The following is a 121,896-nucleotide window of genomic DNA, read 5'->3' on the forward strand; positions in this document are numbered from 1 at the left end:
GACACTCCCATGTCTCTGGGGATGATCCATCACTTTGCTCTAAAGGCATTTGCAAAGATTAGAGCAAGGAAAGGAGAGAATAGAGCTTGTTATACCTAATATACAGATGTCACCTATTAACAATATGGATCCTTGCATCAGCTTTTCAAAGGCTGCAGGCTCAGTCCAAAATAAATAACACAACTGTATTGTTTCCTGCTTCCTGTCACCATGGCAACAAAAGCATACCATCCTCTGTATCCTTTACACCTGATATCAGCATGCAGCACCATCTATATGACTCATGGTACGGATGGCATTTTTAAGCTAGCGATAGATGTTTAAATTGAAAGATATCTGAACAAGATGCTAAGGAAATCCATCAAAGAAGCTCAGGTGCAAGCATTCTTAATGTAAATTCAGACTCTCTCACAATTAGAAACCCAAGAGAGATCACTTATTTCATGGGAGTCAAAAGTTTCAAAATCAGCGTGAAGTTCACAATCTATTGAAAATTGATGAGAAGGCAACTTGACCAAGGATGATAATGTAAAATATGTGGTATCATTATATCAGTCCTATTGTGCAACTCTCCCAATGCAGATGCATCATATCTTGGTATGGAACTGCTTTGTCCAAGATCACCAGAAATTGCAGAGGTGTGAATGCAGCCCGGTGCATTATACAGACACCCCAGCCCTCTCCCTCCACCATCAACTCATTTCACACTGCCTTGGGAAAGCATAATCAAGGACCATTCTGCTCCTCGTCATTCTCTCTTCTCCCCTCTCTCGTTAGGCAGGAGCACTTACCACCAGGCTCAAGATCAGTTTCCTCCCTGCTATTATCAGACTCTTGACAGACCTCTTATATGCTATGGATGTATTATTAATTTCCCAATCTCTTTTGTTGCAGCCCTTGCACTTTTTTAACTGCATTTTCTCTTTAGCTGAAACATTATATTGTGCACTCTCTGCTTTTTTTCTCTTTTACATATCTGATGTACTCATGATGTATGGAATATTTTGCCCAGATAGTTTGTGAAACAAAGATTTTCACTGTACCTTGGTACGTGACAATAATAAACCAATACCAATATTATTGTTTGTGCTCAAGCATAGAATGCACATAAGTATTATTATAAGATGAAAAAGTTGGAAATCTGAGGCAAATTAATGAAACATTGAAGATAGACACAAAATGCTGGAGTAACTCCAGCTCAGTCAGATGCTAGTTTACACCGAAGATAGACATTTGTGTGTCTATTCATAGAACAGGAATGTGGCCTTTAGCCCATAATGTTTGTCCTGAACATGATGACATTTCGGGTCGAGATGCCTGGCTGAACTGATCACATCTATGGGCATATAATCAATATCCCTCTATTCTCTGCATTTCCATATGCCTATTCAAAAGCTTCTTAAACACTACTATCATATCTGCTTCCACCACCCATGGCAATGCGTTCCAGGCCCCCCTACACTTTGTGTAAAAAAAACTTGCCCCGCACATCTCCATTAAACTTTCCCCCTCTCACTTTATAGCTATGCCCTCTAGTCTTTAACTTTTCGCCCTTGGGAATAAGTGTTCTGACTCTCTACCCTATCTGTACCCCTCATAATATTGAAGAGTTGTTACTTTGTAAATGTGTGTGTGTGTGTGATGTTCTACAGTTAGGCTACAGACTGATATCTGTGCATACCTGTATACTTGGATATTTATTTGTGATATTGCTTGAATTGGAATTCTATTGCTAATAGCAGTTGCTGTTATATTTTAGATTCCAGCAGCATATGGCCCTGGTACAGCTAAAATGGAGAATGACAGTCATTCCTCAATTCTTTCGTAAATCGCCTTGACATTGTAAACTACATTGACACAAGGTTTTTTTTTAGGCGTTTCAATTCAACAATTAAATGCCTCACGGCCATCAGTGAGGTTTTAAAAGATACTTGCTTTGTCATTCTCTGGTGGCACCTGTTCACTTCACTTCCACAGAATCCAGGCTGAGTAGTTTAACACCACAACAAAAATCTAATTACTTGTGCTTTGTCCAGGAGAGTAACTTGTTAGACAAGTTTACTTCTGACTATACAGCAACACAAGATTACAAGATAGGAATGCTGTGTGGTTCATCCTTTTCGACTATCCAGGAGGATTCTCAGTCATCTCTCCAGCACGTTAAATCACAGCATCTAATTGTCCTGCTTCCCTTCTACTAACTGCAACTCATTTCTACGTGAATGTCTCTATAACTTATTAGCCTCAGAATTAAAGGGTGTTCTTTAAGAAAGAAGGTGAGGAGGAACTACTCATAGGGTAGATAATCTGTGGAACTCATTGCCACCGAGGGCTGTGGAGGCCAAGTCAGTGGATATTTGTGAGGCAGAGATAGACACATTCTTGATTACAACGGGTATAAAGGGTTATGGGGAGAAGGCAGGAAAAGGGATTAGGAGGCAGAGATCCGCCATGATTGAATGGCAGAGTAGACTCGATGGGCCAAACGTCCTATAATTTGTGAATTTATATCCTTGTTGAACTTGCCTTTCAAAACCGAGGTTCCTACCATTATGAGTTTATGCTCTGGATTTATTCTCTCTAATTATTTAACTGTTTTATATTTTATTTCACAACTGAAAAGGACAACTATTCTTATCAGCTTGAATATGTCTCATTATGTCTTGTAATCAGTGCACCACACAGATTAAATTATTATCCCTTTATATTCAGGTGATTTTGCTTTGTGGTGCTTGGATATGTCAATCAAATATCACAAGGTCATAAGTGATGGGAGCAGAAACAGGCCATTTGGCTCATGACATCCACTCCACCATTCAATTATGGTTATCTCTCCTTCCTAACCCAATTCTCCCGCCTTCTCCCCATAACCCTTGACACCCATACTAATCAAGAATCCATCTACCCTGCCTTAAAAAATATCTATTGACTTGGCCTCCACAGTCTTCTGTGACAAAGAATTCCACAAATTCACTACAGATATCTGACCAAAATATCTAGATCATTTAATTTTATTTTTAATTTCTTCAAGATCGCTCATGGTGTATTTATGTCATCCATTCTCTTTTTTCATTCATGTCCAGAATTTCACATTTGTTCATGTTTCATTTTAATGTGCATACCAATTACTTTGCATATTTCATATAATTCATTTTGTAGCCGCTGAATTGTTTGTAAATTCTGAGATTTATACAAACATTTTTGTGAGGTTCGTTGCTCGTTCTGCGCTTTCCCCCAGTCTAGTTTCAGTCAAAAATCACTGAGTCAAGCACTTACACAACTAAACTTTATTTTGACAAAACACAATGACAGTTCCCACTACTATACCTAACCACCGTGGTTTCGATCCTCGTATTTGCCTGGCCAAGCCCTCTTCAGCCTCGTTCAAGCAGAGACTCTCCAGAAGGTTACACAGTCCCAAGCATTCCCCCAGAAGATTGACGCAGCACATCATGTGAGCGGCCTTTTATAGGTCCCGAACCTTGAGGGACCGAACCACATGGGGGTGGTCTCTTTACAGATCAATTACAGATATCGATTTACACAGTATATGATAGACATTTCCCTAACCCAATAATACAGTAACCAATACATTGTATTCGAAAGAAAGTTCTGGAAGGAAGCAAACAAGAATAAACATTGAAACATGTGCCCTGAGATTCAAACCGTTTCTCAAAGGCTCAACAGTTCGACCAATCATTGATTAACAGGATGACCATCTCGCAACATTATTTATACGATTTACAATGCTTTTGCAGCGATCCAATCGAAATGATGCATTTATGGTTCGTTTGCAAAACTGCTATACATTTTATCAATTTAAGAGAAACATGGAGAACACCTGGACCCTTCACCATCCTGTATACCAGTCTGAGCCTAGACTGGCTGGCGCCATTCAAAGCCTGTAAAGTTCAGCTGACAAGGGTTAAGCAATTCTGACAAGTGCAGGGATCCTCCATTTGATGGTGTCTTTAATTTGGCAAATATTAACAACTATACATGGATGCATTGCTGAGAAGTAAAATGAATACTCCAACAAGAAAAAAGCCAAATCCATCAAATCGCAGGTGAAGTTTTAAGCCAGGAAAATATGCGCAAATGCCTGCGGCAGTGCCACATCCTGTGACTCAATCTTAGCCAGGTGGGTATCAGAATTATTTTACTTTTAGAAAGTAGACGAGGAATTATTTGCAATATATATTTTCTGTTGTCATTTTCTCTCAGGAGTGTGAATTTATAGTCTGGAATTTGGCTGTACCCTCACTGGCAGAACCTCACTGCTGGGCATGGAAGAGGTCCCATGGTCGATATAGACATAAGGACAACCAGACGGTGCACATTTGGGATTGGGCCAGGTTGAGCTGGACTTGGCCCATTGCTTAGACTCACTGCCCACTGAGCACACTCTCCAAGACTTGTCCCTTCCGGTAACAAAGGGCCAAATAAGATGATAAACAATAGACAATAGACAATAGGTGCAGGAGTAGTCCATTCGGCCCCTCAAGCCATTCAATGTGATCATGGCTGATCATCCACAATCAATACCCTGTTCCTGCCTTCTCCCCGCATCCCCTGACTCCGCTATCTTTAAGAGCCCTATCTAGCTCTCTCTTGAATGTATCCAGAGAAAAATAGAAACATAGAAAATAGGTGCAGGAGGAGGCCATTAGGCCCTTCGAGCCAGCACCGCCATTCATTGTGATCATGGCTGATCGCCCCCAATCAATAACCCATGCCTGCCTTCTCCCCAAATCCCTTGATTCCACCAGCCCCAAGAGCTCTATCTAATTCTCTCTTAAATTCAACCAGTGATTTGGCCTCTGTGGCAGGAAATTCCACAAATTCACAACTCTCTCGGTGAAAAAGTTTATTCTCACCTCAGTCCTAAATGGCCTCCCCTTTATTCTAAGTGTGGCCCCTGGTTCGGGAACTGGCCTCCACCGCCCTCTACAGCAAAGAATTCCACAGACTTCTGCATCCATAGTCTCACCTCAGTCATTCCATCTTCTCCCCTCTCCCATCAGCCAAGAGGTACAAAAGTGGGAAAACGCACACCTCCAGATTCAGGGACAGTTTCTTATCAGCTGTCATTAGGCAACTGAACCATCCTATCAACACCTAGCATGTGGGCCGGAGCTACCATCTACCTCATCAGAGACTCTTGGCCTATCTTTAATCAGACTTTACTGGATTATATCTTGCTCTATATGTTATCCCCTTTATCCTCTATCTGTACACTGTGGACGGCTCGATTGCAATCATCTAGAGTCTTTTAACTGAATGGATAGCTTGCAATAAAAACCTTTACACAGTACCTCGGTACTCGTGCCTATAAACTAAACTAAACTAAACTAAACTAAAGTTGGGGATTTTTTTTTAATGATTTGAATAGAATAGAATGACTATGAAAAGTCAAAATTAATTAAAATACCCTAAAATACTAACAAATAATTAAAACTATTAAAAAGACTAAAATAACTCAAGCACTTCCCTTAACTTTTCCCTTTCCAGAGGATCAGTCACTTTACACTAATTAATGGGGTTGCAAGACCTGAGGAACCAGATGCAAAGAACATAGAACAGCACAGCAGAAGAACAGGCCCTTTGGCTCACAATGTGTGTTTCGACATGATGTGAAGTTAACTATTCTCCTCTGCCTGCACGTGAGTCTGAAACAGGGTCCCAATCCGAAACATCACCTGTCCTTTTCTCCAGAGATGCTGCCTGACCCTCTAAGTTACTCCAGCATTTTGAGTCAATCTGCATGTGATCCACATCCCTCCATTCCTTGCATATACATGTGCCTATCTAAAAGCCTCTTAAATGCAGTGTGCATCGAGCCCCTCTCCAGCACAGCAGTGTCCTGGAATCCAGCTGCAGACCAGGAGGTCGGGTGAATCAGTCGAAGACAAGCTGAATCATGGACAAACGATGTGTAATGGTTCTCTAGAACCATGAGTTATCACTTGACTTGATTGGGCCTGTAATTATTAGACAACATAGATGGCAGAGGTCGCTGGAGAAACTTAAGAAAGCCTTGTAATATTTTGCTCCCTCCTGTTACAGCAACACTGAAGGCCAATGTTACACTGAGAGATAAGAAGAGCTTCTCAGAATGTTAGTTGTTTGGTGACAACACAACAAGAAAAAGGAAGGTAGATGCTGGGGTAACTCAGCGGTACAAAATACTGGAGTAACACAGCAGGACAGGCAGCATCTCTGGAGGGAAGGAATGGGTTGACATTTCGGGTCGAGACCATTCTTCAGTGAAAAATGAAGGTTTTTGCTTTTAGAACCTGTCCAATAACTTAGCTGTTCATTTACAGAATCCATTCATTTCATTTCATTCAGTTTACAAAGTACACACATTATCCAGGCCAGGTCCTCCTTTGTTCTCCCCGTCAACCACTACTCCACCTCCCCCCTCCCCCACATCATGTCCTCCTTCATTCCTTCCATCGGCAACGACCTCCTCACTTCCACGTGGTCCATCCTCGTCCGTCGGTCGGCGCCCCCATCGACCGCCGCACTGACCTCACCACTATCGTTGCTGAGTCCATTCATCTTTGTCGTGCCGACCCAGGCACCGTCAGCTATGTGCTCCGTCAGCCCAGGGCTCCAACCTCAGCAGTGGGCTCTGCCGACTCCACCGGCCACGGGCTCTGACCCACGAGGGCTCAGACCCGTGCTGGCTCCTCTTTTGTTTCATGAACTTGTATTTTCCTTCATAATTTTTCTTGCAAACAGCATTTTTCCACTTCTGGTCAGGGTCGCTCTGTTGCTAACTATGCAAATTGCTCATTTATAAACTTCAGAGAATTTAGATGCAATTTTAAATCAGGGCATGTTTTAGACAGATGGTGGCTGGGTAGACGGAGTGCCCAGTGGATTTCCTGAGTTTGCCTGTGGCATTTTAATTGCTGGATCTCGTTTATATTTGTCAGCAATGGATGCCAGCTCACACCAGGGTGGGTGTGACATGAAAGCAAGTGAATAAGTGCAGCAAAACAGATAAGAGCCAGATGCGCATTTAGACAGGTACATGGATAGGACAGGTTTAGGGGGTTATGGGCCAGACACAGGCAGGTGCAACTAGTGTAGATGGGACATGTTAGGCGTTGGCATGTTGGGTCTGTTTTCATGCTGCAAGATTCTATGACTCTATGAAAGGCCAATTCACTGGAGGTACACGGAATGGTCACCAATCAGAATGTCTTCGATAAATCCCACATCAGAGATTCATTTAGTTTAGTTTAGTTTAGAGATAAAGCGTGGAAACTGACACTTCGGCTCACTAAGTTTGCACAGCCCGTACACTAGTTCTATCCTACATACTAGGGACAATTTACAGAAGCCAATTAACATAAAATTATAGGACAGAACTACAGATGCTGGTTTAAATCGAAGGTAGACTCAAAAATGCTGGAATAACTCAGCCTGACAGGCAGCATATCTGGGGAGAAGCAATGGGTGATGTTTCGGGTCCCGACCCTTCTGAAGACTGATGTCAGGGGAGTGGGCAGGACAGAGATGGAATGTAGCCGGAGACAATAAGACTAGTGTAGATGGGACATGTTAGGGGACATGCTAGGAAGGAGAGGGGATGGAGCAAGAGGGAAAGCAAGGGCTATTTGAAGTTAGAGAAGTCAATGTTCACACCGTTGGGGTGTGCACTACCCAAGCAAAATATGAGATGCTGTTCCAATTTGCACTGGGCCTCACTCTGACAATGGAGGAGGCCCAGGACAGAAAGGTCAGATTGGGAATGGGTGGGGGAGTTAAAAAAAGTGCTGAGCAATGGGGAGATCAGATAGGTTAAGGCATACTGAGTGGAGGTGTTCAACGAAACGATCGCCGAGCCTGCGTTTGCTCTCGCCGATGTACAGGAGTTGACAACTGGAACAGAGGATACAGTAGATGAGGCTGGAGGAGGTGCAACTGAACCTCTGCCTCACCTGAAAAGACTGTTGGGATCCTTGGATGGAGTCAAGCGGGGAGGTAAAGGGACAGGTGTTACATCTCCTGCGGTTGCAATGGAAAGTACCTGGGGAGGGGATGGTTTGGGTGGGAAGGGACAGTTGACCAGGGAGTTGCGGAGGGAATGGTCTCTACAGAAAGCAGAAAGGGTTGGAGATGGGAATATGTAGCCAATAGATCCAATAGCCAATAGAAGGTGGCGAAAATCTATAAATCTGCTCATCTTTGGAATGTGGGAGGAAACCGGAGCACCCGGTGAAAACACACGCGGTCACAGGGAGAACGCACAATCTCCAGACAGACACCACCCATAGTCAGGATCGAACCGGGTTCTCTGGCACTACGAGGCACCAACTCTATCACTGCACTACTGTGCGCAAGATTGAAGCATGTGTGATTGGAGGTGAAATTTTGATATGCATTGTAAATTGGCGGACAGGCAAGAAACAGAAAGAAATAATAAATGGCTTCATTTGGGTTGGCAGAAATATTATTTGCAATAATCCATCAATGATATGGATGAGAGCCCAGTTATAAAATGGCCATCCTCCTCACAGCCCTGCCAAGTTTGCTGACAATGTAAAACTAGGCAGGGCTGTGAGGAGGATGTAAAATGGCTTTAAGCTGATTAAGCAAGTTGAGTGAGTGGACAAACACATGAGATGCAGCTGAAGGTGGATAAATCTGAAATTATCCAGTTTGGCTGATTATTATTTAAATGTCAAGAGATCATGGAATATATTGATATACATTGAGATCCGGGTGTTCTTGTCTTTCAGTAACTGAAAGGGAACATAGAAACATAAAAAATTGATGCAGGAGTAGGCCATTCGGTTCTTCGAGCCAGCACCGCGATTCAAAATGATCATTGCGATCACCAAAAATCAGTCCCCCATTCCTGTTTTCTCCCCATTTCCCTTGATTCCGTTAGCTCTAAGAGCTATATCTAACTCTCTCTTGAATACATCCTGTGAATTGGCCTCTGCTGCCTTCTGTGGCAGAAAATTCCACATGGAGGTGAGGTAAGCATTTAGGGAGCCAATAGTATTTGGGCCTTCAATGCGAGAGGTTTGAGTAAGGAACTAGAATATCCTATAACACATCCAGAGGGCTGTGATGAAGACACACCTGGAAAGTGTGTGCAGTTTTGATTTCTGTAAAGGAAGATCAAAGATGATAAGAAATTAGGCCGTAAGGCCCATCGAGTGCTCTTTCATTTAATCATGGCTGATCTATTTTTCTCTCTCAACCCCATTCTCCTGACTACTCCCACAGCCTTTGATGCCCTGAGTAATCAAGAACCTATCAATCTCCACTTTAAAAATATCCAATAACTTGGGCATTTGTGCTATCTGCTATTTGTGGCTAGGAATTCTGCAGATTCACCACTCTCTAGCAAAATAAATTCCTCCTCATCTCCATTTTAAAGGTGCATCCTTTTATTCCGAGGCTGTGCCGTCTGGTCCTACTTTCCCACTACTAGCAACATCCTCTCCACATCCAATCTATCTAGGCTTACATATATTTCTCAAGGGATCCATTTCTCAATGAGACGAGGAAACACTTTTTCTCACAGAGAGTGGTGAGAGTGTGGAATTCTCTGCCTCAGTGGGCGGTGGAGGCCGGTTATCTGAATGATTTCAAGAGAGAGCTAGATAGGGCTCTTAAAAATAGCAGAGTCAGGGGATATGGGGCGAAGGCAGGAACGGGGTACTGATTGGGGATGATGAGCCATGATCACATTGAATGGCGGTGCTGGCCCTAGTGTCTTTTGTCTTTTGTCTATTGTCAAAGGTTCCAATGCTGATTTCTCTGATTACAGGACATACTCCATAAGGAATGTTCCACAATTAAAAGTTGCTTGAAACTAAGATAACCCAGGATTCTCTCTGATGCCAATTTTTACCAACCCAAACATAGCCATCAATTAGAATCAAACCCCATGGTTATGCATAAGGAATGAACAGTAGGAAAGAATAGTGATGTAACACATGTATGAGTCACCAGCTTCAGTAAATAGAAACATAGAAACATAGAAAATAGGTGCAGGAGTAGGCCATTCGGCCCTTCAACCCAGCACCGCCATTCAATATGATCATGGCTGATCATCCAACTCAGTATCCTGTACCTGCCTTCTCTCCGTACCCCCTGATCCCTTTAGCCACAAGGGCCACATCTAACCCTCTTAAATATAGCCGATGAACTGGCCTCAACTACCTTCCGTGGCAGAGAATTCCACAGATTCACCACTCTCTGTGTAAAAAGTAAGATATCAATGTAGACCAACAATAAGGACTAGTTGATGGAGGTTTCTTTAGGCAATAGACAATAGACAATAGGTGAAGGAGTATGCCAATTCGGCCATTTGAGCCAGCACCGTCATTCACTGTGATCATAGTTGATCATCCACAATCAGTACCCCATTCCTGCCTTCTCCCCATTTTCCCTGACTATGCTACCTTTAAGAGCTCTTTCTAACTCTCTCTTGAAAGCATTCAGAGAATTGGCCTCCACTGCCTTATGAGGCAGAGAATTCCACAGATTCGCAACCCTCTGGGTGAAAACGTTTTTCCTCAACTCCGTTCTAAATGGCTTACCTCTTATTCTTAAACCGTGGCCCCTGGTTCTGGACTCCCCCAACATCGAGAACATGTTTCTTCCTCTAGCATGTCCAAACCCTTAATATATTATCTATATTACTAAATGTCTGTTCTTGACCGGTTTTGGCCATCTGTGCTGCGATTTCCGAGAGAACGCCGCCACCTACGGCCGTGATTTTTGACCACCTTGGCCAAACCCTCCCTCTGCCACATGTGTGCCGAGGATTTTTCCAGTCGATTAAAAATAGCTGAGATATTAATGTTTTTACAAAATTCCCCATTCTCTCTGCTGCCCCTGCTGGCGGCAGGGGGGAGGGACTATAAAACCAGGAAGTGGTGTGCCACACAGTCTCTTCAAGCTGGAGGAAGGCAGAGTGTCACGTTTCTCTGAGCTGTGAATAACACTGAACACATGTCTGCTCAAATGTAAGTGCCCTTAGTGGTTCTAAAATGCTTGCAGAATGTGTCTATTGGTTCTAAACTTGCAAAAAAATGTCTATTGGTTCTAAAGCTTGCAAAAAATTGTCTATTGGTTCTAAAGCTTGCAAAAAATTGTCTATTGGTTCTAAAGCTTGCAAAACAATGTCTATTGGTTCTAAAGCTTGCAAAAAAATTCTCTATTGGTTCTAAAACTTGCAAAAAATGTCTATTTGTTCTAAAGCTTGCAAAAAAATGTCTATTGCTTCTAAAGCTTGCAAAAAAACGTCTATTGGTTCTAAAGCTTGCAAAAAAAGTCTATTGGTTCTAAAGCTTGCAAAAAAGTGTCTCTATTGGTTCTAAAGCTTGCAAAAAATGTCTATTGGTTCTAAAGCTTGCAAAAAATGTCTATTGTTTCTAAAGCTTGCAAAAAAATGTCTATTGGTTCTAAAGCTTGCAAAAAATGTCTATTGGTTCTAAAGCTTGCAAAAATGTATCTATTGGTTCTAAAGCTTGCAAAAAATGTCTATTGGTTCTAAAGCTTGCAAAAAGTGTCTATTGGTTCTAAAGCTTGCAAAAAGTGTCTCTATTGGTTCTAAAGCTTGCAAAAAGTGTCTATTGGTTCTAAAGCTTGCAAAAAATGTCTATTGGTTCTAAAGCTTGCAAAAAGTGTCTATTGGTTCTAAAGCTTGCAAAAAATGTCTATTGGTTCTAAAGCTTGCAAAAAATGTCTATTGGTTCTAAAGCTTGCAAAAAGTGTCTATTGGTTCTAAAGCTTGCAAAAAATGTCTATTGCTTCTAAAGCTTGCAAAAATGTGTCTATTGGTTTTAAAACTAGCAAAAAATGTCTATTGGTTCTAAAGCTTGCAAAAAAAATGTCCACTTACTGCAAATAATGGCTTGGGTGTGGCTTGAAGTTGAAAGACACCACTTACTGCAAATGGTGGCATGAAGTTGAAAGGCACAACTTACTGCAAACGGTGGCTTGGGAGCTTTGACGAAGTTGAAAGGCACTACATACTGCAAATGGAGGCTTGGGAGCTTTGGCTTGAAGTTGAAAGGCACTACTTACTGCAAATGGTAGCTTGGTTGCGTCGGCTTGAAGTTGAAAGGCACCACTTACTGCAAATGGTAGCTTGGGTGTGGCATGAAGTTGAAAGACACCACTTACTGCATTTGGTGGCATTAAGTTGAAAGGCACTACTTACTGCAAATGGTGGCTTGGGTGTGGTTTGAAGTTGAAAGGCACTACTTACTGCAAATGGTAACTTGGGTGTGGCTTGAAGTTAAAAGGCATTAATTACTGCAAATGGTGGCTTGGATGCATTGGCTTGAAGTTAAAAGGCATTAATTACTGCAAATGGTGGCATGAAGTTGAAAGGCACGACTTACTGCAAATGGTGGAGTGGGTGCATTGGCTTGATGTTGAAAGGCACTACTGTAAATGCACTTACTTCCTGTTTGCACTGTATATTGATTTTAGATAAAACGCTACCACTTACGGCTGTGATTTTTAGCCATCTTACTCAGTCCCCCCTCTGCTGAGCAGGTGCAGAGAATTCTTCCCATCAATGAAAAATAAAAGTGTTATTAGTTTTTTAAAAAATGTTGAGAATCTCTCTCATGTCAATCACTCCATGAAAGCCACACCTTTTCCGGGGGGGGGGGGGTTATAAAACCCGGAAATGTGGGTGTGGCTCGGTCTCTGCAAGATGGAGAAGGGAGAAGTCACGACTCGCTGTCTTTAGTGGCTTTGCACCCTACTTCAAGTGGTATGAAACTGCACTTGAATTTGGTGGCCTTGCACCCTGCTAGAAGTGGTAAGAAACTGCACTTGAATTTGGTGGCCTTATACCCTGCTTGAAATAGAATTTCAAGGATTAGCCGTGAGTCAACTACCACCTCACCAGCCGTGAGTTGCCAGCACAACAGGCTTGATTGACTGAGACGCCAGCCCAAGAATCTATTTGGCACACAATTTGCATACTAGCCCTCTGGAAACCAGTCCTTTCACTCCACAACACCCATACTAGCGCTCCAGAAAGCCCCCCCCCCCCACCAACTGGCCACCAATATTAGAATTGGTGGAGAGGTGGATATTGTGTTGGAGCACCAGCCCTCCTGTGTGATGCTGGGACCCAATGGGTCCCACTTAATCTAGTAATATTACTAAAAGTCAGTTCTTGACCGGTTTTGGCCATCTGTGATGCGATTTCCGAGAGAACGCCGCCACCTACGGCCATCATTTTTGGCCATCTTGCTCAGATCTCCCCTCCGCCATATGTGTGCCGATAATTTTTCCCGTCGATGAAAAATGACATATATATTAATGTTTTTACAAAATTCCCCATTCTCTCTGCTGCCCCCGCTGGAGGCAGGGGAAGGGACTATAAAATCAGGAAGTGGTGTGCCTCAATTAGTCTCTGTAAGCTGGAGCTCTGTCAATTAGTCTCTGTCACTCTGAGCTCTGAATGACACTGAACAAATGTCTGCAGCACTGTGAGTACCCTTAATTTGGTTTGAAAATGAAAATATAGTTAGTTTGAAGTAAAAAAGCACTGCCTGCAAATGGTTGTTTGGGTTGAATTAAAAAGGCACTCTCTCTCTCTCTCACTCTCTCCTCCTCTCTCTCTCCCCTCTCTCTCTCCCCCCTCCCTCTCTCTCCCACACCCTCTCCTCTCTCCCTCTCTCCTTCTCTCCCCCTCTCTCTTCCTCCTCTCTCTTCCTCCTCTCCTCTCTCCCTCCCCTTCTCCCCGCTCCCCCCTCTCCTTTCCCCTCCCCCCTCCTCCCCCTCCCCCTCTCCTCCTCTCCCCTCCCCTCCTCTCCCTCTCTCCCCTCTCCTCTCTATCTTTCCCTCTCCATCTCCCCTCTCTCTATCTCTCTCTCCCTCTGCCTTCTCCTCTCCTCTCCCTTTCCCTCCCCTCCTCCCCTCTCTCTCTCCCTCCCCCTCCTCCTCTCTCCCCCCTCCTCCTCCCCCCTCCTCTCTCTCCCCCCTCTCCTCTCCCCCTCTCCTCTCCTCTCCTCTCCTCTCCCCTCTCCTCTCCCCCCCTCTCCTCTCCCCTCTCCTCTCTCCCTCTCTCCTCTCTCCCCCTCTCCTCTCTCCCCCCCTCTCCTCTCTCCCCCCCCTCTCCTCTCTCCCCCTCTCCTCTCTCCCCCCTCTCCTCTCTCCCCCTCTCCTCCTCTCTCCCCCCTCACCTCTTCCCCCTCTCCCCCTCTCCTCTCTCCCACCCTCTCCTCTTCTCCCCCTCTCCTCCTCTCCCCCTCTCCTCTCCCCCTCCTCCTCTCCCCCCCTCTCCCCCCCCTCCCTCTTCTTCCCCATCTCTCCTCTCTTCCCCCCTCTCATCTCTCTCTCCCCCTCTCCTCTCTTCTCTTCCCCCCTCTCCTCTCTCTCCCCCCCCCTCTCCTCTCTCCCCCCCCTCTCTCTCTCTCCCCCCCTCTCTCCCCCCCCTCTCTTCCCCCTCTCCTCTCTCTCTTCCCCCTCTCCTCTCTTCGACCCCTCTCCTCTCCCCCCTCTCCTCTCCATCCCCTCCCCCACCGTCCCTCCCCTAAACCGCCCTCCCCTCCACACACACCCCTACCCCCCCTACTCCACCCTCCCCCTCCCCCCCCCTCCCTGCTCCCTCCCTCCCGCTCCCTCTCTCCCTCTCCCCCTCGCTCCCCCTCCCGCTCTCTCCCCCCCTCCCCCCCTCTCTCCCCCCTCTCCCCTCCTCCCCTCCATCTTCTCCCCATCCTCCCTCCCTCCCCCATAAACCCCTCCCCTCCACACCCCCCTACCCTCCCTCCACCCTCCACCTCCCTCCCCCCCTGCCCCCCAACTCCCTCCCCTCTCCCCCCCCCTCTCAGCACCCCTCTCTCCTCCCCTCACTCTCACCCTCTCTCTCTCCTCACTCTCACCCTCTCTCTCTCCTCCCCACCCTCTCTCTCTCCTCCCCACCTTTGCCCACTCACCCACCCTCCCTCTTCTCCTCCTCTCCACCCCCTATACCTGACCCTCTCTGTGTGTGTGTCTCTCTCTCTCTGTCTCTGCCCCTTCTCTCTCTGCCCTGATCGCCCCGACTGCGGATGGTGTGACTGCCCCGGTCGCGGGAGAACAAAGAGGAAGAAGTTTGAAATGTATTACCTTCCATCACAGTGAGGAATGTGGGAATCCTCTTTGATGGATGTTTATGTTAACTTTTATGTGGTTGTGTGTCTTGGTGCTTTTCACTTAGTATAACTGCATGGTAACTCAAATTTCACTGTACCTTAATTGGTACATGTGACAATAAACTGAACTTGAGACCTTGAATCTTGAACCTTGACTATGCCTGCATCTCACTCTGGGTATTGACATTGGAGAGATAAGGTCAGGAAGACAAAATGTGCTAATCTTAATTTGGTCAGCCTCATGGAATATGGGAGATTGCAACATTCATGTGGTCCACCCAATTTTAACTAATGCAATCAACCCGATGTGCACAAACAAATAGATGTAGTGTTTTGTAATGCCCCTGTCCCACTTAGGAAACCTGAACGGAAACCCCTAGTGACCTTGCGCCCTACCCAAGGTTTCCATGAGTCGCCAGAGGTTTTGGTCACTCGCCTGGAAAGCCTCCACCAAAGCGTGAGCTGCATCTACTGACCAAAGATCCTACAGGATGTTTGCTACCGACCACGCACACGCACACGCACACGCACACACACACACACACACACACACACACACCACATCGCGAAGGTGGGGGCCAGGGACAGCGGAGGAGCGCTGTTTGCGCGATGTAGAGGAAGGTAAACGACTGCCACAGAGCACGGTAAGTCCTTCAGAGAGCGTGAGAGGAAGGGAGAGAAGGGGAAACATAGAAACATAGAAAATAGGTGCAGGAGGAGGCCATTCAGCCCTTTGAGCCAGCACCGCCATTCATTGTGATCATGGCTGATTGTCCCCTATCAATAACCTGTGCCTGCCTTCTCCCCTTATCCCTTGACTCCACTAGCCCCTAGAGCTCTATCTAACTCCATCTTAAATCCATCCAGTGACTTGGCCTCCACTGCCCTTTGTGTGCTAAGGCTGTGCTAAAGGCTGTGGCCCCTGGTTCTGGACTCGCCCAACATTGGGAACATTTTTCCGGCATCAAGCTTGTCCAGTCCTTTTATAATTTTATATGTTTCTATAAGATTCCCCCTCATCCTTCTAAACTCAGGTGAATACAAGCCCAGTCTTTTCAATCTTTCCTCATATGACAGTCCCGTTATCCCAGGGAACAATCTCGTGAACCTACGCTGCACTGCCTCAATCACAAGGATGTCCTTCCTCAAATTAGGAGACCAAAGAAGGGGACAGAAGGACAGAGAAGGGGGGGAGTGAAGGGGGGAGAAGGAGAGGAGAAAGTTTTAAGAAGTTTAATAAAGTTAGTGGGCATTTTACCTTCCGGCGGATCTTCTAGGTCCTGAAAACCACAGATCAATGCTGAATTTTGCTGAAAACTCCAATGAGCCAATCAAAATGGCCGGTCAGCGAAGGAGATTGCCTTCGACTGCCTGTAAGTAAATAGCAACCCCACTCCACTGGCTTCAACCAAACGGCAACCTGTTTTTAGTTGAGGCCGGTTTTGAATTTGTTGAAATAATCGCAGGAACATAGAAGAAGCCTCGACTACGCGGAAAACCACTTTCGACCATTAGGGAGTGTGACCAAAACCTCCGGGAACCTCACGGAAACCATGGGTGGGGCGCAAGGTCACCAGAGGTTTCCGTTCAGGTTTCCTAAGTGGGACAGGGGTTTTAGGTTGTGCACACCATACACAAGAAGAAGAAGAAGACTTCCATGGAGTCATATTCAAATTATTTGGTGATATTATTTGGTGATTCAAAATATTTGATGACGTCAAATTATTTGGTAGTGAATCAGTTTGGCAAAATAACAAAGGAATATTTATGCCAAAGATTCAAGGATGTGCTCAAAGCCGACTCGAAGATATTCAACTTTCCTTCTGACTCATGGGAATCCCTGGCCCACAACTGCTATAAGTGGAGAAAGAGCATTTGGGTTGACACTGGGAATTGCAATTAATCCATGCATCAGGAGAGCATTGCAAAACAGACATCTCAGGACTCACAGAAGCAAATTGTGTTCATTCCCAAGAATTGCGAAAAGAACATTAATGCTGGGAAAAGAAGGATTTTTATTTTGTTACTTATTTTTAATCTGGACATTGCTGCTGAGGTGAGCAATCGTTGTTCATCCCTAATTACCCATGAGATGGTAGTGGTGAGCCACCTTCTGGAATTGCTGCAGTTGGTCCAATGAAAGTACTCATACAATGCTGCTGGGTAGAGTTCCAGGATGTGGACCAATGCCTAGGTGTTTGTGAGGAGGTTGATTGGACTAAGAGTGATTTTATCGTGTACAATCTAAGTCAATGATAGTTTGTCCTGTTTTCTCCTTTTCCCTATTCATGGTGGGCAACACAAAGCAAGAGAAGAAAGCCCACCTATTTGTCTCTGCACATTGCCCATTATACGGTCCTTAGGGCTGCAGCGACATCAGATCCCTAAATTACTCTTAGTGCTTATTATGAAGTTTCTTGTAAATCCTTCCCCTCACCATCTGAAGATGTTAACTTACACTTGAGTACAATTGCACCGGTACCAGCCTCCTTAATTATGTCTGCAGAAGGAACCATTGCCAGACATTTCCATTTGAATTGATGGTGACATACCTTACTGCGGGACCATTATTTACAGGGAGGGAGAGGTATCTAAATCCAAAACATTTGGAAACGCCAGTAAATAGGATCCTGCCAAACTTCACAATAGAACCTTGTTAGAATATCTCTTTTATTTCGGTTCCCGCCCAGCAGCTGTGAATATTGACAGATTGGTTGACTGCTGGGTGGAAGACTGCATCGTCTTCCCAGCAGTTTATGTGCCTTGAATAGAGTAAGCAATTTCATTATAATCAAATGTGGCAGGGGGGCTATCAAATACTGCAGAGCATTTGGCATGCTTCTCAAAACTATGCCAACTTTTTCTGACAATGTAAGTATATCTTCTGATACAATGAAATTAGAAATTGATTACTTTTCTGGGAAGATGGTGAATGTATCAATGGCAGTAACACTAGTTCAAAAATAATTGTGAGAAATCGACAAATAAGCTTGTATCGATACAGCACTGCGTCGTTTTGTACAATAACCGATGGGAATATTTATATTCATTTGATAATTTAAAATTGTAGCTTATTGATTTAATTTTGTTATTAAAATATTCAGTGAATAATAAATGCCTTTAATAGTTTATGAGTGGGAAAGTGGAGACAGGCAATGTACTTTAATGTTGTAGCACGCAATGCAGTCAGTCAAGCATGCACTTAATCCATGAGTGCTTGCAATTAACGTTAACATCAGCTCATCCCATTGTCCGAAGAAGGTTAGGTGATCAGGTAATTCAATTTTCTCTTGAAGCCACCATGTCAACAGTTGAAATGGTTTTAATAATTGGGGTGTTTGGTTCATCCATTAACATTTACAAATAATTGCTTATTATAATAATTCAGCTCATAAACAGAATACAGGAGCGAAGATATTCAGATGTCTTCAATGCCAGGGGAATATTAATGTGTACGTGAACTCATGTTCAAAATACAGACCGTGTATATTAAGTACAGGGACCGAGATTGCTTCAAAATCGAGATTGTAGGCTTGAAAGAGCATGGGGATGTGAGATCATGAGACAGGAAAAGTAATTATCCAGTAATTATATTTCAGATGCTGAATGAAACATTGCTGCTGCTGCTGCTGCTGCTGCTGCTGCTGGCCCACAGCAGTGCAGGAACTTACTCAGAAGCAAGAGCTGATAGCTCTTAGCACCATTCTACTTTCCTGGAGCGGGTAGTGATAAGGAACCACTCCAACCTGTTGAAATAAATATTTTGGAAGGTTTATCTCTAAGATTAAGACCAAGCAGCAAGTTGGCATGTGGACTTAAAAGTTTGTCCTTATTCGGTTTCACACATTCCAACATGCATTAGACATAGTTCATAAGTTCTAGGAGCAGAATTAAGCCATTTTTCCCATCAAGTCTGCTCTGCCATTCAATCATAGCTAATCTACCTTTCCTTCCTAACCCCATTCACCTGCCTTTGCCCCATAACCCCTGACAGTATTACTAGTCAAAATGATAGCCTTAATTTCTCTCTCTGCTCTAGCTAGAGAAAACAAAGCAAGTGGCACAGTGATGTGGCTGGTAGAGCTGCTGCCTTACAGTGCCAGAGGGCAATCCTGATCTCGGGTGCTGTCTGTATGGCGTTTGTACATTCTCCCCATGGTTTTCCTCCTGATGTTCCGGTTTTATTCCACATCCCAAATACATGCAGGTTTGTAGGTTAATTGGCCTCCATAAATTGCCCCGGGTGTGTAGGGAATGGTTGCAAAAGTGAGATAGCATAGACTATTGTGAATGGGTGATCAATGGTCGGTGTGAAAACATAGAAACATAGAAAATAGGTGCAGGAATAGGCTATTTGGCACCTTCGAGCCAGCACCGCCATTCAATGTGATCATCCACAATTTGTACCTCATTCCTGCCTTCTGTCCATATCCCTTGATTCCGCTACTACTAAGAGATCTATCTAACTCTCTTTTGAATGCACCCAGTGAATCGGCCTCCACTGCCTTCTGAGGCAGAGAATTCCACAAATTCACAACTCTCTGGGTGAAAATGTTTTTCCTCGCCTCAGTTCTAAATGACCTACCCCTAATTCTGAAACTGTCGTCCTTGGTTCTGGACTACCCCTACATTGGCAACATGTTTCCTGCATCTAACTTGTTCAAAGCCTTAATAATCTTATATGTTTTTAGACGATCCCCTCTCAGCCTTCTAAATTCCAGTGAATACAAGCCCAGTCGTTCCATTCTTTCAGCATATGACAATCCCGCCATCCTGGGAATTAACTTTGTGAATCTACGCTGCACTCCCTTAAGAGCAAGAATGACTTTCCTCAAATTGGAAGGCCAAATCTGCACACAATACTCCAGGTGTGGTCTCACCTGGGCCCTGTTTAACTGCCGAAGGACCTAGAAACATAGAAACATAGAAATTAGGTGCAGGAGTAGGCTATTCGGCCCTTCGAGCCTGCACCGCCATTCAATATGATCATGGCTGATCATCCAACTCGGTATCCTGTACCTGCCTTCTCTCCATACCCCCTGATCCCTTTACCCACAAGGGCCACATCTAACTCCCTCTTAAATATAGCCAATGAACTGGCCTCAACTACATTCTGTGGCAGAGAATTCCAGAGATTCACCACTCTCTGTGTGAAAAATGTTTTTCCCATCTCGGTCCTAAAAGATTTCCCCCTTATACTTAAACTCTGACCCCTTGTTCTGGACTTCCCCAACATCGGGAACAATCTTCCTGCATCTAGCCTGTCCAACCCCTTAAAAATTTTGTAAGTTTCTATAAGATCCCCCCTCAATCTTCTAAATTCTAGCGAGTACAAGCCGAGTCTATTCAGTCTTTCTTCATATGAAAGTCCTGACATCCCAGGAATCAGTCTGGTGAACCTCCTCTGTTCTATGGCAAGAATGTATTTTCTCAGATTAGGAGACCAAAACTGTATGCAATACTCCAGGTGTGGTCTCACCAAGACCCTGTACAACTGCATTAGAGCCTCCCTGCTCCTATACTGAAATCCTTTTGTTATGAATGCTAACATATCATTCGCTTTCTTCACTGCCTGCTGCACCTGCATGCCTACTTTCAATCACTGGTGTACCATGACACCCAGGTGTCGTTGCATCTCCCCTTTTCCTAATTGGCCACCATTCAGATAATAGTCTACTTTCCTGTTTTTGCCACCAAATTTGCTGACCTATTTGCTACTATACTCAAATCCTCATGCCATTAGGTCTTGTTGCACTTCCCATTTTCCTAATCTGACACCATTCAGGTAATAATCTGCCTTCTTGTTCTTGCCAACCTCACATTTATCCACATTCTACTGCATCTGCCCACTCACCCAACCGATCCAAGTCACCCTGCATCCTCATAGCATCCTCCTCACAGGTCACACTGCCACCCAGCTTTGTGTCATCTGCAAATTTGCTAATGTTACTTTTAATTCCTTCATCAAAATCATTAATATATTTTATAAATAGCTGCGGTCCCAGCACCGAGCCATGCGGCATGCCACTAGTCACTGCTTGCCATTCTGAAAGGGACCCGTTAATTCCTACTCTTTGTTTTCTGTCTGCCCACCAATTTTCTATCCATGTCAATACCCTACCCCCAATATCATGTGTTCTAATTTTGCCCGTTGTTCTCCTGTGTGGGACCTTATCCAAGGGTTTCTGAAAGTCCAGATACACTACATCCACTAGCTCTCCCTTGTCCATTTTAATTGTAACATCCTTAAAAAATTCCAGAACATTAGTCCAGCAAGATTTCCCCTTCATAAGTCCATGCTGACTTGGACCGATCCTGTTACTGCTATCCAAATACATCTTTAATAATTGACTTCACTTTGGAAGATCCGGTGGCGCTGTTGCTAGCTGTCTCCGCCTTCAGTTCGGTATCTTTTTGTTTGTTTTGTTATATTGAAGAGCATTTTCTGTGTTTTTTTTAATGTCTTTATGTGGGGGAAGAGGGTACGGTAAGGGGGATACCGTCCTTCAGTCGCTTCCTGGAGAGAATGCGACTATTATTTTAGTCGCCTCCTCACCACCCCCCCGCCCCCCCGCCCCCCCAGCGGCCTACCTACTGGATTGGCACGGCCTTTCCTGCCGAGACCGACCAGAGCTCCAGCAGCAGCAGCGGCGCAGCGTTGGATACATCGCGGGGCAGGAGATGCCTCACTGGGGATCGCTGTTTGGAGCCCTGGGTGCTGGGCCTGCTGCACCGACATCGCAGAGCTGTGGTTCGCGGAGCTCCCAACACGGGCGGAGCTGACCAACATCGCGGAGTCCTGCGACTCCGCCCGGCTCGGCCTGTGGACTTTGGAAGCCGCGGACTCTGGTGGGAGGTTGCAGATCTGGAGGTCCGGGCCGCTGAGGTTGTTCTCCGCCGAGGTTCGGCGTCGGTGTTCCATCATCTCGGCGTGAGAGCCTGAGCATCGGGCCGCCCCTGGCGGTGACTGCGGGTGCTCGGGAAGCCCTGACCATGGGTGAACATCTGCGAAGATCGGCGGGGAGGCTGGCTGGACTATGGTACCTTCCTCATCTTTGGTGCCACTGTGGGGTTATGTTGTGTCGTGGACTTCTGTGTTTGTGCTTTTTTTAATAGGTTTTATTTATTATTTATTTTAATGTTACTTGACTGTAAGGAAAATCCATTTAATTGTATCTTATGAGATAATGACAATAAATTGAATCCAATCCAATCCAATTCAGCATCTTCCCCACCCCTGATGTCAGGTTAACTAGTCTATAATAGAAAGATTAAACGAAAACGTACCTTTTTAAGTTTGATCTTTATTTTAGGAGAAGTTGAAGTCAGGGAATACTTGAAGAGCCCGCCAGTCCGCATGCGTGCCAAAATTTAGAGCAGCTGTATGAAACCACAGGATAGTTGCTGACCTAAGCTACAGAAAGATTAACGAGTTTAGAATTACCGAATGGTATTTATGAGAGGTAGAGTTGGGAGTGGAAGGCATGTATTCCCTCACTTCAACTTCTCATAAAATAAAGATCAAACTTCAAACGGTAAGTTCTCGTTTAATCTTTTTATTTTAATTCAAAGTCACGTGAGTGACTACGTGAAGACTTCAAAACTCTGTGGTTTCATGCAGTAACCCAATCTGTGTGTGAAACACAAACAGATAAACCGTTAATGGTAGAAAAAACATGGGTTATTAATACCATAATGCTATCTTGAATACATGGCCATTTTTCTTAACCGGACCATAGTCCCAATAGACTTTTAAGTTCGACAAAAACTCATGCAACACTGTGCAGAATTCTATCTACAAATATCCAGACATATTCAACCAAATTTTATAATATATTAACATGGACTATGTAATCCTCTTGCTGTATGATGAAAGGGAAAATATCCATTCTATTGGCTGCTAATGAGCCATCAGCAATATCTTGAGACTATTGAATAAAAATAAAGAAACTATCTTTCATCTCATAAGTACTAGCAAGCTCAGTGCACTTGTATACCTAATGACACCCCTAATCTCTGCTCTAGTGGGTATGCTGTCAACTCCAAATGTACGCAATCACTCCCATTTTGCTTATGAGATCATTCCCATAACAAGCTACCCTAATGTCAGTTATGACCCAGACCGAGGCAGAGATTGAGTAAAGCCTGTGTTCTTTGTGCTGAGATCTGTTGCTGAAAGCATATTCATCTTAAAAATACTGCTCCCATTAGGAATATAATAGAAGAATATGTGCATACTAATTCACTGATATACATCGCACATTACAATGAGTGTAGGCTATTAGAGTGGTCATATAAAAGATACCCTGCATAACGTTAGTGAACAATGGGTGAATAACCAATCATTTATTGTCCCACTTATGGTACTATAGAGAATGACAAAGCAGCACAAGCAGTGTCAATTGTGCTATCACATAAACGCTTCTCTAGGCTCAACCTGAAAAACCACATAAACCTCTGTTACTTTCGTTTAAAATATCTCACATATTTTGTTCATAAATTTCCCATACAATCCTGCAGAGTTAGCTGCCCGAGAAGACAGGCTGCCCCAGCCATTACTTGTGAGCAAGTAAATAGGAGTTGCTTCAGCCGCCTTACCATGGCCTGAATGAATAGGCAAAATTAACATTATTAAATTTCATGTTGCTCCATACTTAATATCGCAGGAGATATCTACTGATACCCCTCAAGTTTATCGGCTGCAAAATTATTCATAGTTATCTAAAACTTGATGCCACAATGCCCTTAGGTCTGAGTAGGGCAGCATTGGCTTCCATCACTGGCTTTGTTATCAAAACCACCAGATAATCTGTGCCTCATATGTATAGATATGGCAGAGTATGCAACTTTAAGATTGATTCTCTGAATCAGTTAAATTGCTGAAAGCCAAACATCCATCTTAAACTGGGTAGCTAAACACATGATCAGATTAGCCAAATGCTAACCTGATTCGACCTGCACCATGTTTCTATAATCTTGAGAAGTATCAGACAATATACCCCTCTAGTCCTTGGCCAGACCACTCATCCTTGGATGAGATGTCACTGATTCTACTTGGAACCCCCGTTCCTCTATTGACCATACTGACGGAGATTTTTTGGCTTCTCGTGCTGCGGAAGATGCATTATCTAGTTATTCATACATTTTGCTGATAACATATAATCAGAACCTTATGACTAGAGCTGAAAACACAGTCTCCCTTTGATGTGGGAATACGAGTTCCCTGTCAACTCTTGACTATAAGAGTCACGACGAATACTCAGCGTTCTTCCACAGGAGTGGAAATTAGTATAATGCAAGCCTGAATCAAGAATTGCCTCGCAGCCCTTTGACTGAAAACCACTTGTCTGAGTCGCCAGAGTGCACAACACTATCTCATCGACCCGCCACGCAATCAGGAATACTGGTATTGAGAGCCTATGGATTATTATAAATACATTGTTGATTCACAACATGAACCTGCAGGTCAGATAAAAAATATATATTATATGCCAGACAGACCAGCTTCCTGCTGGTAACTACCTATCCCAGAGAGGTTGGCAATAATGATTCCAATGAACTGGCAACTCTACTAACTGAGCAGAAATTATCATGACGCACCCCTGCACTAGGTATAGCTCCACAGGTGTCTAATAAGCTGAAAAAAGGCTTCCCAAGCCAGGAGCTCTTTTCTAGAGCCGCAATGGAGTTCCTCCGAACAGCCGCCCGCTCCAGTGGAGTCCCATTCTGTGACGAAATGGCAAGTCAAATTTTTCTACACCATATGGTGTATGATAATAAATGTCCTATCTGCCGCGATAATCACAAACGTGACCGAACAGCAACCGCTATTAAAAACTGCCAGCTCTATTTTTAACTACCTTAAAGTTCTTCAGATTTTGACTTAAATTAAAGAACAATGCGTAATATTTCAAAATGCCCTATATCAACGAATAGAGCACACACTATATGCTGATGCCAGCGTATGCTGCCTCAGCAGCATTTCTATGTTTAAAAATTTACAGGCGCTATGGCAGCTGAGGTTACCTAGCTGACGTTACGCTGCCCTGGTCGCGGCTAACATCTGTCACTGTTAACTTAGCAGCGATTTGAAACTTAGCCACGGCTATATATAAGCACCAGTCTGCTGCTAATTTTAACAGTGAGTTCCCAAACTGCGTCGGCAGCCCCAACTCCTGATGGAGTCCCACGGTGGCTTAAAGTCCGCCGGCAATAGCGAACCCGAGCTCCTATGGAGCTTCCACGGCGGCCTCCGAAATCGACCGCCTGCTCCCGTACAGAGCTCCAATGGCGGCAGCCGCCAAGAGCCGCCGGCCGCTTCCATCATCTACTCCGGGACTGCTGTCGCAGTGGCCCGCTGAAAGTAAAATCTACTTGCCAGGGCAGTTGCGAACTGCTCCGACCCACCGCATTGCGTTTCGCATATTGGCGCGCATGCGGACTGGCGGGCTCTTCACGTAGTCACTCACGTGACTTTGAAATAAAATCCTCTCTCGAAGGTAGACAAAAATGCTACCTTTGATTTTTCCACTATCTGCAGTTCTTTCTTAAACATATAATTCTCTCTCCCTCCTTTCTCCCTCCTTTCTTAAAAAATGGGATAATATTAGCTATCCTCCAATCCACAGGAACTGACCCAGAATCTATAGAACATTGGAAAATGATCACTAATGCGTCCACGATTTCTAGAGCCACCTCCTTGAGTACCCTGGGATGCAGACCATCAGGCCCTGGGGATTTATCAGCCTTCAGTCCCATCAGTCTACCCAACACCATTTCCTGACAAATGTGAATTTCCTTCAGTTCCCCCATCACCCTAGGTCCTCAGTCCACTAGTAGTTCAGGGAGATTGTTTGTCTTCCATAGTGAAGACAGAACCAAAGTACCTGTTCTACTCGTCTGCCACTTCCTTGTTCCCATAATAAATTCACCTGTTTCTGTCTTCAAGGGACCCATATTTGTCTTAACTAATCTTTTCCTCTTCACATACCTACAGAAACTTTCACTATCCTCCTTTAATATTCTTGGATAGCTTACCTTTGTACTTCATCTTTTCTCCTCTTTTGCCTTTTTAGTTACCTTCTATTGTTCTTTAAAAGGTTCCCAATTTTCTGGCTTCCCGCTCATCTTTGCTATGTTATACGTCTCTTCTCTTTTAGTTTTATACTGTCCTTAACTTCCCCTGTCAGCCACAGTCACCTCTTACTCCCCTTAGAATCTTTCTTCCACATTGGAATGAAATGATCCTGCATCGTCTCGATTATTCCCAGAAATTCTTGCCATTGCTCTCCACTGTCATCCCTCATTAGACTCACTGGGACAAAGGGCTTGTTTCCATGTTGTATCTTTCGATCCATCAAAGCTATCTTCAAAAGCAATCTTTCAATGCTAACAATCATTGTACTGTCGTCTTGAGATTTAAAAAAGGCAGTGCATAACCTGATGATAAACATATTTCAGGTACAACATCAGTTCATGTATTTATTGATTGATAAAATAATTCAAAGATATTAAATGATTTGTTTTTCATATCATACTGTAAACCTTTGTTTCTATGTTTATCATACAATAGCGTGGTTCATATACATGTACCATTATCAGTCATTCACCAAAATTTAACACAACATTGTTCCGGGAAGGGAAAATTTGAAGTGTTATTTGAATATTGCATTTTCCAGGTGCCCATGTGAATGGTCAGAAATGTGTTTGAGATTTTCATGCACGGTGCACAGGATGTCCCATGGTATTGGACAGGCCACTGCCATCCTTTGTTCTCATGTGTAGCAGACATTAGCAGTATTAGTTATCCTTGGGAAAACCAACCCCAAACATTCTGCATGTTAAATAAATGTGGGTACTGAGTGCTGCGAGTAATGTAAATAAAAGTACTGAACATAATCATCACATCTGTTCTAGGACTGCTGTTAACGCAGGCTTTCGATTCCACTTCCCAACACCACACGTAGGCCTGCCATCTCTGGACCTAATTACCTTCAATGGCCAAGCACATTGTCAGTTGGGAGCATTGACGTCTGAATCAAACTAAGGGAATTGTAAAGAAGGTGTATGGTATGCTTGTCTGCATCAGGCAGGGCATTGATTATAAGAGTCATGAAGGCATTGATTATAAGAGTCATGAAGTCATGTTGCAGCCTTAAGGACTTTAGTTAGGCTGCATTTGGAGTATTGTGTGCATTTCTGGTCACCCCATTACTGAAAGGATGTGGGAGCGTTGGATTGTGTGCAGAGGAGGTTTACCAGAAGGCTGCCTTGATTGGACGATATTAGCTATAAAGAGCAATTAGACAAACATGGATTGTTTCTGTGGAATGTTGGGAGAGAAGGGGAGGCATGATAGAAGTAAATAAAATTATGAGGGGAAGTTAGGGTAGACCACCAGAACATTTTCACCAGAGTGGAAATATCAAGGAATTTTAACAAGGGAATAGCTTTAAGATGAGAGGTGCAAAGTTTAAAGGAAATGTATGGGGCAAGCTTTTTATGCACAGAATGGTGGGGGCCTGAAACACACTGCTAGTGTGGTCACAGTATTTTTCCAAGGACAGGGGAGTGTTAAACTAGGGGGCATTAGTTTAAGTGAACGGGAAAAGATGTAAAGGGGATGTGAGGGGCACAGAGAGTGGTGGATACATGGAATGAGCTGCCAGAAAAAATCGTAGAGGTGGGTGTATAACTGTTGAAAGATATCTGGACCGGTTCATGGATATGAAAGGTTCAGAGGGATATGGCGAAAATGCAGGCTCGGAAATAAGGTCACTTTGCATGGCATGGCTAAGCTGGGCTGAAGGACCTGTTCTATTGATGTATATCTTTGTGGAGCTAATATATGCAAAGAACGAAAGTCCCCTCCCTGTACCCCCACAGATACAGATCCTGTATTTTCAGTGCATCTACTCATCATCAAGACGTCCAAGGGTGATGCAGTAGCGCAGTGGAAGAGTAGCTGCCTTACAGCGCCAGAGACACATGTTCAATCCTGCCTAGGGGCACTGTCTATACGGAGTTCCCCCTATGACCGCATGGATTTTCTCCAGATGCCCCGGGTTCCTCCCACATTCCAGTTGTGCAGGTTTGTAGGTTAATTGGGTTCCTGTAAATTGTCCGTTGTGTGTAGAACAGAATTAGTGTATGGGGGATCGCTGGTCGGCACGGACACGATGGACCGAAGGGCCTGTTTCCACGATGTATCTCTAAAGTAAGCTACACTAGAAACTAAATTACATCATCTGGGCACTGGGGCACCAACTTGTATGGATTACTAACCCAGCACCACTTTTGTGGCAATCGGGTCTAAGATCCAGGTCCTCTGCCCCTCAGCCCTCACCATTAGTACTCAGCTGGTGAAATTCCCTGAGCAGGGGTTTAAAATGAAATCTTGAGCCTTAGCATAAATAAAAGCAACCTCACAATATTTATTTTTTAGCTGTAATTTCAATTTCTCACCTTTCTTATACTGGAGTACAACTAACAGCAACGTGGTAACTTTTCACAGCCTGTCATTCCATCTGTCCTTCAACTTAAAATTCAGGGAGAAGAAATGGCTATTGGAATAAGGAATTGGATTTTTTTACTGATGCCTCATTTATGACGATGTTGAAATAAAAATTCAATATTGGTCCAGATGGCCAGACTGAGCACAATCCCCGAGAGTTTATTGGTGAGATTTGTCCTGCATCAGTTCATGCCGCAGGAGGTATTATCTCATCTTCTTCAAATAGGCACTGATTTTTGATTGAAAATTTCAGACTGCGGGGGATTTGCATCATGTGTCTCATGTAATTTGATGCCAAACCCTTGTTATGTGTTGCATTGGTGCCAATTCTTGCTGCACAAATCAGGCTTAATCAACAGGTAGTATATTGGGCATGAGTTTTTAATTAGTGTGTGACTCTAACTCAGCATGGAGCCTATCACTGAGAACATAAAACAGTACAGCAACAGGCCTTTCGGCCCACAATGTCCATGTTGCACATGATGCCAAATATTAATCTCCGTTGCCAGCCGTGATGCATATCCCTCCATCCTTTACATATACATTGCCTATTAATGTAGCAAGAATGTTATAATAAGGTCACAGGTAACCGACCACTAGAAAGTGCAGTGGTAGAGTTGCTGCCTTACAGTGCCAGAGACCTGGGTTGGATCCACACCACAGGTGCTGACTTTACAGTGTTTGTACGTTCTCCCTGTGATTGCGTGGATATTTTCTGTATTTTACCGGGTTCCACCCAATTTCCTAAGACGTGCAAGTTTGCAAGTTAATTGGCTTCTGTAAATTATCCCTCGTGTGTCAGATAGAACCAGTGTGTATGGGTGGTTACACAAAAAAGCTGGAGAAACTCAGCGGGTGCAGCAGCATCTATGGAGCGAAGGAAATAGGCAACGTTTCGGGCCGAAACCCTTCTTCAGACTGATCGGGGGCGGGGGTGGGCGGGGACAAGAAAGGGAAAAGGAGGAGGAGCCCGAAGGCTGGGGGATGGGAGGAGACAGCAGGGGGGCTGAGGAAGGGGAGGAGACAGCAAGGACTAACAAAATTGGGAGAATTCGATGTTCATGTCCCCGGGGTGCAGACTCCCCAAACGGAATATGAGTTGCTGTTCCTCCAATTTCCGGTGCTGCTCGCTGTGGCCATGGAGGAGACCCAGGACAGAGAGGTCGGAGGCGGAGTGGGAGGGGGAGTTGAAGTGCTGAGCCACCGGGAGGTCAGCTTGGTTATTGCGGACCGAGCGGAGGTGTTCGGCGAAACGATCGCCCAACTTCCGCTTGGTCTCACCGATATAGATCTGCTGACATCTAGAGCAGCGGACGCAATAGATGAGGTTGGAAGAGATGCAGGTAAACCTCTGTCGCACCTGGAACGATTGCTTGGGTCCTTGAACGGAGTCGAGGGGGGAGGTAAAGGAGACAGTGTGTATGGGTGATTGTTGATCAACATGGCCGGTGGGCCAAATAGCCTGTTTCCACACTGTATGTCTAAACTAAACTAGAACAATACAATATTTACATCAAATATTGCTCTTGTCAGAGAAAGATTTTCCTGGTGGATGCAAAGATGGTATTTTTAAACGTAACATATTCACCAAGCGAGGGTCATGTTCAAATCAGACACTGGTTTGCACTTTGCCCAATTTTACGATCTGTTTAGCTTATGAACAATTCACACCAGCTCACATCTCTTCAATTAATTAAATTAAACTTTAGTTGGAAAAAAAATTGAAAATATTCCCAAAAAAGTGAAGGGTTAATGTGAAGTGAAGGGTTAATTAAAAAATTATCAATGATATTGAAATAATATTTTACTCCTTCTCTAACTGACCGTACCTGTACTCAGGATCAAACCCTGTTCTACTGCTGAAGCTCTACCGCAGCGCCACTGTGTTGTCTATGCCACTGTGATTACAGAGCAATGACCGTCCTATAAACCCAATGACTCCTACACCTACCTCAACCATACCTTCTCCCACAGCCGCCATTACTTTTCTCAATTTCTCAATCTCCCTCACATATCTTCTCAAAATATCCTCCTTCAATGTGTGGCCTGGCTTCCCCTCTCCCTTTGTTGATGGAGTCTTCACAATGCATTTCCCCATTTTCCACATTTCCGTTCTCACCACCCTCTCCCCAGACAGAACAGCAATAGAGTTTCCTTGGTCCTCAGTTTTTACCCCAACAGCCATTGCGTCATTCTCCACCAGTTTTTTAGTTTAGCTAGAGATACAGCGCGGAAACAGGCTCTTTGGCCCACCAAGTCCGTCCTGACATTAACACTACCCTGCACACACGAGGAACAATTTTACATTACTACCAAGCCAATTAACCTACGAACCTATATGTTTTCGGAGTGTTGGAGGAAACTGAAGTTCTCTGAGAAAACCCTCGCAGGTCACGGGGAGAACGTACAAACTACATACAGACAAGTACCCATAGTCTGGAACTAATTTGGGTCTCTGGCGCTGTAAGGCAGTACCTCTACTGCTACGCCTCCATGCCGCCCACAGTTTCTCCAGCTCTAACATGGGGCAGCGCAGTGGTGCAGCGGTATAGTTACAGTCAGAGACCCGGGTTCAATCCTCACTGCGGGTGCTGTCTGTACGGAGTTTGTAGGTTCTTCCTGTGACTATGTGGGTTTTCTCCAGGTGCTAAATTTTTCTCCCACATTCCAAAGACATGCAGGTTTATTGGCTTCTGTAAATTGTCCCTAGTGTCCAGGATAGAACTATCATATGGCTGATCGCTGGTCGGCGTGGACCCAGTGGGCTGGAGGGCCTGTTTCCATGCTGTATTTCTAAACTAAACTAAACTAAATGACTAATGAACCTACCATCAGTCACATCTTTGTTTCTCCCCCTCCCCTTTCCGCTTTATCGCTTTGTGTGGGGACCTCTCTCTTCATGACTCCCTGCTCTGCTCATCCCTCCCCACACAGCTCCCTGCAACCATAGGCAGTATGACACCTGTCCCTTCACTCCCCCACCCCTCCACGCCCTGACCACCACCATCCAGAGATCTCAAAAGCCCTTCCAAATGAGTCAAGTTTCACCTCCTTCATTCCAACCTGGTCTAGTGCATTCTGTGCTCACAATGTGACCTCCTCCATTGCTGAAACCAAACATAGTCTAGGCGACCATTTTGTGTGCAATGGCCATCTGAAACATAGAATCATAGAAACATAGAAAATAGGTGCAGGAGTAGGCCATTCGGCCCATCAAGCCTGCACCACCGTTCAATATAATCATGGCTGATCATCCAACCCAGTATCCTGTACCTGCCTTCTCTCCATTCCCCAGGATCCCTTTAGCCACAAGGGCCGCATCTAACTCCCTCTTAAATATAGCCAATGAACTGGCCTCACCTACATTCTGTGGCAGTGAATTCCAGAGATTCACCACTCTCCGTGCAAAAAATGTTTTTCTCATCTCGGTCCTAAAAGATTTCCCCCTTATCTTTAAACTGTGACCCCTTGTTCTGGACACTGAAGCTTGCAGTGTCTGCTATTTTAGGTAATTATATACCCAACATGAAATGTCACCTGTCCATTTCCCTCCACAGATCCTGTCTGATCCACCAGGTTCCCCCACTAGCTCATTTTTTTGGCTTTTGTTGACTTTATGGCACCGTAGTACAGCTGTAGAGCTGCTGCCTTAGAGCGTTAGTGGCCTGCGTTCCATCCTGACTACAGCTACTGTCTTTGTGGACTTTGTATGTTCTCCTTGTGACCTCTGGGTTATCTCCAGGTGATTCGGTTTCCACCCACACTCCAAAGTCGTACAGGTTTGTAGGTTAATTTGGCTTTGGTATAAACTATAAATTATCCCTAGTGTGTGGGACAATGCTAGTGTACAGGGTGATCGCTGGTTGGTACAGACTCGGTGGGCCAAATGGCCTGTTTCCACGCTGTATCTATAAACTTTGTTTGTGCACTTCTCCCATCTCCCTCCCCAAAATGGTTCTACCTGATCCCTCCTCCACCTATCACCTACCATCTTCGATCCCACTTCTTACATATTGTTATATACTGGGAATCGTTCCTCTACCCTCTGAGTCCTGATTCAAGGTCTCGACCTGAAATGTTGATTTACATATTTTGCCTCTGCAGATGCTGTTTGAGCCACTGAATTTGTCCAGCGCTCAGATTTTAGTTCAAACCTTGCCCCTCGTCCCAGGTTTATGTGTTTCCGTTCTCCACTAGTTCTACCATAGAAACATAGAAACATAGAAAATAGGTGCAGGAGCAGGCCATTTGGTCCTTCGAGCTTGTACCACCATTCAATATGATCATGGCTGATCATCCAACTCAGTATCCTGTACCTGCCTTCTCTCCATACCCCCTGATCCCTTTAGCCACAAGGGCCACATCTAACTCCCTCTTACATATAGCCAATGAACTGGCCTCAGCTACCTTCTGTGGCAGAGAATTCCAGAGATTCACCACTCTCTTTGTAAAAAATGTTTTTCTCATCTCGGTCCTAAAAGATTTCCCCTTTATACTTAAAATATGACCCCTTGTTCTGGACTTCCCCAACATCGGGAACAATCTTCCTGCATCTAGCCTGTCCAACCCCTTAAGAATTTAGTAAGTTCTATAAGATCTCCCCTCAATCTTCTAAATTCTAGCGAGTACAAGCCGAGTCCTACCAACTTGGATGGAATTAAAAATATTAAAAACATACTTGAAATATTACCAAATATATAGCCCAGAGACATCCTTCTTTTATTGATTCCAGTTCATTTGCTGCTGAAGAATGATTATTTTTATTTAAGATAAAATGTTCATTCACATTTAACTAGTCTGTGGTCTACTAAACTCAAAGCATATTGCTGTGGGACAAATAAACCTCCCAAGACAAAATAAACCAGAGCCACATTATTCTTTTCAATTTACAGATCCATCAACCTTAGTGGCAATAGTGAGCTCTAGAATAAGGCAGATTGGACTTGTCGCCACTGGGAATAATTACTGGTACACTCTATTTGTTCTGCTGATGTGAATCAGCTACTGTGGGTATTGCTGCAGGCTGAAGATCTTCACAAAAAAAAGCTTTGAAAAGGAGATTTCGTAACTTAAATTCAAAATCCCTGAATAAGATGCAACTTTTCCCTTGGAGCCAGCAAAGAAAATGACTTTTCAGGAGTTTGCCTTATCTTTGCTTTCAGTGTATGTCATACTTGCACCAAAGCCCCAAGGCCTACAGTCCTATTTTTTCTCCACTGAATGACAAGAAGAATTGTGGGTTTTTTCAGATTATCCATAAATTACTGGCAGAAACATGTACTGCGGCTGTTTCTGTGCTGTTCAATAACAAAAACAACAAAGCAAGACATTAAGCTTCAGAACCTTGCTGAGCATAAATTCAACTCCTTCTTTGCTAATTTTTAGATGTGTTAGACTTTCGCACACATTTTGATTTAAATCAATTAATTGCAGTAATGCATATGGATAAAAACATTGTTAAGAAAGAAGACTGACTTAATAACTGTAACATCGGTTTCTGTTCCATTTACTGTAATATTTATAGTATTCCCTGATTTGATTAGATAGCATGCTAAACAATGCCTTTCACTGCACCTCGGTATACGTGACAACAATGAACCTAAACCTAAACTTACTATTTTTCTACCATGCAAGCCAACTTGGCTGGAATTTTGTGCGTAATGTGTTCTGAAGATTTGTTATTTATACTGCATTCAATGAAGACAAAACATATGTAGAAACATTATCTAATCAGCCATGCACATGCGAATGGTGCCTACATTCAACATGCCTGTCCAATCGCTTGTGTGCAATATTTCTCAGCTGCAGTCATGATAATGGGGATGTGTTGGTATGAAATGGAGGATATTACAGGTGATCCTCATGAGCCCTCCTGAGGCTGGATAACTGAACTGAACTTTGCTGTTCCAAACACAACTGATGGCTGCATGGTTTGGCTGATTAAAAACAAACCGCAAGGGCATTGATGAAGTGGCTGTTGTAGATGTGAATGGTTTCTTACTGAAAGAAGACGGCTGATTCATGCTCCATGCAGCCACTACCTGGCCCCAAGGTGATTCTTCTGCAGTTCTATTTCTTCGTTGATGGACAGATTGGTGAAAGGCAGTCGCATCTTCAGACCTCTGTAAGATCTGGGATCCAGATCCATGGTAGACAGTCTGCCAGAAATCACAGATTCCACTCTGGCACTAACGTTGAAGGCTTCTTCCCGTGGTCCCTATGCTCCATGTACTCCCTTGACGGATTGCATGTGTGCACTACCTCTGGGAGAAGTGTTTCTTAATTTGTATTAGTTATTTGCTCAATTAGATGGATTTCACCACTCATTGAAATATCAGATGAGACCTTGGCTATCAGACACTGGATGATGATTGGGGCCACAAGTATCCACAACTCAAGAGATTGTGACCTCCCAACTCTGCAGAAAGACCTGTACAGAGGGAGATATATACCTTCGCGTACTCTGCATTTCACACAATTTTTCAGACAGACATGCCAAAAGCACAAATCAAATCATGGTTCTGCCCAACTATCTTTGTTTACGGGTCCTGACAACAAAGTCTACAACTGGAGTGATTTCACCTAACATGGAGCGAGTACATGGGCCACTCTTTCCTCAGTTCAGTTCAGTTTTGTTTATAGTCAAGTGTACAATGACAATATGGGCACAGTAAAAAGTTTTTGTTGCGTGCTTACCACCCACAGAAAGGCAATACATGATTACAATCGAGCCATTTACAGTGTATAGATACGTGATAAGGGAAAAACGTTTAATGCAAGGTAAAGGCAGTAAAGTCTGATCAAAGATAGTCTGAGGGTCACCAATGAGGCAGATAGTAGTTCAGGACTGCTTTCTGGTTGTGGTAGGATGATTCAGCTGCCTGATAACGGCTGGGGAGAAACTGTTCCTGAACCTGGAGGTGTGCATTTGCACACTTCTATACCTTTTACCAGATGAGAAAGGGGAGAAGAGGGAGAGGCCAGGTCTTGCCCTGGTGCAGGTTGTGACTCAGTATGCACATCTCCACACCTCCATCGCTCTCTACTGTACATAAATGTGAATATCTTTGTCAGTGGCCACAGCTGCCAATGGAAGGGGCTCTTCATCTCTTCGCCACCCTGTTGCTCAGCAGTTGGAGCGTGAAGAGGGACCAGGGTGTAATCTTGGTTCTCTGATACAAAAGAGGCTTTGTTAGAAAGACAGCAAAGGAAGGAATCTCGCCGTGACCTGCGTGGGTTTGCTCCAGGTGCTCCGGTTTCTTCCCTCACACCAAAGACATATAGGTTTATAGGCTAATGGGCTTGGTAAAATTGTAAATTCTCCCTAGTGTGTGTAGGATAATGCTAGTGTGCGGGAATCGCTGGTCGGCACAGACTCGGTGGGCTGAAGGGCCTGTTACCACTCTGTATCTCTGAACTAAACTAAACTAAACATCTCGATCCACCTAATGACCAGAATTTACTGTGCGAAAATGTTATTTAGACGAGCCTGGTTCAGGTTTAAACAATTCTCATATAACAGCGGAGGGCAGAATGATTCTTGCAGTTACTGTAGCTCTGTGTGGCTTAGATTTGCAACACAGATCCCATTCATCTCACCTGCGCAGCATTTAATCCTTTTTCTCATTCAGTCTGCAAATGACAATTCAAACTGTTCAAGATTTTAATGGTCCATAATAGGTGGTCACCTCAGTGGATGAAACATTGCTGGATTGTTTCCTGAACGTACATAAATTCCTCATGAGCTGAGGACTGAACACCAGCAGTTACATCACCCAATCCAGCAGACAGAGCAGAATTCATTCCAGCTCTCGTGTCAGCAAAGGGCAGGAATCATTGTCAACTGTACTTGGGGAACTGAGACCCTAAAATAAAACCCGCAGTGAAGGTAGGTTGTGAAGCTTTGCCTGTGGAATCAGCCCGAATTGTTGCTATACTTGATTCTGCTACATGAATCTGCATAACCCACCTGACGAAGCCTGATTCCAATTATCCACGCAATTTAAAAACTAGTAAAAAATATCTTGCCTGCTTACCTGTACCTGCTGTGACTGTTTCATGCACAGGGTGAACTGCATTCCCCCATGTCGTGGTATATGCCTAACAGGAAATCAAATTCAGATAATAAAAATATATATTTCAGGAAGTTGCAGTGGATTTAACTGCAGGCAAAGGGATAGAAATACACAAAGTACCTTGATTGGTAGAGAAAATTATATTCTCTGATCTATGTGATGTGCATGTTGCTGCAAAACCAGCAATTACTGATATTGCACTGAGACCTCGGACTGAATTTTAATATGCAACTGCGATTGTGAGTGGGTGAGGAGACTAAAAGGGAAGATATTAGCAGCAAGTTAGAACGCCACTGTCAGGAACTGACTTCTTAACTTCAGTTTGTCAGACTGCAGGGGCGCAGTTCCTCTGGGAGAAGCGGCTGTTAATTTGGATTAGCTAATTGCTCAATTAGGTGGATTTCAACACCCTGGTTCATTTTAATATCAAGATTACAGGGTACTTGGGCTTCCTGAAAGCCACCATTAAAACAAGTATGTGGTGGCTATTCAAGGAGCTAAGCAATCTTAGGCAGATGTGCCAATGACTATCAGGTACCCAGGGTTGCTTCCTCAGCTGCTAGCAAGAAATAATTTATGCAACATACTTTTGTAGGAAGGTTACTGTGCCCAATTTAGGGATGACATTCTGCACTATAAGTTTGCTCTCTCAGGATAGTTACTTGTGTTGTCTTAGTTTGGACTAGAGATTTAGACCAGGTTGATCAATAACAGCAGCTCATAGCCGTGCACAGCACAGACTATTCTGGTCAAGTTGTACACAAACATTTTCAGTCCCCTAGAAACTCTGGTGCCCAGTGAATCTGAAAGCTACAGATTACTGGTGATGGTCAAATTTATAATCACTCTCATTTTTTTTTAACCTCCAGATATTTTCAGCCACTGCCAGTTCTGTAAGACCCTAACATTGGACAAACCCAAAGCTTAGGACAGGTAAGTAATAATAGTAAGATTAAACTAGACCTTACCAGTTTGAAGTTTGATCTGTATTTTATGAGGAGTTACGATGAGGGATTACGTGAAGAACCCATTCAGCACGCATGCGCGGCATACTTCAAAGCAGCGGTGTGGAATCACAGATAGACACAGTTATTGAAGTAAACATAGTAAAGATAAGGAGACATCAATTCATGAATTTGACCCATATTATTGAGGGTGGGAGCGGAGGGCACGTAATCCCTCATCGTAACTCCTCATAAAATACAGATCAAACTTCAAACTGGTAAATTCTCGTTTAATCTTACTATTTTACTTCGGAGTCACGTGAGTGATTCCGTGAAGATTTCAAAGCTCTGTGATTTCAAACCGTGTAACAGTTATTACTACATCACTGCCGAAGTCTTTGAGGGAGGAAGTGTGTTATCGTAATCAACCAATGAATCTGTTTGTAGAAAAACACAATGGTATTTTGTAACAATAACAACAAAGACATTAAATTGTTCCCCTGGGCTTAAATTAAATATTTGCAGTCTGTAAAATCTTTCCTGCAAATAAAACAGGTTTTGCCAACGGCTTATTATAAAATTTCTGAACGGTCTTTCCCCCCACCATCCTGCTGTAGCCAGGATGTGGTTTATAGGCACATCCATTCTTTTAGCCGTCGACGTGGATGCTGCCCTGGTGGAATGAACTTTGTACATGTTAGTTTTTATCCCAGCAGCTTTTAGCACCTGCTTGAGCCATCTCGAAATGTCTCGTCACCCGACCATAAGGTTTTTTATGACTGACCCACAAGGCTTTTCATCTCCCTCGAATATTTTGGTTGTGTCTATGTAGGATAATACGGTCATGGCACATAACCATGTTTCTGGCGGGTAAGCCCGGAATTCCATGACTGGATTAGGTGTTCCTGGTCTGCTCTGTTTGATAATTCCCTGGATAGCGACAGAGATCTGGTCTGGAGCTGTGAGCATGGTGTCCAATCACAATAGGTGTAGTGACTGGACCCTCTGTGCAGCTACAAGTGCCATCAACATGAGTGTTTTGAGTATAGATGGTTTCAGGTTGAGGGATCTGGCTGGTGGGCATCCCCTGAGATATGTCAGGACCACACTGACATCCCATATATGGGTGTACCTTGGTCTAGGGGTTAGAGTTGTAAATACCCTTCATTAGTTTGACCACCAGCTGGTGGGACCCCATGGCCTGTTGTCCTGGAATGGTCTTAAATAGACAGGCAGGGCAATTCTAGCTGTGTTGGCTCTGTAGCTGAAGTCCTTCATCGTGGTGAAGGTTCACCAGGAATTCCAGTACATTGGTAACTGTAGTGGTTGAGTAGGTGGTCCCTGTATCCAAGCAGTACTTCTCCCATTTTTTGATGCTGGACAAGTGCTGTTTTTTAGTGGATGTTCAGAGGGTTGCTGACATGGTGTCGACGGTTTGTTATGATAATCCCAGTCCCAGAAGTGGTTTGTGCAGCATCTGCAACCCAGGAGTTTGATTTTCTAATGGCACGGGTGGCTTGTGCCCAACACTGGGGGTTAACAACTCTGGGTCACTGGGGAATACCATTGAAGTTCCAACAACCATGTCATGGAGTATTGGGAACCATGGCTGTGTAGGCCAGTCGGGTATTATCAAAATACCTGAGGCAGAGTCCATTTGTACTGTGCGTAGCCCCCGACTGATGAGGCAGAAGGGAGGAAATGAATAGAAGAAACATTTCCCCAATCCAGCGTGAGCGCATCTACCGCTGCTGCCTCAGGGTCTGGTCCCCAAGCGACATACATAGGTACCTGGTGATTTAGCCTAGATGCAAATAAATCGATATCTAGCGTGCCATATTGCTTGATAACTTTTGTGAAAAATATATATTTTTGGGGTTTTAACATCCATTCGATGTTTGTCATTAAATTTACGTGATCTGGTGTCTGCCGCTGTATTTAGCTTACCTGGTAGGTAAGTTACTGATAGCCAAATATGTCTTTGGACACACCATTGCCAAATTGTATTGACCAACTTGTCGCATGATATCGATTTTATCCCGCCCATATGGTTAATGTAGGCCACCACAGTAGTATTATCTATTTATAACCGTACATGCAAGTGATGCATATTTATGCATATGCTTTTAAACCATAAAAACTCACCCAAACATCTCTAGATAATTAATGCCCAGTGGTAACGATGATTCTGGATTAGTCCATCTACTACTTGTGCTGGATATATAGTTAGGTGCTCCCCAGTCTTGAGCACTGGCATCTGTTTGGATAACTGACGTAGGGTTAGTGATGATAATAGGCTGAAACTATGTCAAACGTTTTTTGCCCACCACTGTAGTTCTGATATTACTTCAGTGGGTAACTTCATGAAACGATCATAATGACCTGTATGTCGTTTTTGGTACAAAGGTCCGAATTATGTAGCTGGAAATGCTGCTACCATTATCCCAATTACTCTGTCACTTGTCGAGTAGTTGGTAGTTTGTTGACCATTAAATTGTTGTACGATTGTGCCAATTCAACTATGTTGTCTCTTGGCAATGTTACAGTCACGTAGACTGAATTAATTGTGAAGCCCAAGTAGTCTATGATAGAGGATGGCTTCAACTTAGATTTATCTGGATGTAAGACAACCCCAGGGTTTCGAATAACTGTTTGGTAGCTGAACAGCTAACATAGTCAAATTCATGGTCTTGCCTACCATTTAGGATATCATCAAGATATGCCATGAGATATGCCATGACAATATGTTTTTGTCTTCTGAATATTGCCAGAGCTGGTTTTAGTGTCTGGGTGACACTCTTGGGCTGATGTGAGCCCATTGGGTAACGCTTTAAACTGCTATAGCTGCCCCATTCAGGTAAATTTCAGGTATCTGCGATGATCCTTGTGAATGGTACTAAATGGTAAACATCTTTAAGATGAATGCTTGCCATGAAGTATCCTTTGGAATTTAGTTGTTTGGCAGTAACAACCGGTTCCATTTTGAAATGTATATATTTCAAACAAGAGGACATGACTTCCGAATTAAGGGACAGAAGTTTAGGGGTAATATGAGGGGGAACTTCTTTACGCAGAGAGTGGTAGCGGTGTGGAATGAGCTCCCAGTGGAAGTGGTGGAGGCAGGTTCATTGGTATCATTTAAAAATAAATTGGATAGGCATATGGATGAGAAGGGAATGGAGGGTTATGGTATGAGTGCAGGCAGGTGGGACTAAGGGGAAAAAATGTGTTTCGGCATGGACTTGTAGGGCCGAGATGGCCTGTTTCCGTGCTGTAATTGTTATATGGTTATATGGTTATATACTTAACAAACATATTTAGTGAAGTTAAGTCAATGATGATGGGACATCCGCCATCTTTTTAGGGTTTAGTGAATATATTTGATACGAATTGCAAGGGTTCAGGTTTCCCCATGACACCCTTTGTAATTAGTATCACCAGTTCAGCTTGTCCCTCTTGTTTCTTTAACGGAGAGAGGAAAAATACCCTCTGGAGTGAATGTTGACCTGGTGGCAATTTTTCTAGTATGAATTGTATTCACTAATGCCATTGAGCATATACTGATCACTCGTGATAGACTCCCATGTGTTGGTATGCTCTATATACTGGTAGGAACCAGACCCACCTACCTCCATGGTTATGGGTATTCTTCTGTTTCCTGCCGGTCCAATGAGTGTTGCGCGTCGTCTGACGTGGCGGTGACGTTGGGGGCTGGCACATTTTCCATGGGGTCCGCTCTGGGCCCTGGTCTAAATAAGACTTTCGGTGATAGATGTGGACCCGAGCTTTCATCAGTCCGTTGCTGCCCCCGCGATGGAAACGCTCCTCCGTGGAGTCGAGCGGGGGACAGGTTTGTTGCAGAGCCTTTCTTCTCTGCCAGACAGCAGAAGGCTCCCTGTGAAGGAAACCGACGTCAGCTTACCTGACGGTCCATTCTTTCACCTCCATAGCAGGAGAGCCGGACTCCCGCTGTGCCGCTGTTGCTCTGCTGGACGTAATGGCCGCGCATGCATGCTGAACGGGTTCTTCACGGAATCACTCACGTGACTCCGAAGTAAAATCATACCAGCAACAGGGCTAAAGATAGTTTAATCGGATTGAAGGAAGGGGAGAATTAGTTTTCCATAGGAAATGGATATTTGAACTTGTTTGTATTTATATATTCATACAGCATAGAAACAGGCCCTTCAGCCCAACTTGCCCGTAGCAACCTAAATGCCCCATCTGGACTAGTCCCATTTGCCTGCATTTGGCTCATGTCCCTTTAAGCCTTTCCAATCTATGTTTCTGTCCAAATGGCTTTTAAATGTATTAGAGTACCAAAAATATTGTTATAATACCATGAAACAGTTGGTATACTACCATGAAATGTTGTTATAGACAATAGACAATAAGTGCAGGAGTAGGCCATTCGGCCCTTCAAGTATCATGGATAGGACGTTAACAAATGGTCTTGCCAGCAACATAGAGTCTTTGGAAATATCACCATTATTAAAGAAGAACTGTATTGAGGGAATGGACAGGTTGAATGCACAGAATCTTTTACCCAGGATAGGGGAATCAAGAACCAGAGGACATAAGTTTAAGTTGAGAGCTGAAATATTTAATAAGAACCAAAGGAGAAACTTTTTCATTCAGAGACTGGTGGGTAAGGAATGACCTTCCAGAGGAGGTATTTGAAGTAAGTACAATAACAACATTTAATTGACAGGTATATGGATAGGAAAAGTTCAGAGGGATTTGGACCAAATGCAGTCAAATAGAACTAGCTTAGATAGGGCATCTTGGTCATCATGGATGAGCTGGGCCAAAGGTCCTGCTTCCATACTGCAGGATTGTCTCTATTTTTATTAGTATATAGCTTTAAATTCATCTTTGAAATGTAGCACACAATGTTCTTTGTAGAAATGTCAGTGTGGTACTCGGCCTCTAAAATCCCATTGAAGTTGCTAGAACTAAGTGAAAAAAATATTCTTACATAAAAATATGGAAAATTTGGTGAAATCAGTCATGGATGACTTTTCGGGCAATAACAACTTTGGGTGTCAAAATATGTTGTAACTAATGAAGCATCTTTATGTGTGCTCACTGTTATTGTAAAAACAGAAAATGCTGAGAATAGTCAATTCAGTCAAACAGCATCTGCACGGAGATATATTGTTTAGCTAATGACAGGTTATTGACTTGAAAGGTTAATTCTGTCTCTCTCCCCACTACACTATTGGATATTTGCACCATTTTTTGTTTTTATTTCCCATTGGTGGAGTAGCAAGATGGATTCAACAGTGGCTGAATGGGAGATGCCAGAGAGTAATGGTGGATGGTTGATTGTCAGGTTGGAGGCCAGTGACTAGTGGGGTGCCACGGGGATCTGTGTTGGGTCCTCTGTTGTTTGTCATGTACATCAATGATCTGGATGATGGTGTGGTAAATTGGATTAGTAAGTATGCAGATGATACTAAGATAGGTGGGGTTGTGGATAATGAAGTAGATTTTCAAAGTCTACAGAGAGATTTATGCCAGTTGGAAGAGTGGGCTGAAAGATGGCAGATGGAGTTTAATGCTGATAAGTGTGAGGTGCTACTTCTAGGCAGGACAAATCAAAATAGGGCGTACATGGTAAATGGTAGGGAATTGAACAATGCAGGTGAACAGAGGGATCTGGGCATAACTGTGCACAGTTCCCTGAAAGTGGAATCTCATGTAGATAGGGTGGTAAAGAAAGCTTTTGGTGTGCTGGCCTTTATAATCTTTATTGCTAATCTGTTGTGAGCATTGAGTATAGAAGTTGGGATGTAATGTTAAAATTGTACAAGGCATTGGTGAGGCCAATTCTGGAGTATGGTGTACAATTTTGGTCGCCTAATTATAGGAAGGATGTCAACAAAATAGAGAGAGTACAGAGGAGATTTACTAGAATGTTGCCTGGGTTTCAGCAACTAAGCTACAGAGAAAGGTTGAACAAGTTAGGGCTTTATTCTTTGGAGCGCAGAAGATTAAGGGGGGACTTGATAGAGGTCTTTAAAATGATGAGAGGGATAGACAGAGTTGACGTGGAAAAGCTTTTCCCACTGAGAGTAGGGAAGATTCAAACAAGGGGACATGACTTGAGAATGAAGGGACTGAAGTTTAGGGGAAGCATGAGGGGGAACTTCTTTACTCAAAGAGTGGTGGCTGTGTGGAATGAGCTTCCAGTGGAGGTGGTGGAGGCAGGTTCTTTTTTATCATTTAAAAATAAATTGGATAGTTATATGGACGGGAAAGGAATGGAGGGTTATGGTCTGAGCGCAGGTATATGGGACTAGCGGAGAATACGTGTTCGGCACGGACTAGAAGGGTCGAGATGGCATGTTTCCGTGCTGTAATTGTTATATGGTTATTATATGGCTATTGCTGGAACTCACTGTATTTGCTAATCTGTTGTGAGTTTGCCAATTTGCTTACTGCAAGATCTCCTAAAGTCCATCAGGGCACGTGTAAAGTTATGATACAGGTTTCATAAGTGCCGTTGAGCTCAAATATCCTGAGTATAATTTCCAGATGGTGATGAGACAGAGAATAGAAGTGAGATCGACCGATTGACCAAATAGTGCCAGCACAACAACTTGGCTCTCAATATCAGTAAAACCAATGAACTGATTGTAGTCTTTGGAAGAGGAAAGACGAGCACCCACAATCCGCTTTATATCCACGATAGAGGAGAGTCAAAAACCTCAAATTCTTGGGTGTGCATATTTCGGAAAAGATCTTTCCTGGACCCAGCACACTGATGCAATAAAGCACATCAACGCCTCTACTTCCTGAGAAGATTACGGAGATTCGGTATGTCAGAGAAGATTCCCTCGAACTTCTAGAGATGTACAGTAGAGAGCATATTGACTGCTTGCATCATTGTCCTGCTCGGCAACTTGAACGTCTGGGAGCGGAAAGACTGCTAAAAGTTGTGGACACTGCCCAGTCCATCATCGTCTCTGACCTCCCCACTATCAAAGGGATTTATCAGAGTCGCTGCCTCAAAAAGGCAGCCAGCATCATCAGAGACCCACACCATCCTGGCCACACACTCATTTCATTTCACCCCTACCATCGGGAAGAAGGTACAGGAGCCTGAAAACTGTAACGTCCAGGTTCAGGAACAGCTTCTTCCCTACAGCCATCAGGCTATTAAATACTACAACCACAAATAAGCTCTGAACTATATTCAATTCAATTCAATTCAACTTTAATGTCATTGCACAAATACGAGTATGGGTACAACAAAATGCAGTTTAGCGTCAGTCCGTAGTATAGTGCAATATAGAAATAAAAATAAAAATACAGAATAATCAAACAATAATCGACCAATGTGGACGGAGAGACTGGAGAAGTCTATCGGCGGGACTCCGAGTTCAGCAATGTGATGGTATTATTGTAGAAGCTGTTCCTCATCCTACTGGTATGAGACCTGAGGCTCCTGTACCGCCTCCCTGATGGGAGGAGGGCAAACAGTCCATGGTTGGGGTGGGAGGGGTCTTTGATGATCTTCCCAGCCCGTCTCAGACACCGTTTTCGGTGGAGGGCATCCATGGCAGGGAGCAGGGCACCGATGATGTGCTACGCGGTTTTCACCACCCGTTGTAGTGCCTTCCTGTCCGCTATGGTGCAACTGCTGTACCATACCATGAAGCAGGTGGTCAGGATGCTTTCGATGGTACAGCGGTAAAAGTTGGTCAGGATCTGGGGGGACAGGTGAGCTTTCTTGAGCCTCCTCAGGAAGTAAAGGCGCTGCTGATCAGCTTGGAGGTGTTGAGGGACTATTATTATTATTATTACTATTATTATTATTATTATTATTATTACACTACTATTGTTTGTTTTTTTGCGTATGTGTGTGTATCTATGTATATACATATATACATATATATATATGTATATGCTCCTTGATCATGCTTGCGGCCTTGCTGAGACAGCGTGGTGTAGATGGAGTCAATGGATGGGAGGCAGGTTAGTGTGATGGGCTGGGATACATCCACAACTTTGCAATTTTTGTCCTTCTTGGATGGTGCTGTATGCTCCACAACAGGGACATACTTTCTTAATGGAAGGCCATGTTATAAGTCTCCCAGTGCAATCTTCATCAATACTGCAGTCGGTGCAGAAGCAGCAGCCATGGGAGAGCCTGAAGGTAGATATTTTGAGTTCAAAATCGATCAAGGTCATCAACAGAGGTTTTAGCATTAACTGAGTGGATAAAAAATTGCTACAAAGCCAATTCCCTTCTTTATGGTAATTTTATATTATTATCATCCAGTTCCTCAGTTTAATATATATTAGATTGGATTAGTTGATTGTCATTATGCAACAAGGTACAATGGAATTCATTGTTTACATGAAACTCATGCAGATAACAGTATATTTCCAAATACTAACTTCTACAGATGTACTGCAGAAAGTACCCTGTCTGATTACATCATAGTATGGTATGGCAATTCCATGCACAGGAATACGACAACTCCAAAGAGAAGTGGACGCTGTCATGCAAGATATTCCACTCCTTGAGGAGGACCAATGTAAATTATGTCCATTTTCTATGGTCGCCTGTTGAGAAATACAAATTATTGAATCATCATTATTTTTTTTAATGTTTATTTTATTAGAAGCAATTGTACAAGAAGAAAGCAATTGGCATAACAATTATACAATTTTCGTACAGTTTCAGCTTTAACATTTTATAAACTGATGAATGAATCGGAAAAAAAGTAAATGGGATAGAATGAAGAAAAAGAAGAAAGATACAAAAGAGTGAAGAAAAAAACCCTGAACTGACAAAAAAGTGAGAGAAAAAAAAGAAAACAGAAAAACAGAGATATGTTCCACTATCCTTCCCTACCCTCGCTCACCCAACCCTAGCGTCAGTTTTAAATTTGTGTTCAACCATTCTGTTGTTGAAAAAATTCAATGAAGGGAGACCATATTTTGGAGTTGATCTGATTTATCAGCCAAAACAAGCCTTATTTTTTCTAAATGTAGCGTCTCGGTCATTTCTGTGATCCACATCTTCACTGTGGGAACTGTTATCTTTTTCCTGAATTTAAGTATAAGTTTTTTCGCAGTTATTAAACCATAGTCAAGGAAGCGTCTTTGGAATATCGTTAACTTAGAGCAGCCCTCTGACATTCCTAATATTATTAGTTTTGCATCTGATTCCAATTGAATTTTGAGTGTTTTAGAAATGATATTGAATATTCCCATCCAGAAGTATTTTTTATACAGGATACGAAAGAATGGGTTAGGGTAACTTCTTGGAGGTGACATTTATCACAGATAGGGGAGACAGTTGGAAAAATCTTATTCAATTTGGTCTTTGAGTAGTATAACCTATGCAATATTTTGAATTATATCAGACAATGCCTGACATTTAAAGAACAGTAATGTATGTTTAGTAGGCTTTCCTCCCATATATCTTTCGAAATAGGTAAACCCAACTCGTCCACCCATGCTCGCCTATAAATCTCAGAGGGTGGGGTATCAATATTTAAGAGAGTGTTATAAATGTAAGATATCAACTTACTCGTATCGGCATGTCTATTCAAACAATCGTCTAATATATCTGGATCCAAAAAGGACAGTCTTGTGTGTATGTTTTCGCATAATCTCGGATTTGAAGGTATTAAAAAAATTGTTTGCTTTCAAGTGGTATTTCTCCTGTAGTTCTTGAAAAGAAGAGAGTCCCCTTCTTATAAAGGTCTCCCACAATATTAATTCCCAGATTTTTCCATTGAACAAACACCCTATCTAAAGTAGACGGTTTAAATGAGGGATTGGTAGTAGTAGGCAGAAGGAGAGACAAGTTTCTCAGTTTAAGACTGAATTTCAACTGTTTCCAGATACGTATAGTGTTATGTATTATTGGATTTTGCTCATACGTTGACTTATTCAAATGTATTGGAGTTAGGAGAATCGAGCCTATATTAAAAGGCAAACAATCTTCCCTCTCCATTTTTAACCAGTTTACATGTTGACATGTATCATCCACCCGAATCATAATTGACAGTCAAAATAATGGGGAAGCAGATGCCACTCACCATTAGTTATGTGCAAGTGGTTACAGTTAGTTTTGGTAACGAACAAATGCACACTTAAAGTCAAATATCTAAACACTGACATCTGGGATCCACCAGCCCACCATTACATCTAAATAATTATAATCTAACTGTCTTTCTTACTGTTGCAAAGCAAAGTATGCCATGAAATTGATTTGCACACAAGATATAAACCAAACTCACCAAGTAAATCATGTTTCATTTATTTCAGTCTAATGCCTAAAAGACAGATCATAATTACTGCCAGTCACCTATTTGGTACCGAGGCTTATATATTAAGTATGGAGACTCATTCCTCCAAACATTAATTGTTTTCAGAAATCACAATATGTAATCAATTTATACTTTATAATTACAGTTTGCTCTCCCTTTCTGCTTTTTACTCTCTCATAATTAAATCTTATGTTCCTCTCGATTACGCTTATCGCCATTGTTGGAAGAATAGCGGGTGATGCTGAGTCAGAATACAGGAGGGAGATCGATCATCTGGTTAAAAGATACCGGAACAATGTTAGCAAGACCAAGGGGCTGATTGTTGCCTTCCCAGAAAACCGAAGGTCCAAGCATCATGGCCTAGTTTGGTAACTCAAACTCTCAAGAAGGAAGGAAGCTGCAGAAATTGTTGGACACTGCCTGGTCCAACACGGGGATTGACCTACCTCAAGAAGGCAGTGAATATCATTAAAGACCACAATGCTTTGGGCGCACTCTAAATTCATACCATTAGAAAACAAATACAGGATCCTGAGAACCGTTACCTCCAGGTTCAAGATTAGCTTCTCTCCGTCAAACAACCAGCTCTAGAACCACAATGCGCATCCCTAACCACAATTCTATCTCAGCACCAAACTACTAAGAGCTTTGTATTGGTTGAACTATGTACATCGATATGCAATGTAATGGTTTGGTTATCTAGTAGCATTTATATGCTTGCTGGTCATTCCATATTTTCTCCTCTCCTTTGGGAAGAAGATACAAAAACATATACCACCAGATTCCGGTGGGCGGCGCGACCGGTGTCGCAGCGGCCTCTGCAGTCTGTCTGTTTTTTTTTTTGTTTTTTTGTCCTGTTGAGGGTTTAGTTTGTAGCTGTTTATCGGGTTTTTTTTTTAATGTGTATGTGTGGGGGGTGGGGGGTGGGTGGGGGAAACTTTTAATCTCTTCCCTGCATGGAGACCCGACCTTTTCCCTGTCGGAGCTCCGTCGCCGTTGGGGCCTAGCGCCGTGGGGCGGCCTCCACCGGAACGACCTGGAGGCTCAAGTCACGGAGCCTGTGGAGCTGAGGAGCTGCTGGGGAGCTGCTGTGGAGCTGTGGAGCTGCTGAGGAGCCTGCTGTGGAGCTGCTGTGGAGCTGCTGTGGAGCTGCTGTGGAGCCTGCTGTGGAGCTGCTGAGGAGGTGCTGTGGAGCTGCTGGAGAGCCTGCCGTGGAGCTGCTGAGGAGCTGCTGCAGACTTACCTATGTGGAGATGGCCGGCTTCGGGGCGTGGAGAGCGGCAGTGGCGCGTTGATGCGGCCCGGCTCCGGTGGATGGTGACATGGGAGCTCACGGATCCCTGGTGGGAGGCTGCTTTGCGGGGCACCGGCAGCGGCGACTTCTCCCGCCCGAATTGCGGGGTTGAGAGTGACCTGGAGGGGGGCCCTACAACGCCCGGCGCGGCCTTAATTTGCCGCGGACTAGCGCCCGCCGGGGGCTTTGACCTCGACTTCGGGAGGGAAATGGAGTGCAGGGGAGAGACAAGAACTTTGCCTTCCATCACAGTGAGGAGGAGAGCCACTGTGATGGATGTTTATGTGAATAGTGTTGGTGTGTGTTTTGGTTCTTTTATTGTATTGTATGGCTGCAGAAACTACATTTCGTTTGAACCTCATGTGAGGTTCAAATGACAAATAAAGGTATTGTATTGTAAGGTATTGTATATTGTATTCAGGAACAGCTTCTTTCCTGCTGTTATCAAACCACTGAATGGTGCTCTCATAAGCTACAGGTAGAGTCCCGATCTTCCAAACTACCTCATTCTCACTTTTGCAGATCTGCACTTTCTCTGTAACTGTAATGCTATAACACTATATTCTGCACTCCGGTATTTTTGTCTTTGAGCTATTGTACCTTGTGGTACATTTTTGCTTTGATTATACTCATGTATAGTATGATTTGACTGGATAGCATACAAACTAGTTTTTCACTGCATCTCAGTCCATACGAATACCAGAAATATACCAGACACCCTTGTCCCCCTTGTCCTCATCTTCCACCCTACCAGTCGTCACATACAACAAATAATCCTCCGACATTTTCGCCACCGCCAACGTGATCCCACCACTCACCACATCTTCCCATCTCCTCCCCTGTCTGCTTTCCACAGAGGCCGCTCCCTCTGTAACTCCCTGGTCAATTCGTCCCTTCCCACCCGAACCACCCCATCTCCGGGCACTTTCCCTTGCAACCGCAGGAAATGCTACACTTGTCGCTTTACCTCCCCCCTTGACTCCATTCAAGGACCCAAGCAGTATTTCCAGGTGCAGCACAGGTTCACCTGCACCTCATCCAACCTCATATTTTGCATTCGCTGCTCTACATCTCAGCTGCTCTACATCGGTGAGACCAAGCGTAGGCTTGGCGATCGCTTCGCCCAACACCTCCGCTCGGTTCGCAATAACCAACCTGATTTCTCGGTGGCTCAGCACTTTAACTCCCCCTCCCATTCCAAATTCGACCTTTATGTCCTGTGCCTCCTCCATGGCCAGAGTGAGGCCCACCGTAAATTGGAGGAGCAGCATCTCCTATTTTGCTTGGGCAGCTTGCACGCCAGCGGTATGAACATTGACTTCTCTAATTTCAGGTAGTCTCTACTTTCTCCTCCCCTTCCCAGCTCTCCCTCAGCCCGCTGTCTCCACCTCTTCCTTTCTTCTTCCCGTTCCCCCGCCCACCCTCACATCAGTCTGAAGAAGGGTCTCGACCCGAAACATTGCCTATTTCCTTCGCTACATAGATGCTGCCTCATCCGCTGAGTTTATCCGGCATTTTTGTCAACCAGAAATATAACTGGTAATTTATTGCATTATTATTTATGGCATTTTTTTTTGTTGCACCGTTGCATTAATGTGCCTGTAAAGCTGTAGCAAGTAAAAATGTTATTGTTCCAATCCCAGTGCACATGACAATTAAACATTCTTGAGTCTCTTGATATTGAATTCACTTTCTTTAATTTGCAATTATTTCCTCAGTCCTTGTGCTGCTCATTTTATTTTATTTGATTTCACATGGAAACTTGCCCAGTTTTTCTTAACGTGCCATTATCAGCTCACATTTCCAGCAAGTTGTCACACAAGAAGATATGAGCTTGCTGACGAGTGTGGTGTCATACCAAATAAAAGCCAAATATCTATTTAAGATTAGTTATGTATGGCTTTGCTGGATTGTGATTAAAGCTCATGGAGAGAAAGAAAAGAGCTAGCATTTTAAACAGAACTTTTCACATCCTCGGGGCATCCCAAATGATTTTGATGTACTCACAATTACAATGTAGGATTTTATAACTGTCAGAGAGATCAGACCTTTGTCCATCAAAATGTGTTCTACTTGAACTGGAGTTCCAAGATCAATGTTTCCTTTCTGACATTTGACACTATTCTCTACTTTGTTTGCCTTTGAAACTAAACTCACATTTTCAAAACATTAAGCAACTGAAATGAATAATTCTTCTTTAGTCTCATATCCTTAAATAGGCCTATGGAATGCTTAAATCATTTGATTATCCTGGCCTGTCAGGCTCTTTAAATCATTGATTCATACTGCTTTACCATAACTCAAACAAATTATATTCCTGCTAATATATAAAATGTTTATATACTAACCTAGACATCTCAAATGCCTGCAGTGGGACCATATATTTTTATATCTTGTCTATTCAAGTATCTGAATAAAGGTTTCTTGGATATTGTGATTGTAATCATTCTACCATTTCCTCTGGAAGCACGTTCCAGATAATCAACCACTCTCCATGTAAAAAGCATTCCTCAAATCCCCTTTAAAACTTCCTTCCACATTAACCCTACCCCCTCTTGTTCTTGATACACTACTATGGGGAAAGAATTCTGTTTATCTATATATGTCTTCTATAATTTTAATTAAATACTAGACTAAGTGGGACCCGTTGGGTCCCATGTTCACACAGGAGGGCTGGTCCCCCGACGCAATATTCCAGCTCTCCACCAATTCCAATATTGGTGGCCAGTGGGGGGGGAGGGGGGCTTCCTGGAGAGCTGGTATGGGTGTTGTTGGCTACATACTGGTCTCCAGAGAGCTAGCATGGACATTGTGGACCAAATGGATTCTTGGGGTGGCAGCTCAGTCCCTCATGTGCTGGTGGGCTGGTAGTTGACTCATGGCTATTCCTTGAAATTCCATTTCAAGCAGAGTGCAAGGCCACCAAATTCAAATCCATTTTCCTACCATTTCAACCAGGGTGCGAGGCCACTAGATTCAAGTGCAGTTTCTTACGTCTTCGAGCAGGGTGCAAGGCCACCAAATTCAAGTGCAGTTTCATACCATTCAAGGAGGGTGCAAAGCCACCAAATTCAAATATAGTTTCATACCATTTCATGCATTGTGCAACGACACCACATTCAAATGCAGTTTCATACCATTTCATGCAGGGTGCAAAGCCACCACATTCAAATGCAGTTTCATACCATTTCAAGCATGGTGAAACTACCATAAAACCACACAAAACACCACACTCACTGTTCAGTAGACATTCAGTGTGTTCAGTTAATTCACAGCTCAGACAGAGTTGTGACCTCTCCCTCCCCCATCATACAGAGACTGAGCCACACCCACACTTCCGGATTTTTTATAATTCCTCCCCCTTCCACTGGAAAAGGTGTGGCCTTCATGCCGTGATTGACAGGAGAGAGATTCTCATCTTTTATTTTTCATTGATGGGAAGAATCCTCTGCACCTGATCGGCGGAGGGGGACTGAGTAAGACGGGCAAAAATCACAGCCATAAGTGGTAGCGTTTTACCTAAAATCAATATAGTGCAAACTGGAAGTTGTCAAATTTAGCCAAAATACCATTTGCAGTGCATTTTTACTTCAACCCAAACAACCATTTGCAGTGCATTTTTACTTCAACCAACCCAAAACAACCATTTGCAGTGCATTTTTACTTCAACCCAAACAACCATTTGCAGTGCATTTTTACTTCAACCCAAACAACCATTTGCAGTGCATTTTTACTTCAACCCAAACAACCATTGGCAGTGCATTTTTACTTCAACCTAAACAACCATTTGCAGTGCATTTTTACTTCAACCCAAACAACCATTAGCAGTGCATTTTACTTCAACCCAAACAACCATTAGCAGTGCATTTTTACTTCAACCCAAACAACCATTAGCAGTGCATTTTTACTTCAACCCAAACAACCATTAGCAGTGCATTTTTACTTCAACCCAAACAACCATTTGCAGTGCATTTTTACTTCAACCCAAACAACCATTTGCAGTGCATTTTTACTCCAACCCAAACAACCATTAGCAGTGCATTTTTACTTCAACCCAAACAACCATTAGCAGTGCATTTTTACTTCAACCCAAACAACCATTAGCAGTGCATTTTTACTTCAACCCAAACAGCCATTAGTAGTGCATTTTTACGTCAACCCAAACAGCCATTAGCAGTGCATTTTCACTTCAACCCAACCATATTTCCATTTTCAAACCACATTAAGGGCACTCATCGGGAACATGTTTCCTGCCCTTAACAATCTTATATGTTTCAATAAGATTCCCTCTCACCCTTCTAAACTCCAGAGTGTACAAGCCCAGCCACTCCATTCTCAGCATATGACAGCCCGCCATCCCGGGAATTAACCTTGTAAACCTACGCTGCACTCTCTCAATAGCAAGAATGTCCTTCCTCAAATTAGGGGACCAAAACTGCACACAATACTCCAGATGTGGTCTCACTAGGACTCTGTACGACTGCAGAAGGACCTCTTTGCTCCTATACTCGACTCCTCTTGTTATAAAGGCCAATATGCCATTCACTTTCTTCACTGCCTGCTGTACCTGCATGCTTACTTTCATAGACTGATGAACAAGGACCCCAGATCCCGTTGTATTCCCCTTTTCCCAACTTAACGCTATTTAGATAGTAATCTGCCTTCCTGTTTTTGTTACCAAAGTGGATAACCTCACATTTATCTGCATTAAACTTTATCAAATCCGGTTCATTACATATTACTAAATCCAGAGTTGCCTTCTCCCTGGTAGGCTCCAATACAAGCTGCTCTAGGAATCCATCACTCTACAAAGTCCCTTTCTTGGGACTTCTTCTTGTTTTTTGCTGATATATTAAAATGAAATGTTTTTATTCTCTCAGTTGGATATAACTTCCTCAGCACTTTTCAAAGAAGGCCAGGGACACCTCCCCATCCTCCTGTTCTTTTTTTTTTTTTTTTACCTTCAACAAGCATTGCAATTTGCTTTTAGTTCCTTGCTGAAAATAAATTAGCTTCCACCTTTGCTACATGGTAATAAATACTGCATGACAAAAATATTGTGATTATAAATTTATTTTGGAATGAGCTGATGTTGAGTAAATGCAAACGTCTTTCTTCTTTCTGCGTTGGATGCATGTCAGCACACATTGGGCCCATTTTCATTTAATATCCAAAGCAGGCCATTCAATGGTAGGAGATGGTAAAAACAGGAAATAAAATTCTCCAGCTCTACCTAATCCTCAGTGACCCTACTGCCATTCTGAATGTGCTTCAAATACATTGCATTATAAAAGCTTAAAAGGATTTTTTAATTTGCTAAATTTAATCACTGTTTTAAGACAAATGCATTTACCATCGAAACAGGTCAAATGCACAAAATTGTGATAATTTACTAATGTTTCAGAGAAATTAGAGCAGCAATTTAAAAATATATATTTTTTAACCTTTTTCTATGGTTTGTATGGAAACTAATTATCTATTTTATGTAAAGCACTTTGGTGTCAATGCGAGTTGACTTAAAACGTGCTATATAAATAATACTTACTTACTTACTTACTTACTTACTTACTTACTTACTTACTTACTTACTTACTTACTTACTTACTTACTTACTTACTTACTTACTTACTTACTTACTTACTTACTTACTTACTTACTTACTTACTTACTTACTTACTTACTTACTTACTTACTTACTTACTTACTTACTTACTTACTTACTAACTAACTAATTAATTCAAAAGGAGTACTGTCAGCCAACCACAAATAGAAGCTGTTTGGTAATTTCACTGTTATGCTGTCTTTGCTAATAGTGCCACTAGCTGATGCACCAAATAAGCTATTTGGCAATTTATTATTTTGAGGGAGTAGTATTGCATATTGGTATTGTTGATTTATTGGGTAGAAGGTGGTAGAAACAAGAGCAGCAACCAACACCGTGTCCCACCTGACATAAACCAAGAGCAAAGGCATTCACTTGCATGTATATTTATACTGTCTTCAATGAAGCTTATGATTTAAAGGACATGAGCATAATTGGAAATAGTATATACAAGCAAGTGTAACTCTTTGCACGTCGTTTGATTGTACACTTTTGATTCTCATAAATGTGTACCATATAATTTATTTGGCTATTTATTATTTTGAAAGAGTTGTATTACATATTAGTATTGTTAGTTTAATGTGAATTCCTCCATTTGTGAAATTGGTTAAGCAGATTTGCCAATATGCATGCTGAGTACTGAAAGTGATTAAAGTTTTAAGTAAACTACACAGGTACAATACAAGCACAATGCTTTGAGTGCATATTTTAAGTGGCCAATATCTTTAATTTGAAATGTCATTTGTAATGATACTGTACATTCCAATCCAATGAAAGATCATGACCAGGAAATACATTTAAGTTAATCTTCAAGTGCTTGACAAACATAAAAAATGATCAGCAAATCCAAAGACATGGATAAAGGTTAACAAGCAAATTGCTTTTTTGCACTAAATAATGGTGCTGAGGTGCGGGTCCATGTTCTGCCCATGCAGGCAGCTCATCTGACTTTAAAAAGTGGGTTCTGGCCAACTTGCCTAACCAGGAGTGACCGAAAGATAGTGAACAATCAGAGCACTGGAGAATGGAGAGGTTTACTTATGAGATATGTAAATATCTCAGCGTATTTGTGTCCGGTGTTTGAGAAAATACGTTTCAAAGGCAAAATGACATACACCCATACGCACACACACACACACACACACACACACACACACAGAGAGTTTTAATAGATATTAGACCTAGTGCAGACCCGTTGGGTCTGTTTCCCCAATGTGCGGTTGCGGGGAAGGGGGAGGCGGGGGGGGGGGGGGGCGGCATGCAGCGTAACACACACTACCTACCCCCCCCGCGCACACGCTAACTACCCCCCTTGATATATTAATGTTATTAATTTGCTCCTTTTACCCCATATCCGCCCTATCCACTGATGCATAGCCCCCAACTCACAGGCGCGTCTAGACAGGGAAGAGGGGGGGGGGGTAGAGAGTGAGGGCAGAGAATGGGGAGAGATAGAGAGAAAGAGGCAGAGACAGAAGGGCAAGAGGCAGAGTGAGAGGGGGTGGAGGGGAGGAGGAGAGGGGAGGGTGGTAAGGGGGAGGAGGGGTGAGAAAGATGGAAGGAGGGAGAGAGGGAGAGAGAGGGGGGAGAGAGAGAGGGGAGAGAGAAAGAGATAAAATGAGAGAGAGAGAAAGATAAATAGATATATAGATAGATAGATAGATAGATAGATAGATAGATAGATAGATAGATAGATAGATAGATAGATAGATAGATAGATAGAAAGAGAGGGAGAGGGGGAGAGAGAGAGAGGAGGGGAGAGAGAGAGGGAGAGAGAGAGGGAGAGAGAGAGAGAAAGAGAGAGAGAGGGGGAGATAGAGAGAGGGGGGAGAGAGAGAGAGAGAGAGGGGGAGATACAGAGAGAGGGGGAGAGATAGAGAGATGGGGGAGAGAGAGAGAGAGAGGGGGAGATAGGAGAAAGAGATGGGGAGAGAGAGAGAGAGAAAGGGGGAGAGACAGAGACAGTGAAATGCAACCGTGCGTCGCACGTTCAGAATGTTCTGGAATGAAGCATCCGCGTCTCATGCACGAAAGCTGTCGGCAGCTCTATGGAATTCAGGGGAGGACCCCCCCACATACACACACACACTGCGGGTCCGATCTGAGCTGTCAATGAAGACAGCAATTTATTTTTTTTAACTGTCAGGGGGCAGTTAGGCCAGGTGCAAAGGCATTGTAAGGCCACAGGGCGGGGCCAGGTGGGTGGGGGGGGGGGGGGGGGGGTGCAGGGCCGGGCGGGGCCAGGGGGCAGTTGGGGCAGGTGCAAAGGCATTGTGAGGTCAGCAGCCGGGCAACCTTAAAATGTTTTTAAATGTCTGGGAGGGGGAGAGATCTTCCACCCCTGTCCCATTGTGAAATCATATGTAAATGAGTTCCATTGTGATTGTACATCTGTGAGATGGCACTGTGACTCATGCAGCAGTTTGATTTTAGAGGGACCACGTGGAGGTTCCAATCTCCCACCCCTGTCCCATTGTGATGTCATATATGTTAATGAAATCCATTGTGATTGGATCTGTATGGTCGCTCTATGACTCATGCAGCATTGATTTTAAAATTGTTTGATGTTTTGTGAACAATTTTATTCAAAATCTGGGGAAATAATTGACCAAATTTAGAGAAGAGTGGATTTCTGAAATCATAAGTTAAATCCCTACCGAAATATGTAAAAATCTCCACATTTTTGGGTCTGGTTTTCGAGGAAATACATTTCAAAGGCAAAATTACACACAACACACACACACACCGAGTTTTAATAGATACTAGACCAAGTGCAGACCTGTTGGGAGGGGGAGGGATTAAAAGTGTGATGACAGCGTCTGCTTGAATCGAGAGCGAGTAGCGATGCCGCGAGCGCAAGAGCATTGTGACGTCCGCAGCTGCTGATTTAAAGAAAACAGGAAGTGTTGTGAAGGATTTTATTGAAAATGTGTACAGAAAAATGACCAAATTTAATGAGGAGTGGATATGCAAATGTAAAAGTAAAATCGCTAGCAAAATGGTAAAAATCTCAGCCTTATTGCAACTGGTTTTCGCAGAGTAATGAGTCAAAGGCAAAATGCCGCAAAAAGCCGTACACCCACACACACAATTTTAAAAGTATATGATGTTATTATAATAGCTGATGAGAGTTAGATTCATAGGGCCATACATGTGGAAACAGGCCCTTTAGTCCAAATAGTCCATGTCGACCAACTACACGAGTAACTTGAGCAGCATACACTGTTCAGGATTACTAAATTTCCATGATAAAATCTAAAACAGACACCTTGTTGGAGTACGTAAGAAGCTGAAAGTTTTACGTATCTGTCCTGATCTGTTCTGAAGAATTACCTGACCTAGTTTCAGCTAAGATGTTTGACAAGTGTCCTTGGGTTGCGGGATATTGGTCCCGGTTTGACACCCATTCACAAGAATGCTTTTATTATTATTGCTTAAATTATTCTTCACAATTTCCCCTAAAATTATACTGAAGTAATAATAGTGTTATGTTGATATAGAACTTGTTTCCAACCATTGCCAGTCCCTCGTATGGAAAATATATTTTCAAAGGGAACCAGCCCCATCTAGTGGTACAGCAAAATCTTGCAATTACATCAGACGTAGCAAAGAACATCACCAAATATTTCGAAGAGCTCCAACACAAAACATAGCCTATCCATGTTCTTCACTGATGCTGCCTGGCCCTTTGAGTTACTCCAGCACTTAGTGATGTATGCAAGATTCCAGCATCTCCAGTTCCTTGTGTCTCCATCACAAAACATTTTGTGAAAATTTAATAGTGATTATTTATTCTTTTTTGGAATTCCTGGTGAGGCAAGCATTTAGTTTCAATCCTTATTTGTCATGGAGAATGTGTGGTAAGCTACTGCAGCATTTCTGGCTAATGCCATTGAGTAAGTTTGATGAAGGAATGGTCGCTTGCTCTCAATCAGGAATTTTCTACCCAGCAGCATTCCCTGCCCAACAGTAAGTCTAGTCAGGATGGTATATGATTTGATAAGGAACCTGGTGTTTTCATGAACTTGCTGCTTTGTTCTTATTGGTGGTGGAATTGACTTGGTGTGACAGATGCTACTTTAATAATCATGGAGAATAGTTGTAATGCATTTTGTAGCTGGCACCCATTGCAGCCACAGCGCAATGATAGTGGATGAGGTACCAATAAAGTACGTCACTTCTTCCTGGGTAGTTTTGTGCTTGTGGAGAGTTGATGGCGATGCACTCACTCTTTGCACACCTGACTTTTCTTACAGTTGGTGAAATGTTTTAGGGTGTCAGGTTGTGAGTTCTTAGTCACAGGATACCCCTTCTCTGGCTGCTCTTGAAACTACAGTTCATTAAATCCAGTTCCGATAATCCAACTCCCTTGGGAACTTGGTAATGCCTGACTTGCAGATTTTCTGGACAATAGGAGAATATTCCTATTAATATCCGAACACATTTTTACTGTGATTTTTAGATGTTATATACATCAGAATATAATGTAGTAGTAGAATAAGTTTTCCAGTGAACCCAGACAGTTTAAAGAAATCGGGAGAACTATGAATCAGGTATGATTGAAGGGAGTGCAGGAAATGGAGCTCTGGTTAATTTAAAGGGAGCATGGGACATTTTGCCTCAGTAAGTTTAAAGTGAACTAGACTAAATGGGACCCGTTAGGTCCCAGCTTCACACGGGAGGTCTGGTCCCCCAACGCAATATTCCACCTCTCCACCAATTCCAATACACACACACACACACACACACACACACACACACACACACACACACACACACACACACACACACACACACACACACACACACACACACACACACACACTCACACACAGACCCACTCACTCACACACATTCAATCACACATACACTCACACACACAGACTCACACAGACTCACACATACACACACAGATTCACACACATACACACAGACTCACACACATACACTCACACACACACATACACTCTCACACAGGCACTCACACACACCTACACTCACACACTCACAAACACATACACTCACACGCACAGACTCACTCACACACATACTCACATGCTCACACAAACACATACATTCACGCATACACTCACACACACACACATACACTCATACACACTCACACACACTCACACACACACATACACACCCATACACTCACACACACACGTACACACACACTCACATACATTTACACACTCACACACACACACATACACACCACACACACTCACACACACACATACACTCACAGACACACAAACACACACAGACACACACAAATACACACACACACACTCACACACACACATACACTCACACACATACACCATATACAACCATACACTCACACACATACACCCATACACACACACACTCACACACACACACATACACTCACACACATACACGCATATACAACCATACACTCACTCACACACACACACATACACTCACACACACACACCCACATACACTCACACTCGCATACTCACACTTGCATAAACTCACACTCACACATACACTCACACACAGACACACATACACTCACACATACACAATCACATACCCACTCACACACCATATATATGACAGTAAACTTTCTTGAATCTACTCACACGGCTGAGCGCGACCTCTCCACTGTGGGGTTTCCGCAGTTAGCGGAACTTCTGCAATCAGCGCAACCTCTGCACTCACCGGAAATTACGCAATCAGCGTGACCTGTCCACTAAGCAGAAGTCACGAAATGAGCGGGACTTTTCGACTAAACACAGTTGGACCTAATAAAGCATTTATTCCTTCCAAACACAGTTGGACCTAATAAAGCATTTATTCCTTCCAAACATAGTCAGACTTAATAAAGCATTGCAGTTTCAAGCACAGGCAGGGCAGCAGACCAAACAACTCATGGCATTGTCATTAAGGGCTAATAAATCATTTATCGCTAGTACATTGCAGACTCACAGTTCAGTTGATTCACAGCTTAGAATGACAGTAGTGGCCTCTCCCTCGCAATTTTCCAGAGTGACTGACTCACTCACCGGTAGGGGCGTTACATTCATCGCGATGATTGACAGGCGAGAGGACCAATCAGCTGATCTCAAGGTTTTTTAAACATTCATAACTGTTTTATTTTTCATCGATGGGAAAAATCCTCGGGGCTGGCTCAGCGGAGGAGGGCTGTGAGTAAGATGGCCAAAAATCACAGCGATACAGGGTTGCTTTTTTTTCTAAAATCAATATACAGCGCACACAGGAAGTGGTCAAGATGAGACTTTTAATTATATAGATGCTGCAAACAATTCAGCCTTTTTCAAGGGAAAGCTATGAGATACATTGGAATTTCCAACCAGTTGGAGACCAGATTTGTAGAGCTTTAAGAGTATTGATTATGTGGCTGCTTCAGTCAGTCTTCTAGTCAATGATGATTCCCAGAAAGTTGATGAGAGGAATTTCAACGAAGGCAATACCAATAGGCTACAGGACTCTCCTTTGTCAGGTATGGTCATTTCTTGGGAGATTTTGTGGTGAAAATTTTATTTATCGTCCCATGCTTGAATATATCTAGAAATGTGATAGTAATTGAACATATAGAATCACCAGCAAATATCTAAATTCCTGACCTTGATGGGAGAAAGGTTATGGATGAAAATAGTTGGTCTCAGGACCAGTTCTCTGAGGGATTTCTACAATGATGACATGAAACAATGATGATTGAACTTCAACACCATTTTCCTTAGACAATCCATACAAGACGTGAGGAAGGATATGGGAGACACAAGGTACTGCAGATGCTGACAACTTGAGCAAACTACAAAGTGCCTCTTTCCTACAACTTTCTGAATATCTGAGGAATCGTCTTGACCTAAAATATCACCCATCCATTCCCTCCACAGATGCTGCCTGACCTGATAAATTACTTCACCACATTATGTTTTGCTTAGGAAGAATTCTTATTGTTTCATCAAAGGGACTTGTTTTACAAAGAAAAGGAGCAAAGTGATATAGAGATGTTCCAAGAGGATTCCAAAACTTAGTTGACTTGTGACTGATGACAATACATCCAAAGTCAAGTTTAGTTTATTGTCATATGCACAAGTATAGTGAGAAAACATGTACATTGAAAATTCTTGCTTGCAGCAGCATCACAGCCACATAGATTCAGACAAACACACAAAAAAATTATATGTAAATTACAGGTAACATTTCTAAAAGAAGACTGTGCAAAAAAATAGTTTAAAACAAACTTAGAAAAAAAAAAGTCCATGGTAGTGCAAGAGATGGCCTGTAATGTTCCGTTGTCGAGATAGGATTAGGGGCATACAGATTGATTCAAAAATCTGATAATTGTAGAAATGTAGCTGTAGATTAAACCTTATTCAGCCATGCCATTTATAATCTCCATTACACATATGTGCATGCCACCCATTACATGGTATTACGGTACTACACGGTACTATACTAACAAGGTTAGCCAGCTCTCAGAAGCCACGCCGAACTGGGTATGAATGGCTGGCAGTTTAAATGTAATGGAATAAAGACTAATCTTTCACTATGTATGTTGTAGTGAATCATTCACAAACATGGTGTCAGAATCTTTGAGCCACATCTCCAACTCTTTTGCCTAAATTTATTTTAGTTTATTTTTTAACAACGGACCATCACTCTGTTGTCATGGCAGGATCGTTCCGTAAACCAGACCTCCGATATTCGACAGTGAACTTGCCGAACATTGGCACATCTTCAAGGTGGAATTCGGAATTTTCATTGATGCTACCAGGATTTCTATTACGCCCCAGAACATACCGATGCGGTAACACAGGTTGTGACCCTGGCAAAGTCTATCAGAGACCCCACCTGCCTCCACCAAAAGTTCCATGACGTGTGCGAACTTTTCACTAACGTTATCATGCGGGTGAAACAGTTGAATACTACATCGGTTCCCTGAAGAGCATCGCTGCAAGATGCCACTTCCAGGACAGCGACGTACTCATCCATGGCAGACTCGTATATGGCATCCTGAATGACAAGGTGAGAAATGAACTACTCCGGGATGAGGAGCTTACACTAGCTAAGGTTGGACGTGCCTGCCAGGTTGCAGCGCTCACTGACACCCATACCAAATCCCTTGGATTGAGACCCCACTTTGCCTATGATGTCCATGCCTTCTATTGGTCCCCGCGTCAAACATTAACAACCCCTCGACAACCACCTGCAGCCCCAGGGTGGGTAACCGACCCTCTGGTCCACATCTATCGTAATTGCGGCGGCTCACACCTGAAATTTCGTGAGCAATGCCTCGCTTATGGCAAAATTTGCCACTACTGTAAAAATAAAACCACTTTATCCGGTGTTGCCGCGCTCGTGGTAACAGGGCCCAGCCACAACAATCTCTCTATGCGTTCAAGCCCACACTTTCCCACGAGGTACTGACTGAAATAACAGCTCCAGCAAAACCACAACCGCAGGATCTGCAAGAAGATAGCCAAAACATACACTCCTGTATACCCGACTCACCGTCTAAAAACAGTGATCCCATGACAACGCTCAGTATCAACAATACCAAAGTCGCTGCAAAGATAGACATGGGACGGTGCAATGTTCTATCCTTATCGGACTTCCAAAGAATTCACAACAATGAAACTGTCATGAAAACAAACTCCAAGTTACATCCATTTGGTGGGGGGGGGGGGGGGGGGGGGGAGTTACAAACAAGTTACCACGCCAAGCTGGGTATGAATGGCTGGCAGTTTAAATGTTCCGGTTTACTTATGGAATCTTTCACTATGTATGTTGTCGTGGATCATTCACAAACAGTAGCTGTTCTTGAGTTTAGTGGTGTGGAACTTCAGACTTCTGGAGACTATTTGATTCATAGTTCATTCATCTGTATACCCTTTACTCCATTGTCTTACATAATCCATGCTTAAAACAAAATTATATCAATCTTTTTCTTGAACTAATTCAGTGCCATCTTCTTGAGAGTTCTTGATTGACGATTATGTTAAAATTTATTGATGTATGTGCTAACGTGCCGCTCAAAATTCATAGTGCAGATGACAAATATCATCTGCTGCATGGAAGGTGAAGCAATGCTACTTCAAATACTGACATGTGGAAGCTGACCCCACATATTCATATGTTGTTGTCAAGTCACCAAGCTCTTCAGGAAGGAAAATTTTCTCAAGCCAAATCCATCCTCAAAATCCCAGTAATTCAGATCTATTCTTATTTTTGCTTTGCTTATTTCTCTTGTTTGTGTACAGTTGCCTTGGAGATTTGGAAAGAGCTATTTTTAGCAGTGCTGCATATTCGTGGATGAAGCCTAAATTGGAACTTCGTGATAGGTTAATGTCACCAATTTGACATACTGTACTTATAAGGCCCACGTTGAAAATAAAATCGTAATGTACTATGAATACCATGAATACTCATTAACAGTTTGCACACATTGACCTGCTTCTCAGATTTGCTGAGATTTATCTCTTTGTGCGTACTTGAAAGTCTCACAGTTCCACATGGCTGATCTGTGATATCTTCACAATGCACAAAGACACAGCAAATTTATATTTAAGAGGCAGAGATTTATTTAAAAAGCAGCACATGTATTATCAACATAGTGAGTCTTAATCTATTCGTGCAATAGTCCAAAGTCACTGAAATCGTTGAGAGAAAAGTTACATCATATGAATCAATTATCAAAATTAATCACAATAGAAAATAGTTAAAAGGTACATTGCATTCTGGTCTCCTTTTTTAAGCAACAGTGAAAAACATGAATATATGCAGTTTGTTGAAGATGTAACCAAAAAGGTCGATGAGGGTAGAACTGAAGATGTTGTATACATGGATTTCAGTAAGGCATTCGACAAGGTTCCACATGGTAGGCTGCTCTGGAAGATTAGATCGCATGGGATCCAAGGACAGCTGAATGGATAGAAATTTGGGTTAATGGAAGGAAGCAGAGGGTGATGGTGGAAGGTTGCTTCTCAGACTGGTGGCCTGTGACTAGTGTGGTGCCTCAGGGTTCGGTGCTGGGCACGGTACTGTTTGTCATCTACATCAATGATTTGATTGAGAACATACAGTACATGGCAAGATTAATAAGTTTGCTGATGATACAAAAGTGGGTGGTTTGGCAGGTAGTGAAGGTAGTTGTGAAAAATTGCAGCAGGATCTTGATCGATTGGTCAGGTGGGTTGATGGAATTTAATACAGAAAAATGTGAGGTGGCGTTTTGGAAGTCTAATGTGGGCAGGATGTACACAGTGAATGGTGGTGCTCTGAGGATGTGTTGTAGAGCAGAGGTTGAGTTGCAGGTAGGTAAGGTGGTCAAAAAGGTTTTTTGGCCCATTGGCCTTCATCAGTATTGAGTATAGAAAGTGTTCAAAAGGAACTGCAGATGCTGGAAAATCTGAGGTGCACAAAAATGCTGGAGAAACTCAGCGGGTGCAGCAGCATCTATGGAGCGAAGGAAATAGGCAACGTTACGGGCCAAAACCCTTCTTCAGACTGATGGGGGGTGGCGGGGAGAAGAAAGGAAAAAAGAGGAGGATCCCGAGGGCTGAGGGATGGGAGGAGACAGCCCGAGGGCTGAGGAAGGGGAGGAGACAGCAAGGGCTAACAAAATTGGGATAATTCAATGTTCATGCCCGCAGGCTATTCCCTGGTAAACGTCTTTTCATTTTGCACTGTACAACTGTTGCTTGCAAGATGACAATAAAGGTTGATTGATTGATTGATTGATTGATTGAGATGCAGACTCCCCAAGCGGAATATGACGTGCTGTTCCTCCAATTTCCGGTGTTGCTCACTCTAGGCTAAGAACATTTACATTAATTTTGATATTATAATCATTTTGAAACATTTTCATGTGACGTGTCAAAGTGACACTTTTAGCTCAGCTGCTCCCGTTAAAACTTTAGAAACCTAATTTAATTGACTAAAGCTCCCAATTTCCCCTTTATCAAGGATTCTGCATAACCGGTGGTGGTGTATGGATTTGTTGTGCACCATAATGAAAAAATGTCCTAAAAACATTTCAATATTCCAACAACACTCACTTCTTTTGAAGTTCATGAACTGCTCTCACTGATCTCCCAGGTGCTCCACTTAAAACCAGATGATGCTAAGCAACAAGTGTATGTTTAATAATGAATGCCCTTTATCATAAACTTTGTGTGGAAAAAAGAACAGATCCAAATAACATTGTTAAAAACAAGCTCATCTGATAACCCATAACCTTCACATAGTCCTCAGCTCATCTTTAGTATCTGATGTGAGTGATAATCCATTTTCGGAAATAAATTATCATTCTTTTTTTCATCCACACAGGTCTACGTAAAGTGTCCAAGAATGTTGAGAAGGATATGATGAAGGCTGTAAATGGTTTTCTTTGCTAAAATTAAGATTGGTAAACCCTGCATTTACTTTTCAATGTTTTCAGTGCACTGTCTGAATAGTCAGTCAAACCTTCTTGCAATTGCTTTCATTCTGTATGCTGTGTCAAGTTCAGCCAAAACACTTTTCCTACAATAGTTTACCGCATTAATGGCAATCATGTTTTGTATTGACATTTCCACCCATATATAATGAAAGGGAAAGAAATGCTATAATACAATTGTAAAAAACAGATGCCCCAGTACCATTCTGTTACACACCAAATGTTACATCTTGATAACCAGAAAAAGTTCAGTTCAGTTTAGTTTATTGTCACGTGTACTGAGGTAGTGAAAAGCTTTTGTTGCATGCTATACAGTCAGCAGAAAGACAATTTGTGATTACAATCCATTTACAGTGTATAGATACATGATAAGGAAATAGTTTAGTGAAAGGTAAAGCCAGCAAAGTCCGATCAAGGATAGTTCGAGTGTCACCAAAGAGGTAGATATAGAGGTAGCATTGCTCTCTGGTTGTGGAAGGATGATTCAGTGCCTGATAACCCCAGGTAAGTAACTGTCCCTGAATCTGGTGTGCATTTTCACACTTCTGTACCTTTTGCCTGATGGAAGAGGGGAGAAGAGGGAGTGGCCAGGATGCGACTCATCCTTGATTACGCCGCTGGCCTTGCCGAGGCAGCGTGAGGTATAGATGGAGTCAATAGAAGGGAGGTTGGTTTGTGTGATGATCTCGGCTGAGTCCATAACTCACTTCAATTCTTGCGGTCTTGGATGGAGCTGTTCCCAAACCAAGCTGTGATGCATCCTCATAAAATGCTTTCTATGGTGCATCTGTAGAAGTTGGTGAGAGTTTGTAGGGGACATGCCAAACTTCCTAAGCTTTCTAAGGAAATAGAGGCATTGGTGTGCTTTCTTTGTTGTTGCTTCAATATGGATGGCCCAGAAGCTGTTGGTGATATTGACTCCTAGGAATTTGACGGTTCCAACCATCTCTACTTCGGCAGCGTCAATGCAAACTGGGGTATGTGTACTGCTTCGCATCCTGAGGTCGATCACCATCTCCTTTGTCTTGCTGGCATTGAGAAACGGTTGTTGTCTCAACACCAGGACATCATGTTCTCAATCTCATTCCTATACTCCGTCTCATCATTATTTGATATCCAGCCCACAATGGTGATGTCATTCACAAATTGAATTAGATTTGTACATGGCTGCAGTCGTGGGCGTATAAGGAGTAAAGAAGGGGGTTGAGAATGAATCCTTGCGGAGCCCCCGTGTTGAGGATTATCGTAGAATACCCTTCATTCACAGCATGTTATCCAAGCAACCAATGAATGTAGAAAGAGTAGAAACATGGAACTGCAGTTGCTAGTTTACTAAAAAAAGACAAAATGCTAGAGTAACTAATTTCACATCAGGACACTGCTTCAGACCGATTGAAGGAAAAAATTCATCAACAATGTTTCCCTTTCACAAATCCATATTGATTTTGCAAGAAAATCTAAAAGCCGTTCTACAATAACTTTAATGATTGCTTTGAATATTTCCCCTCAGACAAATATCAAATGAACCCATTGAAATTATCCAGCTGTTTGGGAATTTTAGATGGATTTGTGGAACGGTCCTTGTTTCAGCCCAATTCAGTCAACTCTCTTTTTCTACCAGAATTATTGTACAAGTCCACCACCGATTTTCCAGCAACTGGTAGTCCGACACTTCCTTTGAACCAGAAAATAAAATAATGTGATCTCACTTGAAATTCCCCCCCCCCCCCCTCCCCCGCCCCCGTTAGTGCCCCCAAACTGTGATGTGGCTTATCTTGACTTCATTGGGACTTCTGAGCAGGTCGATGAGTCGAATTTGCTCCTTACGACCGGGTCTCTGGAACTACAGCCCAGCTGGAGCTGACAGATCCATCCCAATAGCCGACTTCCATGCCCATTGACAGGTCAAATTTGCTCCCTGTGATCAAGGCTCTCTCCCTGTCGGAGTCGGCAGATCCGTTCCTATAGCCAGGTGTGCGAGTTGACATCTTGACTGCCTAGGCGGACCATTGCGGTACCATTGGGACTCCTCTCGGAGGCCATGACCTCTGTTGGTCCGGCAAAACGGATAATCGAGAAAGGCTCTGGAACCAAGGATGCCAGCAAATCAGTGGTGGACCTGTATTAGTATTCATTCCTGTACACATGCAGAACTTTAACATTTTATTACTAGTTCTAAGTTTCAGCTGAAAGATGTGTACCTTGAAATATTAGCTGAGCATTGCCAAAATTTTCTAAGTTTCATTTTAGATTTAAATTTTGTTTTTTGTAAAGATGTTTCAGCAATTACAGCCATGAGGAGTGTTCACACTCCTACAAATTGCATTAAAATCACAGTTGGTAAATCCTCCTCACAGCCCAATCAAACAAGGCAACTGGAACAATATTTGCACCTCCTATTTTTGTTTCCTTTAGCTGCAAAAAGATGAGGGGCAGAGTCTCAGGATAAAGGTACATTTTTTACCGATATACAATTCCTCCACCTCCGTGTCTTTTTCTATGGGAAGGAGTTTTCACCACCCAGTGATGATCCCTTCTCCCATCTCCACCTGTCGGCCTTCTACCCTCTTTAGACCTCTTTATTTCGAACTGCCGGCGTGACATCGACTATCTCAAGTTTTCCATTCCCCTTACCTACTCGAATCTCACCCTCTCTGAATGTACATCCCTTCACTCACTCTGCAGCAACCCTGATATTATCATCGAACCCGCCGACAAGGGAGGGGCCATGGTAGCCTGGCGCGCTGACCTCTACCACACTTAGGCTAGGCGCCAGCTCTCGAACACCTCGTCCTATTTATCCTCAGACCATGATGCCACAGATGAGCACCAGACCATAATCTCAGACCATTTCTGATTTTATTACTTCTGGCTGTCTGCCTTCCACAGCCTCCAACCTTATCGTTTCCAAGCCCCGCACAGCCCGGCCTTTTCCCCAAAATCCATAAACTCAACTGCCCTGGCATACCCATTGTTTCAGTCTACTCCTGTCCTACTGAGATGATTTCCATGTACCTCAACTCCACTTCCTCCAAATTAAAGACACTTGGGCACTTGCATGGGCCCCAGTTATGCCTGCCTCTTTGAAAGGTACGTTGAACAATCCTTGATCCAGGCGTATTCCCGAACTCAGTCTTCGTTAAATTGACGACCGTATCGGTGCTACCTACTGCACCCATGCAGAACCCATGGACTTCATTAACTTCACCACCAATTTCCATCCTGCACTCAAATTGACTTGGACCAACTCCAACATCTCCCTCCTCTTTCTTGATCTCAGTCCATCACAGGAGATAGACTATCGACGGACAGTTATTACAAACCCACTGACTCCCACACCTATCTCGACTACACTTCTTCCTACCTTGCTTCCTGACTATCCCCTACTCGCAATTCCTCCGTCTATGCCCCATTTGTGCCCAAGATGAGGCGTTTCATACCAGGACATCCGAGATGTCCAAATCTGAGGAAGACATTATTGCCATAGAGGGAGTGCAGAGAAGGTTCACCAGACTGACTCCTGGGATGTCAGGACTGTCTTATGCAGAAACACTGGATAGACTTGGTTTATACTCTCTATAGTTTAGGAGATTGAGAGGGGATCTTATAGAAACTTACAAAATTCTTAAGGGGTTGGACAGGCTAGATGCAGGAAGATTGTTTCCGATGTTGGGGAAGTCCAGGACAAGGGGTCACAGCTTAAGGATAAGGGGGAAATCCTTTAAAACCGAGATGAGAACTTTTTTCACACAGAGAGTGGTGAATCTCTGGAACTCTCTGCCACAGAGGGTAGTTGAGGCCAGTTCATTGGCTATATTTAAGAGGGAGTTAGATGTGGCCCTTGTGGCTAAGGGGATCAGAGGGTATGGAGAAAAGGCAGGTACGGGATACTGAGTTGGATGATCAGCCATGATCATATTAAATGGCGGTGCAGGCTCGAAGGGCCGAATGGCCTACTCCTGCACCTATTTCTATGTTTCTATGTCCTCATTCTTTAGAGAACCGGGGTTCTCCTCTTTAATCACAGATGAGGCCCTCCCTCGTGTCTCCTCGCTACCCCGCAGCTCCGCCCTTGCTCCCCCCCTACCGCTAGTCGAAACAGGAAGAGTCCCCCAGTCCTTACTTTTCACCCCATGAGCCGTCGCATATTTTCGCCACCTCCAACGGGATCCCACCTCTTGTCACATCTCCACCCCTTTCCGCATTCCAGAGACGGTTCCCTCCGCAACTTCCTGGTTAACTCATCCCTTCACACCCAAACCACCCCCTCCCCAGATATCTTCCCCTGCAACTGCAGGAGATGCAACACCTGTCCCTATACCTCCTCCCTCGACTGTCCAGGGACTCCGACAGTCCTTTCAGGTTAGAGGTTCACGTGCACTTCCTCCAAAATCATCTACTGTATCCACAATTCGAGATGTGGACTCTTATACATTGGTGAGACCAAAAGTAGACTGGGCGATCGTTTCGCTGAACACCTTTGCTCACTCCTGCCTGATCTCCCAGTTGCTAAACAATTTAATTCTTCTTCCCATTCCCACACGGACCTTTCTGTCCTATGCCTCCTCTATTGCCAGAGTGAGGCTAAATGCAAACTGGAGGAACAACATCTTATAATTCCCCTGGACAGCTTACAACTCAGTGGTATGAATATTGGGGAAGAATTGATGCATTTATCTTCCAATTCTTTTCAAAAGCTCCCCACACTTAAATTGGGATTAAATTGTTGCAGAATGGAAATGCAGATGTTGGTTTACACCGACACAAAATGCTGGAGTAACTCAGCAGGACAGGCAGCATCACAGATACTAGATAGAGCATCTTTGGGCTCCAGCATCTGGAGCATCTGGTCGCTCCAGCAGAGGTGTAGGTTTAGGTTGTCTGCGCCTGCGCACACGGCCGCCTGCCCTGCTTGGCGGCGCCGCCATGTTGCTGCTGCTGCCGCCGCTGCTGCGTCCCTTCGCCCGGTTGCACACGCCGGGGTCCGCCGCCACTCGCCGGCTCCTCCACATCAGCCGGAACCGGCGGAAGGACGGGCTGAGGACAGTCTCCTCCCAGGACAGCGGGGAGCAAACCGTGAAGGGGAATAATAATCCGCAGCGGGACAAGGTGAGACCTGGGCCCGACCAGCGCCGGTTGCGCGGTGACGTGACGTGACGTGACGCGACGCTGCATTGTGACGTCGGTGGCGCGAGCTCCACCCCGCCGCCCGCACATGCGCGTCGTCGCGTCTGCTGCCCCCTCCCCCTCCCCCACTGAATGAAATTGACACAAAGTGCTGGAGTAACTCAGCTGGTCAGGCAGCATCTGTGGAGAGAAGGAATGAATGTCCTTCTTCAGACTGAGTGGACCCACTGATGATGATGATGATGAAGAAGAAATGTCACCCATTCCTTCTCTCCAGAGATGCTGCCTGACCCGCTGAGTTATTCCAGCATTTTGTATCTAACTTCAGTGTAAACTAGCATCCGCAGTTGCTTCCTCCACACTGAATAAATGTGTGTTTGATCATGGCGTACAATTCACTGGCTGCGAGGCGAACCCATCTGGACTCACAGTCTGAAGTCTTCTTCAGTCTGAAGAAGGGTTTCGGCCCGAAATGTTGCCTATTTCCTTCACTCCATAGATGCTGCTGCACCCACTGAGTTCCTCCAGCATTTTTGTGTACCCTTTACAACATTAATGTGTTTGTGCCTTCAGTTGCCTGGAGCAATGGAATGTCTTCCTTCAGCTTCCACTTAATTCGTTATTTAAGATAATAGACAATAGGTGCAGGAGTAGGCCATTTGGCCCTTCAAGCCAGCATCGTCATTCAATCATCCCCAATCAGTACCCTGTTCCTGCCTTCTCCCCATATCCCCTGACTTCGCTATTTTTAAGAGCCCTCTTGAAAGCATCCAGAGAACCTGCCTCCACTGCCCTCTGAGGCAGAGAATTCCACAGACTCTCCACTCTCTGCGAAGAAAAAGTGTTTCCTCGTCTCCTGTGACAGTTATTTGGTTACCTGAACATTGAGAGGAGATTTTTATTTTTATTTTATTTTTAATTATTTATTTCGAACAGAATAAAATAATAAAAAGCAAGTGTGAAACAGCATACAAAAAACAAAACAAGAATTTTTATAATTTTTATAATAATATCTATAAATAAATGAAATTGTATGTGTCCGAAAAGGAGCAGGAAGAAGCCAAAGCTTATTAATTCCCACCCCTTATTCAACTGCTTGTAATAATCTTATACAAATTTGTACATATGTACACCAGCCACTATATGTACACCAAATTATTTACATTTATACACTAATCAAATATTTACAAAGCCATTGAAAGTAATCACGGAGCTTTACTTATAGTTTGTGATTGTAATTTAAAACAATTGTGCTTTTAGGCGTGTATTTTAGATCTGTAGTCTAAAGAAGGGTCTCGACCTGAAACATTGCCTATTTCCTTTGCTCCATAGATGCTGCCTCACCCACTGAGTTTCTCCAGCATTTCTTAAACAAATGTATAAAACATAATTTTATTAATTATAGATAACCAGGAGCCAACTAGTTCTGTCTTTATGGAAGAATTGATTCCCCTCTCTTTCCTATGCAAGGTCATAATTGTCATAATCTTTTCCAGGAAAACTACGATCTGTCTAAATATCCAGTTGAAAATATTAGAAATTTCAGCATAATTGCACACGTGGACCATGGGAAAAGTACACTTGCAGATAGACTTCTGGAAATAACAGGTACTTAATCTTTTGATTATTATCTTGTATCTGTACATTATGGACAGCTTGATTGTAATCATGTATAGTCATTTCGCTGACTGGATAGCAGGCATCAAAAAAGCTCATCACTGTACAATAATCAACTATACTAGGTTAATATTTACAGCAATTAATGATTTTCAAATCCATTTCGTAACATTTTTAAAAGGATAATGCCATCACAGGGCCCTCGCTTAACTTTTTTTCCCTGTTGCCAGCCGGGCAACCTTGGCAGCTTTTTAGGTTGCCAAATGACAGTTTAGGTGGTCATTTAAGATGGCTTACATGACGCGTGTGATAATGTGCTCGGACAAAGTGCGTAGTTACCAGTCGGAATTACGCTCAATGAAGCATTCAAATATTATGTCTGCTTCAAATAAAGTTACAAACTGAACATTCACCAATCAAGCCATGTTATATCCCACAACGACATGCAGCAAAATTATAAGACAGTATCTCAACTCTTTTTACACGTTGCAATTAATGCAATTTCTATTAGTTCATTCCACTTCCAAACAAAAATGTGGTTGGATTATTCAGCGTATGATCAACCTGTGTCAATAAATCCTGGACCATGGTAATATATATGCGTGCGTATAGTTGTGAATGTTGCTCATTAAATAACTACAGTACTGATACTCCATATTAAGAGCATTGATTTGCCGTTAAAATGAATTCTGTAATAACGTGTCAACGGTAGCAGTGACAATCGAACACTGCGGTTTTAATGTTTCACGTGTTCACAATATAATTAATCCATCTTTATGGATTAAAATAAATAATAACATTGGGCATTAAAGCACATTTGATTGCATTCCGTTATCAAACATAGTCAATGTTCGCTCTGAAGACATTTCCAGGACAATAGTGTCAGGGAGGGGGGTTGTGTGTGAATCAGTGCGGGGGATGGATAGATGGCGGGGGGGGGGGGGGGGGGGGGGGGGGTTAGAATGCAGTCGGTGCAGAAGGGATGGATTGAGGAAGGTGAATTAGTACGTGTTGGTTGGAGTAGGTAAAATTGTGAGGGGAGAGCACGGGGGATGTCAGTGGTGTTGAATGGGGGGGGGGGGGGTCCAGTCCGGGAGGGGTAGGGGTAGAAAAAAAAGTTGAAGAAACTCAACGGGTGAGGCAGCATCTCTGAAGAGAAGGAATGGGTGACGTTTAGGGTCGAGACCCTTCTTCAGACTGTTCCCCCCATTCTTCTTGAATGGGAGGATCAGTACAGGATGGATGGTGGGGGGGGGGGGGGGGGATCAGTGCAGGATGAATGGGGGGGGGGGGGGCTCAGTACAGTGTGGATCGGAGGGTCTGTGCAGGATGAATGGATGATCACTACAGGATGAATAAGGGGAAGGTGCAGGGTAAATGGAGAGTGGGTCAGTATGGGATTAGTACAGGATGGATGGGGGATCAGTACAGGACGGATGGAAGAGAAGTGCAGGATGGATGGGAAAGGGGTAAGTACAGGGTGAATTCGGGAACCAATGTAGTATGGATGTGGGGGGGGGGGGGGCAGGAGAATGAATGTGAGGTGGATAGGGTGATCAGCGCAGGATTAATAGATTGGGGTTGGGAGATGGGGAGGGGAGCTCAGGGGATGTCAGTGAGGACTGAAACGAGGTGGGAATGGGGATCAGTGTGGGATGTAGAGGAGGGGTCCCAGGATAAGGGGGGGGGGGAGGGGGGTGGAGGGGGCATACAAGAAGAGAGTGAGAAGGGAGGCGAGGTGGGGAGGAAGGATGGTCAGCGCTCCTTGGACAACATCGCCCCGCTGCCTTGGCCATTGGGATTTCCTCGCTACCACCTCCCTCCGCAAACAGCAAGATGCGGGGCCGAGCGGTGCAGCTCAAAGATCCCTTAGCTATAGGATCTTTGGTGCAGCTGCTTCAGAAGTGTCGGAGCGAATGACGGGTTCCGCACAGCGGCTCCATCTCCTCCTCCCTGATAGCGACCGCTGCTTCCAAACCCGCTAACGGCGATAACCGCTTTAAAAACAAGCCCTCCCGCACGCCGAGGCCTCCCTCTCCCTCCCTCCTCCTGGCCTCGGCGTGCGGGAGTGTTTTTTTTTTTTAAAGCGCTGTTAGCGGGTTTGCAAGCAGCGGCCCTTATCAGCGCGGGGGGTGGGAGGAGGAGGAGATGGAGCTGCTGCCGCTGTGCGAGGCCCGTCATGCGCTCAGACCCTTCCTCACCCCGCACCTTGTATCTTTCCCACGCAATACAGCCGTCACCGCCGACACAAAACGTCACGTTCCTTTTCTCCAGAGATGCTGCCTGACCCGCGGAGTTACTCCAGTTTTTTGTGTCTATCTTCAGTACAAACCAGTATCTGGTTGCCAAGCCGGGCAAAATGACTCGGTGTTTAGGTTGCCCGGCGGTGCTTTGAGTGGTCAGTGGCACCCGGGCAACCGTTAATTTAGAGCCCTGAATCATGGTATGCTTTAGAGATGTGCTAGTATATTACTTCAACTGCTGGTCTTTTTTATAATTTTATATTTATCTGGTGCAATTGTTCCCTGCTGAATTGAAACAGCTTACAATTATACCTTGGCCCTTCTTTGAATTATTTCATGGTGGAAGCATACTCTGAAAAGAAATAAGCTGTCAGAGATGCTGTGTAAAGGAGCTAACTATCCCTATAAGTGATCAAAATAATATGGAACTGTAAAGAACAACACAGGAAAGGGTCCTTCAACCCACACATTCTGTGTCAAACATGATGCCAAGCTAAACTAATTTCATCTGCTTGCACATAATCCATTCCCTGCACATCCATATCTATATTACTAAATTTAAGATCTTGACCGCTTTTGACTCACTGCGATGTGATTTCCGAGAGAATGCCGCCACTTATGGCCGCCATTTTTGGCCACCTTGCTCAGAGCCCCCCTCCGCCGGAGTAGACCAGAGGATTTTTCCCATTGATGAAAAATCAGAGATATTAATGTTTTTAAAAATGTCGCCATGTCTGCTGCGGTATGGTGGGGGGAGGGACTATAAAACCTGGAAGTGGTGTGCCTCACTCAGTCTCTGCAAGATGGAGGAAGGGTGAGAGTCACGTCTCTCTGAGCTCTGAATAACACTGAACACATGTCTACTCAACTGTGAGTGCTCTTAATGTGGTTTGAAAATGAAAATATTGTTGGTTTCAAGTAAAAAGGCACTGCAAATGGTTGTTTGGGGGTTTTGGTTTGAAGTAAAAAGGCACTGCAAATGGTTGTTTGGGAGGTTTGGGTTGAAGTAAAAAGGCACTGCAAAGGGTTGTTTGGGGGTTTTGGGTTGAAGTGAAAAGACACTGCAGATGGTTGCTTGGGGGTTTTGGGTTGAAGTGAAAAGGCACTGCAGATGGTTGCTTGGGGGTTTTGGGTTGAAGTAAAAGGCACTGCAAATGGTTGTTTGTCTAAACTTGACACCTTCCTGTTTGCACTATATTGATTTTAGATAAAACGCTACCACTTACGGCTGAGATTTTTGCCCGTCTTACTCAGTCCCCCTCCGCTCATCAGGTGCAAAGGATTCTTCCCATCAATGAAAAATAAAAGTGTTATTAGTGTTTTAAAAATGTTGATAATCTCTCTCCTGTCAATCACGCCATGAAGGCCACACCTTTTCCGGTGGGAGGGGGAGGGATTTTAAAACCCGGAAGTGTGGGTGTGGCTCAGTCTCTGCATGATGGGGGAGGGAGAGGTCACGACTCTGTCTGAGCTGTGAATCAACTGAACACACTGAATGTCTACTGAACTGTGAGTGTGGTGTTTTGTGTGGTTTTATGGTGGTTATATGGTGGTTATATGGTAGTTTCACCCTGCTTGAAATGGTATGAAGCTGCATTTGAATGTGGTGGCCTTGCACCCTGCATAAAATGGTATGGTATGAATGTGGTGTCTGCTTTTGAATGTGGTGGCCTTGCACCCTGCTTGAAGTGGTATGAAACTGCACTTGAATTTGGTGGCCTTGCACCCTGCTTGAAGTGGTAGGAAACAGAACCTGAATTTGGTGGCCTTGCACCCTGCTTGAAGTGGTTAGAAACTGCACTTGAATTTGTGTCCTTGCACTCTGCTTGAAATGGAATTTCAAGGAAAAGCCCCGAGTCAACTGCAAGCCCACCAGCCGTGAGTGAGCTGCCAGCACATCAGGCTTGAGGGACTGAACTGCCACCCCAAGAATCCATTTGGCCCACAATATCCATACTAGCCCTCCGGAGACCAGTAGTCCCTGCAGCCAACAACACCCATACCAGCGCTCCAGAAAGCCCCCCCCCACAGGCCACCAATGTTGAAATTGGTGGAGAGGTGGAGTATTGCGTCGGGGGACCAGCCCTCCCGTGTGATAATGGGACCCATCGGGCCCCACTTAGTCTAGTACCCGTCTAAAAGCCTCTTAAATGCTACTGTCATATGTATCTCCACCACCAACCAGGCGGTGCATACCAGGCACCCACCACCTTCTGTGTGTAAATAAAACAAGTATCCCATTCACCTTAAAGCTATGCCCTCAAGACTTTGACATTTCCACCCTGGAAAAAGGTTACAATTGTTGATCCTATCTATGTCTTTCATAATTTTATATACTTCTATCAGATCTCTCATCTGCCTGGCATTCCAGAGAAAACAATCCAAGTTTTAGTTCAAACTCTCCTTACAGCCCTTTAATTCAGGTAAACAAATCTCTGCTACACCTTCTCCAAAGCCGCTATATCCATCCAATAATATTGTGACCAGAACTGCACGCTATACTCCAAATGCAGCCTATCTACAATCTTATAATGCCTGACTTCCCAACTCTTACACCTAATGACCAGACCCATGAGGACAAACATATCATGTACCTTCGTTACCACTCTTTCTACCCTGTCCTATTAAACTTTAGACTTTAGAGATACAGCAAGGAAATTAGCCCTTTGGCCCACTGAGTCCATGCCAATCAGCAATCACCCCGTACGTTAACATTATCCTATACGCTAGAAACAATTGTATCAAAGCCAATTAACCTACAAACCTGTACGTCTTTGGAATGTGGGAAGAATCCGGAGCACCCGGAAGAAACACGGTCACAGGGAGAACGTACAAACTCCATGCAGGCAGCACCGTCAGATCATAGTCAGGATCAAGCTCTGGCCTCTGGCGCTGTAAGGCAGCAGATGTAGCACTGCAACACTGTGCTGCGCTAGTGCATAGGATAGTGCTGTTGAGGCAGTTATTAAAGCTGACCTGAATCCAATGACCAAGTCATAGTGAGTAGAAATTGGAAGAAATTTATAAAAAAAACAAACATGTTTTTAAATAATATTAATAAAAAATAAACCACCATATGAGGGCAGGTCAGTTTGTGTAAGCGTTTGGGGGGGTTTACCTTCAGTTATAAGCACATTTTGGTGGATTCGTACATTTTGAGTCACAAGCATGGTTGGCAACATTATAGAAAGAACTAAAGATAGACAACAAAAGCTGGAGTAACTGAACGGGTCAGGCAGCATCTCTGGAGAAAAGGAATAGGTGATGTTTGGGTCAAGACCCTAACATTATGTATTGGCTTAGGTTTACTGCATCTAGAAATGTATTTTAGCTGCTGTTTTAAACACAACATGCTGTAGTAATTGAGCAAATCTGTGGGGGGAATGGATAGGCAATGTTTTGGATCCTTTAGCCTCTCGTGTGTAGCTGTTTGTTCATAATAGACTTAATTTTCCCTTTACTTTTTCGATAGTATAGCATTTGAAGCTGGCAAGATGAAAGATACAAAAAAACATGTCTTAACATTTTAAATGATACATTTTTAGGGGCAATTATCAAGACTGAACACAACAAACAAGTACTAGATAAACTGCAAGTGGAACGAGAACGAGGTATTACAGTGAAAGCACAGACAGCAACTCTCTTTTACAGTCATGCAGGAAAAACCTACCTCCTAAACCTGATCGACACACCAGTAAGTTTACAAATGCCTTTGTTGATATTATTCCTCTGCTAAGGCAAAGACAATAAATATTTGATCTCAAGCTGGTCCATCTAAGATCACGTTTGTGGCTGGGTTTGTCCTGTGGTTCACAGGTGCCAAGAAATTCACACATACTCCCTATTTCAAATGCTCTATTATTCCACGTAGACTCGGGATCTTCAGACAACTGATTCAGGGCTCGAAATTAGCGGTTGCCAATGGCAACCCACAGTCGCACCGGGCAACCTAAAAGCCATGCCATTTTGCCCGGCTTGGCAAGCATCCGGAACACCTGAGCGGGCCCCCTCTCTATCTTTCTCTTTCTCTCCGTCTCCGCCCGCTGTCCGTGACTCTGGTCTCCGCCCGCTCCTCGTCCGCCGGCACGGCCGGCAGCCTTACACGTGCGCACAACCACGGGCAGCGCCAAAGATCCTATAGCGAGGATCTTTGGCCAGCCCTGCACATGTGCACTGCCACTGCAATTGGTCGGTGTCTACCACTTTCTCCCTCCCTTTGCATAGTGGGAGCAAGTGGCCATTGCTGTCCACTTGCCGCGACTGCTGAAAACCAACGCAGAGCCACTCATTCGAACTCGAGTAACTCCCTGGAGTAACTCTTGCTTCTTGGTTTCCTGGTCCTCCAAAAATATTCAAAATGTAATTTAAATAGAATTTAAACACCACCACCAAACTCTGAAAAATAACACCTTATTGCATTTTATCTGTTTATGTATTGTGTATATATATAGTCTATGGTATATAGACTCAGTGAACTTTTATCTCCTGTTCTGTATTATGTTTACATATTCTGTTGTGCTGCAGCAAGCAAGAATTTTTTTGTCCTATCTGGGACACATGACATTAAAACTCTCTTGACTCTTGACTTGGACTTAAACAAACAAAGGGTTCTTGGGGGAAACAAAGAGCTACCTTAAATTTAATTGCTTCTGGTTGGGTACCTATAATAGGGTGAAGACTATTCCATGCTTTAATTGTGCGGCAGAACTCCATGGAGCAGTCAACATTCTCTGGAGAGAATAAATTGGGTGACGTTTCGGGTAGATACCCTTCTTTAGATTTCCTCTGGTTTTAGTGTTTTAGTTTAATTTAAAGATATCCACGCCGCTGACCACCGATCACCCATGCACTAGTTCTATCCAACACATTAGCGACGTAATTCAAGAGTCAAGAGTGTTTAATTCTCATGTCTCATTGAAATCCTTACTTGCAGCAGCACAACAGAATATGTAAACATAGTACTCTGTAAACAATGTTATAAATGAGAAAACAAAACTGTGTATATTTATATATGAATACTAGACCAAGTGCAGACCCGTTGGGTCTGTTCCTCCAAAGCACGGTTGCGGTGGGGGGGGTGGCATGCGGCGTCATACGCACTAACCACCCCTCAAACACACACTAACTACCCCCCCCCTTGATATTATATTAATATTTTAAGAGAGGGGGGGTCAGAGAGAGAATGGGCAGAGAGAGAATGGGCGGAGAGAGAATGGGGAGAGACACAGAGAGAGGGGCAGAGACAGAGGGAGAGGGGGTGGAGGGGAGGAGGAGAAAATATCCAGAAAAGAGCACCTTATTTTGGAATCACCTTAAATCTAGCCCCCCAGATACCCTCCAGTTTAAAGCCCTTCAAACACAAGAGGGGAACCCAGAAAAGAGTTCCCTGTGTCAGTTGGTACTGAGACTAACTACCCCTATTCAGTTAAACCCTATCCAGTTTAACCCTGACTGGCCCCAGATCAATACTGACCCCCAATCACCAGTTAGAGTGAACCAAATTATTAAACAATGTAAATAAACGTATTTGGAACATTGGGATATAGAAACCAAAAGCCAAAGCAGATTAGAATGTTACCGTGCCCTAAAAAGAGATAATAAATTGGCAGACTATCTCTCAACTGTTAGAGACATAAATCAGAGACAGACCCTCACCAAATACAGGTTAAGTGACCACTATTTGGCAGTTGAAAAAGGAAGACAGAAGAGATTCTGGCTACCAAGAGAAAACAGAATATGCGGCCACTGTTTGACAGATGAGTTTGAAACAGAGGTGCACTTCCTCCTAAAATGCAAAACATTTGACAAAACAAGGAAAGCATACTTTGACAAATTCAGTGTGGCAACCACTGATTTTAAAGAACTAGATGATACATCAAAACTAAGAATAATCCTTGGCGAAGGAAATACGGCACATCTTGGTGCACAATACGTAACAGCATGCCATAACCTGAGAGACGGTGAATGCCCAACATGCACATATGTACGCAGACACTAATCGACATTAACTAACACTAAGAAATTAAAATTGAATTGCTAAACTTGCTATGGTGTTGTACTGCTTACAGCTACAAGAACGTGTAGCAATCAATAGAAGGGCTGCAGGCCTATTGCAATTTATGTAGAGAGACATATCTATCCATGCACTGTATACTTGTATTTATACGCATAATGATACGTAAAAAGAGTGTAAAATCGGATGTAAAATGAATGAGCTAGCAAGATGGAAAAAAATGATGGAGTTTAATGACGGAGTGCTGGCGTAGCATGGAATCAAAGGCCGAATGTGGCACCCACAAGACAGCAAGGCAAAAACACACACAGCCACACACACACACCCAGCCACAGAGTTTTAAATATAGATAGATATAACTATACACACACACACACACACAATTTCCCTCCTGGGATTAATAAAGTTCTATCGTATAGTATCGTGTGTGTAGGAAAAACTGCAGATGGTGGTTTAAACTGAAGATAGACACAAAAAGCTGGAGTAACTCAACAGGTCAGAGAAGCTCTGGACAAAAGGAAAATATTCCGTTTTGGTTTGGGTCCGAAAAAGGTTCCTGCACACCTTTGGAATGTGGAAGGAAACAAGAGCACCCGGAGAAAACTTATGTGATCAAAGTGAAAAGGGGCAAACTCCTTACTGACAGCACCCATATTCAGGATCAATTCCAGGTCTCTGGCAATTTTAGGCAGCAACTTTATGGCCAATGTACTGCCCCATAGTCTTGAACTGAATTAAAACATACAGTAGCTGTAAAGGGGGACATAGCGTCACTTAGAGATTTAAGACTGAAAATGGATAGTTTCTTTTTTTTTTAGTAACCAAAGTTATCAACGTATAATTTTTTGTGTGTTGGAAAATAAAATATAGAGGCACAGCTGGTAGACTTGCTGCCTCACACGCCAGGGATCTGTGTTCGATCCTGTCCTCGGGCACTGTCTGTGTGGAATTTGCACATTCTCTCTGCAAGCATGTAGGTTTCCTCCCACATCCCAAAGTTGCATTGGCTTTGTAGGTTAACTTGTCTCTGTAAAATTGCCCCTAATGTGTAGGGTGGGTAAGGAAAGTGGGATAACCAAACTTGTGTGAATGGGGAGAAACTCAGTGGGTGAGGCAGCATCTACGAAGTGAAGAAATAGGCGAAGCTTTGGGTCGAGACCCTTCATCAAACTGATGTGAGGGTGCAGGGGGTTGGAAGAAGAAAGGAAGAGGCAGAGACAGTGGGCTGAGGGAGAACTGGGAAGCGGAGGAGAAATCAAGGACTACCTGAAATTGGAGAAGCCAATGTTCATACCGCTAGGGTGTAAACTACCAAGCAAAATATGAGGTGGTGCTCCTCCAATATGCGCTGGGCCTCACTCTGGCCATGGAGGATGCCCAGGACAGAAAGGTCGGATTCGGAATGGGAGGGAGAGTTGAGGTGTTGAGCCAGCAGGAGATCAGGTTGGTTATTGCGAATTGAGTGTAGGTGCTGTGCAAAGCGATTGCCAAGCCTGCACTTGGTCTCACTGAGGTTGATCATACGCTGAATAATCCAACCAGAATTTTGTTTGGAAGTGGAAAGAAATAATAGAAATTGCATTCATTGCAACATGTAAAAGGAGATGAGATACTGTATTGTAATTTTGCTGCATGTCATTGTGGTATATATCATGTCTTGATTGGTGAATATGTTTCGTTTGTCACTTTATTTGAGGCAGAAATAATATATGAATGTTTCATTGACCATAATTCTGACCGGTAACTACGCACTTCGTCCGAGCACATTATCGCACGTGTCATGCAAGCCCTCTTAAATGACCACCTAAACTGTCATTTGGCAACCTAAAAAGCTGCCTTGGTTGCCCGGCTGGCAACTGGGAAAAAAAGTTAAGCGAGAGCCCTGTGATTACTTTAAATTAATTGAAATCCTTTGCCATATTTCTAGTTGGGAGATGCATACTTTGAGCTTCAGTGAATTCTTGTATTTAAGACTGGGATCATATTGGTAAAGTTATATATTGGCTTGGGTTTTCTGCATTTAGATACGTGCTTTATGCAATTGTTTGTTATTAAAAAAATTATACATTTAATTTTAAAATGTATCTTTACTCAAAAAGTAATTATTTTCTGCAGGGTCACGTGGATTTCAGCTATGAAGTTTCTCGATCATTGTCTGCTTGTCAGGGTGTTCTCTTGATAGTGGATGCCAATGAGGTAAATTGATCTGGTTGAGCTTGTATATTTATTACACTCACATTGGTACAGTGCACAAAATGTCCTTTACATCAATATATGCCAATGTGAGAATTTTATACATGGTACATTTACATACGAATACACAAGATCCATAAGAATGGCCCCTTCGCCTCACAATATTTGTACCAAACATGATGCCAAGTTAAACTAATTTCATATGTTCATGATCTATGTCCTTCTGTTCCCTGAACTTCCAAGTGCCTATCTGACCCGAAACATTTTTTTTCCTCATCTCAGTCTTAAATGACCTCCCCTTTATTCTAAGACTGTGGCCAGTGGTTCTGGACTCGCCCCACATCGGGAACATTTTTCCTGCATCTAGCTTGTCCAGTCCTTTTATAATGTTATATGTTTCTATAAGATCCCCCTCATCCTTCTCAACAACATTGATTTAAGGCATGGGAAAATAAGAGCAGGAATAGGTCACTTGACCATTCAAGTCTGCCCCACCATTAATGGCTGATACGTCCCAGGCCTCTTCTCTGCCAGTTCTCCATGGTCCCCAATTCCCTCATCTTTCAATAATTTATTCAAAAACCTTCAATAATCTTCTCCCCCCCCCCCCCCCCCCCCCCCCCCCCCCACACACACTAGGTAGAGAATTCCGGAGATTCACAGTCTTAGGTGAGAACAAGTTCGTATGCACCTCAGATTCAAACAACCACCTGCTAAACTAGTAATAACATCCTTTGGAAACATCTCAACATTTACCCCGTCTTCCCATTCAGGATCCATTTTAATTGTATTTTTTCCCCTCAGGGTATTCAAGCACAGACTGTGGCAAACTTCTTCCTTGCCTTTGAATCGCAGCTAATGATAATTCCAGTGATAAACAAGGAAAGTTTATATTTTTCTCTTTATGTTTGTTTTTATTTAAAATGCAGTGTCATATTTTCCATTAATATTTCCAAATGTAATAAAATGGTAGCCACTTGCTTTTCTTCTCGACCCAAGGCAAATATTTGTATCATTATCTCTGCAGATTGACCTCAAGCATGCAAACCCTGACAGGGTTGAAAAACAGATTGAAAAGGTCTTTGATATTCCGAAAGAAGAATGTATCAGGGTACGAATTTAGCTCTTTTTTCTTTTGTCTGGTTGTTCAATGACCCTAAGCAGTGAAAAACATTTAAAAGTTAGCCCCAAGGTGCCTGAATGTTTCAACATTTATTGTAGCTGTTTACAGCAACGCGTGGCAACACATCCCATTGATCAGTAGTCTTCATTTTATTTACAGAGCAAGTCTGTTTCTTTATATAGAACAACAGATACATTCACAATTTATCGCACAGACATTTATTTATTCCTAGTGTTATCTAAAGTAAACTAATGTAAGATGGTATCAGTCATAATGGCTTTGTAAACTAGGCATTTCCACATATAGGATGTTGTTTTGCTTCGGCACCTCAAAGATTTCATTCTCTCCTGCCAACCCTGCAATTTAGTTTAACAGTGACAGTATATAATTATTGATATTGAAAGTCAACACCATTGCCCATATTGCAGTGCCTGAGCTAAAATACGGGTCAGGATTTGTTTTGCTCCATGAAGTGTACCTTAATCCATCTTGCAAAAATAGCTGCAGACTCCAGTTGACTCCATTTAAAAACGAAGGAATTTGATTCAGCAAGGTGAAGCAGAGTTCAGGAATTCTGAAAGCAGTTTGTAGTACAGGTGCACAACCTTTTATCCGAAAGCCTTGGGACCAGACACTTGTCGGATTTCGGACATTTTCGGATTTCAGAATGGAAGATTTTTAGCGTAGATTAGGTAGGTAGCGCGGGCGGCTTGAAAAGTCTGGAGCTGCTGCCTCCTCCCGGGTGACCGGGAGACTCATTGCATAAATGTTAGTCAGTTAGTTTGGAGGGATTTTATGTGGTGGTGGTGGAGTCGGGGTGAAGGGGGAAACTTTAATTCTTAGTCCCCTACCTGGTCGGCGACTCCCAACCTCGCGGAGCTGGGGGCTCCGTCCGGCTGCGGGCGGCACCGGTTGGAGCTCCGACCCCGGCAACTCTACCCCTGGCTGCGAGGCGCTCCAAATCCAGCGCCGCCCGCGGCCGGACGTCCCAGCTCTGGGAATGTCGGGAGTCGCTGGGATACCAGCGGGGAGCGGGCAATGCCTTACCGGGTCGCCGTGCGGCAAGCTCCGGAGCGCTGTGGCCGCCGACACACAACATCGCGGAGCGTCGCTGGATTTGGAGCCGCGGAGTTGGGGGCTCCGTCCGGCCGCGGGCGGCGCCAGTTGGAGCTCCAACCCCGGCAACTCTACCCCTGGCTGCGCGGCTCCAAATCCAGCGACGCTCCGCGATGTTGTGTGTCGACGGCCACAGCGCTCCGGAGCTTGCCGCACGGCGACCCGGTAAGGCATTGCCCGCTCCCCCCGCTGGTTTCCCAGCGCTGCGACGCTGCCGACTCCCGACATTTGCGGAGCTGGGGCGTCCGGCCGCGGGCCGCGCTGGATTTGGAGCGCCCCGCAGCCAGGGGTAGAGTTGCCGGGGTCGGAGCTACAACTGGCGCCGCCCGCAGCCCCAACGGCCACAGCGCTGCGGAGCTTACTGCACAGCGACCCGGTAAGGCATTGACCGCTCCCCGCCTCTCCGACCAGGTAGGGGACTAAGAATTAAAGTTTACCCCTTCACCCCCCTTCACATAAAAGCCCTCCAAACTAACTGACTAACATTTAAGCAATGATTTACAGATGTTTAAGCGTCTCCCGGTCTCCAGGGCGGAGGCAGCCGCTACAGTAGTACAGACCTGGGTTGACCGTGGGTCGTTTTGGGTCAAGTTTGGCGCCAAACGCGAGCTTTGGTGCGCAGACGACATCTGGAAAAAATGGCCGGTTTTCGGAGCTTTTCGGTTTCTGGAACACCGGATAAAAGGTTGTGCACCTGTATCTTTAAGGGTCTGTCCCACTTGTGTGTCCTTGGCACGCAAATTACGTGACCTTGTGGTCGCGTTGAGGCGCATGGGCATCGTATGGCCGCGTGGGGGGCGGTCCCACTGAGAAGCGCGGAAGAGTATGTAGTTGTGTGCGACAGTTTTATAGCGAACAAAATCTTCACGCGCCAACAGCCTGTCGCGTAACTGACTGACAAAGTGGGACAGGCCCAAGATCCTGGCGTGACGCAACGTCTCACCTCCAACAGCAGCAGAAGCAGGCAAACGATTGCCGAACTCGGCCTGCGGCTCACGGCCGTTGCGGTATGGATCCTCCCCCATTTCTACTCCCAGAGCGGGGCCAAGAAAATTGAAGATGGAAACAAAATGCAGGAGTAACTCAACGGGACCGGCAGCACCTCTGGAGAGAAGCAATGAGTGACGTTTCGGGTCAAGACCCATCTTTTTAGATTAAAGGAGAGTCTCGACACGAAACATCACCCATTGCTTCTCTCCAGAGATGCTGCCGGTCCTGCTGAGTTATTCCGGCTTTGTGTCCATCTCCAAATGACGTCACGCGCTCCAGAAGGCTGTGTGTACGCATGAAATCGCACGCGACTTTCGCGGGACCGTCGCGGCTCAATGCTACCACGAGGTCGCATAATGTGCGTGCCAAGGACACGCAAGTGGGACAGGCCCTTTACTAAATACTTTAATTCTTACAGATTTCAGCCAAACTAGGAACAAATATAGATCGAGTTTTGGAAGCAGTTGTTGAAAAGATTCCACCGTAAGTATGACTTATTTTAGTGTGTTACTGATATTAATAACATGCTTCGCTTATCCTCTAGTCAGCATGGATTTACGAAGGGAAAATCATGCTTGACTAATCTTCTGCAATTATTTGAAGATGTAACTAGGAAAATGGACACGGGAGAACCAGTGGATGTAGTGTACCTGGACATTCAGAAAGCATGTGATAAGGTCCCACATAGGAGATTAGTGGGCAAAATTAGGGCACATGGTATTGGGGGTAGAGTGCTGACATGGATAGAGAAGTGGTTGACAGACAGGAAACAAAGAGTGAGGATTAACGGGTCCCTTTCAAAATGGCAGGCAGTGATTAGTGGGGTACTGCAAGGCTCGGTGCTGGGACCGCAGCTATTTACAATGTACAACAATGATTTGGATGAAGGGATTCAAAGTAACATTAGCACATTTGCAGATGACACAAAGCTGGGTGGCAGTGTGTACTGTGTGGAGGATGCTATGAGAATGCAGGGTGACTTAGACAGGTTGGGGGAGAGGGCAGATAAATGGCAAATGAAGCTTAATGCAGATAAATGTGAGATTATCCACTTTGGTAGCAAAAACAGGAAGGCAGATTACTATCTAAATAGTCAAATTGGGAAAAGGGGAAGTACAACGGGATCTGGGGGGTCCTTGTTCATCAGCCTATGAAAGCAAGCATGCAGGTACAGCAGGCAGTGAAGAAAGTGAATGGCATGTTGGCCTTTATAACAAGAGGACTCAGATATAGGAGCAAAGAGGTCCTTCTGCAGTTGTATAGAGCCCTAGTGAGACCACACCTGGAGTATTGTGTGCAGTTTTGGTCCCCTAATTTGAGGAAGGACATTCATGCTATTGAGGGAGTGCAGCGTAGGTTTACAAGGTTGATTCCCAGGATGGCAGGACTGGGAGAATGCTGAGAGAATGTACAATCTGCAGTTTAGAAGGATGAGAGGGATCTCATTGAAACATATCTATGTATATTACTAAAAGTCTGATCTTGACCGATTTTGGCTCGCTGTGGTGTGATTTCCGAGAGAACGGCGCCACCTACGGCCGTCATTTTTGGCCACCTCGCTCAGAGCCCCCCCCCCTTCCGGGACCGGCGGCAGGGGGGCGGGACTATAAAACCCGGAAATTTAGTCCCTTACTCAGTCTCTGCCAGACCCAGGAAGCGAGAGGGTCATGGTTCCCTGAGCTGCGAATAACACTGAACGCACGTCTACTCCACGGTGAGTCCCCTCGATGCGGCTGTAAGGTGGCTGCTGCCCAATTGTTTGCATCGCCTTTTAAAAAAGTTTGTGTTCACAAAATGAATTTTGGTTGTCGGGTGGCTGCAGCCAAATTGTTTGCCTTGGCTTGGCTTTTAAAATCGTTGCAACAGAGAGTTGTGCGTCTGTGGAATTCCCTGCCTCAGAGGGCGGTGGAGAAGGCAGGGACGGGTACTGATTGGGGATGATCAGCCATGATCACATTAAATGGCGGTGCTGGCTCGAAGGGCCGAATGGCCTTTTCCTGCATCTAATGTCTATTGTCTATTGCCTATAAATGGGGTTCCTATCACAAGCAACATGATTACTTCCAGAATGGCTACATGCCGATTGTAAAAATCATAAGGTCATAAGGAATAGTAGTAAAATTAGGCCGTTCGACCCATTGTCTACTCAGCCATTCAGTCATGGCTGATCTATACTCTCTCTCCTAACCCCATTCTCCTGCCTTCCCCCTATAACCTCTGACTGTCAGTGAGGGTTGATTTTAATGCCATCATGTTTCTTATAAATCAGCAACGTTGGTTGATAAACATGTTTCTGAAATGTGTGCAATGACTTCATTGATATATTGTGATTACATGCCTTACATCTGCCTTGCATCTGCCTTACATATGCCTTACATATGCCTTACATCTGCCTTACATCTGCCTTACATATGCCTTACATCTGCCTTTAGTCAAATATGATAGAGCTGTTGTTCTTGGCTGATGGTGAAAACCCAATATTGAACAGAGGCGACATATTGATTTGCAGAGGGGCAATGGATGACTACTGTGGGGGTAAAACTAACATATTAGTACATAATATTGATGTTAAGCAGAGGTTTGCGAACATGGAGAAAACAAATTGAATTGCTATTTGTCACTTAATGAACAAGAGAGAAGTATAAAAATGTTAAACTTTATGAGTAGATGAAGCATAACATTCTAACATAATTATTCTAACATCAATATAATGGCAAATGGTGTTATTACAATTATACAGCTTTTGATGAATGAATGCACATAAATATTTTAGAATCAAAATGGCATTTTCTAGTTCACCTTTGAACATTGGCCGTGCTCATGTGCTCTCTCAATCCTCATGTCAAATTACAGTAAACTAAATAAATTGAAACCTGGTTTGTTTGAGTTGTATTATTAATGTATACAGCAGAACATTTGTCATAAAACACCTATAACACACGACTGAGTAACCAAATCAAAGTAGATTCTTGTTCTTAATTGCTCCATGTATTTGAAGAACGTTTTATATAGTTATTGATTGACTCTGCAAACTTCAGTTCAAGAAGGATTACAGAGATAGGCAATAACTGCAACTCTTACAACCTCACCCCGAATGTACAGAATTGAATTCCAAACATAATTTAAAGTACAATGATTCACATCTATTAAATTGTGAATATATTGAGTAAATGTGCCATTTTCTTGAAATGGAATGAAATTACATTTTGATAGCACTGTAAATTTGATCAGATATTACAGCAGATGATGTACCTTATTGATCACTATGACTGTAACAGCTTCCAGTCATAATAATAGCAAATCTATTAGAATTTGTAGTTATTACTGTTTCAGTCTGATGGCAGCCTTTGGAGCCCCCACTTCCACAAAGGCAGCAATCCAAAAGCTATTGACAGTCGCACCCTACTGCTCCAGAATGTGCGCAGATGGAATTACGTGTTGTGAATTTCATCTACTTTTATACTATCGTTGCATGAAACAGCCTAGTTCAATCAGGAATAAGTTGAGTTTTTAATTGTCATAATCATCATTGAACTGTCTTGTTGACCACTCTCTAAAAACACGACTTGGAGCCTCATAACCACACGCAAAAAAATAAAAATGCGGGGAATTAATTTAAAAAATCAATCATATTCTGATTTTTTTTTCCTTCTCTGTTCGCTCTGGGATCTTTGTATTCCTTGCTTGTCTCACAGTGAGCATTCTTAAATTTGATTCACTGATTAGCATGTCTGCTGTTGCTGGATAGCACAGATAATTTGTTAAAAACTTTCAACTGAAAGTGACATTTGGAGAAGATGACCTGAGCACCCAGAACCTGATTAAAAAAATGCCTGGGTATCTTTACACCAGGTTTATGGCAAGTACCATTTCTTTGCTGCTGAATGCAAAATCTATGTCATCATTTATCAGATGATCTAATGTGAGGTGGTTTAACCACACCATGAGAACCTTGGTCTCAGTCTGCTGTTAAGCTATTTTTAATCTCTGTCATTGTTATATTTTTGTTTAAAATTTGTTTCATTTTTTAGCATCTGTATTAAAATTGACAGAATAAAATAATTACAAAGTACTTTCTCATTTCAGGCCTCGTGCAAACATTTCAGATCCAATGAGAGCTTTGGTGTTCGACTCCACCTATGACCATTATAGAGGAGTTATAGCCAGCATTGCACTCTTTGATGGATTGGTGCAAAAGGGGGACAAAATAATGTCATCTTACACCAAGAAAGTGTATGAAGTTAATGAAGTCGGAATCCTAAGGCCCGATCAGTACCCAGTAGAACAGCTGTAAGGAATTTGCAGTTTCAATTTCATGTTCATAAATATTATGTTAGTAATTCTAAAAAATGACTTGCTTTATGTAGTGCCTCCCACAACCTTGAGATGTTGTAAGACACAGTATATTCAATGAAATACTTCTATAATGTTGCTGTGGTAATGTATAAATATTTGTGTTACCATAGATATTAATGTAATAATTACCAGATAATTATTTCTTGTGAAGATAACACAGTCATACAGCATGGAAACAGGCCCTTTGGCCCAATTTCCCCATGCCGACCCTTCTTCACTAGCCCCACCTGCCGCATTTGACCCATACCCCTTTAAACTTTTCCTATCCATGTACCTGTCTACATTGGCATTAGAATTGGCCAGGACAGGGAGGTCAATTCTCTTGATTATTTTTGTAAAGCTACCATTGTATTGGATTTACCTGAACGAGCAGAAGGACCATTATCGCTGTGCAGTCGGATCTGAAAGATTACACTTTGTACAGTATAGGCTCACCTGAGTAGCTGTACAGGAATGTAATTCTCGCTGAACATTACAGCCCAGTTGCCAGATCCATAGCAATGTAACCATGCTTTCTGTAACTTAAAGGTGTGCTGGACAAGTGGGTTACTTGGTAGCTGGAATGAAGGATGTGAAGGAAGCACAGATTGGAGACACCCTTTATTTACAGAAACATCCTGTGGAGCCACTAGCTGGGTTCAAACCTGCCAAACCAATGGTCTTTGCAGGTAAGGAACGTGGTATTTCTGCATTTCGGTTAAGAAAAAGCAACTAATGCACAAACTTGCATCTTAGAATATTTTTCATATTAGAATCCGTAGATTTTCTTGCCCCTTAGACAGTTGGTGATTTATGTATTTGATAATATTTTTCAATGTTAAATTATTATTTTTAAAACATTTTTTTTAACTGGTCTGTAGTGTTACTAAATGTTCAGCAGGGGGCAGCACCTCACCCACCTCTCAAACATTTCTGGGAATGCCATTCTGAAGTATTGCAGCCATGCTGAAACAAACAGCAAAGCACTTGGTTAGCCAGCAATCTTAAACCAGTGAATGTTCTTCCCCATTATATTCAACCCCAGGACTTTACACTAATATCTGACGGTCAACAGTACTGTACTGTATGGTATGGAGTTAGATGTGGCCCTTGTGGCTAAGGGATCAGGGGGTATGGAGAGAAGGCAGGTACAGGATACTGAGTTGGATGATCAGCCATGATCATATTGAATGGCGGTGCAGGCTCGAAGGGCCGAATGGCCTACTCCTGCACCTATTTCTATGTTTCTATTTAGGATGGACCCCATTTAACAGAGACATCAAAATAATAAAATAAACTCAAAACATAGTACAGGATTGTTGTGATTAAATTTTTGAAAAGATCAATTATTAAGAATATAATCAAATATGTAGGGGGGGGGGGGTATTTGGCAGAGAAAACTAGTGACATATAAAGCCAGAGGCAGCGGATATGGGTGGAAGGGGAGAGGGGAAAGAGGGAGGATAAAAGGGGAATATGAGACTTGGGGATGGGAGTTGAGCGTACGGAGGAGAGGAAAGGAGCAGTGTGAAAGAAATGTGTGTGCACCGCGGGGTGAGGGGGAAAGAGGATATTGCTTGAAATAGGAGAATTCAATGCTCGTACCGTTGGGTTGTAAGCGGAATATGAGGTGCTGTTCCTCTAATTTGCATGTGGCTTCACTCTGGCATTGGGCAGAAAGATTGTTGTGGGATTGGGAAGGAAAATTGAAATGGTTAGCAACCAGGAGCTCCCAACAGGCCTTGGCAGACCGAGGGCAAGTGTTTGGACAAATTGCCTAGTCTCCACTTGGTCGCACCAAGTCAAATAGGCCACATTGTGAGCACCAAAGGTAGTAGGCAAGATTTGATATGGAAGGTGAACCTGGAAGGGCTGCTGAGGTCCATGGATGGAAGTGAAAGAAGAGCTGTCAGGAAATCTCCTTCAGTTGCTAGGGAAAGTACCTAGGGAAGGGGCAGGCAGGGTGGGGAGGAATGAGTGAACCAAGGAGTTGCAGAGGGTGTGGTCTCTATGTAAAGTGGAAAGGAATACGGATGGGAAGATGTGCCTGGCGGTGGAAATGTTGGAGAATGACATGTATTGAAGGGTCCCGAACTGAAACATCATGTCATGTTTTGCACCCCAACTTCTTGCACAAGTGGAATATGATGTCCCAAACTTCTGGACTAATTTCCCTGATTGATGAAGGTCAGTGTGCCAAAAGCCCCCTTCACCACACTATCTACTTGTGACATCAATTTTAAGGAACTGTGTACGTACTCCTGGATCCCACAGCACTTCCCAGAACCCTACCATTCACATTTAAGGCCCTGCTCTGGGTTGACCTCCCAAAAGATTACACCTCACACTTATTTGAATTAAATCTCATTTGCCATTCCTCAGCCCACTTGCCCAGCTGTAATTCTTGATAACCATCTTCATTGTCTGCAATACTACCTATTTTAGTGCCATCCATTCACAAACATACCTTGTACAGTCTCGTCAATTAGAATGCAGTAATGAGTTTAGTATTCTGACCCTTTTAATGGTTTAATTTCCAAGGAATGTACCCTATTGACCAATCTGAGTATACCAACTTAAGGAAAGCGGTGGAGAAGTTGACACTGAATGATTCCAGTGTGACAGTTCACCGGGATAGCAGCCCAGCCTTGGGGGCTGGCTGGAGGTAAGTGGGAAGATTGTTACGTTCATTTTTGGCTTGTCATCATTTTTATTTCAATACTGTTCTTCTCAGTACATATTGAACTAAGTCTCAGCAAAGGATTGTTGGTGGTCTCCAGCATTTATTTCGGTAGAATGTGCTTACCAATATTAAGAAATGGAGAGTTGTTTGGATAAATTTAAATTAAACAGAGTTATTGCACCAAGGGCATTAATTGTTTTTCAGACTTTAAAAAAATCAGCCTCTACATCTTCCACTGACATGATGCTACTTGAACCTTCATTTAAAACAGTATTTCTGATTTATGAAAAGTAAATGACTGGGTTTGTACATGGTTCCTTTTCATATTTTATAGGTCTTTGTACTTTACTGGAAGGAACAACTCAACTTAATTAGATATAGATAACGTAGGTCACAATTTAACTGAGTGTGACATGTGATTAAATTGTGATCGGTGCATATTTTGGAAATAAGGACTTCGAGGCTTCTGTTTGTGTATCTACAATTTTTTAAATTTTGGAATAAAAACAGAATTCTGTTTTATTAGCAGATGGAAATGATAGAGGAGGGATAAATGGTCCTTGTCAGGTTGGTAGGCCGTGCCTAATGAGACACCACAAGGATCAGTGCTTGGGACCAAACTATTCGCAATCTACTTCGATGACTTGACTTAGGGGACTAAATGCTTCATTTCCGAGCTTGCTAATGAAACAAAACTAAGCAGGAAATTGACCAGTGATAACGATGCAAAGAGGCATCGAGAAATATAGGTTGGCTAAGTTCATGGACAACAAGTGCAGGAAGGAACTGCAGATGCTGGTTTATATCGAAGATAGACACAAAATGCTGGAATAACTCAGCGGGACAGGCAGCATCTCTGGAGAGAAGGAATGGGTAATTGAGAGAAGACTGTCTGAAGAAGGCACTCGACCAAAAAACATCACCCATTCCTTCTCTCCAGAGATGCTGCCTATTTACATGGACAACAATATGGCAGATGGAATACAATGTGGAAAAATAAGAAATTATCTGCTTCATTACAAAAAACAGAACTGCTGAGTATTTTTAAATAATAAGATTCAAAATTGTTAATGTTCTAAAGGACCGCACATACATCACTGACTGGTAACATGCAAGCTGCAGGCAAATAGAATAGTAGCTCAAATTGGTTTTACAGAAGTAAAGACATGATACTGAAATTATATAGGATGTTGGTAGTAAATTGGTAGTAAAAAGTTGGTAGTAAAAAGGAAGATTGCTCCCGATGTTGGGGAAGTCCAGGACAAGGGGTCACAGCTTAAGGATAAGGGGGAAATCATTTAAAACCGAGATGAGAAGAACTTTTTTCACACAGAGAGTGGTGAATCTCTGGAACTCTCTGCCGCAGAGGGTAGTCGAGGCCAGTTCATTGGCTATATTTAAGAGGGAGTTAGATGTGGCCCTTGTGGCTATGGGGATCAGAGGGTATGGAGAGAAGGCAGGTACGGGATACGGAGTTGGATGATCAGCCATGATCATATTGAATGGCGGTGCAGGCTCGAAGGGCCGAATGGCCTACTCCTGCACCTAATTTCTATGTTTCTAAATATCCTTGAGCTATTGTGTACAGTTTTGATCTCCTTACCCTTCAAAAACATCATCTACTTGCTGCAGAGAAAGTTATCATAGATTCTCCAGACTGATTCCTGGGGTGGCAGGTCTGTCTTATGAGGAGAGATGGAGTATGTAAAAGCCTCTTAAATAACATATTGTATCTGCTTTCACTACCACTCCAGGCAGCTCATTCCAGGTATCTCATGAGCCTGTCCCACTTAGGTGACTGCAGGAGACTATGCAGTCGCCACATGTTCGCGGGTGGTTGCCGGGAAGTCGTCTTCATGGTCGTGAGGAGTTACATAGAAACATAGAAACATAGAAATTAGGTGCAGGAGTAGGTCATTCGGCCCTTCAACCTGCACCACCATTCAATATGATCATGGCTGATCATCCAACTCAGTATCCCGTACCTACCTGAGCTCCCGCATCATGGGAACTAGTCGCAGTCTCATTATGGTCACTGCAAATTTTTCAGCGTATTGAAAAATTAGCGGCGACCAGAATGAAGCCGCCATGGAGAGTAGCGAGAATTCTCGTGCCGTAGGTGGGTAGCCAGGAGGTCGAAGGTTCTCGTAGATTGTAGACAGTGCTGACTGGTGAATTTTGTTGGCTCATTGCGGAAAAAAAATGTAAGCAGTAGTTACGTAAATGTAACCAAGGATAACTGACCGGTAACATTAATGTCCCCCGAGCTACACAGCCGTGTATCTCTGGCATCTTAAAAGTTGTCGCAATTCCTTCTCCCCCCTCCCCCTCCTTCTTTTAAAGGACTTACTTAAGAAGGACAAGACTTTAACCGTCTTGGCTTTGCACCGTGTGAATTTCACTCAGACCGCGCTCTCCCCCCGCTTGCCCTGTGCCCTGCCTGCATAACGTGCTGGTGAAAGAAGCTGTGTGTGTGTGTGTATTTGTCTCTGTGTGTATGTGTCTGTGTGTGTGTGTGTGTGTCTCTGTTTGTGTGTGCGTCTGTGTGTATGTGTGTCTCTGTGTGTCTCTGTGTGTGTGTCTCTCTGTCTCTGTCTGTCGCTGTTCCCGTTGCCGGTTTTTCAGGCGACTGCCGGCAACTTGACAGAAAAATCGCCCAATTCTCATAATTTGATATACTTCTGTCAGGTCTCTCTTCAAACTCCAACACTCCAAAGAAAACAAACAATGTTTGTCCAATCTCTTCTGGATATTAGATGAACTAAGTAATATAGAGGCCAAGAAAATGTTTTTTTTTTCTATTGAAAAAGGTGTGACTTTTCTTCAGCCATTCAATGACAGGAATTTTCCTGTCTAACTATGACAAGCACAGAGCAAAAGGAGTGCCTTTTGTCAAATGTCACTGACTATTGTCATGACTTGTTGATTCAGTTCTATCATCCATTTTACATTTTCAATAAATCCTGTTAACTATAATTATGATACATGTTCCTGTGTATTTTGGTTTTAGCACTGCATTTTTCATTTTCTTTTGTAACTTAATCTATGCGATCTTTTTACCAATGTCAACATAAAACCAGCCAAGCTATCATAAGACTTTCTGTGACACACATGGTACATGTATGAAATTGGATAGCCATGTATTAGCAATTTGGTGATTATGGTCCTTAATTTGCTTTAGTGTTTTTTCACAAAGATAATGCCAGGACCAAGGATAAAAGTATTTAGAATTTATAACTTTAGAATCCTTCCATTTCAGTGTTATAGTTAGCTGAAAAAACTCACAATGAAAAATATCTGGATTCACAGATACATATTCGGTAGTTAATTATTTAAAGGTCATAAAAACTTTAATATATATATTCTGTAAATATGGTAAGAATCACTAAGTTGCCTTAAGTTACACTGCAATGCAGTAATTGTAGTAATAAATACCGTACCCTCCATAATGTTTGGGACAAAGACCCATCATTTATTTATTTGCCTCTGTGCTCCTCAATTTGAGATTTGTATTAGAAAAAAATCATATGTGGTTAAAGTGCACAATGTCAGATTTTATTAAAGGTTGTTTTTAATATATTTTTGTTTCATCATGTAGAAATTACAGCTGTGTTTATACATAGTCACCCCCCCCCCCCCCCCCCCCCCCCCCCCCCCATAATCAGGGCACCATAATGTTTGGTACACATGGCTTCACAGGCATTTGTAATTGCTTAGGTGTGTTTAATTGCCTCCTTAATGCAGGTATAAGAGAGCTCTCCGCACCTAGTATTTTCTCCAGTCTTTCCATCACCTTTGCAAACTTGTATTGCTGTTTATCAACATGAGGACCAAAGGTGTGCCAATGAAAGTCAAAGAAGCCATTATGACATCAGCCAAACCTTAGGCTTACCAAGATTAACTGTTTGGAACATCATTAAGAAGAAAGAGAGCACTGGTGAGCTTACTAATCGTAAAGGGACTGGCAGGCCAAGGAAGACCTCCGCAGCTGATGACAGAATAATTGTCTATAATAAAGAAAAATTCCCAAACACCTGTCCGACAGATCAGAAACATTCTTGGCGTGGATTTGTCAATGGCCAGTGTCCGCAGAAGACTTCATGAACAGAAATACAGAGGCTACACTGCAAGACGCAAACCACTGGTTAGCTGCAAAAATAGGATGGCCAGGTTACAGTTTGTCAAGAAGTACTTAAAAGAGCAACCAAAGTTCTGGAAAAAATGTCTTGTGGACAGATGAGATGAAGATTAACTTAAATCAGAGTGATGACAAGAGCAAAGTATGGAGGAGAGAAGGAACTGCCCAAGATCCAAAGCATACCACCTCATCTGTGAAACACAGTGGTGGGGGTGTTAAAGATGGCTGCAATACAGGCCTGGCACAGCATCACCAGAGAAGACTCCCCACAACTGGTAATGTCCATGAATCGCAGACTTCAAGCAGTCATTACATGCAAAGTATATGCAACAAAATACTAAAACTGACTACTTTCATTTACATGACATTGCTGTAAACATTATGGTGCCCTGTTATGGGGAGACAATGTATAAACACTGCTGCAATTTCTACATGGTGAAACCAAAATGTATAAAAATGGCCTTTATTAAAATACTTTAACCACATGTGATTTTTTTCTATTACAAATATCAAATTGTGCCGTACAGAGGCAAATAAATAAATGATGTGTCTTTGTCCCAAACATTATGGAGGGCACTGTAGATGTTACGCTATAGTTGAAGATAAATTGATCATTCTGATTGCCAGGTTAGGTTTTTTGGGACTTTTGCACATGGAGGTATTCAACCAACGATTGGAACAAGAGTACAATGCATCAGTCATTCTTACTGCCCCTACAGTTCCATATAAGGCAGTTCTTCAATTATCCAGCAAATTAATTAAGGTACTTTTATCTTAAATCACTTTTCGCACCTAATACATTGAAGTTGATTCCATTGAGAAATTATCTGACTAGCTAAACTTTTATTAATATTATACTTTCAAAGAATTAGAAAATGTATACAATATTTTTATTTTATTTTAGGAATATGGAGAAGAAGAAATTACAATTTTAAACCCATGCCATTTTCCAGATAGGAACCAAGTTAAAGAATATCTGGAACCAGTAGTCATCGGCACTATCCTCAGTCCTGATGATTACATTGGGAAAATAATATCTCTTTGTAAGGTACAATTAATCTGCCGGAAAGCAATAATCAACAGTTTATTTCCTCATATAATGTAATACATGTTTTTTTTCCGAACGATTGTCGCAATAAAGCCAAGAATACAATAGAGCCAAGAAGTAAACAGTGGCCTTAACAAATACCAAAAGATAGTAAAAGATGAAATAAAAATAAATGTGTTTGATCTTTGGTGAGGTCCTGTTCTCTGAGATCTAATTATTTTGGGATGAACTGTTGAATATCAGTTTGCATCCTGCGAATGGAACCCCTTTTGCAATTGTTATACTCTGATAATAGCAGTATGCACTAGAGTTAAAGGTACGGTGTAATTTAAAGATAGTGTCATTGTCCATATTACTGGTCACATCCTGTGGATCTTTCTCCACATCTCCCACTCATATGCCCTGACCACTGTTCTTGAGCCCTCTTTTGACTTGTGCCTTTAGTTCTCCTTAATAGCCCTTGCCCACGGTACGAGTTCATTTCAAGAGCTCTCCCGAGTTTTAAAAAAAATCAAACTCATGGTAAGCACAGAGAATGAACGTAGCGGGTACGTCGGAGCTCAGGGATAATGGCAGGTACTCGGGAAGACTTGCTAATGGCCGGTAAGCACAGGAAGACTCGTGAAGATTGTTCAACATGATGAAAAACGTCCACGAGAGCCCCGAGTACCGACGAGTGGCCATTACCGTAAATCTCAGAGTTTGAATCAGGGCAAACTCGGGAGAACTCTTGGAATGAACTCTTACCATGGGACAGGGGTTTAAGAGTTTATTGGTTTAGACGGAGTATTAAAATGTCTGCAGGATTTACAGCAAACGTGTAGGAAGCAATTCGAGAGGCTGAAATTGGTGTTAAATGTCAGGTGATTGCAAAAGCAATTGATCGGAACCTGATGAAATAGCAGCAATGGGCAGAGGAAGAAGCTTGGAGTGTAGATAAATGAAAGAGGGATTGGGGAAGAAAAGAAGAATCCTGGTGGAGTTGCTATCTCACAGCTCCAGAGATACTTGTTCGATCCTGACCTTGGGTGCTGTCAGTGGAGTTTGCATGTTCTCCCTGTGACTGCTTGGACTTCCTCCAGGTGCTGGATTTCCCACACATCCTAAAGACATGTGGGTTTGTGGGTTCATTGGCCTCTGTAAATTGCCCTTGATGTGTAGGGAGTGAATGCAAAAGTAGAATAATATAGAGCTAGTGTAAACAGGTGATCAATGGTCAGCATGGGCTCGGCAGGCCAAAGGGCTTATTTCCATGTTGCATCTTTCCATTTTAATTCAATTCAAAAGATGGGGGAAAGAGAAAGGTTAATTTATCATTGCAAAAATGTTGGATGGGAATCTTGTGAGACATTGTAGCCAATACGTGAAAAAATCCCAAGAGATGAATAGAAGAACGCAGTTTGTGACAATAGATAATAGACAATAGGTGCAGGAGTAGGCAATTCGGCCCTTTGAGCCAGCACCGCCATTCACTGTGATCATGGCTGATCATCCCCAATCAGTACCCCGTTCCAGCCTTCTCCCCATATCCCCTGACTCCACTATTTTTAAGAGCCCTATCTAGCTCACTCTTGAAAGAGTGAACCTGCCTCCACCGCACTCTGAGGCAGAGAATTCCACGGACTCACCACTCTCTGTGAGAAAAAGTGTTGTGTCCATTCTAAATGGCTTACTCCTTACTCTTAAACTGTGGCCCCTGGTTCTGGACTCACCCAACATCGGGAACATGTTTCCTGCCTCTAGCGTGTCCAAACCCTTAACAATCTTAAATGTTTCAATGAGATCGCCTCTCATCCTTCTAAACTCCAGAGTGTACAAGCCCAATTGCTCAGTTCTCTCAGCATATGACAGTCCCGCCATCCCGGGAATTAACCTTGTAAACGTACGCTGCACTCCCTCAATAGCAAGAATGTCCTTCCTCAAATTAGGGGACCAAAACTCCACACAATACTCCAGGTGTGGTCTCACTAGGGCTCTGTACAACTGCAGAAGGACCTCTTTGCTCTTATATTCGATTCCTCTTGTTATAAAGCCCAACATGCCATTTGCTATCTTCACTGCCTGCTGAACCTGCATGCATACTTTCATAGACTGATGAACAAGGACCCCCAGATCCCATTATACTTCCCCTTTTCCCAACTTGACGCCATTTAGATAGTAATCTGCCTTCCTGTTTTTGCTACCAAAGTGGATAACCTTACATTTATCCGCATTAAACTTCTTCTGCCATGCATCTGCCCACTCCCCCAACCTGTCCTAGTCACCCTGCATTCTCATAGCAGTTCACCTCACAGTTCATACTGCCACCCAGCTTTGTGTCATCTGAAAATTTGCTAATGTTACTTTGAATCCCTTCATCCAAATCATTGATGTATATCATAAATAGCTGTGTTCCCAGCACCGAGCCTTGCGGTACCCCACTAGTCACTGCCTGCCATTCTGAAAGGGACCGTTTCCCTACTCTTTGTTTCCTGTCTGCCAACCACTTCTCTATCCATGTCAGCACTCTACCCCCAATACCATGTGCCCTAATTTTGCCCACTAATCTCCTATGTGGGACCTTATCAAATGGTTTCTGAAAGTCTCGGTATACTACATCCCTTGTTTCTGAAAGTCTCGGTACACTGACTCTCCGAGTTACATCTTCAAAAAATTGCAGAAGATTAATCAAACATGATTTCCCCTTCGTAAATCCATGCAGACTGGGACCGATCCTGTTACTGCTATCCAAATGTGTGGCTATTTCAACTTTTATAATTGACCAGCAGCTTCCCCACCACCTATGTCAGGCTAACTGGTCTATAATTCCTTGTTTTCTCTCTCCAGCCTTTCTTAAAAAGTGGGATAACATTAGCTACCCTCCAATCCACAGGAACTGATCCTGAGTCTATAGAACATTGGAAAATTATCACCAATGCATCCACGATTTCTAGAGCCACTTCCTTAAGTACCCTGGGATGCAGACCATCAGGCCCTGGGGATTTATCAGCCTTTAGTCCCATCAGTCTATCCAACACCATTTCCTGCCTAATGTGGATTTCCTTCAGTTCCTCCGTTAATTACCCCTCTGGCCACTACTATATCAGGAAGATTGTTTGTGTCCTCCTTAGTGAAGACAGATTCAAAGTACCTGTTGGGTACCAGAATGGCCCGAGAATTGCCAGTGCTGCGAGGTGAGCAGAACTGAATAACATTGCTTCAGCCAGGTTCATTCAGTACTTACTCTCAACATTGACAACTGGACTTGCTTCTTTAGCAAGGAGTCTAGAGATTAGACTGTATAATATTCCAAAAATTCACCCACGTTAGGTCCAGTCTATCAACAAATCAATAATTGGAGATTGTCTTTCATGGGAAAGGCATAATTTAATGCTGGGGAAATGAGCTTACAAGAAAATTGTGGGATAAACATATTTAAGTGTTACTAAATTCTACAGTTGTGTCCCAGGTATAATACCATAAATCATTGGATATTTCTCAGATTTTACACCTGCATGGCAGAAGTTGAATGACAATACATACAAATTAATTTTGTGATTTCCAAGGAATAAATGGTGACCCAGTATTTCACCATGCATGGACTTCTATTTTAGTATCACTACTCACACAGGAAATATTCCCCTAGAATTCAGTGAGTGAAATTTGATTTCTCTGGTACCTTTTCATTTAGTGCATCTGCACTTTAAAATACCAGTTGAAGTACATTGCAATATTACCTATGGTAACACCAATCAGCTTTTTCCAATTTAAAAAAAAATGTCATTGTGTTATAACATTTCTTTATCTTTTCTGCTTGCTATTTAGTCAGTGAAAATAAATGGCGATGGTTTTAGGTAAACTTTGTTTGAACTGAATTAAATGTTTCATTACTGGTTTGATTTAGAATCGAAGAGGAATTCAGAAGAATATGGTTTACATTGATGAACAGAGAGTTATGATGCAATACCAATTTCCATTGAATGAAATTGTGGTAGACTTTTACGACAGTTTAAAATCTCTTTCTTCAGGATATGCCAGGTAGGAATATATAAAATCTAATTTATCTGTATAAAGTAGAAACAAAAAAACCAAGGAAGTAACTATTCGTCAAGTGGAAAGGAAATGATGTGCGTGCCAATTAAAATAAATGCAGGGAAGGTTATGGGGGTGAGGAGTGGGGTAATGGAGTGGAAAGCGGTCAAGTGGAGTGCAATGAGGCCATGCGGTGGTAGACATGCTGACTTACAGCTGCAGAGACCCGGGTCCAATCCTGACTATGGGTGCTGATATTCAGAGTTTGTATGTTCTCCCTGTAAAGGGGCTGTCCCCTTTACAGGGAGTGGAGACACTTTTAAGAAGTATAATAAAGTTTAGTGGGCATTTTACCTACTGGTTGGTTTTCCTGGTTCCTGAAAACTCCAATGAGCCAATCAAAATGCCCGGTCAGCGAAGGAGATTGCCTACGGTTGGCTGCCCTCGACTGCCTGTAACTAAATAGCGACCCCACTCCACTGCACTACGAGTTAAAAAGAACCATGCCGACCACATTTTACTCACAGAAAATGTTTCCACGACCTAGCTGAGGCCGCGAGTATTCGGGAACTTCCCTCGAGCATGAAAGAGAGTTCCAGTGACCTCATAGGACCTCCTAGGACCACGTGTCAACCATGCTGCGAGTTTGAGTCGAGGGCAAACTCTTCTAAACTTGCAGATTAGGTCGCTGGAGGTTTGGAAGTTAATTGGCTTCTGTAAATTGTCCCTAGTGTGCAGTATTGAACTAGGGTATGGTCAGCGTGTACCCGGTGGGCCGAAGTGCCTGTTTCCACACTCTATCTCTAAACTAAATCAAATTAATTGCAGCAGTGCTCAACAATCATACCTTGGGTTATATTAAGTTCAAAATGTTATTTAAACCGAGAAAATTGCCAGTGAAATAAGAATCCATTTCCCACTTATTAAGTCACACAGTTATACAGCATAAAAATAGGACCTTCAGCCCACCAAATATGTGCTCTCTAGTTTTAGACATCCCAACCATGGAGAATATACTCTGCCTATCAACCCTACCTGTGTCACCAACCATTTTATAACCAACATCATTGTCATGGAACCTGACTTCTCCCTGATCTCCCACAATATGAATACAATATTATTATTTTACATTGTGAATAAAATATTCAGTTTACAGCTGCAAATATTAATTATTGTTATTATGTGTGAAATGTTTTAAATTTCATGTGCGATGCTCTGGTATTCCCTGGGAAACGTCTTTTCATTTTGCACTGTGCAACTGTTGCTTGCAAGATGACAATAAAGGTTGATTGATTGATTGATTGATTGATTGATTGATTGATTGATTATTTTCTAATGTGTATTTAAACAAGTTTTTAAAATTTTGTTTTATACTGTAGTTTCGACTATGAAGATGCAGGTTACCAGGCAGCTGACTTAATTAAAATGGATATTTACCTCAATGGAAAATGTGTGGAGGAACTCACAATGGTTGTGCACAGGTTTGTCACATATTGTAGATGCACAGATGCAATTATGCATGTTTTTAAAAAAATTGTAAACTATGATTTCTGGATCTAAATATATACCGATCAAGAATAATGGAAAACAAATTGAATAGATTTTCACTGATTTAGATGGCATACCTGCAGTTCGATGGACAACCTTTTTTTGAAGTGGTCTTTAAATTACAAGGCATCAGGAGAGAGGCGACAGAAGAAAGAGGAATGTTCATGTGGAAATACTAATAAAGCATCACATTTTATAGGGTGTGCTTTGCAATACAGATCAGAACAACAATTTAGCTTTCATAACATCTCCCAAAGGGATACCAAAATATAACACTTGCAGAATCACAGTTTAGTGAATTTTATTCCCTGAAGGTGGCGCCATAGGGGAGTCAAGAAGGGTTTTGACACATTGGCTGTCATTAGTCAGCATATTCATTGGGATGTTATGTTAATCAAGATGTTGGTGTAGGGGGCTTCATCTGGAGTAATGTATTCTGTTTTGGCCACCCTGCTATATGAAGGATGTTATTAGATGGAAAGTGTGCAGATAAGATTTATGAGGACATTGTCGGGAATTGAGTGCCTAAGCTATAAGGAGAAGTTGGGCTTTATTCTTTAGCACAGGAAGTTGGTGATTAATCTTATTAAGGTGTAAAAGATCATGAGAGGAATAGATAGGGTAAATGCACTGTCTTTTACCCATAGAAGGGGAATCAAGAAACAGGATATAGGTTTAGGGTGATGGGGGAAAGATTTAATAGGAACCTGAGTGGTGACTTTTTTACACAGTGGATGGTGGGTATATGGAGTGAGCTGCCAGAGTAGTTAGTTGAGGCAGGTACTATAACAACATTTAGTCTAACAGTGATACAGTGTGGAAACAGGCCCTTCAGCCCAACTTGCCCACACCGGCCAACATACTGTGATTGAAAACTAAATATTCCAGGATTCCGTTGCTTCAGGTGTGATAGAATTGGAGGGGCAAGAGGTGGAGGTGTTGCATTGCTTATCAGGGAAGATATTACAGCAGTGCTTTGGCAGGATAGATTAGAGGGCTCGTCTAGGGAGGCTATTTGGGTGGAACTGAGAAATGGGAAAGGGGTAGCAACACTTATAGGGGTGTATTATAGACTGCCAAATGGGGAGCGAGAATTGGAAGAGCAAATATGTAAGGGGATTGCAGATATTAGTAGTAAGCACAAGGTAGTGATTGTGGGAGATTTCAATTTTCCACACATAGACTGGGAAACACATTCTGTAAATGGGCTGGATGGGTTGGAGTTTGTGAAATGTGTGCAGGATAGTTTTTTGCAGCATAATAATAATAATAATAATAATAATAACGTTTTGTTTATAGGGACAGTGCATATTAATTAACATTTGCATGTAAATATGCGAGATTGTAGCCAATCAGTAGCTAATTTCCGTCTCTAGTCCCAGGCAAAGGTAGGTGAAGTGTCTGGGACACAACGACAGTACACACTCCAAGCAGGATTCGAACCGGCCACCTTCAGGTTGCCAGCTGAACACTTAGCCCATTGCGCCATCTGTCGTCCTACATAGAAGTACCTACTAGAGAAGGGGTGGTGCTGGACCTCCTGTTAGGAAATGAGATAGGTCAGGTGGCAGAGGTATGCGTTGGGGAACAGTTCGGGACCAGTGATCACAATACCATTAGTTTCAATATAATTATGGAGAGGGTCAGAACTGGACCTAGGGTTGAGATTTTTGATTGGAGAAAGACTAACTTTGAGAAGATGCGAAAGGATTTAAAAGGAGTAAATTGGGACAGTTTGTTTTATGGGAAAGATGTGGAAGAGAAATGGAGGTAAGAGTACAGAATCTGTATGTCCCTGTTCGGTTGAAAGGAAATAGTAAAAATTGTAAAGAGCCATGGTTTTCAAGAGAAATTGGACATTTGGTTCGGAAAAAGAGAGAGATCTACAATAATTATAGGCAGCATGGAGTAAATGAGGTGCTTGAGGAGTATAACGAATGTAAAAAGAATCTTAAGAAAGAAATTAGAAAAGCTAAAAGAAGATATGAGGTTGCTTTGGCAAGTAAGGTGAAAGTAAATCCAAAGGATTTCTACAGCTATATTAATAGCAAAAGGATAACGCGGGATAAAATTGGTCCATTAGAGAGTCAGAGTGGACAGCTATCTGCAGAGCCAAAAGAGATGGGGGAGATATTGAACAATTTATTTTCTTCGGTATTCACCAAGGAGAAGGATATTGAATTATGTGAGGTAAGGGAAACATGTAGAGTAGCTATGGAAATTATGAGATTCAAAGAAGAGGAAGTACTGACACTTTTGAGAAATATAAAAGTGGATAAGTCTCCAGGTCCGGACAGGATATTCCCTAGGACAGTGACAGAAGTTCGTGTAGAAATAGCAGGGGCTATGACAGAAATATTTCAAATGTCATTAGAAACGGGAATAGTGCCGGAGGATTGGCGTACTGCGCATGTTGTTCCATTGTTTAAAAAGGGGTCTAAGAGTAAACCTAGCAATTATAGACCTGTTAGTTTGACGTCAGTGGTGGGCAAATTAATGGAAAGGATGCTTAGAGATAATATATATAAGCATCTGGATAAACAAGGTCTGATTAGGAACAGTCAACATGGATTTGTTCCTGGAAGGTCATGTTTGACTAATCTTCTTGAATTCTTTGAAGAGGTTACTCGGGAAATTGATGAGGGTAAAGCAGTGGATGTTGTATATATGGACTTCAGTAAAGCCTTTGACAATGTTCCTCACGGAAGGTTGGTTAAGAAGGTTCAATTGTTGGGTATTAATGGTGGAGTAGCAAGATGGATTCAACAGTGGCTGAATGGGAGATGCCAGAGAATAATGGTGGATGGTTGTTTGTCAGGTTGGAGGCCAGTGACGAGTGGGGTGCCACAGGGATCTGTGTTGGGTCCACTGTTGTTTGTCATGTACATCAATGATCTGGATGATGGTGTGGTAAATTGGATTAGTAAGTATGCAGATGATACTCAGATAGGTGGGGTTGTGGATAATGAAGTAGATTTTCAAAGTCTACAGAGAGATTTATGCCAGTTGGAAGAGTGGGCTGAAAGATGGCAGATGGAGTTTGATGCTGATAAGTGTGAGGTGCTACATCTTGGCAGGACAAATCAAAATAGGATGTACATGGTAAATGGTAGGGAATTGAAGAACGCAGGTGAACAGAGGGATCTGGGAATAACTGCACACAGTTCCCTGAAAGTGGAATCTCATGTAGATAGGGTGGTAAAGAAAGCTTTTGGTGTGCTGGCCTTTATAAATCAGAGCATTGAGTATAGAAGTTGGGATGTAATGTTAAAATTGTACAAGGCATTGGTGAGGCCAATTATGGAGTATGGTGTACAATTTTGGTCGCCTAATTATAGGAAGGATGTCAACAAAATAGAGAGAGTACAGAGGAGATTTACTAGAATGTTGCCTGGGTTTCAGCAACTAAGTTACAGAGAAAGGTTGAACAAGTTAGGGCTTTATTCTTTGGAGCGTAAAAGGTTAAGGGGGGACTTGATAGAGGCCTTTAAAATGATGAGAGGGATAGACAAGAGTTGACGTGGATAAGCTTTTCCCACTGAGAATAGGGAAGACTCAAACAAGGGGACATGACTTGAGAATCAAGGGACAGAAGTTTAGGGGTAACATGAGGGGGAACTTCTTTACTCAGAGAGTGGTGGCTGTGTGGAATGAGCTTCCAGTGAAGGTGGTGGAGGCAGATTCGTTTTTATAATTTAAAAATAAATTGGATAGTTATATGGACGGGAAAGGAATGGAGGGTTGTGGTCTGAGCGCAGGTATATGGTACTAGGGGAGAATACGTGTTCGGCACGGACTAGAAGGGTCGAGATGGCATGTTTCCGTGCTGTAATTGTTATATGGTTATACCCCAGCTACACTAGTCCCACCTGCCTGCATTTGGTCTATATCCCTCCAAACCTGTCCTATGCATGTACCTGTACACTGTTTCTTAAATGTTGGGATAGTCCCTGCCTCAACTACCTCCTCTGACAACTTGTTCCATACACCCACCACCCTTTATGTGGAAAAAGTTACCCCTCGAATTCCTAATAAATCTTTTTCCCTTCACCTTAAAACTATGTCCTATAGTCGTCAATTCACCAACTCTGGGCAAGAGACATCCACCCGATCTATTCGTCTCATGATCATTTAAAATACATTTGTACATATACATAGAAAGGAAAGATTTAGAGGGATATGGGCCAAACACAGGCAGCAGTGACTAGCATAGAAGGGGCATCTTGATCGTCACAGGCAAATTAGATCCAAGTGCCTCTACGCAGTATGGTTCTATAACTATTAATTAGCTGCAGTTCCTAAAGTTGCATGCAGGATGGTAATTCGTTAAATATTACATTACACCGCATTCCCGTGTATGTAAAATAAATGTTAATGGTTCTAAACAGTCCAAACAAATTTTGATTTTGCAGTAATGAAGCCAACCCACAACACAGAATTATTTGCACCAACAGCTGAGAAGGTGGCCTATTCTGAATATTCCTATAGAAGTCTCTCCCGGCTCATTTGTTTTGGTTAATGGCGCACAAAATCCATGACTTACTCCTTTATACATACTTTATACATCATGAATTACATCCATGAAATGAATCAGCAACTTTTAAATGCTGCATAGCACTTAACTGGACAAGAAGTGCTGTCTCAAAGTACAGGTAGCAGGCTAAATGATCAGAATTGCAAAGTTGACATATTTGCACTGCAATGCTCCCTTTAATGCAGAGGTATTGGAGGTGATTCTGAAAATAGTCCAAGATAAAAGATAGCCTTATCTTTCCCTTGTAAATTTTTACACTAAAGGTGAGGGCATGCTTTTAGATCTTTACTCTTTTGGTGATTTAGTGATTTGCCTTGGACTGGACTCATCGACATATTTCTGCCCTTCTGTGTCTCTATACTTCACATAAGAGACTAAAGGTGCATAATAATGGTAATTTCTGGAAACAATCCTCCAAAATCCTACTTCCCAGCCTTTCAAAAGTAATGAGCTGAACCCCTCAGAAAGTTATGAAATCTCTGAAATGTCCAATGTTGGCCTCAGTCTGGAATTTTAAGAACAAATAACAGTCGGTAAGTTTGTTTCACTAATTGAATAGCCAAGTCCCACTCGAAATATCCATTTCATCAGAGCAATCCAAGGTTCTCGCCCAAATTTCTGAAGATTTATTTTAATAGTTAAACAGTGGATCCAATTTTGCAGATGATAATGACATCAGATTGGCACTTGCCATTATTTAAGTACAAATCACTCTGTGGCATTCAGCAAGGATGTAACAGCGCTTTAATTTGCAAATCATTACAGGTTGCTGGCCAAATTCCAGCACTCAACTGTGCAAAATCAGCACCTTGTGATGTTCACAAACTCACTGCATTTACCACTTTATTGACCAGTAAAATCATTGCAGTGTAGTAAGTCTAATCATTGCCAGCGTATCTATCTATTTTAATGGTGTAATATTTGCAAATGACTGCTGATCAGCTTATTTCAAAAATAAACAACTGTAGATATATAAGACCACGAGACATAGGTGCAAAATTGGGTCACTCAGCCCATCAAGTCTGCTCTGCCTTTCAATCATGGCTGATCTATTTTCGCCTCTCAACCCCATTCTCCTGGTTTCTCCCTGTAACATTTGATGACCTTACTAATCAAGAACCTATCAATCTCCATTTTAAAAATACCCAATGACTCGACCTCCACAGCCTTCTGTGGCAATGAATTCCACAGATTCACCACCGTATGGCTAAAGAAATTCCTTCTCGTGTCCTTTTATTCTGAGTCTGTGCCCTCTAGTCTTAGACTCAGCCACTACTGGGAACATCCTCTCCACACTCGCTCCATCCAGGCCTTTCATTATTCAGTATGTTTCAATGAGATCCCCCCTCAACCGTCTAAACTCTGGTGAGTACAGGCCCAGAACCATCAAACACACTTCATATGTTTACCCCATCATCCCTGGGATCATTCTCATCAACTGACACAGTTTATTAATACTTACTTATAGGATGTGAATAATTTTCAGATATTGATAACGTTATGTGTCAGACAATGAGGTAGACCCATGGTGAAAGTGACTGAGCACACTCCTGTTGATTGTACAGCAACCAAAGTCAATTTAGTTGGAGAACAATGTATATTTAAAGAGCATAGGAACTAGAACTTATGGCAACAACTTCTCTTCTGAAAGCTGAGAAGTATCTGCAGAAAAAATGTAATTGTTGCGTATAAATTATGCACATAAAGTCATTTTCAGACTCGTACACAAATGTGGTCCCCAGATTTGATTGATAGAGGAATTATTCAGTTGTCTCAACATCAGATAGAGAAAGCGTTCTCGCTATGTACTGCCTTTATAAATGGTAAATTATTAATATTTACATGTTTTCTAACTTCCTCTTTATTTTTTTGACCATGATCTACACTGTACCAACTCTGCACTTAATTTAACCTTTAGTCCATCAGTTCTATTCTAATACATCCTCCTTCCCAATCCATTTAGTTCAGTGGATCAGGTGGTACACATTCCCATTGCCCAGTATCCTAGATGTCATTATCATGGTACAGTTTCCAGCAAATCTTATTGTGTGAATTTTATGACTTAAATGTATAAAATAACCCTAATAAGGCATTCCTTGAAATATGCAATTTCTTAAATAAACCTGACAAGTTTTCTCATTCTTTCCTTTAATTATACATAGCAAAATGTAACAGTGAATTGGATGTATGTGGTACTGGGATCTCTTCTGGGGCGGGGGGTGGGGGGGGCAACAGCATGGACAGGTATCCGTGCAGTTAACGGGAAAGAGAGTGGGAAAGGTCAAGTTTAAACTAACAGGGCAGGGGGATGGGAATGAATGCATGCAGACAGAGGGACATAAAAGGAGGGAGATAAGAAAAACTAACCTGAAAGCTTTGTGCCTTAATGCGAGGAGCATTCGAAATACGGTGGATGAACTGAATATGCAGTTAGTAGTTAAGGGATATGTTATAGTCGGAATTATGGAGACATGGCCCCAGGGTGACCAAGGCTGGGAACTAAACATGCAATATTCAGGAAGAATAGACAGAAAGGAAGAGGAGGTGGGTGGCATTGTTGGTTAAAGAGGAGATTAATGCAATGGTAAGAAGAGACATTAGCTTGGATGCTGTAGAATTTGTATCGGTAGAACTGCGAAATAGCCAAGGGCAGAAACGCTTGTCGGAGTGGTATACAGACCAACAAACAGCAGTAGTGAGGTTGGGGATAGCATCAAACTGGAAATTGGGGATGCGTGTAGCAAATGTACAGCAGTTATCATGGGTGGCCTTAATCTACATATAGATCAGTGTAACCAAATTGATAACAACACTGAGGAGGAGGATTTCCTGGAGTGTATACGGGATGGTTATCTAAGCCAATATGTAGAGGAACAAACTAGAGAGCAGGCCATCCTAGACTGGGTATTATGTAATGAGGAATGATTATTTAGCAATCTTTTTGTTCAAAGCTACTTGGGCAACAGTGACCATAATATGGTGGAATTCTGCATTAGGATGGAAAGTGACACGGTTAATTCAAAGACTAGGGTCCTGAACTTAAAGAAAGGAGACTTTGAAGATATGAGACAGGAATTCACCAGGATAGACTGGCAAATTATACTTAAAGGATTGATGGTGGAGATGCAATGGCAAAGATTTAAAGACCGCATGGATGAACTCCAAAATTTGGCCAGAGAAAGCAGCCAACCAGAGGACTGGGAGAAATTTGGAGCTCAACAGAGGAGGAAAACGGGGTTAATTAAGGGGGGGGGAGCATGAAAAAAAGCTTGCGAGAAATATAAAAACTGACTCTAAAAGCTTCTTTAGATATGTAAAAAGGAAAAGATTAGTGAAGACAAAAGTAGACCCCTTACAATCAGAGACAGGTGAATTTACATTGGGAAACAAAGAAATGTCAGAAAAGTTAAACAAATACCTTGGTTCTGTCTTCACTAAGGAAGACACAAGCAATCTCCCCGAAATACTAGGGGACTGAGGATCTCATGGGAAGGAGGAACTGAAGGTAATCAACATTTGTCTTGAAATGGTGTTAGGTAAACTGCTGGGACTGAAGGCAGATATATCCCCAGGGCCTGATGTTCTGCATCCCAGAGTACTCAAGGAGGTGGCCTTAGAAATTGTGATGCATTGGTGATCATTTTCCAATGTTCTCTCGACTCAGGATCAGTTCCGGGTGGACTGGAGGGTAGCCAATGTAACTCCATGGGGAATTATAGAGCAGTTAGCCTTACATCGGTAGTGGGGAAGATGCTTGAGTCGATTGTTAAAGATGTTATAGCAGCACATTTGGAAAGCAGTGACAGGATCGGTCAAAGTCAGCATGGATTTATGAAGGGAAAATCATGCTTGACTAATCTTCTGGAATTTTTTGAGGATGTAACAAGTAGAATGGATAAGGGAGAGCTGGTGGATGTGGTGAATCTGGACTTTCAAAAAGCCTTTGACAAGGTCCCACACAAGAGATTGGTGTGCAAAATTAGAGCACATGGTATTGACATGGAAAGAGAACTGGTTGGCAGACAGGAAGCAAAGAGTTGGAATTAACAGGTCCTTTTCAGAATGGCAGGCAGTGACAAGTGCGGTGCCGCAAGCTTCAGTTATTTACAATATATACTAACGATTTAGATGAGGGAAAATAAATGTGACATCTCCAAGTTTGCAGATAACACAAAGCTGGGTGGAAGTGTGAGCTGCGATGAGGATGCTGTAGATTGGTTATTTCCTACCAACCAATTGTAGTGCGTGTTAGTTGTTGCTCCGCCTAATAGGCGATTTATATTACCAAGAGCTTGCTTACGTAATTCAGTCTAAGTAGCGGTTAGTTACTGTAACGTCCTGCAGACTAATGCTGTAAGTGGACTTGAATAAATAAGTGTTTTATTTTGACGTGTGTACGACTCCACTCATTACAGATGCTATGAGGCTGCAGGTTGACTTGGATAGGTTGGGTGAATGGTTAGATGCAGTATAATGGGGATAAATGTGAGGTTATCCACTTTGGTGGCAAGAACAGAAAGGCTAATTATTATCCTAATGGTATCAGATTAGGAAGAGGGGAGGTGCAACAGGACCTGGGTGTGCTGGTACATCAGTCATTGAGAGTAAGCATGCAGGTGGCGCAGGCAGTGAAGAAAGCTAATGGCATGTTGAGAGAATTGGATTTAGCTCTTAGGGATAAAGGGATCAAGGGGTATGGGGAAAAAGCAAGAACGGGATACTGATTTTAGATGATCAGCCATGATCATATTGAATGTTGGTGCTGGCTCGATAGGCCGAGTGGCCTACTCCTGCACCTATTTTTCTTTGTTTATATTTATGCAACAGATTTAATGTCCCTTGAACACTAATTGCAAGACTGCTGGTTGTGCACCTAACAAAATTAACTCTGCAGATTGGACGAGTAAAATTATGGAAAGGTAGTTTTGGAACTAGATCTGATCTATCCTTGACAATTGTTTGTTGTTGAAAAAAAATCACGTCTCTTTAAAGAGTTCTGAGACATTATCTCCCCTCCTCTCTCTTTGGAGTTTTTTGACCTACTGAGTAATTCCAGTATTTTCTTTTTTTTTTAATTTCCAGTGTTATTACATTTTATATTGTCTTATGAGTTCTTTGTATATTTCAGGGAGAAAGCTTATTTTTCTGGTAAAGCAATAGCAGAACGTTTAAAGGAGACAATACCACAGCAACTTTTTGAAATCGCCATTCAGGCAGCAATAGGCGGCAAAGTCATAGCACGAGAAACGTGAGTACAAAATGTATATACTGCCACTTGTCCTTTTTGTCAAATAAAGACGAATTAGTGAATTATTCTCCAGTAACAGGTTGATCCTTAAAGAAGGAAGAAGTTTTTAAAAAATGCACTTTCCTCTTTTGTTCAGATTACCAGTGTCTGCTGATTAATTTTGAATTTTGAATTTCATTTACTGAATGACAATTAGATTTTTTTGAAAAAACTAATTTTCATTTTGTCAATGAAATTTTAAAATAGTAAATGTAAGTGACACACATCCGGCGAGTAGTCCTCACTCAAAGGATGCTCCAAAAGACCAAAAACTCCCCTCACCTGCCAATTCACATGGACATATTCAACCCACCCACTGCTCGGCTTCCATCTAGATGACCAATTTGGAAGAACCCACCACCAGCTGATTTCACCATCCAATCAGCTTGGAAAAAGGAATGGGAGTCCAAGGACATCCCAAATAAACATCTGGTGTCAGACCCCACCCTACCGGTCCCTGGCACCATTCTCCCAAGGAAGCAGTGGACGACGCTGAATAGATTCAGGACTGGACATGGCCCCTGCTTGGCCAGCCTTCACAAATGGGGCAGCAGTCCAACCCCACTGTGTGCTTGTGGAGAGCAGCAAACAATGCAACACATCATTGAAGCATGCCCTCAACAAAAACTCAAAGGAGGACTTGTCACCCTTCATACAGCAAATCAAGAGGCTTGGCTAAAGGACTTTGCATTCGCTAAATAAATAAATTGACAAAATGAAAATTTGTTTTTTTGTACACTATGTTTATACAATTTTTTGCTTTTGTGCAAAGTAATTAAACTTCATTAAACTTCAAAATTTCAGAATTTTAAATACTTCACATGAATTCTTGATGACAATAAACCATCAAGCTGTTGTAAGTGAAGCATGTTCAACAATGTTCATAAAGTGCTGTTTTACCCCTTAGATTCAAGCTTCATCATCAGTCTTAATACTTTTAGACATATATATCATTGGCTCAGATTCCCAACACATATTAAGGATGACTTTGCCACACATTGGTTAATTGATTAAGTAACTACCTGGGGATGAACTCTAGTTTTCAATCCAATTTCAGGATTCTGTCATTAATTAGGTGAAACTATCACAGATTGAATTATGTAACACAGATTTTCAAGGATTTATGTTACATTACATCAAAGATTTATTCTGAATGTTTTTTTCTCCTTTTCAGTATTAAAGCTGTGAGAAAAAATGTCTTGGCAAAATGTGTAAGTAGTTTTATTATTCCTGTGTAAGAAAAACAATCTCTATATACAATTAAGATGTATTATCAAAGTACCAATTCAATGTTCAGTCAGTTGCAAAACTGTAGATTGGGCTTCAACTGTATTTGTTAATTTAAAATTGAAGTAGTGATTCCAAGAATGTAATTACGGAATTATCATTACTGTATTCCTAAATTACCTTTTTATAAACTGTGATGAGTAAAATTTAGCACACATCTGTTACAAAATATCACAGGTTTTTCTGCTATAATACGATCATTGCGTTCCTAAGAAACTTATTATAAAAAAATATATTGTAAAGGCAATATGTCAGAGGAAGGATGGGGGTTTGAGGCTTGAAATTTACAAAATTGCAACAGCCAAGTTGTTTCCCACAGAATTTTCTAAAGTAAAGGTCTTTTTAATTGCAAAAAAAAAGTGTTACTGCAAGCAAAAGATATTAAAATACTATATGTAACATTGTTTAATAGGGTATTGTTGCACAAATGTCAATAGAAGTGATTGCCTGTCAATTTTAATGGCCACCTGCGATTAAAGTATTAACTTGTGTTCTTTAGAGACAGCAGTGTCTGATTGCTGTGGGGAGGTTATATGGAAACAGTGTTAATTGCAAACAGCTTTGTTAATATTTGTCATTTTCCAAAATAACTTTTAAATAGTACTCTAGTTCCCAATCAAATTTGTGTTATAACCAATTTGGCCTGCGTAATGCAAATATTGTTTCCTAATTCATCACTCGCATTGTATCCAATTTGTGTTCTGGAAACACTTGTTATAGCATAACTATCTGTGCCATAAAATAATTAGATCATTGGTAAATTTTGTTTCCCGCACTCACTGGAGTTTAGGATTAGAGGGGACCTCATTGAAACTTACCGAACAACGAAAGGCTTGGATGGAGAGGGTTTCCACTAGTGGGAGAGTCTAGGACTAGAGGTCATAGCCTCAAAATTAAAAGACGTGCCTTTAGGAAAGAGATGAGGAGGAATTTCTTTAGTCAGAAGGTGATGAATCTGTGGAATTCTTTGCCACAGAAGGCTGTGGAGGCCGTCAATTGATATTTTAATGGTAGAGATATATAGCTTCTTGATTAGTACGGGTGCTAGGTGTTATGGGGAGAAGGCAAGAGAAAGGGTTAGGATGGATAGATAGATCAGCATGATTGAATGGTGGAGCTGACTTGATGGGCCGAATGGCCTAATTCTGCTCCTATCACTGATGGCCACACCACTTTGGATTTAACACTATTCAGAAATAAGTGAAAATATTGATAAAAGCACTTGTCTGTTGAACTCTACAAGTCTACCCTACTTTTCTGAAATATTCCTTAAGGTTTACATATCAGAATTGTGTTACAATGCATTGTGCTGATGATGTAAGGTAAGTTACATTCTTGGTGCATGATACATGTTTCAACAAGTTCCCATTCCACAGCTGGCAGTACATAACATCATAATACCATAATATGGAACATATATTTCATGGTACTAAAGAGAATTTGAAAACTTGGTGTAGTTTAAATAGACTTTAGAGATATAGCATGGAAACAGGCCCTCAGCCCACCAAGTCCACACCGACCAGCGATCACCCGTACATTAGTTCTATCCCACACACTAGAGACAATTTACCGAAGCCAATTAACCTACGAAACCTGTACGTCTTTGGAATGTTGGAGGAAACCGGATCACCCGGAGAAAACCCACCTGGTCACAAGGAGCACAAACAAACTCCATGCAGACAGCACGGAATTTGTACGTTCTCCTTGCGACCGTGTGGGTTTTCTCCAAGTATTCGGGTTTGTCCCACCTTCCAAAAACATACAGGTTTGTAAATGGCTTCGGTAAAAAAAATGTAAATTGTCCCTAGTGTATAGGATAGTGCTAGTGTACTGGGTGATCACTAGTTAGCATGGACTCGATGGGTCGAAGGGCCCCTTTCCGTGCTTTATCTTAAGTCTAAAGCAGCCGCAGTCAGGTATTTGGCACTGTAAGGCAGCAACTCTACCACTGCGCTGCCCTAATGAAAGGTTTTTTTAACAAAGGATTGAACTGGAGTAATTAGAGCAATAAAATTGTACAATTATGCTTTCACAAACACAAAAGCATAACCAAAAATCTGTAGCCTCCTTTTGCCCTAGTAGTTTATGTAATTCATATGTTTAATCAATAATGCTTTATTAGACATTAGACAATAGGTGCAGGAGTAGGCCATTCGGCCCTTCGAGCTAGCACCGCCATTCAATGTGATCATGGCTAATCATCCACAAGCAGTGCTCCTTTCCTGCCTTCTCTCCATATCCCTTAACTCCATTATCCCTAAGAGCTCTATCTAACTCTCTCTTGAAAGCATCTAGAGAACCAGCCTCCACCACCCTCTGAGGCAGAGAATTCCACACACTCACAACTCTGTGTGAAAAAGTGTTTCCTCATCTCCGTTCTAAATGGCTTACCACTTATTCTTAAATTATGGTCCCTGGTTCTGGACTCCCCCAACATTGGGAACATGTTTCCTGCCTCCTGCCTTAATAATCTTATATGTTTCTATAAGGTATCCTCTCATCCTTCTAAATTCCAAAGTATACAAGCACAGCCGCATCAATCTATCAACATATGACAGTCCCGCCATCCCGGGAATTAACCTTGTGAACCTACACTGCACACCCTCAATAGGAAGAATGTCCTTCTTCAAGTTTCAAGACCAACATAGTACTCCAGGTGTGGTCTCATTAAGGCCTGTACAACTGCAAGAAGACCTCTTTGCTCCTATTATTTATTATTAATGTTTAATGTTTTATATGTCATTCCTAACTGTCACTGTACGTCATGTTGTCACTTGCGGGTAGAGCACTAAGGCAAATTCCTTATATGTGAATGCTTGGCCTAAAAAACTGAAACTTATGCATACGTTTAACTCCTGGATATATATTTAGGTGATTGCAGTTCTTAATAAAGCCACAGGATGGCACCTGTGCTGTTTACCAAGGTACAAGGTACCAAGGACATTTACTATCACATACCCCAAATGGTGTAGTGAAATTTGACTTGCCATGCAGCACACAAATAAAGATAAGACACAACATTAAATAATTTAACAATAAACATAGAAACATCCCCCCACAATGGTTCCCACTGTGAGGGAAGGCACAAAGTCCTCTCTCACACCTCCCGCTGCTGAAAGACTCATCCATGCCTTCATCTCCTCCCGACTGGACTACTGCAACTCACTTCTCCTTGGCATCAGCTCCACCTACATCAACTGACTCCAACTGGTCCAGAACGCAGCAGCCCGACTTATCACCCACACCAAATCCTGGCATCACATCACTCCAGTCCTCAAAAAACTTCACTGGCTTCCCATCTCCCACCGGATCACCTACAAAATCCTGGCCCTCACCTACAAAGCCCTCCACCATTTGGCCCCCCCATATCTCACTGACATCCTCTCCCCCTACCAACCCTCACGGTCCCTCAGATCCACATCAGCCGGTCTCCTCCATCCATAAATCCAACCTCCACAGTTTCAGGGACAGAGCCTTATCCAGGGCAGCTCCCAGGCTCTGGAACTCCCTCCCCCAACTGATCTGCAATTCTGTGTCCCTCACCATCTTCCAGTCCCGCCTCAAGACCCATCTCTTCACCTCTGCCTACCCTTAGCCCGATGTCCCCCTCCCTTTTCATCTGTGCTTGAATTGCCTCATATTGTGTTTTGAATTGAATTCTGTCTTTAATTTGTGTACTAGTCATGTCTCTACTATTTATTTCATTCCACTTACATGTTTTTCCTCTACTTGCTAAATTTTTGTAAGGTGTCCTTGAGACTCTTGAAAGGCGCCCATAAATAAAATTTATTATTATTATTATTATTAAAATCCAGTCCCCATCCCCTTGTCCACCCATAGTCGGGCCTGTTGAGGCCTCTGCAGTTGGCGCTACGGTGGCCCGATGTTTCAGGCCCTCTCGCCAGGTGATGGTGCTCCGGCGTCGGGACAATCCTCTCAGCAGCTTCGGACACGTGGAACGGCCGCTTCCTTATTGGAGACCGAGGCTTCCGAAGCCGACAGGCCGCGCTGGATGGAGCTCCACCACTGGTGATCTCGGCGAGAGATCCCTGGCACCCTATGTTAAAGTCAGCGCCGCTGCCCACGGCTGGCCGCTCCACAGTCCCACAGCTCCGCGATGTTCACCTGCGGTCTCAGCATTTCGGAGCTCTAGCGCAGCGACCCAGGCAAGGCATCGCCCCCTCCGCGATACCACTGCGCCGCCGCCGAAGCCGAGGTCCCCTCAGAAAATGCCGATCTAGACCCGTTGGTAGGCTGCGAGGACGGGTCGAAGATGCAGCCCGGAGAATAGCCGCCTCTCCGAACAGGTAGGGACCAGGAAGAGCAGTTTCCCCCCCTTCCCCCTCCCCACCCCCCACATACAAAAAAATAGACCTCCAAACAAAACACTTTTTAACACACTAAAAATAAAAGAAAGAAGTGAAAAGACAGACAGCTGCAGGCTGGGAAGCCATGCCCAACTGGACGGCACCCCCCCCCCCCCCCCACGACAAATAATTTCTATTCAGATTAGCTAACTTCCACTAGGAATAAGTACGCTTACAGTACTCAGCAGAATTGCTGGTTTATGCACACCGTTCCATCTGGAACTGTAAACATTTACCCTTCTATGTTGCAGTTACTGTGACATTCTCATGGGACTGTGGAAGTTTACAATTTATTGGCCAATCTGCACTAGCAATTTTCTGGCTGTGATCTGTCACCGAATTATGTAAAGAGTTCAATTGTGAAGAAGAAACTTGCAGGATCCTTGCAGGTTTCTGCCTCCACTACATTGCGGATGTAGAACAAATAGAAAATAGACAATTAAATCTATCTTGTATCTTGTAATTCTTCCTTTCCCTGCCAATTCTACCAATGAATCTAAATAAATTTGCTTTTTTTCACCCCACTGTTAAGAGAAATAAGGCCTTTCTATTTACTTTATCCATTTCCCTTATTGTTTAATCTGTCAAAATTAAATCTCAGCTCAAACTATTCCAAGGGAAACAGATGTAATATCTCTTTTTTTTCCCACTGCAGTCTTAGATTTGCTCTGGGGTGGTGACTAGAATTGTGTGCAGTACTCACACAGTGGCTTGTCTTGTATACACTTTCCGCATAACCTCTTATACTCGATGCAATAGCCAGTAAATGAAAACATCGCACATGTTCTTTGAATCAGTTCATTAATTACTCCTGTCATCTTGAACAATCCGTGGTTCAAAAATACTTATGTTCCTATGTACCTTTCAGTGTTCACATTGTTTTCTTGTTGTCCTTCCCCAAATGCATTATTGCCAATTTATCTGGTTTGAATGTCATTTGCCCCTGTCCAGCCCATTCATATCCTGCAGCCAAAAACTTGCCTCCTATTGTCAACCATTTTTTGTTGCATGTGTGTACTCACAATCCTTATTGTTTTCAGTACGGTGGAGACATAACTCGAAAAATGAAGCTACTGAAGAGACAAGCTGAAGGGAAGAAAAGGATGAGGAAAATCGGTAATGTGGAAATACCTAAAGATGCCTTCATAAACATACTAAAAAGACAAAAGGACAAGTAAAGTTAATGTGCAGGAAGGAACTGCAGATGCTGGTTTAAACCGAAGATAGATACAAAATGCTGGAGTAACTCAGCCGGACAGGCAGCATCTCTGGAAAGAAGGAATGGTTGATGTCAAGACTTTTCTTCAGACGTTGTTAAGTCGACATATTATGTCAAATGATAAGTTCTTCATCTTCTGCACATACAGCAAGGAGATAAAATGGCCAAGCATAAGAGTGGAATGGATTCTTCATATATATATTGTACATAACAGTCAACATACATCAAAAATAATATAATTTTGATGAATTGGTATGATGGGTGTATATAAATACAATTATATTATATAGTGTGGAATTTCTCGAACAGTTGAAGCCAATCTGCATAATTTCTGCCATTTCAAATTCAAAATTAAGACCAGTGAGAAAAAACTGTTTTATAATTCTCTGTATCAATAATGTGATGAAGATTGCTTTTTTTCAGAAGTATTTATTTTTACTGTAAATATATTGGTCAAATGAAATTAAATTCCCTTTGAAACATAAATGCAATTTTAATATATGTTTTGTATGAGGATGACTTACTTCTACTCCAGTTCTGAGTGGCTGATGAAGCCAACGCGGATGGTACATAATTTACAACAAGGACGAGGAGGTGCAGGGTGAGGTGGGCAGGTGAATAATTGAGGAAGTAGTCTATTTCTATAGACATGACTATGTGCGTACCCAGCACGTGGACTTGGGGTTCTCAATGCCATCCTGAAATCTTTTT

At 42.8% G+C, this 121,896-nt stretch overlaps 1 protein-coding gene across 4 annotated transcripts; it reads left to right on the forward strand.

Annotated features, from left to right (window-relative positions):
• The first annotated feature begins 71,153 nt into the window (after positions 1-71,153).
• guf1 (GTP binding elongation factor GUF1) lies at positions 71,154-121,671 on the forward strand. 4 transcript variants are annotated; one of them, XM_055636796.1, is made up of 17 exons: positions 71,154-71,415; positions 72,930-73,041; positions 78,839-78,987; positions 83,422-83,502; positions 84,304-84,379; positions 84,525-84,610; positions 87,147-87,211; positions 90,815-91,018; positions 91,613-91,752; positions 93,605-93,728; positions 98,512-98,647; positions 98,789-98,932; positions 102,816-102,949; positions 104,323-104,424; positions 114,154-114,273; positions 115,487-115,523; positions 121,007-121,671. In XM_055636796.1, the coding sequence occupies exons 1-17, from the start codon at positions 71,233-71,235 to the stop codon at positions 121,142-121,144; spliced, it is 2,031 nt and encodes a 676-aa protein (XP_055492771.1). In that variant the 5' UTR covers positions 71,154-71,232; the 3' UTR covers positions 121,145-121,671. The 4 variants fall into 4 exon arrangements, with proteins under 4 accessions (XP_055492771.1, XP_055492782.1, XP_055492778.1 ...); XM_055636807.1 differs by lacking the exon at positions 104,323-104,424; XM_055636803.1 differs by lacking the exon at positions 84,304-84,379 and having other exon boundaries at positions 71,186-71,415; positions 84,527-84,610.
• Positions 121,672-121,896: the final 225 nt, after the last annotated feature.

Source organism: Leucoraja erinacea, chromosome 1 (assembly GCF_028641065.1).
Source record: "Leucoraja erinacea ecotype New England chromosome 1, Leri_hhj_1, whole genome shotgun sequence".
NCBI lineage: Eukaryota > Metazoa > Chordata > Chondrichthyes > Rajiformes > Rajidae > Leucoraja > Leucoraja erinaceus.

Coding starts and splice junctions, on each gene's coding strand:
- guf1 (XM_055636796.1), top strand. CDS start 71,233: ATGTTGCTGCTGCTGCCGCCGCTGCTGCGTCCCTTCGCCCGGTTGCAC. Junction 84,380..84,524: donor GATAATTCCAGTGATAAACA/AGGAAAGTTTAT, acceptor CATTATCTCTGC/AGATTGACCTCAAGCATGCA. Junction 115,524..121,006: donor AAAATGTCTTGGCAAAATGT/GTAAGTAGTTTT, acceptor TATTGTTTTCAG/TACGGTGGAGACATAACTCG.